We start from the raw sequence: 144,179 nt of genomic DNA, 5'->3' as shown, positions 1-144,179 counted from the left end.
CGCTGTCCCGGGAAGGCAGGCGGGGGGAGCAAAGACTTTTGCCCCCCGCCAGCCTTCAGAAGAGGTCCAGGACCTCTTCTGAAGGCCGGCGGTGGGCCAAAGTCTTTGCTCCCCCCCGCCTGCCTTCAAAAGCCGTCGGGATAGCGGAGAAACGCGCTGCGCTTCTCCACTATCCCGGGAAGGCAGGCGGGGGGGGAGCAAAGACTTTTGCCCCCCGCCGGCCTTCAGAAGAGGTCCAGGACCTTTTCTGAAGGCCGGCGGAGATTTCCCTATGGGCTTTCTTCTTGCGAAGCAAGCGCATAGGGAAATTCGTTTTGCGAAGCACCTCCAAAACGGAAAACTCTTTCGTCTTGCGAGTTTTTCGTTTTGCGAGGCGTTCGTCTTGTGAGGCACCACTGTAATTCCCCATTTCTTAACAGATTAGCTAATATAAATAAAATCTAAGTGAGAAAGCGACTGAGGTTGTGGCTCACACAATTCCCCTGACTACAATAGATTTGCTCTGGATTCAAACCAGATGCGTCAGAGATCAAAAAGATATATCGAATTCAAACTACGCAGTAGTAAGTTTTTTTTGCCACTGGATCACCAGTATGAGCCACCACTGATTATTCTATTTGTTTTGTTGGTGGTGATGGTTATTTTCTTAAAAGCACTGTCAGCGCAGTCTTTAGCATATGCGCCACCGGGGTGCAAAGATCTGCCCAGCGCCCCCAAATTTAGTTTAGCCTCCAAATTAACTTTTATTATGATGTAAGAGTTAATTTCACAATCACGGCACCGTTGAGAATAACAAGCGCCATAGCTGAGTCAAGCGCCGCCATTGGTAAATGAGCGCACAAAGTCGAAAGTCCTTTAGTGAAACAGTATGTATATATTTCGGTTACACCTGGGTATGTATGTATTTTGTTTTTCTAGCTTGATCAAAATTATTTATTATTTCATAACAGGTAGATAGTTAAGAGCTTAGGCGGCTTCAGCGGCGGGTGCCTGGCGCCCCCCAGAATTCAGCCCCCGGGTGCCCCGCACCCCTTGCACCCCCGGGTAAAGATGGCCCTGAGCACTGTGCACTCTCTGATCTTGATAGGAGACTGCAGAATTCTGTATTTTTGAAAGTAAGGTATTGTATCAGATGAATATTTGTTCATGAAAGCAGAACAAATCCGTATTACCCCTTCAGTTTGTTTACAACTGCCATGGCCAGGAAAAAATACCATTTTCAGCAAAAGTCCTTTATGCCTGAAATCTCAATCATATAATTAAATTCAGCTTAGAGTGTAATGTGGTAGGTAAATTGGCTCAAGGACCCTAAACAACGGATTATAAATACAGTACAGCTAAAAGGTGCTTCGGGGTTTCAACTAAGTCCTATCTTGTTCATTTAAAAAAATGGAATGATATTGAGAAGTATAATTAAACACGCTTGATGAACTGGCAGAACAGGGATCCACAATCCTTGTCCTTTTAAAAAAATCATTAGTCTTTCCCAATAGCACATAGGTGAGGATAGAGAAAAGCTCCAATGACACTCCATAACGCCCTGCAAGAAGACAGAGCTATGACCAGTGCTTATTTTTAGCAGATATTCAAAGGTATACCATACTGGCACCTCTCTCTTTTTTTGTTAAAAAGTGTGGCACTCATGGTGAGTACTGACACCCATTTTTCAAGGAAAAAAGCACTGGCTATGGCCCGTTTGACAGTGGCCAGCATGCTTATCACACTAGCCTACCTGGGATAGCAAGAACCTGCAGTCAGCTGTTGCTCCCTGGCCCATGTACTTGCAATGATACAGGTGTTTGCAAGCACACATCAAAGTTAGTAGGTGTGCCCCAAAAGCATTCAACATGCACATCTTAAGACAATAACCTCCAACATTTCATCAATGAAGATAAAGAAAGGCGTGTGCATTTGGGTGGAGCTTGGGAGAGCCAACCCAATCCAGGGTCAAACTTGCTCCTAACTGGGTGGGGGGCGGGGCGGAGAGGCTCTAAATAAAGTCCATGCAAGCAGATAGTTCCAGATGATCCAGAAGTGAAAGTTCTTGTACTAACAAGATGACTTTGATGGATAAAGGTAAAGGTACCCCTGCCCGTACGGGCCAGTCGTGTCCGACTCTAGGGTTGTGCGCCCATCTCACTTAAGAGGCCGGGGGCCAGTGCTGTCCGGAGACACTTCCGTGTCACGTGGCCAGCGTGACGAAGCTGCTCTGGCGAGCCAGCACCAGCGCAGCACACGGAAACGCTGTTTACCTTCCCACTATAAAGCGGTACCTATTTACTTGCACTTAGGGGTGCTTTCAAACTGCTAGGTGGGCAGGAGCTGGGACCGAAAGACGGGAGCTCACCCCGCCGCGGGGATTCGAATTGCCGACCATGCGATCGGCAAGTCCTAGGCACTGAGGTTTTACCCACAGCGCCACCCGCGTCCCTTAAACCTTAAAAAAACAACCCACCTATATAAAAATTATAGAGGTTTAGATACAACTCCTTTATGATCCCTACTCCCTGGGCATTAGACTTCACTGTCAAAGGCTTGTACGATATAAGAGAGGGGGGAACTAGATCCTTTAAAAGGCAAGTCTTTGTAAAGCATGGCTATCCTTGCTTACTCAGAACTGTTAGAGGATAAAGTAACTGGTGAAAAAATGGGTATAAACTAATATTTTCTGGCTTTGTACTGCTGTTACTTAATGACTGCTGCTGTAATCATTTATATGTTTGTCCATACATATAACTCCTCTCCCCTGTCATAAGCAGGATAATTGGGTCCTGGTCTGAGCAGTATTTGCTCAAATATATTTTTCCACATTACTTCAGCATTTATTTTTAGACTGCTATGGTCATGAAGGTATGTGAATTTCTGAATTGTTGTCTGTCAGCTAATCCATACCTCATTCTGAATCTCCTTGTAAATAAAATATTTTCCCATCACTAATGCAGTCTTATGGTTTATTACCACATGGTAAGAATTAACAGTCTTCTCAATCTTCAGTCAATATGATACAAAGGAATGCTAGATAAATCTATTAGAATTCAGTGTAAAATAAATGATTTTTACACTGAAATTTAATACATTTATCTCACTTGCATCTGTATCATGTCAAACGATGATGTTTCCTATCAAGAAACATGGTTATTGATCATTTTTAATAGCGACCATCAATAGTATCAAAACTCTGAATAAGCTTTTAACCTAAATCTTTGGAAGATTTCAAAATCAATTCCCATTTTAAAAAGTGTATTTTATCCAACAAAATTTAAAGGCTACTAGAAGCATCTTAGATATATGTAATTCATCATACATATATTCATATTTAATATCTTCATAGTAGTTGACAACATTAAAGGGAACTGTAACTCAAGAAATAATGGGATGTTTTTAGCAAGAGAGCCCACTCACAGACACTCACCATCAAATCTCTCCACCTTTTCTGTGTTGCCCAGTAGAGCCAAGATGGTAAGCATTTTTCTGTTTAGCATGGCTTCAAGCTAGTCCTATCATCATTGAGATATAACATGCAAGGACAGAAAATAAACATCATTGGTACCAAATGACTGTTACCCTCCCACACATGCAGGGAGTTCACACGGATATTTCCGGAAAATGATGCTCCGCAATGTGAGGCAGGTTGGAGCTGCCATTAATGGTGCTGGAAGCGCTTGGCCCTGCCAGTGCTGTCACAGGGCATGAATACCTATACAATAAAACCACAGTCAGGAGCACAAGCATCAGACTGATGTGCAGAAACACAGCACCTCCTGTGCTGGTGTGTTTCCCCCCCCTACCTGTGATGAACCAGGTCTAGATTACCTATGATTTCGGAAGAATTGATGGAAGAGGATTGGAAAAAGTTTAAGAACTATCTACAAAAATATTGTAAAATGTTTGAGTGTTAAAATGATGTGGGAGGTGAAGGCAACACGGCATTTGGGATATGGTTAAAAGAGTTCTGAAAAGAGGAATTTTAATAAGGAGGGGGTATGACTAGAATAATATTATGTCAAAGTATATAAGGTGGTGTAAAGGTTCAAGATATGGGAAATTAGAGACATAATAACTGGAAATATATAATTATAAACGAGTTTGGAAAAAGGGTTAGAATTTGCTGAATTGGACGGAATAAAGAGGAATTCAAAAAAGGGGGATGTGAGGAGGTCAGGAAAGAGGGATATGGATTTTTGAAATTTAAAAAGTGGAATTTTTCTTTCTTCTTTCTTCTTTTCTTTTTTTTTTTTGATAAGTGTCTATTTTTTGTTCGTTGTTGATGTTTTCGTTTTGTTATATGTGATATATGTTTTGTAAAACTTTAATAAATATTTTATAAAAAAAAATAGATTACCTATGATTTCTATCAGTTTCCAGTTTGCTTAAGTTCTACACATTTGGTCACAGTTTAAAGCACAGGAGAAAAGAAAGAAGAGGAGGAGGAGGAGGAGGAGGAGAATTGGGGAGGAGGAGGAAGTGGAGGTGGAAGAAGCATCTTCCTGAGCCACGTCCTGGGAGGGCAGCTGAGGTTGTTGCTACTGGTACATATTCCAGGGACCTTCCAAAAGAAGGAGGCACTTTACTCATTTTTAACTATAAGCACAGAACACTAAGAACAAAGAAACATGCAGAGCATATACAATTTACAAAACGTTTCACACACTGGCTGGGCAAACCTCTACACACCACGGACGGGAAGCGTGTGCCTTCGAAATGGTGTTGAACTATCCCTGCTGTTGGGCATGTTTGCTGGCACTGAGGACAGTTGGGATCCAACAACATCTGACAGGATGTTACACACCAGAGGTGTGTCACCAAGTTCCCCACTCTCGCTGCACAACAAATGCACCTCCTGCCCTGGTTCGCTTGTTTGTTTTCTCCTGCCCATTATGAACCAGGCCTAGATTAACTAGGATTTCTATCAGTTTCCATCTTCTCTCAGGCCCAAATGATTTTATTTTATGCGTGAATGCAATGCAATTATTTCTTTAAAAATAAATCTATCATCTTAACTGCAAAAGTGCGCCTTTGACTTATATTCTCTCCAAGCTCACCTGTCCCTTTAAATGTGCTGCTTGCTATATGTTACTGGTGCACAGCGAGAAATCTCCAATTATATAAAAGGGAAGGTTGAAACTTAATAATTATTGCATGTGATTTATTATGCACCCATTTGGAGTGCTCCTGGATGACTACCTGGTGCTGTGAGTTTCAAATGTTTTAAGGGAACCAGCCATGGAGCAAGTGTAGGTGGTTGGAAAACCGCCCCATGTGTGCCCCGCTGCTTGTCCCTCAGGATCCCTACCATACCCATGATCTGACCATCTTTACAGTGGTACCTCTGGTTATGTAATTAATTCGTTCCGGAGGTCTGTTCTTAACCTGAAACTGCTCTTAACCTGAAGCACCACTTTAGCTAATGGGGCCTCCTACGGCTGCCGCGCCGCTGCTGCGCGATTTCTGTTCTCATCCTGAAGCAAAGTTCTTAACCAGAGGTAATATTTCTAAGTAGCGGAGTCTGTAACCTGAAGCATATGTAACCCGAGGTACCACTGTACTTTCATGCCTGGGCAGAGAGATGTGAATGTAGAAACCCCTGAATTTTGCACGACTTGAACGTACAAAGTCAAGCATCGAATCTTTTGTCTCACCCACTTTCCCCCTCTGGGCCTGACCCATCCCTGAACTAAACTAAACATCCTGAACCACCTGGGGGGGAGGTGTAGAAGAGGACAGATGGTCTGTTGCACCCTGAGAGTTGTGCAGAGCAGTGGATTTCAGTAGGTGTCCCTCTTCTGTGCAGGTAGCAAAGGCACAGGATACCTAACTCCTTTATTTGCCTGGCCACCATACCTATCACCAAAAAGATAAGAGAAATGAAACCAAGCTCATATCCTGAGTCATACCTCACATTGCCACACTCAGTGCAGAGACCCACTTTGAGATTGTGTGCGGCCTTTGTTTGTTTTTTTTTACAATCAAGCAGTATATAAGTTTTATGGAAATGAATAAATTAAGATCTCCATAGTTGGGCATGTTCACATGGAAAGAGGTGGCCCTTGCAGTAATCTGTCCCTAAGCCATTTAGAAAGGAGACTTTTAAAACCACCACCTGGAATTAGGTCAAAAGCAGACTGGAAACCATTAAAATGCTTTTGAGACTAATGTGTTCCATAGGCCAACTTACAAATAATACATAATGTGCAACGAAGCTCATACAGCGCATGCCGTGACAGACAGCAAGTACCACATTCAGCAAAACCCTTGATTATATTGTGTCATACATGCTTGGTTAAATATTTGTTGTTGTTGTTGTGTTATGTATTTTGTGTTTTTATATTGTAAACTGCCCAGTGCTGGTGGTGGTTCTGATGATGATTTATTTAGTTTCCATACTGCCCTTCATCTGAGGATCATAGGATGGTTTACTATTTGAGAATCCATACCATAGTAACAAACAAAAATAATAGCCCCTCACAGATGCACACAGTCTAGAAGGCCATGGATTGTTTAATTAGCCAAAGGCCTGGGAGGAGATTAATGTTTTTGGCCAGCACCTAAAGATGTATAAGGAAGGTGCCAGGCAAGCCTTCCTGGGTAGAGAATCCCACAAACAGGGAGCCACAGCAGAACAGGTCCCGTTCTTGTGTTGCCACCCTCCAGACCTCACACAAAGGAGGCACAGGAAGAAGGGCCTCCAATGGTCCAGGTTGGTTCATATGAAGAGAGGCAATACTTAAGGTATCATGGTTTTCGGATGAAGAGTGAGTTAAGGATAATGGTTTAATTTCCTAAAATGAGAATGTTTACTTATGTTAAATTACTGTGTATTTTAAATGGGGTTTTTTTCTTTTGACAGTAGCTCTCATGATTGGCTGACTGTGAGACACATGAGGGAGGTATTCCATTCTGTTGTGATTGTTATTCAAGTAACTGTCGTTTTTAACTGTTTTCTGCTTCTCTGTGTGTGTGTGTGTGTGTGTGTGTGTGTGAGAGAGAGAGAGAGAGAGAGAGAGAGAGAGAGAGAGAGAGAGAGAGAGAAAGAGAGAGAGAGAGAGAGAATGGCTGCTGAGAGAGGCTTCTCTGGATACTGCTGAGGACAGTGTATGCCAGTGTGATTTGTCTGAAGTGAAACAAGACAGAGAAAGATCCCTAAACGTTAATAGGGAGAAACCTGTGCAGGAGCTCTCTATAAGGAACAAAGTGAAGAAGCATGAAATTGAAGTAAAGTTCTTTTGAATATAAAGAGTCTGGGCATCACATATCATATATATATATATATATATATATATATATATGTTGTTGTTGTTGTTGTTTAGTCGTTTAGTCGTGTCCGACTCTTCGTGACCCCATGGACCAGAGCACGCCAGGCACCTCTGTCCTCCACTACCTCCCGCAGTTTGGTCAGACTCATGTTTGTGGCTTCGAGAACACTATCCAACCATCTCATCCTCTGCCGTCCCCTTCTCCTTGTGCCCTCCATCTTTCCCAGCATCAGTGTCTTCTCCAGGGAGTCTTCTCTTCTCATGAGGTGGCCAAAGTACTGGAGCCTCAGCTTCACGATCTGTCCTTCCAGTGAGCACTCAGGGCTGATTTCATTAAGAATGGATGCGTTTGATCTTCTTGCAGTCCATGGGACTCTCAAGAGTCTTCTCCAGCACCATAATTCAAAAGCATCAATTCTTCGGCGATCAGCCTTCTTTATGGTCCAGCTCTCACTTCCATACATCACTACTGGGAAAACCATGGCTTTAACTATACGGACCTTTGTTGGCAAGGTGACGTCTCTACTTCTCAAGATGCTGTCTAGGCCTGTCATTGCCCTTCTCCCAAGAAGCAGGCGTCTTTTAATTTCGTGGCTGCTGTCACCATCTGCAGTGATCATGGAGCCCAAGAAAGTAAAATCTCTCACTGCCTCCATTTCTTCCCCTTCTATTTGCCAGGAGGTGATGGGCCCAGTGGCCATGATCTTCGTTTTTTTGATGTTGAGCCTCAGACCATATTTTGCGCTCTCCTCTTTCACCCTCATTAAAAGGTTCTTTAATTCCTCCTCACTTTCTGCCATCAAGGTTGTGTCATCTGCATATCTGAGGTTGTTGATATTTCTTCCGGCAATCTTAATTCCAGTTTGGGATTCATCCAGCCCAGCCTTTCGCATGATGTATTCTGCGTATAAATTAAATAAGCAGGGAGACAAAATACAGCCTTGTCGTACGCCTTTCCCAATTTTGAACCAATCAGTTGTTCCATATCCAGTTCTAACTGTAGCTTCTTGTCCCACATAGAGATTTCTCAGGAGACAGATGAGGTGATCAGGCACTCCCATTTCTTTAAGAACTTGCCATAGTTTGCTGTGGTCGACACAGTCAAAGGCTTTTGCATAGTCAATGAAGCAGAAGTAGATGTCTTTCTGGAACTCTCTAGCTTTCTCCATAATCCAGCGCATGTTTGCAATTTGGTCTCTGGTTCCTCTGCCTCTTCTAAATCCAGCTTGCACTTCTGGGAGTTCTCGATCCACATACTGTTTGAGCCTTCCTTGTAGAATTTTAAGCATAACCTTGCTAGCGTGTGAAATGAGTGCAATTGTGCGGTAGTTGGAGCATTCTTTGGCACTGCCCTTCTTTGGGATTGGGATGTAGACTGATCTTCTCCAATCTTCTGGCCACTGCTGAGTTTTCCAAATTTGCTGGCATATTGAGTGTAGCACCTTAACAGCATCATCTTCTAAAATTTTAAATAGTTCAGCTGGAATACCATCACTTCCACTGGCCTTGTTATTTGCAGTGCTTTCTAAGGCCCATTTGACTTCACTTTCCAGGATGTCTGGCTCAAGGTCAGCAACCACACTACCTGGGGTGTACGAGACATCCATATCTTTCTGGTATAATTCCTCTGTGTATTCTTGCCACCTCTTCTTGATGTCTTCTGCTTCTGTTAGGTCCTTACCACTTTTGTCCTTTATTATGGTAATCTTTGTACGAAATGTTCCTTTCATATCTCCAATTTTCTTGAACAGATCTCTGGTTCTTCCTATTCTGTTGTTTTCCTCTATTTGTTTGCATTGCTCGTTTAAGAAGGCCTTCTTGTCTCTCCTTGCTATTCTTTGGAAATCTGCATTTAATTTCCTGTATCTTTCACTATGTCCCTCGCATTTTGCTTGCCTTCTCTCCCCCGCTATTTGTAAGGCCTCATTGGACAGCCACTTTGCTTTCTTGCATTTCCTTTTCATTGGGATGGTTTTCGTTGCTGCCTCCTGTACAATGTTACGAGCCTCCATCCATAGTTCTTCAGGCACTCTGTCCAACAAATCTAAATCCTTAAACCTGTTCGTCACTTCCACTGTGTATTCATAAGGGATTTGACTTAGATTGTATCTTACCGGCCCAGTGGTTTTTCCTACTTTCTTCAGTTTAAGCTTGAATTTTGCTATAAGAAGCTGATGATCTGAGCCACAGTCAGCTCCAGGTCTTGTTTTTGCTGACTGTATAGAGCTTCTCCATCTTTGGCTGCAGAGAATATAATCAATCTGATTTCGATACTGCCCATCTGGTGATGTCCATGTGTAGAGTCGTCTCTTGTGTTGTTGGAAAAGCGTGTTTGTGATGACCAGCTTGTTCTCTTGACAGAACTCTATTAGCCTTTGCCCTGCTTCGTTTTGATCTCCAAGGCCAAACTTGCCAGTTGTTCCTTTTATCTCTTGATTCCCTACTTTAGCATTCCAATCCCCTATAATGAGAAGAACATCCTTCTTTGGTGTCACTTCTATAAGGTCTTGTAAGTCTTCATAGAATTGGTCTATTTCAGTTTCTTCAGCACCAGTGGTTGGTGCATAAACTTGGATTACTGTGATGTTAAAAGGTCTGCCTTGGATTCGTATCGAGATCATTCTATCATTTTTGAGATTGCATCCCAGTACAGCTTTCGCCACTCTTTTGTTGACTATGAGGGCCACTCCATTTCTTTTACGGGTTTCTTGCCCACAGTAGTAGATGTGATGGTCATCCGAACTGAATTCGCCCATTCCCGTCCATTTTAGTTCACTGATGCCCAGGATGTCAATATTTATTCTTGCCATCTCATTTTTGACCACCTCCAACTTACCCAGGTTCATGGTTCTTACATTCCAGGTTCCTATGCAATATTTTTCTTTACAGCATTGGACTTTCCTTTCGCTTCCAGGCATATCCGCAACTGAGCGTCCTTTCGGCTTTGGCCCAGCCGCTTCATCAGCTCTGAATCTACTTGTACTTGTCCTCCACTCTTCCTCAGTAGCATGTTGGACGCCTTCCGACCTGAGGGGCTCATCTTCCAGCGTCATAACTTTTATATGCCTGTTGTCTTTGTCCATGGAGTTTTCTTGGCAAGGATACTGGAGTGGCTTGCCGGTTCCTCCTCCAGGTGGATCACGTTTGGTCAAAACTCTCCACTATGACCTGTTCATCTTGTGTGCCCTGCTCGGCGTAGTTCATAGCTTCTCTGAGTTCTTCAAGCCCCTTCGCCACGGCAAGGCAGTGATCCATGAAGGGGATATATATATATATATATATATACACACACACACACACACACACACAACAGAGTGGTATATAAATTATGGCATGCTGTCATAATTAAAACGAAGAAATTCCTTGCTGAGAGGTGCTTACCAGATGCAATACTGTCCATGTCTATGCAGAAAAAAGTCCCTTGAGTTCCATGGGGCTTACTCCCAGGTAAGTGTGTAGAGCAGGAGTGGGGAACTTCAGGCCCAGAGGCCAAATGCAGGCCTCTCCCCACACCCCCACACCCCTCTGCTCTGTTCTTGCCTAGCTGGATTGTGCCCTTCAACTCTGATAATGCTGCTTGCCTGCCTGGATTGAGGCTAGACAGGCTTGAGTGAATGCATGTAGAAACTAGCCTACTGCACAAATGTAAAATTTCTATTTGTTGTTCCGTCCGCTTTTGCCCCTGGCCCAACCCACCTTGGGCGAGTGGCTCTCGGGAGGTTTCCCAGGAGAGAATGTGGTCCACAAACTGACTTGGCCATCCCTGCAAACAATCTAGTCTGATTTAAACAGATTCAGGATCATTCTCCGACTGAAATACAAGGGACAAATGTAGCTCAGATCTTTCGCAAACACACACACACACACACACACATGTAAAAAACCCATACTGTAAGATACACATAAATGTCATTAAAGAACTTTTGCACGCTTCGTTGCAAATATGCTTATTCAGATGATTGGTTTCTATCACGTTTCCATTGCATTACATTTTCACAGGGAAACATTTCCACGTCTCCTTAGAGCCAATTTACAGGCCTGTGTATGGCAACACGAGACCTTGTGAATCTTTAGCACAGTAAGCTGCCTCATCCCGAATCAGAAGATTTGTCCACCCAGCTCAGCATTCGTCTGCTCTTAATGGCAATGGCTCTCGAGGTTGTCAGGGCCAAAGTTGGAGCACAAGTCAGCTCCATATTTGTGCGCCCTTGACAGCACAATCCTATGCATGTGCTCAGAAGAAAACCCCACTGAATCCAATTGGACCTATGCCCAAGGAAATATGGTATGCATCAAATTGCAACCTAAGTGCAAGGTTTTTTTAAAAATGTAAATTGACAGTACACAACCCTCCAATCCACACTGGGTGCCTAGCATAGTGGACAGGGGCTTTAGCCATTTGCTAAAGTTTCCAGTTCAGGTCAGGACACCCATATACCCATCTCAGCTCCCAGGAAAGAAAACTGGGAGGTTAGGGTTTTGTCCCTTCCATGTTGGGGAAGGGGCAATCCAAACTGGGACTTCCCTCTCTAAGATTCTATGATAGGTAGTGTCAGGGAACTGACATTGGAGCTAGAGGCGGAGGGAAGGCTCTCAAATGATGCTGGAGAAGGGCCCAGCAGGAAGAGAGGCAGCTCAGCAGAGGGGGAAGCGAATCAGCGCAACACCAGGGATAAAGGGGGGCAGATGGGGGAATCGGCGAGAGGGCTCCAGGACTCTTCACTGGACACCAGCGAAAAAGGAGCAATGCAGCAGCGAGCTCCAGATGGCTGGAAAGCTAAACAGGATGTTGATGTTTGGGACTGTAGCGTGGGAACTGAGGAACAGTCCATTCACTGTACTGAGCACCGGATGTTAGCTCAGAGTGTCATCTGACCTGTACTGGAAGTACAGGGGAGGAGTTTTTCTCTCTCTGCTGTTGGTGTTAAGAGAATGCAGACACGTTTCTCTGTACTGCTGGAAGGACAGAAATAAAGGCATGTAAATACATTTCTGTCTGTCTCTTTCCCCTCCCTGGGGATGGAGGGGAGGAGTGGTGTGTTCTTCTCACGTTAGAGTAGGATCGCCGATTGAGATCTCGCCTGATCTTACCGGGAGTCGCAGACGGGGAGGTCAACAAGGAACTCAAGCCGGGTGCCTGGAGAGTGGCCAATTCCTCTGACTAGGCTTGATTCCTACACACAGGTCCTCCACTACCCACGCCCTCACTGCGCAGAAGACTTCCGCGCAGGGAGAGTAGGAGGAGACTGGGCATCAAACAACTTTTATGTTGGAAAAGGTTTGAGAAACGCCCACTGACGGATTCTGCTAGCGACTGAGGCAGCCACGGAGAGAAGGGCTGTCCAAACAGAAATGTTTAACAAGGCAATTTAGCCTGGAGAGGCGGCAGCTTACGCACGAGCAACCCCATACTCATTACAGGTAGGAAATCCATGTCTGGGCTGTAACAGTTTGAACTGTATTTGGAGGTCCACAGAAGTCCTTGCACATAGAAAACAAGCAAGCCATGGCTCACCCTTCTCCCTGGCACCTATTTTTAGGAACATAGGATGTTGCTTTAGACTCAATCAGGCCAATGGTCAGTACTGTGTATACCAGTAGTTCTCAAAGGGTCTGTTGCGCCACACTGGTGTGGCAGGAGAAGATTGCAAGAGTGGCCAGAAGATATACAGAAGCAGTATCCACGGCTTCAAGAACATTGTTCTCCAGTTCTCCAGGACATATTGTTGTGAACAGGGAGGTTCAACTCTGACAAATATGAAAGATCAGAAAAGAGAAAGGCTTCTTTGTGTTGATGAGGAGATGAGAGCTTGTTTGCCTCAAATTCGACCTAATATAACTGAGATTATCCAGCAAAAGCAAGCTCACACCTCTCATTGAGTTTGTTATGCATACTTAAGGTACATTTGCAAGAGGCTCGTTTATAATTTTATTTTGGGAATGATTCATGTTCTTATGCAGCTGCATTGTTTTATACCTTCTGGATGTCCCATGATGATACTATAAAGTAGTTGTGTTCTGTGTTATAAATCAAGCACTGCTAGGATTGTTCCTTTTTGTTTTCCATTGTATGTCTTTTCAATAAAATATTTGGTGCGGTGTGAGCAAATTTTTATGCTGAAAGTGTGGCCCAGAGAACCGCTGGACTGCACTGATTCAAGTCTCCTTGCTCTACCTGGAGATGTGAACTCAAGTGAGAGCCAGTGTGGTGTAGTGGTTAAGAGCGGTAGTCTCGTAATCTGGTGAACCAAGTTCGCTTCCCCGCTCCTCCACCTGCAGCTGCTGAGTGACTTTGGGCTAGTCACACTTCTCTGAAGTCTCTCAGCCTCACTCACTTCACAGAGTGTTTGTTGTGGGGGAGGAAGGGAAAGGAGAATGTTAGCCGCTTTGAAACTCCTTCGAATAGTGATAAAGCGGGATATCAAATCCAAACTCTGCTTCTGCTTCTGCTTCTGCTTCTGCTTCTGCTTCATCCGAAGCAGCTGTACTATTGCCCTTCACCACGTTTTTCGATGTGGAGTGAAGTTACCAGATTTCTTTTCAATGAATCTGGGGACACTTTAAATAAATAAATAAATAAAGCGTTGATGCTGCAGCAATGGCGGTGGCAGAGGGGCGGCTGCCACCTTGACCTCAACGGCCACGTTCCCCCTTCCTCCGAGGTTTCTATCTCCTTTCTCCATGAGCCTGGGCAGCCCCTGAGTTATTGGTTCTTCAGTGGTGGTGGGGAAGCAGTGTGCGGTGGGTCAGGCATGGAAGGTGGAGAAGGAGGGCCGAGAGCAGTGGCAGCGGCGGCGAGGCTCGGGCAGCACGATGCCTCCCTTCCCATCGGAGCAGCCCCAATCCCATTCCTACTTGCGTACAAGCAGGAGGGGGTGGGGATCTCTCAGTTAGGCAACAGGAAGCCTCCCTTCACAGCTGAGATTAGTTGCTGGGGTCAGGGAAGGTGGATGCAGCCCGGAAGCTGCATCTGAGAGCCCCTGCACCACCATCATATGGGGACTTCTGAGCAGCTCCTGAAGCCAGCCAGAGCCAACTGCTCCGGGCTGCTGAGACTGCCGCTGCTGCATTTCCCGGGGACATTAGATGAAATCCGGGGACATTCCGGGGATGGAATTTGTCTGGGGACTTATTCACGAATCCGGGGACTGTCCCCGGAAAACGGGGACGTCTCTGGTAACCCTAACGTGGAGGAGATACTTTTCTTTTTTTCGATAGAGGAGCAGCCATGAGTCCGTCACCTCGGTAAGGCAACTGGGCCTGGCTTTTGTGGGGAAAGTAAACAGCGCTGCCTTCCTGTGTCTTGACTGAGCTGCCTCTTACAGTCTGCCCATGGCCCCTAGGGGACAAGATGTTGCACCATACCAGAAAGGCTACGTGTTGGGTAGCCCAGAGCCCCCAAAACTGGCTGTCATTAATATGGTGAACAGCAGTATTCTGCTGCAAGGGAGTATTAACACATTAGTGAAGTTTTCGTTTTTAAGAGTTCCCTTTTTTAGTCATGCGAAGCATCCTGACCGTGAGTTGCAGGTGATACACTCCTGGTTCCCAGTGAGTGATTTCTACTCCGGTGGGGAGTTTCCGTTCGACAAAGTGTAGGATCATGGCAATGAAGATAAGGAATAGAGTTGGGGCAATAACACAACCCTGTTTCACACCTGATCCCACTGTGAATGGTTCATTTTGAGAGCCATTGTTATCTGCGATTGTTGCCGTCATATTCTCATGGAGAAGCCGAATGATGTTTACAAATTTATCTGGGCAGCCAATTTTCAGAAGGACAGTCCACAGGGCATTACGATTTACATTGTCGAAAGCTGGGAAGACAGGCGAACTAATATCAGTGTACTGGAAGAAGCAAAGATCACCAGTGTTGAAGCAATGATTCTTCACCATCAACTTTGTTGGACTGGTCATGTTGTGCGGATGCCTGATGATCGTCTTCCAAAGCAACTACTCTATTCCGAACTTAAAAATGGAAAGCGTAATGCTGGTGGTCAACAAAAGAGGTTTAAAGACTGTCTCAAGGCAAATCTAAAAAAATGTAGTATAAACACTGACGACTGGGATACACTGGTCTGCGAGCGCTCCAGTTGGAGAACAGCCTTTACCAAAGGTGTCATGGACTTTGAAGATACTCAAACTCAGAACGCAAGGGAGAAACGTGCTAGGAGGAAGGCATGCTTGGCAAATCCACACCATGATCAACTCCTGCTTGGGAACCAATGTCCCCACTGTGGAAGGACGTGTGGGTCCAGAATTGGCCCCACTGTCACTTACAGACTCATTGTTAAAACTGTGTTTATGGAAGACAATCTTACTCATCTACGAGTGATCGCCAAAGAAGAAAGAAGAAGTCCTGCAGTTAACTAAGGACATATTTTTTTACCTGTAGGCTTTTATTTTTGAATTCCTGTCCAATACTCTTTTTTTTAAAAAATTGAATATTCAGGGAGGGGTGTGCATGCCATATTGTAGAAGTCCCTGGGAACAACTTTCTCATTCAAATATATTTAATGTCAAAAGTTTCTAGCAGATATAATTTTCTGTCTATGATTCATTATAGATCAAAGCGTGTGTGCAGCGAGGGAGGCAGGTGGGACTCTTCGCATTCTCATTCTTCCTGGCATAAAAAAAAAACACCCTTATCTATCTCAGATGCAAACGGTGGCATCTTTGCAAGTGGATGTCAAGGAACAAAGCATTTTACTGAAGCATGTATTGAGCATGTGTTAGGATATTTGTAAGGGTGTATAACTTCAAAATTGTCATAATCAGAAACACATACTTTTAAGTTAGATGCCAGAAATGGAAAATGTGGAACAAAGGGTGAGTGGGTTTATGAAAGTAGGAAAGGTTAAACTAAAGGTTAAACTAAATATCCATCTCCAGGGTCTCAGACAGAGGGCCTTCTCCGTAGTGGCACCCACCCTGTGGAATGCCCTCCCATCAGATGTTGAGTAATCCTGTAACATCAGGAAACATCTGAAGGCAGCCCTGTATAGGGAAGCTTTTTAAGGTTTAATGTTTTATTATGTTTTTCTATATGCTGGAAGCCGCTCAGATGGGCGGGACACAAATTTATTATTATTTTATTATTATACAATATACGATATCTTTATTGTCATTGTGCCATACAGAACAATGAAATTGAAAAACTAATTAATCTAGATCAGGGGTCAGCAAACTTTTTCAGCAGGGGGCCGGTCCACTGTCCCTCAGACCTTGGGGGGGGAGACGATATTTTGAAGGGGAGGAAATGAACGAATTCCTATGCCCCACAAATAACCCAGAGATGCATTTTAAATAAAAAGACATGCTCTACTCATGTAAAAACACGCTGATTCCCAGACAGTCCACGAGCTGGATTTAGAAGGCGGTTGGGCCAGATCCGGGCCCCGAGCCTTAGTTTGCCTACCCATGATATTTAAAAGTTGTTTATTCTTTCAAGCTAAGTTTTAACCAATTACCTAAAATGTAAATTACTATAGATGCCAATGAAAACTGCTGATCTTTCTATATATCAACCCTCTCCAATGTTTGCCTCCAGGCATTTCTGCTGGACTCTGACAGGAGCTTGCAGAAAAATACAGAATGCAGTCCAAACTACCTGACACAGAGGGAGAAGGAGAGGCAGCCAGCAAGCAGAGAGAGGTTCGCAAACTCCTCACTTCCATATGCCTCTTTGCTCTTAAAATCAGATGGGGGACAGTAGAGGAGGTTAGCAGAAAGTGTTTGGGTGTGCTGAGAGAGAAGAAGGATGCATGTTTATATATGTATGATTCCAAAATGTGGTTCATGCTTATGCAGTAGTTCACATCAATCTGTTTAGCTACGCCCAACTATAGGGCTGGGTTCCGGGTGGCGCTGTGGTCTAAACCACTGAGCCTAGGGCTTGCTGATCAGAAGGTTGGCGGTTCGAATCCCTGCGATGGGGTGAGAAGAAGTTTTTGGGAAATAAGTGAAATGGAAATTATTCAGCCTAGGTGTCCGATTGACGAAAATGCTATGATTTTTCGTAGTTGGGTTTGGTTGAGTCCGGATCATCCCCCAATTAATGTAGAGGAGATGGCTAATAATGATAGAAGTGTTATTGGGAGTTGGCTCCCTCAGCCAACAAAGCGAGATGAGCACCGCAACCCCAGAGTTGTCGGCGACTCAACCTGGCGGTCAGGGGTCCCTTTGCCTTTTAACTACGGTGCTAGCCATTGCCCCGTCTTGTGGCAATGAATTCAGCAAATTATTTCGCTGTACAAGTAATGTTTGTTGCGCTTCTCTACTGTCGCTCATACGGGACGTGGGTGGCGCTGTGGGTTGAACCACAGAGCCTAGGACTTGCCTATAAGAAGGTCAGCAGTTCGAATCCCCGCGATGGGGTGAGCTCCCATTGCTTGGTTCCTGCTCCTGCCAACCTAGCAGTTCGAAAGCACGTCAAAGTGCAAGTAGATAAATAGGTACCGCTCCAACACGAAGGTAAACGGCGTTTCCGTGCGCTGCTCTGGTTCGCCAGAAGCGGCTTAGTCATGCTGGCCACATGACCATGTATGCTGGCTCCCTCGGCCAATAAAGCGAGATGAGCCCCGCAACCCCAGAGTCGACCACGACTGGACCTAATGGTCCCTTTACCTTTACCTTTTACTGCCGCTCATGAGAGTGAACCCTAGGAGTTGTCAGTGTCAAGTAAGGAAAAATGAATGCGACCAGAAAACCAAAGAATTAAAATAATTAATTTTACAGATAAGATTTCCAAGGGTTTTGAAGGGGCATTTTACCACACAAATCAGCTTCACTGACTACTCGTCCCAGTTTCTAGTGTTAACTGAGAAGAAAAACTCATAACTCAGGACTTGGAATATGCCGAGGCACTAAACTATGTTAAGTTTAAGAAGCCCCATGACATTATGAAAATGCTTTCTTCGTAATGTGTAATAGTAATAGTAATCATTTTAATAGTGTATTATTTTAATAGAAAACACAAATAATTAATTGGTATCTTTCCATATGTAGTAGCACATAGGTGAGGATGCAACTAAAAACCAACCATGTAACTGAAATATGTATCTTGCAATAGTCCTATTTCAACAGAACAAATGTCATATCAGAATGATGTCTCCTTTAGCATTTTTCCCTGCTTCCTGTATTTTTTTAACCAATTGTGTCAACCTTGAAATTTAGTAATATATCCAGAGAGAGAGAGAGACCCCTCATCATCCAATGACCTAAACTGTAGATTTCTTAGCTTGTGTGTAAATGCCCAAATTGCCTCCCCCAGATGCTTTCATTTTTCCTTATCTGGGAGGTGACCCAACTCCATGATGGTTTTGTTACTTTTTCCAGTCTCTTTTCCAGCTCTGTTATATATAAAGCAAGCCATGTGACTACTCCAAAACTTTTGCAGGCGAAACCAGTATTGAAGCTGCCCCAACAGCACCATGCACCCAAATGACGTCTTGAGGGCCATTATTACCCTGGTGCAATAGGAGATGGATAGGGGAGTGGATATGGAGATGGATACGGGGGGGGGGATGTGTGTGGTGCTGTGGGTTAAACCACAGAGCCTAGGACTTGCCAATAAGAAGGTCGGCGGTTTGAATCCCCGCAACAGGGTGAGCTCCCATTGCTCGGTCCCTGCTCCTGCCAACCTAGCAGTTCAAAAGCACGTCAAAGTCAAGTAGATAAATAGGTACCACTCCGGTGGGAAGATAAACGGCGATTCTGTGCGCTGCTCTGGTTCGCCAGAAGCGGCTTAGTCATGCTCACCACATGACTCAGAAGCTGTACGCCGGCTCCCTTGGCCAGTAAAGCGAGATGAGCGCCGCAACCCCAGAGTCCGCCACGACTGGACCTGATGGTCAGGGGTCCCTTTACCTTTATGGGAGTGTGATCTTGAATGCACCTTCCTTCCCTCCTTTTAAAACAAGCGCCTGGATCCATCCCAAATAAATTAGAGCATCCCAGATGACAAGCAAATTGTATCGTTGTGTCTTTATGTTCACTTTTTGCCACAAGGAGTGGGACTCCTTATGGTGGGCTCATTCATTGGTAAAACTCTGCAAGCCATTTAAGTGTTGATGTGCAATTAAAAGAATGATCACAAGGTGTCACTATCACCCAAGACTTGAACAGGGAGAATTCAATCCCTACCACAGCAAGAAGAAAACTGGCTCCTACCTACTTGCTATGCACAGGAAGTGAGAAGTAAAAAGAGTTCAGTGTGCTTTGAGGGGTGAGGGAGAGATGTGCAATACCAATAGTGAGACTGATGGCACCTCAGTTTTCTGAACTATTTTCCTTCTGCAGATAAAAGTGTAAATGCACCAACGGAGGCTTCCAAGCTGTCTTTCAAGGCAGTCCCACAAGCACACAACCACCACTGACAGCAAGGCTTCTTAAGGGTTGACAGAAAGCAAGGCACTTTCATTTGCCTGTAAGATGTACCTTGTGTGTGAGGCTCCCAATTCACCTCATTGGGGGGTCCTGATCAGCCTTTCTTGCAGGGAGCACAGAACTTCTGCCAGGGTTTCTTTCCTCTGAAATCTATGCAGGGCCTCGGGCACACAATTTTTGAGGGGGCGCAAAGGAGGGGACGCGGGTGGTGCCGTGGTCTAAACCACAGAGCCTAGGACTTGCCAATCAGAAGGCTGGCAGTTCGAATCCCCGCGACGGGGTGAGCTCCCATTGCTCGGTCCCTGCTCCTGCCAACCTAGCAAGTTCGAAAGCATGTCAAAAAGGTAAGTAGATAAATCGGTACCACTCCAGCGGGAAGGTAAATGGCGTTTCCGTGCGCTGCTCTGGTTTCGCCAGAAGCGGCTTAGTCATGCTGGCCACATGACCCGGAAAAACTGTCTGCAGACAAACGCCGGCTCCCTCGGCCTGTAAAGCGAGATGAGCACCGCAACCCCAGAGTCGTCTACGACTGGACTTAACTGTTAGGGGTCCTTTACCTTTTTTGAAATTAGGTGTGCCTGGCCCGTTGCTGCTTTCTGCCCAACAAGGGTTGTGTCAGCTTGTCTGCCCCCCCCCCCCGCATGGGCAGGCAGGCAGCTCAGTGTGGCCCCCCTTTGCTCCAGTGGGGGTTGGTGGTTCTGGTGGCGAGGACTGGGCTGGCGCCCACCCACTCAGCATATGTGCCCACCCTGGGCTCTGGCAACTGATGCTACACCACTGAATCCATGAAGCATTTTCCACCCAAGTTGATGGTTTTAATAGATCAAGAGATAATGCACTCTGTAACTCTCAAACCATACCATCCAGTAATGTTTCCCACTGCCCTAGAATCTTCCTGCGACATAGGTCAGGAAAGAGCAATTGGGAAGGCGCACCTCAACAGTACGTCTGTAACAAGCTTTTGCACCTACAGAATATTTAAATGCCTGGCACTGTACATTTCACTGCCGCACAGGAGCAGAAAAATCTAAATTCCAGAACATTTTCTTTCCATCTTTTCCACTGGTTCCTACGTCTTTTGAAAAGTTAACTGGCTTTTGCTATCAAGAGCCCTTAAAAAAGGCATGATGATAGGAACACTTTCCTTATGTCGAAATCTTCCACACAGAGAAGGTGATGAGATTACTACTTCTCCATATATAATTACATCCAGTCAAATAGTTACCCCCCTGGTGAGAGATATTTCCCTAAAGACCTCCACTTCAGCTCAAGTACTTCTCAGCTAATGCAGACTTAACTGTTCTGTTAATGCACGATAAACACAGCTGAATTAATTGTTTGAAGACATATTCATTTGGAACATCTGGATTGGCTTTTTGCAAGATTAAAAAAAACAAAGTTAGGCTGAATACATTACAGTGGACAGTCTTCCCCAACCTAGTGCCCCCCCCCAGAAGTTGTTTCACTGCAACTCCCATTGCAGTGGTGTCCAAACTTTTTTCAAAGAGGGCCAGATTTGATGAAGTGAAGGGTCGTGAGTCTGGAAGACAGGTGTGCCTGGCGTGCTCTGGCCCAGGGGGTCACGAAGAGTAGGACATGACTAAACAACTAAACAACAACAACAACAACAACAACTGCAGCCAGAAGCAGTATCTGGGCGGAAATCAGCAAAATGTCTCAGCAAGCCATGTGGGCAGTGCCCCCCCCCGAAATAGCGAAAACTTTGGGCAAAAGTAAAAAAAAGGCTCAGCAACCTTGCCAAAAAAAAATCAACAACTTTTGAGCTCAGATTTTCACTTTTTGAAAGATGGCAACCCTTGTTGTTTAGTTGTGTCCGACTCTTCATGACCCCCTGGACCAGAGCACGCCAGGCACACCTGTCTTCCACTGCCTCCCGCAGTTTGGTCAAACTCATGCTGGTAGTTTTGAGAACACTGTCCAACCATCTCGCCCGCTGTCGTCCCCTTCTCCTTGTGCCCTCCATCTTTCCCAACATCAGGGTCTTTTCCAGGGAGTCTTCTCTTCTCATGAGGTGGCCAAAGTCTTGGAGCCTCAGCTTCAGGATCTGCCCTTCCAGTGAGCACTCAGGGCTGATTTCCTTCAGAATGGATAGGGTTGATCTTCTTGCAGTCCATGGGACTCTCAAGAGTCTCCTCCAGCACCATATTGGCAACCCTAAAAAGGTAAAGGTACCCCTGCCCGTACGGGCCAGTCTTGACAGACTCTAGGGTTGTGCACCCATCTCACTCTATAGGCCAGGGGCCAGCGCTGTCCGAAGACACTTCCGGGTGACGTGGCCAGCGTGACATCGCTGCTCTGGCGAGCCAGAGCCACACACAGAAACGCCGTTTACCTTCCCGCCAGTAAGCGGTCCCTATTTATCTACTTGCACCCGGAGGTGCTTTCAAACTGCTAGGTTGGCAGGCGCTGGGACCGAGCAGCGGGAGCGCACCCCGCCGCGGGGATTCGAACCGCCGACCTTTCGATCGGCAAGCCCTGGGCGCTGAGGCTTTTACCCACAGCGCCACCCGCGTCCCATTGGCAACCCTACCTACCCCCAAATTATATTTTTTGTGTGACTAGAATTTGCCGTAAAATATATCAAAGTTTCTGTACACATCTACTGTTGTGTTTACACTAAGGGTTAATGGAGCATCTTCACAAAATGGCTGCTCCAAAACTGCAATGTTGCTGCCTCTAATCCATGTTGACAGCCAGGACCATCTTCTGAGCCAGTTGCAAGTGGGAAGGCAGGGGGATGAGGTCTGAGGCAATCACCATAATGATCCAGTCACCATAATGATCCAAGGCAGAGGGATTTTATGGGTTGGTCAAGCTGGATTTAGAAGTGGTAGCGCCACCCCCATCCCATTGACAAAGACTGAGAAGAAAATAGAAGTAACATGTTGAAGCTAACATGTCTGGCTCTTCAGACATTCCTCAGCATCCAATGACATATGACAGCCACACATTAACATCAATGTTTCAGGCCCCAACGAGTACAATGGCAAATCTGCCCATGAAGTACAAAATGGTGGGGTGGCTGTTGTTCTTCTGTAAAGTTAGAGCAAAGCCAAACCTGTTTTGACCTGGATTCTTGGAAGGAATGTAAGCAAGCAAAGCCGACAGGGTTCAGAGATAAAAACAAAACAATAACAATGAAAAGGCTAAATGCTGCTAAGAGATTAGCTAATGACAATAAGGGGCTGGTTGCTGCCTGCAGAAACCTGAAAGGAAAGTGGAGGGTTCCAGGCACTGGAAGCCATTGCTATGACAACCAGGCAAGCTTCTAATGAAGATATTTACAAAAGAAAAGGTATTGCAAAGCCAGGATTAATACACACATGTGTAACGAGAGGGACACGGGTAGCACTGTGGTCTAAACCACAGAGCCTAGGGCTTGCCAATCAGAAGCCTCTTATTGTTCGAATCCCCACAATGGGCTGAGCTCCCGTTGCTCAGTCCCAGCTCCTGCCAACCTAGCAGTTCGAAAGCGCAAAGTGCAAGTAGATAAATAGGTACCGCTCCGGGAGGAAGGTAAACAGTGTTTCCGTGCGCTGCTCTGGTTCCGCCAGAAGTGGCTTAGTCATGCTGGCCACATGACCCGGAAAAACTGTCTGCAGACAAACGTCGGCTCCCTCGGCCAGTAAAGCGAGATGAGCGCCGCAACCCCAGTCGTTTGCGACTGGACTTAACTGTCAGGGTCCTTTGCCTTTATGTAAAGAGAATGCAAGTGATACATTCATGTGGAAGCAACACAATGCCTTTACCATGACTCCAACAGCATTCTGAAACACAATAACTGGTCTTTCATATTCTGCATTTAATTCAACATGGTTCCGTGCATGCTTACTTGCAAATAAACCCTACTGCCCTCCTAATAAAATATTTGAGCAGGCCGGGCCTCCCCAAAGTTGATAGGCATTGCCATTCGAACTGTGTATGTGCACCACATCATGTGATCGACAAATACATGTGCATGCCTTGTCCAAACAAACTTGGAAAACCTTTTACATTTCAGATTAAGCTCACATCCACAAGGATTCAGTTTTAAGATGATTTCTCCAGAGTGGCTGCTGTGGCTGAGATGGAAGGGAGATTACTGTACCATTGTTTAACAAAAAACCAACGATATAAAGCAAGACTTGAAAGTTGCTATACTTCAGTAAAACAAAAGCTGCTGAGTTGGAATCCATGTGCAGATTGGAAAATATCAGCTTTGGGCTGAATCGAGACTGGGAGTGGCAAGCTCGCTACAGAAATGCTGTAAGTATCCTTCCTTTGGTGTTCCTATTCATCATTTCTTTACCAGTTCATTATGGGTTGGGAGAGAGTCACACCCACTCTGATTGCATCCTTTATCTTTTTCAGTGGACTTTGTTTGCATTTGATTCTGCAAGGTAATGGGACAAGGCTATCTCTTGCACTGTGAGCTTCCTGGTCCCAGTTTATAATGAAAAGCAACACGGCACACAGACAGACACCTCTGTCAGCTGAAGATTACACTTGGCGCATCTGACAAAGTGTGGTGCACCTCACAGAGCTGTCTCTCTCACACACAAATCTTGTGGTGTGTGTGTAGTAATTAGATTTGTTACCCCACCCTAACCATGAAGTCCTGGTGAGGCTTGCAACAATTTAAATATATAGTATTAAAAGCAGTTACAACATATTACAATCAAGAGAGCAGGGTGGGTTTGAATGAGACATCTCAGGTGTCAAAGGCCAGGAGAAGAAAGCGTGTCTTCAGCATGTGTTGAAAACTACACAACGAATGTCCCAGAGGGAATGCCAAAACTGAAGGACTGCCACAGAGAATGCCCCCCTGCAAACTTATAAATGTGGTGGAACTACAGGTGAAATGGGCAGGTATTAATACCTGAGAATGTCTGCAGGGCAGGAGGATTCCCCCCGCCCCAATTTTGGGGGCCCAAGTAGTTTAAGGCCTTAAACCATAATGTGAGCACTTTGAATTGCTCCCAGAAACAAATTGACAACCATTGCAGTATATGCAAGTAATCTAGCTGCTCTGCCAATGGAAGGCTACAGGCCTGCACTTTTTGAGGGAGTGCAACTCCATGCACAACAGGCTGCTTCCTCTCCCCCCTGGACCCAGGAACTCAGAACAAATAACATATCTTCTTCAGGATCCAGCTTTAATTTATGGGGCCATATCCAGGCCTTTTTCAACTCCAATCTGGCACCTCAACCACCTTTCCTGATTCAGACTGAAGACAGAGCTGGGTGTCAACTGTATTTTGCTAACACCTGACTCCAAATCTCCTAATGACAGCTCCCAGCACTTTCAGATGAATGTTAATAATAATAATAATAATAATAATAATAATAATAATTTATTTATTTATTTATTTATACCCCGCCCATCTGGCTGGGTTTCCTCAGCCACTCTGGGTGGCTTCCAACAAAATATTAAAATACAATAGTCTATTAAACATTAAGAAGAAGAAGAGTTTGGATTTGATATCCCGCTTTATCACTACTCTAAGGAGTCTCAAAGCGGCTAACATTCTCCTTTCCCTTCCTCCCCCACAACAAACACTCTGTGAGGTGAGTGGGGCTGAGAGACTTCAGAGAAGTGTGACTGGCCCAAGGTCACCCAGCAGCTGCGTGTGGAGGAGCGGGAAAGCGAACCCAGTTCACCAGATTACAAGTCCACTGCTCTTAACAACTACACCACACTGGCTCTCCTTTTAAGCTTCCCTAAACAGCGCTGCCTTCAAATGTCCATTCCACTGTCAAACAGCTCTTACAGTCAGAAAGTTCTTCCAGGTGTTTAGTCAGAATCTTCTTTCATGTAACTTGAAGCCATTGGTTTTGGCTCCTACCCTGCCATTTTCTCTTACAAAAAAAGTGGGTTTTGACCATTATGTGAAGCCTGTGCCATGCCAGAACTCTGGCTTTCCAAGAAGTTTTGGGGGGCCGTGCGAGCAGCTCAGCCTCCCATCCCACCAAAGCCACCGCCCTGGGCCACGTGCCAGATGGTGGTGGAGGTGGTCCCTTGCCCACTGCTTCCTCTTCCTGACTGGCATGTCCCAGGACATGAGCATTTGTTGTCCTTGTTCTGCTCTCAGCCAGTTCCTGGCTGTTTTCTGGGAGTCGGCCAAGCCCAGGGAAGCAGTCAAGGTGGCCTGGGAGCTCATGACTGAGACAGCGAGGAACAAGGGGAGCAGGGACTGCGGTGGCTGGAGGAAGAAAGGAAGTTGCCTGAGGCCCAGTGGAGCCTCAGAAGTTACTATGCAATGATTACACAATGAAAGGTCATCGTCCAATTTTGGGAGTGAAAAAAACAGGGTGTGACGATTACGCGGTGACAACGATTATGCAGTGAAATACGGTATGTTTTACAAGAAGAATCCTACTCGCACCAAGAAGAGAAGAAGAGTTTGGATTTGATATCCTGCTTTATCACTACCCTAAGGAGTCTCAAATGGACGCAGGTGGCGCTGTGGGTTAAAGCACAGAGTCTAGGGCTTGCTGATCAGAAGGTTGGTGGTTCGAATCCCCGAGATGGGGTGAGCTCCCATTGTTCAGTCCCTGCTCCCGCCAACCTAGCAGTTCGAAAGCACAAAGTACAAGTAGATAAATAGGTACTGCTCCGGCGGGAAGGTAAACGGTGTTTCCGTGTGCAGCTCTGGTTCGCCAGAAGCAGCTCAGTCATGCTGGCCACATGACCCGGAAGCTGTACGCCGGCTCCCTTGGCCAGTAAGTGAGATGAGCACCGCAACCCCAGAGTCATCCATGACTGGATCTAATGGTCAGGGGTCCCTTTACCTTTAAGGAGTCTCAAAGCAGCTCACATTCTCCTTTCCCTTCCTCTCCCACAACAAACACTCTGTGAGGTGAGTGGGGCTGAGAGACTTCATAGAAGTGTGCCTAGCCCAAGGTCACCCAGCAGCTGCATGTGGAGGAGCGGGGAAGCGAATCTGGTTCACCAGATTACAAGTCTACCACTCCTAACCACTACACCACATTGGCTCTCAACCCAAACAATGGTGACCTACTATATATGTCATGACAGCTCTCTTTAAAAAAAATAAAATGCTTTATTAATTTTGAAAAAAGCAATAAACAAAAACAATCCAAGATCAATACAAATCACAAAAAGAATAAGAAAAAAAAATAAGTTCATACATCACAGATTCCATTATCACTTCCTATCACCCCAACGTGTTTCCTGGGTTACATTATCAACTGCACACTATCCATTGTCTCTTATAAATTATCTCAAATTGGATGTCATAGCAGCTCTTGGCAAATTACCTTATCTGGTGATCATGGAAGTGCCTGCATTTAATCTATGTTGACTATTGGAGCAAGCAAAATCCGTTTTAAAAACTTGACGAGTTTTCACTAACTGCAACAGAATACACTGCATTGAAAAAGCTGTGAACACTATATATTTGCAGCATAAACTTTCCTCTATAAGGAGAGGAACTCATGTATCATGCCAAAGATGACTAAGCAGAACCTGCTGCCTTGAAGTAATGCAGCAATGGCTGATCCTGCGCAAATCAATAATTAGAGATAAAGCGGTGTGCTTCACTTTATTACATCCTGTTAGCAATACTCCTAAGGACGTGATCTTGTGACACTCAGAATAGCATCACAGCTTCAATGCTATTCAAAGTTTCTGGGGAACAAACCCCACGGAAATCAGTGAAATGTACTTCTGACTAAGCACTCATGGGATTGCACCGTCAGAGATCAGTGAACAATTTCTCTACTTCTCACATTGCTCCCACCCACCTCTGTGGAAGATTTCATCCCTTAAAGTTGTTATGTCAAAATATATTAGATTAAGAGTTGGATCCCTCACAACACACTCTCTTGCCTAGAACTTGCCGATCAGAAGGTTGGCGGTTCGAATCCCCACGACGGGGTGAGCTCCCGTTGCTCGGTCCCAGCTCCTGCCAACCTAGCAGTTCGAAAGCACTTCAAAGTGCAAGTAGATAAATAGGTACCGCTCCAGCGGGAAGGTAAACAGCATTTCCGTGCGCTGCTGTGGTTCGCCAGAAGCAGCTTAGTCATGCTGGCCACATGACCCGGAAGCTGTACGCCGGCTCCCTCGGCCAGTAAAGCGAGATGAGCGCCGCAACCCCAGAGTCGTCTGCAACTGGACCTAACGGTCAGGGGTCCAGTTACAAATTGTCACTGTTTTTTGTCTTGAATAGGTGCTATACAGTGGTACCTCGGGTTACAGACGCTTCAGGTTACAGATTCCACTAACTCAGAAATAGTACTTCAGGTTAAGAACTTTGCTTCAGGATGAGAACAGAATCTTGCGGTGGTGGCGCGGAAGCAGTGGGAGGCTCCATTAGCTAAAATGGTACCTCAGGTTAAGAATAGTTTCAGGTTAAGAACGGACCTCCAGAACGAATTAAGTTCTTAACCCGAGGTACCACTGCATGGTAATTTATGGATCTAATAGGTATCTAAAGCCATTTGCCACTGTTACTGTATGTAGGTTTTATTTTATTTGTTTTTTATCTTATATTTTGGGAAATGTACATCCAGAGGTTTTTTCCCCTTTAAATTTTTTTGGGGCCCCCAAGAGAGTGGGGTCCTAAGCTATAGCTTGTTTAGCTTATACGTAAATCCAGCACTGACTACAAAGGTCGATGACTAAGCTCTTTAGCGATGAAACGTCGGATTACAGAAAATACGTCCGAGCCCTGAACCACTGGTATATCACAAGTGAACTCTTTATTACTGCGTTTGCTCTTGTTTAAGGTAAAACCTATTTGGGAAAGAAACTACTTTTGCCATTTTTATGGACGTTTATTTTTGTTTACAGATAGTTGCCTTGGTGATATTATCATGTTTCTTTACACAACTTCTGTTGTTCTTGTCAATACTGGGCTGGATGAGTGCAACAAACAGTTATGCATTTATTGCACTGTAAGTCAAATATTGAGGGATGCGGGTGGCGCTGTGGGTAAAACCTCAGCGCCTAGGACTTGCCGATCGCATGGTCGGCGGTTCGAATCCCTGCGGCGGGCTGAGCTCCCGTCGTTCGGTCCCAGCTCCTGCCCACCTAGCAGTTCAAAAGCACCCTTAAGTGCAAGTAGATAAATAGGTACCGCTTTATAGTGGGAAGGTAAACTGCATTCCGTGTGCTGCTCTGGTGCCGGTTCGCCAGAGCAGCTTCGTCACGCTGGCCACGTGACCCGGAAGTGTCTGCGGACAGCGCTGGCTCCCGGCCTCTAGAGTGAGATGAGCGCACAACCCTAGAGTCTGTCAAGACTGGCCCGTACGGGCAGGGGTACCTTTACCTTTTTACCTTTAAGTCAAATATTTTTTTTAAAAAACCCACAGCGCCACCCACCCACAGCGCCACCCCATAATAAGGCAATAATACAGCATCTCAAATCGGAAAAGTAATGATGACTTCTTATATCCTGAAGACACATGTGCTGGCTAGGCTGTTTATGCCTGGCAGTCATTGCCACCGAATTCCACGCGGCTACTCGCAGTTGGCACCGCTGTACATTCATGTGAGGTTTTGCAGAATTGCCCATTAAGTATTATAGGATAATAGGTATGCATGCTGCGCACTTAAAATACATAGCAATCATGACTTATTACCCTGCATGGGATTCTGTTTACAGCATGCCTTAGGGGAAGGCACTTTATATAAGCGGGCAATAAAATGACTTATGAAAACAACCACTAGGAAAAGAGATAAAAACAGTCTACAAACAGAGATGCCCCATGCTTCTGACTTAGCACCGGAGATGGTAAACGCAAACAGATTTAAAATATGTACAAGTTATTAGGAAGTTATTAGGGACGCGGGTGGCGCTGTGGGTTAAACCACAGAGCCTAGGGCTTGCCAATCAGAAGGTCGGCGGTTCAAATCCCCACGACGGAGTGAGCTCCCATTGCTCGGTCCCTGCTCCTGCCAACCTAGCAGTTTGAAAGCACCTCAAAGTGCAAGTAGATAAATAGGTACCGCTCCAGCGGGAAGGTAAACAGCGTTTCTGTGCGCTGCTCTGGTTCGCCAGCAGCAGATTAGTCATACTGGCCACATGACCCGGAAGCTGTATGCCGACTCCCTCGGCCAATAAAGTGAGATAAGCGCTGTACTGTTGTTTCATTATGAAGCCATCTAGCAATCCACATCCATTTTGCCACATCAAGGGCAGACTTGTTGTTGACTCAGTTAGACTTGAATGTGCCAAATACAAGGTGGAAGCCATTCTGATGCCTTATAATGCCAGATGAGCTTGCTTTAATCTAGGGGTGGGAAAAGAGTCACATTCCCTTCACATCAAAAGTGTGGTAAATGGGTCAGTGGTAAATGCACCTGCACATTCACATACAGTGGTGCCTTGCTTTGAGAACAGCTTAGTTTCTGAACTTGGAATAAGAATGCTGCAAACCCGGAAGTAGGTGTTTTGGTTTGTGAACTTTGCATTGGAAGCAGAACATGTTCCGCTTCCTGTTGAGTGTGTTCCATTTGTAAATTGAGTCTCCCGCTGCTAATCAGAGGCTTCCTGTTGAGTCTGTTGGCTGTTGAGTCCCAAGCACCCATGCAACACAGAGGGGACATTTGGAGCTTTTGTTTAAAAAAAATTATTGCGTTTTTGTGTGGTTTTTTCATTTTTTGTGACTGTGACTTATTGTTCGTTTTTGTGACTGTAGCTTATTACTTTGTTTTCATGACTGTGTGGAACCCAGTTCAGCTACTGGTTGATTGTGTGACTTCAGAAATGGATAAAAGCCCCCCCTCCAAACAATGACTATAATCAGTGCACATAATAAAAAATAATAATTTTAATTTTCATAATCTACAATATTGTCTTATTTATTTTGTAGTACAGTACATTGATTCTTGCCTTCATTTGATAATGATAATAATAATAATAATAATAATAATAATAATAATAATAATAATTTATTATTTATACCCCACCCATCTGGCTGAGTCTCCCCAGCCACTCTGGGCGGCTCCTAATCAAGTGTTAAAAACAATACAGCATTAAATATAAAAAGCTTCCCTGAACAGGGCTGCCTTCAGATGTCTTTTGAAGATAGGATAGCTGCTTATTTCCTTCACATCTGAAGGGAGGGTGTTCCACAGGGTGGGTGCCACTACCGAGAAGGCCCTGTCTGGTTCCCTGTAACCTCACTTCTCGCAATGAGGGAACCGCCAGAAGGCCCTCAGCGCTGGACCTCGGTGTCCGGGATGAACAATGGTGGTGGAGACGCTCCTTCAGGTATACAGGACCGAGGCCATTTAGGGCTTTCAAGGTCAGCACCTTTATGGATTAATGATCTTGTTAGATAGTAAAATTCATGTTAAATTGCTGATTTAGGGGTTGTTTTTCATTGTCTGGAACGGATTAATCAATTTTCCATTACTTTCTGTGGGAAAGCACACCTTGGTTTAAGAACACTTTGGTTTCAGAACAGACTTCCGGAACGGATTAAGTTCGTAAACTGAGGTACCACTGTACACATTTTGACTTCTGTGCTGCATGTTGAGCAAGGTGTTCCCTTTCTTGTGTGCAGCAGGAAAACACAGTGAGCTCACCAATCATCAGCAATGTACTATGCTGCTTCAAAGGGGACGCGGGTGGCGCTGTGGGTTAAACCACAGAGCCTAGGGCTTGCCGATCAGAAGGTCGGCGGTTCGAATCCCTGCGACAGGGTGAGCTCCCGTTGCTCGGTCCCTGCTCCTGCCAGCCTAGCAGTTGGAAAGCACATCAAAGTGCAAGTAGATAAATACGTACCGCTCCAACACGAAGGTAAACGGGTTTCCGTGCGCTGCTCTGGTTCACCAGAAGCGGCTTAGTCATGCTGGCCACATGACCCGGAAGCTGTACGCCGGCTCCCTCGGCCAATAAAACGAGATGAGCGCCACAACTCCAGAGTCGTCCACAACTGGACCTAATGGTCAGGGGTCCCTTTACCTTTACAAGCACCAGAATACCTTATCAGAAGATGAAATGAGATGACATACATATTGAAGGCATATAAACTGGTATGCTAACAATCTGGTTATATTTCTTAACATAAGAGGTATCAGCAAAGGAATCAGCGGAGGAGCTAAACAGAAGTGCAAAAATGTAAGGTTCTAAGGTTAATGCAGCTAAAAATGAGCTGCTTGCTTTGAAAGTTGAGGGAAGGTCGATTGAAGATGGAAACTAGAGTATTAGATTGTGTAAAACTGTGAGGTATTGAAGAAAGGGTGTTGGATACTAATGATATGAATAAGCTGCAATGCCAATATGAAATGTTTCTAACATGTGAAGAGTGAAATAGGGAAGCTCTTGTCGATACGTTTATTGTAGGTAAGGTGAGATTATCCATAAATATATATATATTCCATTTTATTTGACTGTGAAATATAACTAATGTATAATTGTGGGTTGAGTACCATTAAAACAAAAATGATTTTTTAAAAGAAACATTATGATCACAGCAGGGCAAATAATAATAATAATAATAATAATAATAATAATAATAATAATAATAATAATAATAATAATTTGTATATTGCTTGGAGTGGAGGAAATTGCAAAGGATCTCTTGGAAGATGGCATTAGCAACCTGTCGAATAATTCTGCCTCCTCTCCTCCAGTACCTTTGGGCCCAATCCTGCAAGGAAACCCTCCTAACTACCAAGCTAGCACTTCACATTTAATTCAAAAGGAGCACCAAGTCTGCGTTGGGCTCGACCCTGGAGCCTCCGAAATGCCCTGGCCTGGTTTCCTCGGCCACTATACATTTATAAAGAAACCAGAGGCCTTACTTCTTGGAATAACAGGTTTGGAATTGCCCAAGAAAGATGTAAAATTATTTTTGTATGGCACAACTGCTGCTCGTATTCTGTTAGCTAAAAAGTGGAAAACCCAAGAATTACCAACAATAGAAGAATGGCAGATGAAGATGATGGATTTTTCGGAGCTAGCCGACCTAACCAGAAGAGTCCGCGACCAGAAGCAGGAGGAGTATCAGGAAGAGTGGATTAAATTTAATGATTACTTAAATATGTTAAGTTAAATTAACTGAAAACAGCTTGCAGATACTTAATTGGCTCAGGATTTTATTTATGTTAAGTGTCGAATCAATATGTTTAATTTCATAATGTGAAGATCTAAGGATGTTCATGTTTAAGTTAAATTTTATAAGAACTGTGATTTGGAAAACCGTTAAAAGGACATGCAATGAAATTCAACCAAGGGGAAGCGAGGAAGTCACTTAACAATGTTAACAAGTGTAATTTTCAATAAGGCTATGATTTGTGTTTGTTTGTTTATAATGTTGTGAAAACCAATAAAATTTTTTTGGAAAAAAACCCAAAAAGCTGCGATCGGTTCGCGGAGCATTCTGCACATGCTCAGAGAAGCCCCGTCGCTGCGCCGCACGTGCCGGGACCCTGGAAGCCGCTGGGGGGGGACAGCCTTACTCACCCACCCGCGGGCCAAGGGGGCGCCCCGTTCCCCCCCCCCGGGGCCACGGAGATCCCGAGCCGGAGGGCGGGGCGGGCCGCGGAGCCGCGCTGGCCCCAGGCCGCCGCCTCCCGCCCCTCTGGAGTCCCGGGAGCGCGGGAGGGAAGCGGCGCTGGCGCGGGGCCGGCCCGCCTCGCTCTCCCTCCCCGACAGCAGCTGGGCTGGGATCACGTCATCGCTTCCGCCCAGCTTCCTCCTCCTGTTGGCGGCGGCGAGAATCCAACATGGAGTAAAGGCAGCGATGGGGCTCGGACGGGGCCGCCGGCTGCTGCTGCCGCTGCTGCCGTGGAGGAGGCGCCCGGGCGCACCGGACGACAAGGCGCCCACGCCGCGCTGCCTCCCCGCGCGCTGAGCCCGCGCTTCCTCGCCTGCCCCGACCAGGCCTTCGAGGGGGGGGGCGGGCGACCGGCCCCCCGCCCGCCTGCCTGCCTGCCTTCTCCATCCCTGCCCCCCAGGCGGCCTTCCCCGCCGTCCGTCCCGTCCTCCCCCCGCTCTTCTCTCGCGCGCTCCCCGCATCTCTCCCGGCGATGTGAAGCCCCGGGAAGATGAGGAAGAGGCGCGCAGCCCCCCAGGCGGCTGGCGGAGGGGGATGAGCTCCGACGGGGAGAAGATGACCGAAGAAGCCCACCCCGACGAGTAAGTGGGGGGGGCGAGGGAGGGAGGGAGGGGAACATCTGGCGGGGAACATCTGGAGAGAGCGCTGCTCGGCCGGGGCATCTTTGCCCTTTCCCAAGTCTCTCTCCCCCCCCCCGACGACGCCCGCTCCTGGGTGGAGAGGCTGGGGCGGAGGGCGCCCCGCTTCTCTCTTTTTGTGTGGGGGGGGATATGTTGCACGCCCCCCCCTCTGGGAAGTGGCTTGGGGGGGGGCGACTTGCGTCTCCTTCGCCGGATGTGCTTGGGGCCAATGCCCCGCGGCGCCCTCGCTCCTTCGCGGTCCGCTTGTTCCGCGGCTCGGCCCCCCCCCCCTCACGCCCCCTTCGCGTCCGCCATTGCTGCGTCGTGTTCCTCCCCCCCCACCCCTCTTGAATCGCGCTCATTTGCATAACGCGTTTCCATTCATAAAAAAAGAGGGAGAGAGCAAGCCGCCCTCCTCGGAGCCCGGGAGTCGGGGCTCTGGCCGCCGCGGGAGAAAGAGAACTCGCGGCGGGGGTGGGCTGGGGGGCGGGAGGCCGGGCTTCTGCTGCCGGGCGGATCCGGGCCCCGCCGAGGGGAGAGAGCCAGGCTTCGGCTCTCCGCGCGGCGAGGGAGGCCCCCCCCGTCTGGGCCTGGGCCGGCGCCGAAGTTGCGCGGGGGGGGGGGAGCGGGTGGGCAGCAGCAGCTCCCGTCGGCCTGCGAAGCTGCGCAGGGGGCGGTGTTTGTGCCCGCTTGTTACTATGCCACGCATTCGTGTGCTTTTCTGTTGCAAGCCGCCCTGCGGGCCTCGGGCGAAAGGCGGCCTGGGAACTGAAATAGAAAATAACTAGCAGGCGGCGAGGCAACCTCGGGCCCCAGGCGCTGCTCGGAGCTCGTGGTTAGCGCTGCAGCGGATCGGCATCGTGTGTGTGTGTGTAAGAGCGGGATCGTGCGTGCAAAAAAAAGGGAGGGTCCTTAATTAATTTCAAGCCGCCTTTCCCTCGAAAGCTTTCTAATTTCCAGACGAATCCTTCCAAGGTGTACCTGAAACGCGCGCTTGATCTCCGTGCAACCGCACCTCTCCTGCAAGGCACAGCTTTCCTTTGGCGAAGGGGCGGGGCGGCTGAGGCTAGTAGTGGTGAAAGGTGACTTGCCTCGGGGACACACCTCTCTCTTTCTTTCTTTCTTTCTTTCTCTCTCTCTCTCTCTCTGGTTCCGCAGCGTTTCCTCCGCACCGCGGCCCTTTCCCTCGCCCTGTGTTTTTGTGAATAAGACGGTTTCCCGTTATTGTCACATGATCTTGACATTCATAAATCCGGTAACCTTCAGCCTTCGTTCATTCACCAACTCGCTGTCGTTGCTGCCTTGCCCTTTTCCTGAATAGGGAGAGAGAAGCAGGGGTTACTCTCTCTCTCTCTCTCTCTCTCTCTCTCGTGTGTGTGTGTGTGTGTGGAGGGGGGCACAGAGAGAGAAAAAAAGGCAGCCCTGCAGAATTAGGAAATAGGCGCCCTAGTCAAAATAGTCCTTATTGGCACCAGAAAGGGGCCTCGTTTCCATGCTGGAAATGGGAAGTGAGTCACTTTCTCTCCCCCCCCCTTTCCTCCCCCCTCCTCCTTAATGCAACGTTTGATGGTCGAAGGTTTGAAGCGCACATCCGTGGAGAGGATGTTGCTGTTGCTAATTCAGCTTTGTGGAAATGGGGAGGGCTGGAGGGAAAGAGCAGTTCTTACATAAATCGCCCTTGCCCGTTTCTAGGTGGAGTTTGACAAGAGAGAGGCTCAGCAGTCTTGTGAATCGGCTGCTGCTTAGTTTGTGATCTGTAGCTGCCGCGAAAATAATATATAGCTGCACTTGACTGCCGCAAAAACCTCTTGGGCTTCTGGGCCTTGCAGAGGTGGAAGGAAGACTGCTTCAACATCCATCTTGCTTGTGGCACTGCTTTGAATACAAGGCTGTGGTTTGTTGTTGGGCCCTGAATTGAAGGGCCTGCATTGTTCCTAAGGTCTTTTGTTCTTCTGATCAAGCCTTAAACTCCTCACCTTGACAGGTTGCTGCTGTGCAGATGGGGAAAGGGCCAGAGTAAAAGTTTTCACACTGGCTTGCCTGATTCTCTTTTCATGGAGAAGTCTCTTCTTAGGGTGGCAAAATGAGAACTGCTCCTGGGCAACAGTCAGTGTAGAAATCATGGGCCCTGCAGTGATTGGCAGCTTTGTGCTGTTCTCTCTCACCCCATCCCCAAGAAGTAAGAGAGAAATTCATTGCTCTTGTGGGAACAGTCTGAACTTTGGAGCTTTTTAAAAAACGTTCTGCAAACACTTCTTACACTGTGAGAGAAAGAAATAAACTGTGCATTAGGAGCAAACCCATGCTGCAAAGTTAGGGATAGTAGACAAGGCTGAGAGATTATATATGACCATATTTTGGGGGCTGTGGGACAGTGACTTAGAACAGCTTTGTAATGTAGTTCAGAGCTGCATTCCCCATATTGTAGATTTGGTATGGGGGTTGCAACTAGGAAAAAATTGCTGGCTTTCACCTCATAGCTTTGTTTGTAGCTGTTTTGAACCAATTACTCTGCTGCAGCAAAGGCAGATCCCATTAAAATTTAGTTACAACCACCCATTTTGCTCTTCTCCAAGCTGATGGTGCTGGCATGCTGGTGATCAGTCCAGTTGAATATGTCCACATGCAATCCAAAGGAATAGCTCAAAGTTAGAATCCAGTGGGCATTTGTAACTAGTCGCCTTATCTGTGTGGCACCTAACCATGAGACACCTTACATCGCACTTACTGTTTCAGCACCACCAACTGATTGGAGCAACACCTAGAAATGCCCTTTATTTTGTGAGACCAACACAGTTGTTGCAGAATCTCCGTCCCTTTTATAGTAAGCAGTCTGATGCAAGCTTATTTGGCATGCGTACAAGGATGATAAAAACAGTTGCCTAGTCCTCTCTACCAATGGCAGTGGCTATTTTAGTTTTGGCAGGGGTGGGGTGTCTGCTATAAGCAACCATTTTTAGCATTCATTTATAGCAGGGTTGGGGAGAGTGTGGCCCTGCAGATGTTGCTGGGCTGAGCTCCCATCACCCCTGATTATGGACCATGCTGGCTGGGACTGGGGCTTCCAAAAAGATCTCTTAAGACCCCAGACTTCCCGCCATTGATTTCACAGTATGGGATGTGCAAGACTCAAAACAAAAATCCTTCCTTCTTTCAGATGGCTGCAAAATATTAGTAGCTGTAAATCAGGATAGCCAACCCTTTCCAGCACAGAGGGCCACATTGACAATGTTTAATGAACCAGAGGGCCACAGCTAATTCGTAGGATAAATGTAACTGTAAAGGGTAAAGGGACCCCTGACAGTTAAGTCCAGTCGCCAAGGACTCTGGGGTTGTAGCGCGCATCTCGCTTTACTGGCCGAGGGAGCCAACGTGTAACTGTATGCTCCAAATATTATTTTTTGGCCTGGCCAGTGCCAGACATGTTGTCCTTTTTCCTTCTAATAGTTGCATTGTAATATTAATGCAGGTGATTTGTTAGACCTGAAAATGGAAATACCAAATTTGTGTTTCTTTCCCTGCTTTCATTGATGCCATTTTTGCCATCGCTTATATTTAGATGCATGAGGATGAAGAACTAGTTTTGTAAGTGCGGGGGGGGGCTGCATATTGTCTGCTTGAGCTCTAATCTGTTTATCAGGGACATCCCTGTGATGACTGCTTCTTGTTCTTCAGAAACTGAATGGTGTCTTTTCAGCACATACTGCCTTGTTCAGACATCTTAACTTTGCACAACAGGGAGAAATGTATTGGCTGTTAAAGACTATGTCTTTCTCCCCCCCCCCCTTTGATTTAGCTATACCATTATTGATGGCAGAGATTCTAGGCCATTTGCATGAATATTTACATTTGTTACGGGATTCCATGCACTTGAATACTAACCTAGGTAACTTCCTGTATCTCAGTACATTAACCGACAGTTAAGTGTGCAAGACATTTCCCTTCAGTGCATTATGTTAACCAAGGTTGAATGGGAATGAAAGTATTAAGTCTTTTTACATGCAGCTTTCTGTTAGCAATACACCATTTAAATAGCAGCTGGCGGGGGGGGCTGAAGTTCTCCAATGATTTTAATGTACTTTCTTGTAAATGTTCAATTAACTGATTACTGTTAAGCTTTAGTTTCATTTCCTATTAGAAACAATCTTTAAAAGTAACTGATTACCAATGGAGACACTACCTAGAATCTTACGGATATGATCTGATATAAAGATATTTTGTGCCGGCATATAAATTCTTCGGGTGTGATATTACAACCAGCTAGCCTAGTATGCTAACATTGTAAAAAGTACGATTGCTAAAGCATTGCTAAAGGGTAACACTATAACACTAATATTTCCAAGGTTTACAGTTGTGGAAATACAACTGCCAAAATCCATATTCTTAAGACTACCACACACAAAATCATTAATGAAATGCATGTCTACATAGAAATGGTTATTTTACAAATAGGATTGCAGCCTGTCAAAGCAACAATAACAATAAAAATTTCTAAACACACTGTCACTGTTGATGCATTCTGAAGAAGATATTGGTGAACTGCATATTTTAAACTTCTGCCTCATTCAGTTTTGCCTCATTCTGCCTGGTTTGATCTTTTAATGTTCTGAAAGTACTCATAAGACTTCAAGGAAAGAAGGAACTATTTTTCTTCTTCCACTGAGAGGTTTCTCTGAAAAGATTTCAAGGGAAGTTGGAGTTCCTTGAAGGCTTTTTGTGGGGTTGGGGGAGGGGATCTTCAAGAAGATGATCTGACAAGTTGCGAAAAAAGTTTCTAACAGTAAGAGCTGTTTGACAGTGGAACGGACTCCCTTGGGAGATTGTGGACTCTCCTTCCTTGGAGGTTTTTAAGTAGAGGTTGGCTAGGGCCATCTGTCATGGATGCTTTAGCTGAGATTTCTGCTTTGCAGAGGGTTGGACCGTTGGGTCTCTTCCAACTCTGTGATTCTATGATGCCTTGGAAGAGTGGTTTGGTTAACATTACCCAAAGAAGGTGGATTGGGTGTGCATTCTAGGTTGCATTTAGAATCTTCTGCAATATCCAGAACTTCCTTTGCAGACAAATGTATGGAAGGGGCCTAAGGTATAAAGTTTGAAAGAAGATGTATTCTGAAGCAAGAGGTAAAGGTAAAGAGACCCCTGACCGTTAAGTCCAGTCGCGGATGACTCGGGTTGCGACGCTCATCTCGCTTTACTGGCCAAGGGAGCTGGCTTTTGTCCGCAGCCAGTTTTTCCGAGTCATAGGGCCAGCATGACTAAGCTGCTTCTGGCGAACCAGAGCAGCGCACGGAAACGCCGTTTACCTTGCCGCTGGTGCGGTACCTATTTATCTACTTGCACTTGACGTGCTTTCGAACTGCTAGGTTGACAGGAGCTGGGACTGAGCAACAGGAGCTCACCCCGTTGCGGGGATTCGAACTGCCGACCTTCTGATCGGCAAGCCCTAGGCTCAGTGGTTTAGACCACAGCAAGAGAGATGTATATAAAACATCTGGGTAGCTCAGGTGGTTAGAGTGTGGTGCTGATAATGTAACGGTTGCAGGTTTGATTCCCATAAGGGACAGCTGCATATTTCTGCATTGCTGGAAGTTGGACTAGATAATCCTCAGGGTCCCTACCTATTCTACAATTCTATGAAAACTCTGGAATTAAAGGATATTTTTCCTTGGAAGTTGGATCCTCCCCCCCCCCTTGCCCTGCAGTGTTAGACATCCTTTGGTCTAGTGTAAATCATGCTTTTAAGTGAAGCTGGTCATTTGTAAGCTGACCTTCACAGTTTTGCTAATTTTGTTCGGAGGTACCTTTCCACCCCTTCCATTGTAAGGTCAGGTGTTAGGCTGCAATTCAACAGCTTGTTCCAGGGTTATTCCACTAAGCGGGAGCAGGGAAGCTTTTCATCTCCTTTGTTTCCTGCCCCTCCACTCAGGTCACTTTGTCAGGTGAGGAGCCATCCCTGCCATCCCTTACATGGCACCAGGCCACCCATTTTTTCTTTGCAGTGTGATTTGAGTTCAAGACACACTGCAGAGGAAGACTGCAGCCAATCCAAGGCGAAGCTTGAAGTCACCACTAATCAACTGAGCAGTGGTGACTTAAAGCCCTGCTTGGATCAGCTGCAGCCCAGAGCTCCCAATTGGATAGTAGCCTCATGTGACAAATTGGCATCCCTATGGAGCCCCTAATTAAGGTTTCCCACTGCTGCATTGAGGTCAGTGGCACTTCTTTGGAGTAGGTGACCTAAGGATGTCGGCCTTAGAAAATAAAATTAACCTGTTTGTGGTACTCTAATGCTGAAAGGATAAATAATCCAAAGTTATCTGTCTGTGAAATCCAAAAGATTGAAACCTGGCTTCCTCTGACCGGCAGAATCCGTGACCAGGGAGAAGAATTGATGGAACAGGACTGGAAAAAGTTTTAAGGACTATTTACAAAAATATTGTAAAATCTTTGAGTGTTAATATGATGTGGGAAGTGAAGGTAACAGGGCATGTGGGATTTGGTTAAAAGTGATGTGAAAAGAAGAATTTTAAAAAGGAGAAGGGGGATATGAACAGAATAATATTATGTCATAGTATATAAGGTGGAGTAATGGGCTAAGATAAGGGAAATTTGAGACATAATAACTGGAAATGTATAATTATAAGTAAGGTTTGAAAAAGGGTTAGAACTTGCTGAATTTGACGGAATAAAGAGGAACACAAAAAAGAGAGATGTGAGGAGGTCAGGACAGAGGGATATGGAAATTTGAAATTTAAAAGTGGATTTTTCTTTTTTTCTTCTTTTTCTTTCTTTGTTAAGTGTGTATCTTTTCTTGTTTTTATGTTCTTTGTTATTTGTTTGGGCTTTATCTGATTGATTGATTTATTTGAAATGATGACTTTTTCGTTTTGTAAAATCTCAATAAACATTTATTTAAAAAAAAAAGAAACCTGGCTTCCTCAACCTCGGCCCTCCAGATGATTTTGGCCTACAACTCCCATGATCCCTAGCTAGCAGGACCAGTGGACAGGGATGCTGGGAATTGTAGTCTCAAAACATCTGGAGGGTCGAGGAAGTCTGATTTAAGTGTGGGTGAGAGTGGTGGCATCGTGGGAACATTTCTATAAATTGCCATTTAAGGCAGAAGCAAGAGCTCGTGTGAGTAAATTAAGGATATAACTGATAATTAAGAATAATAAAAGTGCTTATTTTCCTTGCTAGCTGCCCACCTAGTAGCAGATCCGTCCACTGAGGGCAGAGCAGGCAAGCGGCTGTGTCAGATCTGCCTCCACTGGACCCATTGCAACATCCCTGTCATCCTTACCTGCTTTAGAGTCCTGTTTTATAGGTTGTAAAACTGCCTGGTGTCGGCTTCTGTTTTGTGGTTAAGAAGGTTCTTGCTCAAGGGAATTTCCGGTGGAATAGGAAAGAAGTATGGGAGGCCAGGAAGCTGTCTCCTAAGAAGAGGCTGAAGGCTGGAGCTTAGCTGGTTTGAGTCTGAAATTGCCTGCGTGGGAATCAAATGTAAGTGTCCCTGAGCTCCATGGAAGAACATGGAATGAAATACCGTATTTTTTGCTCTATAAGACTCACTTTTTCCCTCCTAAAAAGTAAGGGGAAATGTGTATGCGTCTTATGGAGCGAATGCAGGCTGCGCAGCTATCACAGAAGCCAGAACAGCAAGAAGGATTGCTGCTTTCACTGTGCAGCGATCCCTCTTGCTGTTCTGACTTCTGGGATTCAGAATATTTTTTTTCTTGTTTTCCTCCTCCAAAAACTAGGTGCATCTTGTGGTCTGGTGCGTCTTATAGAGCGAAAAATACGGTAAATGCATGCCTCTGTATGGGACAATATGGTTTTGTTTTGTTCTTTGTCTAAGGCGCACCGACTGGGTGAAAACTCCATGTCCCTGCCGTAGAATGCTGCTTGTAGATGAATGTTTCCTATGTATGTAATCATTTCTAGGTTTAGAAACCTAGACTTGCAATGGAAAAAAACCCCTTCCAGGGAAAGCCCTGGAGGAGAAGGGACATAGAAGGCTGTGAGGCGACAGGGACTTTCAGTCTCGACAACTGATTTTCAGGGAGTAAGACTACCAAGAAGTGTCATTAGGCCTGACACTCAACCAAGTTTGTGGAGATCATATTTTTGCTGATAAAGAGTTAGTTCCAACTTTGAGCAGTGTTTTATTGCCAGCTCACTCTTAGACATAAGACATTTGTTTCAAGCTTGTGACATTGGAAGCAGAAGTATTACTGACTTGAAGTTTGCATCTCTATGATACTGGCCTAATATGGGCATAACACTGACTCCCAACAAACCATGGTTTGCAAATTGGGAGCCAGCTGAATGAATACACCAGTGTTTCCCAACCTTTGGTCTCTAGCTGTTTTTGGACTACACTTCCCATCATCCCTAACCACTGGTCTTGCTCACTAAGTATGATGGGAGTTGTAGTCCAAAAACAGCTGGAGACCCAAGGTTGGGAAACACTGGAATACACATTCCTCTTTTCTCTTCTTCCTTCTCACGTCAGTTTATGGAAAGATGAAGTGTCTTGATTCCAGGTTCCATAAAGTCATTTTTCTCCGGTGCACTGGCAGAGTGTGTCCCTTTTCCCTCCATTCTCTTCTGCCTCGTCCCGCACACCCAGCACAATGATATTTTTGCTGAGCTTTTCTGCAAAGCTATGGTGGCGGCACTATGCTGCTGCTTATAAGTCCCACAGAAAGCCCAGTGCGAGGGAGAAACACGACCTCAAGGGAAGGGGTCAGTGTTGGCTGCCTGATGAGTCTACAATGATGGGGCACAGGACATGCTATGCTTGCAGAAGGCCCCAGTTTTAATTCCTGACAGCTCCAAGTGGGATGGTGATATACCCCTTTCTGAAACCTTGGGAGAGCTGCAGCCACTTTGAGAAGGTGGACCCGGTGGTCTAATTCTGTATAAGGCAGATTCCTATGAGTAAGCAAAGCCAGCATGTCTGTTCTCCGGGTCCGATGACAGAAATTGCTTCGTGATATTTCGGTACTTGTGTTAGTAATGGCACATTCTGTGAGAAAGCTGGGGTAAAAACAGTGTTAGAATCTCAGGTATATAAGCCAGGCGCAAAATGGCTTCTTAAGCCAAGGTTACAGTCACCATTTTTGGGCATTTTACACTATTTTACAGTTGCCACTTTTGGGCAAGACAGCTCTAAAGTCTTATTTTCCAAATGATGGCCTGACCGTGATTGGTTCTCAGTTAAACATCTGGCTACTTCAGATGACTACCTTGAGCTAGGTTAGGAGCTTTGAAAACATAAAGAAGAAAAGTCCCATGATCCAGGGACAGTCCAAGTCCACGTATATATTGGCCTACTCCGACTTCTTTTTCTTAATGGTGACTGTTCCTGCTCAGGCTGCACAGAAAAAGCATTTTGGTTCCAGAATTCATTCTGCTTGTGCAGATAAAATATAACTGATAGAATTCTAACAGGATGTGGCATTAGCTTGCGAAAACAGTCCAGATTCAATTATCCCCAGGCCTGCACCTCCATGGTGGAGATGTCATCTGCCATCTTGACGCCCAGGCATCTTCACTTTGTCGCAAGTGGTTGAAAGCCAGGTGCAAAATGTGTCTGGCACTGGCTAATTTCGAACACTGGGTAAGAAACAGACCTGTGTCTGGATATGCCCTTTTTGATATATATTTTTAAAGCAACCAATAATAGTATATGGAGGACTTTAACGTGTTTAGCCTGTGTCATGTGCTATCTCAGTGATCTTTAAAAACAGCCTAGGCCACTCTTATTCCAAAAGTGCTGATGGCGGCTGAGGGAAGAATATCCCACTTGCATTTCAATCTCTCTTACTGTTAATTTTACTTTTTTTTTAAAAAAAATTATAGTTCTAGTATTTATTGGAAACCTCTTAGAGATTTTATTACAGTTAAGCAGTACATCAATTTTGTTCCATAAATAAAATCCTGTTGCCCGCTTGATTAATTATTGCAGTGGCCTTGCCCAGCCTGTTGCCCTCCAGATGTTCTGAACTACAACTCCCAGCCAGCACAGCTGTTCTATCAGCTCTTTTAACAACTTTAAAAACCGAACGTTAATGTGCCTTTAATACGTGATTTTTGCTGCTGCGTGGGTGGGAGGACATAGGCTGCTGCGGTTGCTTCTCAATGACTGTTGTTGTTAGTATTTTTCCTGAGCAAGAGAACATTTCATGCGCTGCTTTTGTTCTTTGAGCTCTGGAACCAAGCGTCCGTGGATAGCAGTGAGAACAAGCGCAACAAATCTGAATATAACATTACTTTGCTTCAGAGGACTCCCAAAGATTGCTCTGTGTGATGTTAGTCCTATCTATCTCTCCCAGGCAGCCCCTTCCTATGAAATATTATCAATGGCTTTGTAGTAACAGTAATTACCCAACTGTATTTATCCTCAGGGAGCACTGGCTGTGCCGAGGGACCCCTGTTGTGCTCTCCTGTCGCGACATCACCCTGCACTTTTAAGGCAGGAAAGGCTGTCCTGGGAAATATAAGCATCCAAAACAAAACAAAAATTAAGCTCCTTTTAGTTTAAATAGTGGGCACTGGGCAAGAAGAGGGTTTGAACAGGTGATTTTAGCAGTATTCTTGCCTTCAAAGTTGAAATGTTTTAACTTCTGTATGTAAGGGCTTTTTGAAGTTGCATAGTAAGGAACTTGCAGGCCAGAGAGACATAACTTTTATCTAGTTAACAGTGTTATTGCAGCGCTGCAGTTCGCGGTACATATGTGTGTGTGCACGTGTATAGTCACACCTTGACACCAAGCATTCCTGCAATGAGGAATGACAGAGATCACAGGTAAGGTAAAGGGACCCCTGACCATTAGGTCCAGTCGTGGCCAGCAGGACTAAGCCGCTTCTGGCGAACCAGAGCAGTGCACGGAAACGCTGTTTACCTTCCCGCTGGAGTGGTGCCTAGTTATCTACTTGAACTTTGACATGCTTTCGAACTGCTAGGTTGGCAGGAGCAGGGACCAAGCAACAGGAGCTCACCCCATTGCGGGGATTCGAACCACCGACCTTCTGATTGGCCTAATCCTTCCCTCTCCAGGTGTGTTTATCTCCTCCCCTTCCTGTGCCCCACTTAAGTGTTGGAAGGTAGCCTCCCACTTGAATGGTGGTTTTTGATTTGTGTTTCTTTGTTTTCAAATGCCTAATTGCTCCACAAGGGAGCTCTTTGGCAGGGTGGTCATATAACCTGACCAATTCACCAACCCACATGCCTTTAGCAATTAGTCAAAACAGTTATTGGAGTCGATAGAAGGCTTGTTCTTTCTCTTTAAGCAAGGTCGCCACATGAAAAGGGACAAGGAGGGATGGTGCTGTGGGCCACGTCTGGTCATGGGCTAGCAGTTCCCCTCCTTCAGAGGAACATGGAAGAGGGAAGAAGCTTGTTTTCTCCTGCTCTGGAGGGTAGGATTCAAACCAGGGGCTTCACGCGGAATAAGGAATAGTAATCTAGCTGTTGGGATTAGTAATAACTGAGCGAATGAATTTATTGTGCAACAAGAGGGCTTGAGAGATGCTGAATACATATGCAGCAAATCTTTGAATGCAAATTAGATTTGCAAAATATACAACATTGTACAACTTGTCTCTAACCCTGCTGGCATTATATGCAACAATTTAGAATATTCTGGAATTTGAGAATATTTAAGAAACTGAATACCTCTGTTCCCACTTAGTAATTTTTATTCCCTGTTAATGCAGTGCAAGCCTCTATACTAGACGAGAGAGCTGCAAATATCCCATCATCTTGGGTATTTAGGCACTCAGACCTTTGTCGAACCAGGAAATTTTGGAATATTTTCAATCCTCTTTTTTAAGCTAAGTACTGAAAATATAAAGGTAAATAAAATTGAATATAGAGTTAAAGTTTTCTTCCTTCTTTGGTCAAATGCTACCCATTCTTAATTTTTTTGGGTGGTGTCCTCTAGCTGGTTAATGGAAGTTGTAGAGGTTGGCTTTGCATATATTTGGACCGACTACATGGAGAAGCAGCATATGAAATATAATTATGGCAGAAGCTGTGAAAGTTCTTGGTTTGGGAATGAAGTGTTTATGGTACACAGAAAAAACTGCAGTGAAGTTGGTTCTCTGCTTCCATTAGAGCAGCATCTCACCTTTTGGGAGGTGTTTCTTGCACTGGGACATAGGAGTTTATGTGGTGTGTCCTTTTCCTTGCACATTAGTGATCCCTTATTTCACCCCAAAAGCAAATTACCGTATTTTTCGCACCATAGGACGCACTTTTTCCCTCCTAAAAAGCAAGGGAAAATGTGTGTGCGTCCTATGGAGCGAATGCAGGCTTTCGCTGAAGCCTGGAAAGTGAGAGGGGTCGGTGCGCACCGACCCCTCTCGCTCTCCAGGCTTCAGGAAGCTATCCGCTAGCCGTGGGAGACCCAGCTCTCCCACGGCTAGCGGAGCGCTGCATTAATCCCGAAGCTTGGGGCGTGCGGAGCTCAGCGCGCCCCAAGCTTCTGGGTGCCGGCAAGGTCTCCGCTAGCCGTCTAGACCTTGCCGGCACCCAGAAGCTTGGGGCACGCTGAGCTCCGCACGCCCCAAGCTTCGGGATTAGCGCTCCGCTAGCCGTGTCTAGGCTGCGGATAGCAGCCTGCTTCCCGGAGCGTCGGGCGCCCTGAAAGCAGAGCGCCCGGCGCTTCGGGAACACATCCGCAGCGTGGGGAGCCTTGCAGGAGTTCCCCGCAAGGCTCCCCAAGCTGTGGATAGCAGCCTGCTGCCCGGCGGGCGGGGCGCCCTGAAGCAGAGCGCCCCGCGCGCCAGGCAGACATCAGCCAGCCCCACAAGCTCGGGGGACAGCAGGGAGGCGCAGCGCCACTATCCCGCTGTTCCTCGACCTGGTTCGGTTTCCCTGACCTGCTTTTGGGGGGGAAATAAAGGGAAATTTGTTTCCCTTTATTTCCCCCCCAAAAAAACTAGGTGCGCCCTATGGTCCGGTGCGTCCAATCGTGCGAAAAATACGGTATGTGATTGGGGAATGTTCATTCGTGAAATGGGTTCCTAAATCCTGGTAGGATTGGGATGATGACATTTACTGTTGTCTTTAAGTGCTTCTTTGTATAACTCTGAAGTGGAGCATAAGTTGCACATTATTTTAATTCCTCTATGACTTAGGTCAGGGGTGCCCAAACTTTTTTCAAAGAGGGCCAGATTTGGTGAAGTGAACATGCGTGAGGGTCGGCCAAAGTTGTTGAGCTCTTTTTAATGATTTTTTTAGGATTGAAGTTGTTGAGCTTTCTTTACGGTTTAACCCCAAAGTTCTTAAACTTTTTTAAGGGTTTGACCCCAATAAATAAACTGCCACAGGGGCCGGATAAAACCAGTTGTGGGGCGGATTAGGCCCCCGAAGCAAAGTTGACACGCCTGACTTAGATTCAGACTTGGTCCCATCATGGATGACCACCTTTACTCGCCTCTCTAAGGATCTTGAGAAATTGGATTGGCGCAGAGACGTGTCACAGAGCATAAAGCAAGTCAAAATGGTCTCCTCGAAGAAGGGCGGTTAAATCAGAGCAGCTTCTTTCTTCTTCCTTGCCCCCTCTCATTCTCTCTGTTTCTTTAAAGGCATTCACCTAGAGACAAGGCAAACACTGTATAGTTAACTCCTGCTTTCAGCCTATATTTTCCACAAACATGTTTTAACAGTGTAATTTTAGAACTGTTAAGATGGGAGGGGGGGGAAGGTTCTGTGCTTGTATTTTAACACTTTGTAAGGAATCTTCTGCCTGTTTATATAGGCTATGAGTGAAAAGTTATGCCCTGGAGCTGATCTAGGTTATGAAAAATTCAAGTTGAAACATATACAGGAGTGTGTGTGTGTGTGTGTGTGTGTGTGAATCTCAAGTTGAAGCAAAGCACATAAATGCTATGAATACACTAATGCTCAAATGCCAGAGTGGGTGGGAGGCCGGGACACTTGTGTGTGTGTGTGTGTGTGTGTGTGTGTGTGTGTGTGTTTTCTTATCCCTTGTCTTCTGGCTATGGACCTGATATTTAATGAAATTGTGCAATCAGCCTGAACCATTGCCATGTCAGTATGTATTTAAAAATCTAAAACATTGCAGCCATTTTACCTGATTTCTTATTACATGTAGTGAGGAAAATTCTGAGATGTGTGGTGTTCAGTGGATCAGGCCCCTGGTCATTTCTTTATGGCTTTTGATTCTAGGTTTGAAAATGAGTGTATTTGTCTTATCCAATCCTCTTTTTTTCATATGATGAATTTTATAAGGATAAAAACAGTTCATCTTCGAGTACTTGGAATGTATGGAGCTGATACTTTGCCCTCTGTTCTGAATACAAGTTCTCTTAACCTTGTATTCCTCCCATGTTCCCACTGTAGGAAAAGGAATGGGATTGATAGCTTGCAGAATGTTCATAACAGCAGTCTGTTGAAAATCTAAAAGGAGAACAACTAAACATCATCTTCTGACCTTGAAATCTAAGGTTATGTCCCTGTTTTTGACAGTCAAGAAAATCAAAGTAGATACTTGGTGAGCTCATTTGTATATTCTCACATTTGCCCTGAAATCTTTGTTGGGTGTTGGCCGCACCAGGCTACAAAGGTTAAGCAATACATTTAGTACTTTTCTCTGTTTTGTACTATTGAAGCCTAGGTATGCCCTGTATATCTTGAAATCAAAGAGTTAATAGCTAACTTTGCTAAACTTGAACGGCTAGACATCAGAACCACATTATTTAGCAACTCAGATTTAGCAAAGTTATTTTAAATGGCACAATGGGTGATATGATATCTTGCAAACGGAGAAAAGTTGTCTTGCGCTGATCTGATTCATCATGCTTAGTTCTTGGAAAGCTTATCTTATTTCCAGTTACATTGTTGAGGAACCTTCTATGCAGATAACTCTGATTTGTTCTGACACATCTTATGAGATGTGATTTTCAGAACCAGAAGGCAGGAGGTGAGCCATACAATTGGGAAGTTAGAACATTTCAATTGTATTTCGTTATCTCATCCACCATATCACGAACAGGCAACATTTCGTATGCAACTTTTTGGGATCAATGTACTAATCAGATAGGGAAAACTAAGACTGCATTTTCAGAAATCTTCTATGTGAATAATTGCTAGGCTTGTGAGGTGAAATGTGAAGCTCTGCTGGCCTCACCTGAAATTTTAAATGGGTGCTTTTTCATGGCTTTCCTTCCAATGTGCATCTAGAGTTAGCAGATATTTTTGCACAATGCTCTATAGCAATACATACTTTAAATCAGGATCTAGTGCAATCTTGATGTGTGCATTTTGGAAGCCACTTTTGCATTGGATGTGATACCAGAGGCAGTGGGCAGTGGGTGAAATGGGCAGCTCTAATATTATCCCTGCATTTTCAGACACAACATTAAATCACTTCTGCTGCTTCTCTCCCACCCAACCCGTGTGTGTGTGTGTGTATGTGTGTGTGTGTGTGTACTGTAGTGGTACCTCTACTTGCATTCACCTCCGGTTACGTATCCTTCAGGATACGTCCGCTGCAAACCTGGAAGTATTTTCCAGGTTTCGCTGCGCGCGCATGCACAGAAACACTCTACGCACCATGCACATGCGCAGAAGTGCTAAACCGCGCATGTGCAGAAGCGGCACCTCCGGTTGCGAATTCCTCGGGATGTGACCGGAGGTCCAGAACGGATCCCATTCGCAACCGGAGGTACCATTGTACTACATAGTAGGAAGAAATAGGATGCTGTTTTGTAATCCTTTGGAAGAGAACTCACAGTGGGCAAAACACAGATAGTGATTAGTCCCCGCAAGGCAGTTTCTAGACTTAGCCCAGAAAGATTCACACAGGCTTTTTATATAAGGCTTAAAGCAGCAAATTTAAAATTGCCATGTAACCAGCAGCTCCCTAACTCTGGTATCTACCTTTGTTAATGAGACATGGTTGTTTTCTTAATTAATTCATATAGTGTTTAAAGGAACATAAAATGCAACTGGAGGCAGGAAAGCTTATGACCATCGATAAAATGGAAGGTCATTGTTTCTCTCTCTGGGTCCAGACCATAGCATCTCTTTTTCTAAGGGCTGGTGAAGACCGTACTTTGCCTGCTGGATTCTTTGGCTGGCCTCTTCCCTTGCTCTCTCCACCGGTACCTTTTCCCCTCACTACCTCACTGCAGGAAGCAGTGAATGGTCAAGCCAGAGAGATCTTGGGTCCTGCATCACTAAGTCAGTCAAATCTCATGTTCAGTTTAAACACAGGATCTTCTTGGTTGGGTCTTTTCCTGATACAGTGGAGGATGAATGAAGCAGGGGCATGCTGGGGCGTCTTCACAATTCCCTCCCCAGGTAAAATTTTGGGAGCCACATACCATCAGAACGGATCATTTGTATTTTTGTTGAATTTGCTTATGGAAGTGAGATTTCCAAGGCACTCATGGCAGGGAATTGAAAGGGCATTCTGTGTCTACTAAGCCACTTACAGACTTCAGCTTTGGGTGCAATTAATGCTGAATTAGATACAGGTAGAAGTTGACTTCAGTACTTTGTAACAATAAATAAATCCTTCAAGCACGAGGTTGGGCTCTATAGGAATATTTGCTGGGAGAGTGACTTTACATGAGAAAGAAAAAAAGAGAGAGACAGACAGACGAGAGAGAGAGAGAGAGAGAGATCGAGAGAGATCACATAATGTTTGTAGCAGCGTTACAATTTTTCTGAATGGAGTAAATGCATTGATGACTAGCTTCTATCTCCAGCATGCTTATATGAAATAAATACTGTTTCACTGCTGCATGCTTTTGCCTTTCTACTCAAGGGTTTACAGTGGAAATTTTATCTTGCAGCCAGGATTTGTAGCCTCGGGTTACAGACGCTTCAGGTTGCGCGTTTTCAGGTTGCACACCGCACCAAACCTGGAAGTGCCAGAACGGGTTACTTCCGGGTTTTGGTGCATGCGCAGAACTACTAAATCACGCTTTGCGCAGAAGTGCTGAATCGCAACCTGCGCGTGCACAGACACGGCGCTGCGGGTTGCAAACGTGCCTCCCGCACGGATCACGTTCACAACCCAAGCGTCCGCTGTATAAGGAAATAAGAAGAAGATGAAGCATAGGGGATCTGAAGACATATGGAATATAAATATGGCCAATACAGAATTTGGAGACTTTGGGACATTTGGACTTATGAGAAGTAAGAAACAAGATTTTGGCTCCATTGTTAAATATGGAGGTCTGGCTGGAAGAAATATGGACTTTACTGGAACAGAGCCTCTTCGAGATTCGGAATTTAAAATAAAGGACTATCAAGAAAACCGGCAGAGAGAAATTGAGAGAGGGTTAAGTGCCTCGGATGTGAGATCGCCAGGCTGAGTTTGGATGGACTGATAGACTTTGGTTGGGGATCGAAACCAGGAAAGGGGGTGGTAGGGCTTCGGGAATCCAAAGGGTGTAAAAATATGATTTTGTTTTAATTAAGTTGGTTTTTGCCACTAACATAAAAATGGGGAATTTGGGGAGAGATTTGGGGCCGACCTTAGCAAAAGATTATTAAAAATAAGTGTTGGTGTATAAAGACTGAGATTTTTAAGTTTAAATAGGTTAATTAAATTGATGGAGGAATTTAGGAAAAGTATGTTAAGAATAAGTTTTGAAATATAACGATAGAGGTTTAGAAGTTAAAATTTGTTTAAGTTAATTGAATTAGAGGAAATAAGGTAAAGTGGGGGGGATAAAAATTGCTGAGCTAAAAATTGGAATTGGAATACAAGAAGGGCAGGTGTGGGGAAGTCAAGGAAATTGGGTATGGAATGTAATTAAGGTAAACTTCTTTAACTGCTGTTTTTTCTTTTCTTTTGTCTTTCTTTTTTCTTTCTTTCTTTTCTTTTCTGTTTTCTTTTGTACTCTTTTTTGTTTTTTTTTTAAATAAATGTTTATTAAGGTTTTACAAAACAAAAGATTCATCATTTCAAAATATATCATTTCCAATACATGAAGCTCATATAGAAAACAAATACAACAGAAAAACAAAAATATATAGCAGAAAAAAAGAAAAATAGGAAAAAAGAAAAAAGAAGGACCCACTTTCTTAAATTTATAAAGTTCCATGCCCCTCTGTCTTGACCTCCTCGCATCCCCCTTTTTTGTGTTCCTCTTTATTCCAATCAAATTCAGCAAGTTCAAAACCTTATTTAAACCATACTTGATTCTATATTCTTCTAATTATTATGTCCCAATTTTTCATTATTTTAGTCCATACCTCATCTTATATACTATGACATAATAATGTTCTGTTCATAGCCCCCTATCCTTTTTAACATTCTTCTTTTCATTCACATTTAACCAAATCACACAAACCCTGTTACCTTCACTTCCCACATCGTATTAACACTCAAAGATTTTGCAGTATTTTTGTAAATAGTCCTTAAACTTTTTCCAATCCTGTTGAATCAAATCTTCTCCCTGATCACGGATTCTGCCAGTCATTTCAGCCATCTCCATGTAGTTGATCACTTGCGTCTGCCATTCCTCCACGGTGGGTAGATCTTGTGTCTTCCAGTACTTGGCAAGAAGTATTCTTGCTGCTGTTGTTGCATACATAAAAAATGTTCTATCTTTCTTTGGCACCCATTGGCCAACTATGCCCAAAAGAAAGGCCTCTGGTTTCTTAGGAAAGGTAAGTTTAAATACCTTCTTCAGTTCATTATATATCATTTCCCAGTAAGCCTTGACCCTTGGGCATGTCCACCAAAGGTGAAAGAATGTTCCCTCAGCTTCTTTACATTTCCAACACTTGTTGTCAGGCAGGTGATAAATTTTTGCAAGCTTAACTGGGGTCATGTACCACCTGTAAATCATTTTCATAATATTCTCCTTTAAGGCAATGCATGCCGTAAACTTCATACCGGTGGTCCACAACTGCTCCCAGTCAGCAAACATAATGTTATGACCTATATCCTGCGCCCATTTAATCATTGCTGATTTAACCGTTTCATCCTGTGTATTCCATTTCAACAGCAAATTATACATTTTTGACAAAATCTTAGTTTTTGATTCTAACAGTTCTGTTTCCAATTTCGATTTCTCCACCTGGAAGCCAATTTTTTTGTCCAAATTATAGGCCTCTCTTATTTGATAATAATGAAGCCAATCTCGCACTTTGTCTTTTAGTTTCTCAAAACTCTGCAGTTTCAATCTGTCCTTTTGTACTCTTTTTTGAAAATTTTAATAAACATTTAAAAAAAAGAAGAAGATGAAGCATATAAGGAAATATAGGGTTGGAGGTACAGAGATTTAAACAACACAGCAAGGTTTTGGGTTTTTTTGTGTGTGTTTTCTCTGAAGTAAAGGCACCACCAACACAGGGGCGTGCGCACACACACACACACAAAAGAAGGCAAAGGCAGCAACATACCAGGAGCAAGCAGAGAGACGGAGGGGCCTTCCTGCCAAGAAAAGTCTCTGTTTGGGAAATCAGCTGCCGAAGGCTCTGCTTTCCAGATCTTGCTGTACCAATTCGCTGGCATGTCCCTCCCTGGGCTGGGAGCTGCCGTGTCTGGGCTCTGCTGACTGCTTAAAGTTCAGTTCAGCTTTGCGTTTCTGCTGCTGGTTCCTTGATTGTCTAGCCATGGGTGTTTGTGTGCACGTGTGTTTGCTCCTGGATTGTTAGCAGGATCCGTGTCATTAGATGAACTCTGGAAGTTTTGGGGGTGAGAGCAGGAAGTTATGCTTAAAGAGTTGGTTTGTGTGCTTGCAGGCAAGGGCTCATCGGGAAATTGTCTGCCCACCCTCAGCGTGAGGTGCCTTCTTGCCAAGAAAAGTATTGGTTCAGCTGTGCTGCCCCACTGGGAATCTGTCAGTCCTCACCTTTTGCTCACATTTCCCTCACGGTATATTGCCTGGTTCAAGCACTTGCCCACCATGTCATTTCAATACAGTGGCACCTTGGGTTACAGACACTTCAGGTTACAGACTCCGCTAATCCGGAAATAGTGCTTCAGGTTAAGAACTTTGCTTCAGGATGAGAACAGAAATTGTGCTCTGGTGGTGTGGCAGCAGCGGGAGGCCCCATTAGCTAAAGTGGTGCTTCAGGTTAAGAACAGTTTCAGGTTAAGAACAGACCTCCGGAACGAATTATAATTACGATTGATTTTCGGATAAGCTGAAGGAAGTCCCAAAAGAGAAAGTAATGTAAAATCTTGGATGTGAAGTATTTAATGTGGTTTTTTGTTTGTTTGTTTGTTTGTTTGTTTTTTCCTTGTTTGTATTTTATTATACATATATATTCTTTGTTATTTCTCTATTTGAAGTAAACCAATAAAAAAATTTATTTGAAAAAAAAAAAAAGAACAGACCTCCAGAACAAATTAAGTACTTAACCCGAGGTACCACTGTACTAGTATTGGACGGTATAGCAATTTATTGCATAGCCCTGCTACATAATTCATTCCGTAGTGACGTACCATACTCCTAGTGAGCCTTCTGTCCCCACTTTACAATATTATTTGCACAAGATCAAAACATGGATTTGGTTTTCTTTGGAAGTGAAGCAAGGGGTGTATGTGCACATACATGTCAGGTCTATAAGCTGTGCTTGTGCAACTGGTTTGTATTTCTGGTACTTAAAACTAGGGTAGACAACCTAAGGCCCGGGGGCCGGATCCGGCCAGATCGCCTTCTAAATGTAGCCTGTGGACGGTCCAGGAATCAGCGTGCTTTTACATGAGTAGAATGTGTCCTTTTATTTAAAATGCATCTCTGGATTGTTTGTGGGGCATAGGAATTTGTTCATTTTTTTTTCCACAATATAGTCCGGCCCCCCACAAGGTATGAGGGACAGTGGACCTGCCCACTGCTGAAAAAGGTTGCTGACCCCTGCTTAAAACTATCAGCACAATAAAAGTTAGTGTAAAAGTTTAGATATCTAAGCTCCCCTGACCTGTTACCCAAACCAGCCCACCCCCTTCTTTAAAAACTGCACCACAAATGTTTAAAAGTTGACATGTCAATATCTCACTGGCTTCAGATAGTAAGAATATAGTCATTCTGAGTTGAGAGAACCAGAGAAAAATGGATCCAATGAAATAGCTTCATCTGCCACACTGTGCCAAATAATACAGCCTAGTATGTGGTCGAGATGCGACACAGAAGTGTCTGTTTCAAATTTTACCTTCTTAGTCTTAACTAAGCTGTTATTCTGTTAGCCTCTGTCTCTTCTGGAACAATTATAGTGGCTGGTGTACAGGACTGCTGAATGGATTACTGAAACTCTTCAGTCCATTGAAATGCAGCATATAAATGTCATTTAAGTCTTAGGAACCTTGAAATTTTTGTCAACAAAGCTTCACTTTTCTATTGCAATTTATTTTGCTGGACTTTTTATTCTTTCCTCCAAATGGGCCGCATTGTAATTGATTATGTTAAGGAGATAATGATCTGCTAGTGGACTGCTGCCCAGTTTCCGGTGGAATGCCTAAAGGTCCTGTCTGCACTATACATTCAAAGCAGTATTATTCCGCTTTAAACAGCCATGGCTTCCCCCAAAGGCTTCTGGGAAGAGTAGTTTGTTAAAGGAGCTGAGAATTCCTATTCCCCTCACAAAGCTACAATTTCCAGAGTGATTTGTGAGAATTACAGGTGCGGTGGGGGGAATAAGACATAATCCCATGGCAGCATTTAGCAGTAGCAGCAGCAGCAACCACAAAATTTTTATTACCTGTACCCAGCTCATCTGAATGGGTTGCCCCAGCTACTCTGGTCAACTTCCAACAGTATATAAAATATATATAAAATATTATATATAAAATTGTTATGTTTTTATATATGTTGGAAGCCACCCACAGTGGCTGGGACAACCCAGTCAGATGGGCAGGATACAAATAAAATGGTGTTGTTGTTGTTGTTGTTGTTAATAGTCTTGAATAAAATACCTCTTGCAAAGGGCCTTTAACTGCTGGTCGTTCTTTGTTATGTTTACAAAGTTTTAAGACTGAGGGGTGGCGTACAGTTGCGTATATCCTGAGGTGAAGTTGGCGGTGTTGCGGGGCATAACATTTTTCAAGTGCTTTATTCTTCAGCAACAATTTCCCCCATTTCATAAGTCTATTGCTAACTGTGAATGCCTGCCAATTGCAATATAAGACAAGCTTGGCAGTTTCAATCTTTCAAGCTTTGTTTACTAAAATTCAAGTAAAGTAAACACATTGAGTTAGATCACACTCTAGGGTGTCGGGAAAATTTCCAGTGAAAATCACCCAAATTTCCATAGGAAGACTTTCTGGTAACTTTACCAGTTTTCTCTCCCTCCCCCCCAAAAAAAATCACTGGAAATCAGCTGTCCATATACAGAACTTTCACTTATTTAGGAGCCAGATATTCAAAGGGCTGTGAAATCTGTTTTGCCTCAAGAAATTCCTGTCCTCCCATCACTAGGCATCAAATCAGTGGATACCTTTAAATGGGCTTATTTGGTGATTTGACCCCATATATTGTTTCCTCCCCCCTCCCCAAACGTTAGCTCTCATCACTCTTGTACCTTTTTTAAGAAAGGAGAGGCTGTCACTGCCCACCTTTTCCTCCACCAACTGCATGCCACTGGAACAGGCTGTTTCCATGGCAATGCAGCTTGTTTCCATGGCAGAGTGCTGCTAATGTGGCTGACTTCGTGGTTCACTTTGTTCACGCTGTTCCTAAATCCGGAAAACTGAAAGGGAAGCAGCCTCCTTAGTCCAAATGATTGGGACTGGAATCGGCGGGTAGGCTGGCAGGTGGGAAGCAAGCACTGTGACTGCTGCCTGTGTTTAAGACGTCATGTCAGAGCTGGATTTGAAGTTCACCCCCGTTGCCTGTTCCAAGGTCTTAATTCTGTGCTTTGAACCTGAAATGAAAATGTCTTTGCATATGCGGAAGGATTGAAATAGTCACACAATACCTGCAACCCGGGGTTTCCATCTTCTTTGCAGATCTGTCTGTTGTGCCTCTAACAGCACCTTGGTCTGCAGAAATGAACAGGTGGCAATTTTTCCCTCTGGGATATGAAAACATTTGCCCATGGTTTCAAGCACCCTAGGCTGCTGTTGACCTAGTCCAAGAGTAGCCAACAAGGTGCCCTTCAGTTATTGTGAACTAGAATTAGTGACAGCCAGTATGGCCAGTGGTTATGGGGTTTGTGGTCTGCAACATCTGAAGAGCTCCGTGCACCTGGTGTGTTCTTAGTCACCTGACAACTTTGTTACTGAAAAGGGCTTCCAGATCAGAGGGTACGATTGATAAGCGAGCTCTCATCTTAAGTGCATTGTGTCAAGCGAACCACATCCCTTCCCCAGTGCCTGCAGTGGATAAAGGAGCTAATTGTAGTTTCTCCCAGTATGTCCTGGGGGACAAGGCTTCAAGCATCTCTAGCAGATGTGTGTGTTAAAATTGATTCCTAAACACCTGTTCTATCCAGCAGCTTCTCCAGAGCCATTAGTCAAGCCAATTCATGTTTTTGCAAGTTCTTAACTTGTATCTATGTAGTTTTTCATCTCGATGATGCGCTCATGTGTTCCAAAACTCAGCACACTTGCTGTTCTAGAGGGATTATTCTTCCCCACTTTGAAAGTAGTTTTGAAAGTAGAAAAATGACTTACTGCACCCATGTTTTAGAACCACACACACAAAAGGTGAAAACTGAACTCTGTGCGTGTGCACTCACAGTGGCATCATGTAAAGGGAGTTGTTCTTAGGCTTGGTTATGAGTGTGTTCTGTCTTTTATTCACTTTGTGAAAAAAGGGCTTTTATGTGGTTCATGAAATGTCCTTTACTGCTCGAAAATCTGAAACTGTTCAGTCCTATGCAGTGATTGTGCCTAGGAATTCTGCATGTGTTTTCCCTTCTACGCAGTTAGCAGCTTGGTTTCCTACATCTTCTGATGCTTCTCCAACGGAGCAGGTTTTTTAATTGAAAAAAAATGCACGGTGAAATCTTTCATTTTAATGGTGTGTGAGAAATACAAGCAATTGGGATGGGAGTGTAGTTTATATAATGTTACACTGAAGCGTAAGGTTATACTGGCCTATAGTTTATCAGAGGAGATCGGGAAGCCTGTGGTAACTTTACACTAAGTAGTTACATCCTAAGAATTTGACCTGTGGTCCAAGATGCCTTAGTGAGAGGACTTGACGACCAGCAGGGGTTGCAGGCTGTTGTGATAACCCAAGAATCCAAAGGCACCACTAAATGTGATTGGAAAAGTTCTTAACCTGCTGCTGGCCCATGTGCAAAGGGCTACATAGAAAGTGATTCGGTTTTATCTCTCTAAAATAAATAAGAGCAGTTGCATTTGTAGACAAACTTTACACGCTTTCTCTAGGGCTGATAGTAAGCATAGTATGTATAATTCAGCTCTGCATTCTGTTCTTGCCAATATTGCCTCTCTCTCTCTGTGTGTATTTGTTTCTGTATTTATAATCAGCACTTTCATAAAGATATATCATGGTGGTATGCATCACATAAGAATATGATATGCAGCATAAAGTAATTTTGTAAGCTGTGTGTCCTTGTTTCTCATTTTGATCCTTTTACATGGTTTGTATGTTTTGTGGTATTTTATGCCATTATTTTTATTGATTACAGATTAGTAATCCTTTATTGTAAGTGATAAGTGTAAACTATGTAATTATTATTTACTGATGTTTAATTTTACTGTTTACTGTTAGATTCTAATGGATTGTTGAATATTGCTTTATTTGATATAAGTTGTTTATTTCAAAGTTGTTGTGATGTTTTGTCTTGGATCAGATTGTTATTATTAATGTTTGATGTTTTATTGTGTGTTTATATGTGTTGGAAGTCTCTGGGGCAACCCAGCCAGATGGACGGGGGTATATATTTAAAAATTATTATTATTAAGAATAAAATAAGTGAAAACCATCCATAAATACAGTTTGGTTAAAAAATTAAAATTCATACCTGGTTCAGTTGCTGATTCTTTCTGTACCAATTATTTTAGAATTCTGTTCTCTAGTGTTAGCATAGTTACTACTGTCAAGAGCAGAAATATCTCTAAAACTATGCAAATACCACTTAGAAATCAACCTGGCCATTGCCAACACCCAAGCAACATTGGACACAGATAAACACCAATGGTGGAATCCAGTATGGTCTGAGTCCTTCCTCTCCACCCCCTTTTAGCTGCCCTTTCACCCCCTAAATCTGCTCTGAAGGGTGTGTGTGAAAAGGAACTGAAGGTTGCATGGCATGTGTGGGTAGACATAATTGGATGTTACCCCAAATCAATAACTTTTACAACAAAAAGAAGTAATAACGCAATCTCTGCTTCTCTCCTTTGCATTGTCTGCCAACAAACAGAGCAGAATCAGAGTACTTATAGTGCTGCCTGGAGCAGTGGGGGCAAAACTCACCAATTTAAAGCAGTTTAAATGGTTAATCTTCTTTAAGAGGTTGGGGAATGTAGAGTAGATTCAAGTGCCTTGCTAACCAAACCAATTCAAAGTAGCATGAATCAAGAGTCAAAGAGGGGAGAGCGAATCTACATAGAAGAAATACCGTATTTTTCGCTCTATAACACGCACCAGACCATAACACGCATGTAGTTTTTAGAGGAGGAAAACAAGAAAAAAATATTCTAAACGAAATAGTGGATATATGATTTTTGTGGTTCATGCTGTGGCCACAGACATGTGATCTGACAGTGAGTTTGGAGTAGCCCAATGCAAAAATCCTGAGGATCCATGTGGATCCATGCTTTGTAACCACGGAGGAGGGAAGGAAGGGGAACCATGGATCCTCTGCTCACGACTGCAGCAGATCCCCCCGCCACAAACAGGCATTCGCTCCATAACACGCACAGACATTTCCCCTTACTTTCTAGGAGGAAAAAAGTGAGTGTTATGGTGCAAAAAATACGGTATATTGCAAAACTATGTGGAAAATTAAAATGTTTGGGTGGAGGGAATCCCAGAAGGATTTATGGTGTTGGGTTATAGCGTTGTGAAGAACACAACCATAGCAGAATTATTTCCCATGTGTGGAATTCAACACTTACAATGACTTTTCCATATGACCTTATGGTGGCAGAGGGACTCAAGAGGAGCTTCTGTTTCATCCATGGTATACTGCTGGGTGAAGCAACCATTGCAGTTTGGCCCTCATACTGATCTTGGACGATGTATTGATACATTGCCCAGGCCTACTGTCCTGGATTTAAACACCATGTATGTAACCACTTTTGTCTGGACTAGGAATGCCTGTGTGGCTTATCGTCAGTGGTGGTTAGTTCCTGTTGGCAACAACTGGTCATTGAAATCACCCATCCACCACAAGTACCTCATATCACTAGTTCTATAAGAATAATACTTGCATACAACATACCTTCATGGGTATTATGTCAGATCTGGTGTTGACTGAGTCTGTTATCAGTACAGATGATCCTTTCTGGATTATCAGCAGTAGTAGTTTACTTTGAGTCGAGTGGGGTTATAATTTCCCTAATTTTATTCTTCTGGGTGTATAATGGTGGTGATTTTTCATCACTTACATTAGGAATAGCCAACATGGCACCCATCAGATGTTGTGGACTCCAGTTCCCATCTGCCCCAGACAGAATGGTGAGGGAGGATCAGAGTTGGGGGTCTGCAACATCTGAAGGACACCATGTTGAAGCCCCTTGACTTCTGTGATACCTAGATAAATCTTTGAGAAGTTCTGGCTCTTATCATCTGTACAGTTAAAATGTTAAAGGTGAGCTTCAGTATTAAATGTGTCTTTGAGCTGGATGCTAGTGAGTGAGAAATCGAGCTGTAATGCTACGATATGTCTCCAGAACATGGATTTCCATAACATTTGCTTCAGCCTAAGCATTCTGTTACTGAATAGTGGTGGTGATGTCAGTGTTAGAAACTGAGAAATGAAAGCTAGCAGCTAAATGGCACCTTAAACCTAGGTTATGGGCACAACAATGGAATGTCTAGGCATGCTTTTTTTTTAATAGTTTTTATTGGTTTTTCGATATATACATCCTTTATGAAATATATTTCTAACAATTTTCAATTTTTTCCTGCCCCCCTCCCCTGGACTTCCCTCATACTTCCACTTTGTTTTACTTTCAATTTATTCATCCTGCGTGGCATTTCCCCAATTAATTCCTAATACATTTACATCTATTTTTTAATTATATACATTTGTGAATGTTTACTCAGACCCTGCCAGTGAGTCCAACTCTTCATGTTGTCTCTTCATATATATTGTAAATGGTTCCCATTCTCTTTTAAAGTCTTTGTTGCCCCTTTCATGTAATTTATCTGTTAATTTGTTAATTCTGCATATTCCATGAGTTTCTCTTGCCACTGTTCTTTCGTTGGGGTTTCTTCTGTCTTCCAAGCTTGTTCTGGTAGAATTCTTGCCGCTGTTGTTGCATACATAAATCATTTCCAGTTGTCTTTTCTTATTTCTTGATCTAAAATCCCTAGGAGGAATGCTTCTGGTTTCTTAACGTAAGTCTTTTTAAACATTTTTTTCAATTATATATCATTTCCCAATAATTTCTGACCTTTTTGCATTCCCACCACATATGATAAAATGTACCATCTTTTTCTTTACATCAACAAGTTTTTGACTCAGTCTTATACATTTTAGCCACTTTCTCTGGTGTAATGTATCATCTAGGCACACATTTTTATAACAAGAATACAAAGCTGAAAGTGAATGAACTGCAGCTAAAATATTGTGCTCATTTTACACATGGTCTAGTCCTTCCCCTGCCCACCCCCCTAATATTTTTAAGAGGGTCTTTTCTCCGGTCTTCAGAGAGTAGCTGGAAATGGGGAGGCAGTTCCTTTCACTCTGAAATCACAGTGAAGTACTGTGCCCAGAGCTCAGAAAATGCTCACGCTAATGAAATTCCCCAAAATGCGCCCAGAACAATGGGAGTTTCAAACACTGGGTGATACATTTGACGTATTTATCAGTTGCACATGGCAGTGGCAGATTATAGGGTTGCATGCTCTTGCTCTTTGCATCTCTGTAAAATTAGTCCATTTCCATCCCTTGCTAAATATCCAGGTTGGATCCTCTGCAAATTGCATGTGTACCGTATTTTTCACTCTATAGGACGCACTTTTTCCCCTCCAAAAAAGAAGGGGAAATGTGTGTGCGTCCTATGGAACGAATGCAGGCTCCTTGGCTTCAGCGATAGCAACGCAAAGCCTCCGAAGCGCAGAGGGAGCGCTCCCTCCACGCTACGGAGGCTTCGCGTTGCTTTTGCTGAAGCCAGGAGAGCAAGACTCCTGGCTTCAGCAGAGAGGGAGAGCTGCCCAGCGCCCCTTCAGCAAAGCGGGAGGAGAAATGGACGGGGCTCCATTTCTCCTGCCGCTTCGCTGAAGGGGCGCTGAGCAGAGAGGGGGAGAATTTTTTCCCCTTGTTCTCCCCCTCTAAAACAAGGTGCGTCCTATTGTCGGGTGCATCCTATAGAGCGAAAAATACGGTAATCCAAACTTGGTAAGTCAAATACAGGCTTGTCACACTTTGGGAGGAGATTTACCTGTCTCCTGTCTATTATTAGAATTAGGTTTGGATACTCCAACTTGTGTTGCCATCTCCAAAATGTACCTCGCTTGCGTGTTACAGGTATCTGACAAGAACTTGATATTCACTGTTTATGACATGGTTTGCAATTCCCCAAAGCAGATGTGTCTAAAGTGGCAAAGTATTTGAAGTCAAATAGAGCAGAACAATTTTTAAAAGTAAACTCTTCTTCTAGCATAGGCAAAAGCATTCCACTGAACCACCGCATGACACAATTTGCACAGCTTTGGTTATAGCAGCAAGAGCCTCTGTTATCAAGAGACAGAAAAATGACAACATGGGTTATTTACAAGATCAAAGGTAAAAGGCTCTTGGACTCAAAAGTCAGTGAATTTGCCAATCAGAACTGCCTAACTGTGTGCCAATGAGCACTAGGGTATTACTGTCAGAAGACAGATTCAAAATTCAAAATGACCTTAACAAGTTGGAGAACTGGACCCAAGCTAACAACATGAATTTCAACAGGGACAAATGTAAGGTTCTGCACTTAGACAGGAAGATCTAGGGGCACAAGTATGAGATGAGGGACACCTGGCTTACTAGCAGTACATGTGAAAAGGATCTAGGGGTTTTGGTGGTCCACAAGCTTAACATGAGTCAACAGTGTGATGCAGCAGCAAAAAAAGCTAATGCTATTCTTGGCTGCATCAACTGAAATAATAGTGTTCAGATCAAGGGAAGTAATAGTATTGCTCTATTCTGCCTTGGTCAGAGCACACCTTGAATACTGTGTCCAATTCTGGGCACCACAATTTAAGAAGGATGTTGACAAGCTGGAACGTGCGCAGAGGAGGGCAACTAAGATGATCAAGGGTCTGGAAACCAAGCCTTATGAGGAGCGCTTGAAGGAGCTGGGTATGTTTAGCCTGGAAAAGAGGAGATATGATAGCCATCTTCAAATATCTCAAGGGCTGTCACATGGAAGATGGAGCATGCTTGTATTCTCCTGCTCTGAGAGGAGGACTCGAACCAATGGCTTCAAGTTACAAGAAAGGAGAATCCGACTAAACGTACAGAAAAACTTTCTGATAGAAAGAGCATGGATGCTTTAGCTGAGATTCTTGTATTGCAGGGGGAGTGGATTAGATGACCCTTGGATCTTTTCCAACTCTATGATCCTATGATATGATTCTCTTACTCCCCCCTCAACAACAAGGGGGGGAAAAGCAAGACCATCCTGATAGTGTAACTGTGAGTAAAATTTTGTACAGTACATCTCTTTACTACATTTTTTGGTCTTTAAGATGCCACAAGAATTATTTGTTGGTTTGCTTTATGGACTCTTTCTTTCTTTGGAGGTTAGTTGAGATTTGGACCTCGAATGATTGTGGCAATGTAACCTGGAGCATAAGGGACGCGGGTGGCGCTGTGGTCTAAACCACTGAGCCTAGGACTTGCTGATCAGAAGGTCAGCAGTTCAGATCCCTGCGACAGGGTGAGCTCCCGTTGCTCGGTCCCTGCTCCTGCCAACCTAGCAGTTCGAAAGCACATCAAAGTGCAAGTAGATAAATAGGTACCACTCGGGTGGGAAGGTAAACGGCGTTTCCATGTGCTGCTCTGGTTTTGCCAGAAGCGGCTTAGTCATGCTGGCCACATGACCCAGAAGCTGTCTGCGGACAAAAGCCGACTCCCTTGGCCAGTAAAGCAACCCCAGAGTCGTCCGCGACTGGACCTAACGGTCAGGGGTCCCTTTACCTTTAACCTGGAGCATAAGAGACTGGGGAGAGAGCAAAAGGGGATCGACAGATTTTGTTCTGGCCTAGTAGCCAGCTGTTATTTTTGGTTGTCATAGATCTCTTCCCAAGAGTCATCTGCCATGCTCAGAGAACTTGGAGGAGGGATTTGATCAAAAACACACTTGAACTTAGTATTCCCTGGAGCCTGGCAGGAAGCAACTGAGAATTTAGCAGTAGAAGTGAATATCTGATCCCTCCTTCTGAGTTCTCTGCAGTTTGCAGGAAATTTGCTGGGATAGAGGGGATTTTCCTGATCACTTTGAACGATACTTATCTTTATCTGTCTTGCTTGGCATGCCATAAGTGATTAAAATGTTAAAGCAATAATGCAAAACTCGACAACTCAAAACATAACATCAATCACCTATGGGGAATAAACAGTCACAGCTAAGCAAAAACTGCAGTTAAAATGCTTGAGTAACTGATTCTTATAGGGCTTTTCTTTTAGTGTTAATGACAGTGCACATTTTTAATTCCCCCCCCCCCCAAATGTTTGATGTTCCAAATGCACGCTGACTGGCTGCAGCCCCATGCAGTTCATAATCTTGTTGAAAAATGCATGGTTTTCCTGATGAGTGAATATGCTCTTAGTCACTTGCAGAAAAGTCCCCAAAGCAGTTGTTTTTATGCTTGGAGGAGATAATGGCATCTGGAGGGGGGGGGGACTAGCAAGCCCTGTTCTTTCCTCCTGCAGGTGCTTCAGGTAGGCAAAAGTATTCAGGGACCACTGTACAAGGGGACATTTGTAGGAAGTTGTACGATGTGCTTGAGCAGAACAGGCTTCTGCTTGGGCAGTGAAACTCTCCCTCCTTCTTTTGTACTGCAGCTCCCATGCCCTCCTCAGTCTACTCTGGAGGTGTGGGGGACCCTGTCTAATGCATCTGCAAAGGGGAAGCCCCATCATAAGTAGAAGGGCGCTTGCACAACATTGAATTTCACCCTCAGTTGTTTTTTCATCTTAAAAATAAAAATGGATGTTTTGGATAGATTTGTGGGATCTTTGCCTTGTATCGTATAAAACAGCCAAAACAAAACCAGCATTTTGGAAAAGGTGCAAAGAGAACAGCTTTAATAATGAATCCTTTTCTTTTCTTTTACTGTTACAGAAAAGCTTGCCAGCAGCATGTCTAGACATGATGTTTTGTAGCATCCCTCTGTACAGTATATAGTCAAATTTAAACAGTGCTGGGGCGTGTAATGAATTTCTGAGTGACTACTAAATTCCTTGCATGGTGCTTCAGGGCATGAACAAAGAAGCCAAAGGATGTTAATCTTGGAAGTGAGAGTAGTCTGCAAGTTGTCTTGGTTTATAGATAACTCTTCTTAGTCCTGCTGGTACCCTTGATTATTCACCTGGTTATTCTTATACACCTGGTTATTCTTAAAAATTGTCCTCTTGTCTAAAGTTTGACATTGGCATGAACTATAGTTCTACAGCAGGCATAGGCAAACTCTGGCCCTCCAGATGTTTGGGACTACACTTCCCATCATCCCTGACCACTGGTCCTGTTAGCTAGGGATGATGGGAATTGTAGTCCCGAACATCTGGAGGGCCAGAGTTTGCCTATGCCTGGTCTATAGGGTACATAAAGGTGGCAGGATACACTGAGCTGCAAATGCTGCAGCGACTTGAAATCTGCCACCTTCTCTTCCTAAGAGTAAGCAGAGTGCTGCAAAGGAAAGGAACCTTAATCTTTCATTTATTTTATTTTTATTGGTGGTGTTATTTATTTATGGTGACTTCCAATGCGCTAGAACGGGCGTCATACAAAAGTACAACCTTAGGCAATAAAACAGGAATGAAATGAGTAGCAGAATTCACAACAGAATCACGGTTCCTAAAACTCCCACATTTTCGCAGTCTCCCCCCGCCCCATCCCTTTTCTCCTAAGGCACACAGAAGAAGACACAATGGACCCTTTCTGCCCCGCCAGTGCTTTCCCCTGGGGAAATGGCTTTTCAGATGGATTGTGTTTAGTAGACGTCAGGTGGTACCCCCAAGAGTTAGCTGACAGGCTATGTGCTCAAGTAAAATAGTTCAGGCAAAACTAATTCCAGGGGCATGTTTGTGCCTGATACAGTGTCGCTGCCAGTAGATGCAGGGGAAAAAATGTATAGGAGAGCTTTTGTATATTTACCTGAAAAGTGTTAATCATTAGTGGAAGGCAAGGGGGGTGGAATCCACATGCCAGCAGCTGTAGGAACAGGCAAGAACAACAGAGGCAGAAGCTGGGCATTAGGTTTGTTTCTGCAGTTTGCTAGGAATGCCCTAGTTCAGGTCTTGCCTCCCACATGAACTCTCTGCATGGTCATAGGCAAGCTGCTCCCATTTCAGCCTTACCTTCTCGCATGCGGGTGGCGCTGTGGCTTAAACCACTGAGCCTAGGGCTTGCTGATCGGAAGGTCGGTGGTTCAAAACCCTGCGACGGGCTGAGCGCCCGTTGCTCAGTCCCAGCTCCTGCTAACCTAGCAGTTCGAAAGCACACTAGTACAAGTAGATAAATAGGTACCGCTCCAGCAGGAAGGTAAACAGCGTTTCCGTGCGCTGCTCTGGTTTCGCCAGAAGCGGCTTAGTCATGCTGGCCACATGACCCAGAAAAACTGTCTGCGGAAGCGGACAAACACCGGCTCCCTTGGCCTGTAAAGCGAGATGAGCGCCGCAACCCCAGAGTCATCCGCGACTGGACTTAACTGTCAGGGGTCTTTTACTTTTACCTTCTCGCACCCACCACCCTATCTGCTGTACGGCTATGATGATACCAAGCAAGATTACTGGGTTGCTGAATAGATTGCTGAGGGAAACCCTTATATGCATCTTGGGGGAGGGGGAATCACACATAGTAAGGGGCTTTTGGCCCCACCCCAGGGTCATGCAGCCCTTTGGGCCTGCCTCAATGTCACATGAGCTAAAGCCCTGCGCTGCTGTGCTTCTAATTCACATGGGAAGCCATGGGCCTAGGCTTCCCCCTGCAGATGTCCACACCTCAGGTGTGTCGATTGGGACCAGGGGTTGGGGGCCACATGACCTTGAGGTGGCTCCAACAGTGAAGTTCTGACCTACAAATTCACACATGTACACGAAGCGCATGTGAAGCTCTTTGTGAACACACAAATGGTTCTTCCTAGGTATAGTACATGTTTTGGGGGAAGAATTATGTTTGTTCGACTAACCCAAAACTTTGCTAATTACATGTCGTCTGTTTCCCCTCGCCCGGGATTCTAGAAGGCAGTTCCCAGAGCAAAGAATAGGAAGTGTCCTCTCAGTCTGTCAGAGGCTGTCTTCACATACACAGGAAGTCCCTAACTCACCAACACTTTGAGACCCATTGGCTACCCTCACCTGGTTCAGTTGGCCAGTCAAATCAAAGCAGTTCTTGGGGTGTGGCCGCTGTTGCATGCTGACAACTTTGAGGAGCACAGGTGAGATCTGAGTGCAGGGTGGGGGCCAAAGGTACACATACCCCAGAAGGAGTGCAGCGTACCCCACACCAGAGGTAAAGGTAAAGAGACCCCTGACCATTAGGTCCAGTCGTGACTGACTCTGGGGTTGCGGCGCTCATCTCGTTTTTTTGGCAAAGGGAGCCGGCGTACAGTTTCCGGGTCATGTGGCCAGCATGACTAAGCCGCTTCTGGCGAACCAGAGCAGCGCGCGGAAATGCATTTACCTTTCCGCCGGAGCGGTACCTATTTATCTACTTGCACTTTGACATGCTTTTGAACTGCTAGTTTGGCAGGAGTAGGGACCGAGCAATGGGAGCTCACCCCGTTGTGGGGATTCGAACCACCAACCTTCTGATCGGCAAGTCCTAGGCTCTGTGGTTTAAGCCACAGCACCACCTGCGTCCCCCACACCAGAGGTACTGCTCCCCTAACATACAATTTAAAGAAATCCCTCAATACTCAGCTCTTGGGATCCTAGCTACTACCACAATATTGATTTCAATGGAATTTCCAAATATGTGGTCTTAAGATCAGGGCATCATTGTACAGTGGTACCTCCGGTTGCGGACGGGATCCATTCCGGACGTCCAGTCGGATCCCGAGGTTTCCGCAACCTGCGCAGTGAAACCTGGTAAAATACTTCTGGGTTTGCCACGCTCATCCCGAAGTTTACGTAACCAGAGAGTTACGTAAACAGAAGTACGACTATATATCATAGGATCCAAATTCAATCAATCACTGATTTTATTTATGCTTCGGTCTCTTTAATCCCCAATTCCAGTTTCTTAAATTTGGATTTTGGATGGGTTTTATGGGAGCAGCACTGGATGTTGCAAATCTTATTTTGAAGCCTTGGGATTCTGAACATGTAGCTTCTAGTTTAAATTGTATCATTTATTTATTATTCTTTACATTAATGCTGTACATTGAAGCATGGACTTCACAATTTATTCTTTTCATTCCCTTGCTGCTTGTGTGAGGATTTTTTTAGCTGCCATTGGCTAGATCTTGCATTTTATTGGTGGAAACTGCTTTAATTGTTAAAACCCATCACATTATAGCAGATCTGTTTTACCATAAAGGCTGAAGTTTAATGTTTCCACCTTTATTTTTTATAAAATGTGTTATCTCTGCCTTGGTTATTAGATGAGGGAAAGTGGAGTATCTTTTGGGTTAGGCCAACATAATGTTCACTCCTACCTTTAAGATGTTAAGTTTTTGAAAGCCCTCCTCAGAACAATTTTAGGAGTACAGAATCAAAATTGCTTTTCAACAACCTTGGTAAATGAGTGGATAAAATTGTGTTTCTTTCTTTTTAACCTGGTAAAAGTTGGGTGTTGTAGAACCCACACCTTAAATTCAGCTCCTGAGAGATGTACCGTATTTTTCGCCCCATAGGATGCACCGACCCATAGGACGCACCTAGTTTTTTTTTGGGGGGGGGGGAAATAAAGAAAAAAAATTATTTCCCCCCCCCCAGGTGCGGGGCGGGGACAGGGGAAGCCCAAGCTTCCCCCGACCCCAGCCCCCAGAACAGGCTGCTATCCGCAAGCCGTGGGAGAGCTGCACGAAGCCCGAAGCTTGGGGTGTGCTGAGCTCAGCGCGCCCCAAGCTTCTGGGTGCCGGGCAAGCTCTCCACTAACCGACCCCGCTCACTCTCCAGGCTTAAGCGGAAGCCTGCATTCGCCCCATAGGACACACACACATTTCCCCTTCATTTTTGGAGGGGGAAAAGTGCGTCCTATAGGGCGAAAAATACGTTACTTCCACCTGTGAACCTACTGAAGGGAGCAAAGGGTGCTGACTGGGTACTGCGAATTTGCCAGTGTTAATACACACACACACAAATGTTACCTACATTGATTAGCTGATAGGACTGGTGCTCAAAACTGGTTCTGGAGATAACACTTTATGGAATCTGGCTTCACAAAAAGCCGCCTTATATTTTTATACGTAGGTTTTGTAATGGGGTCACTAGGTTTTCTCTGACAGCTCAGCTTCCTACATAACCACAGTGACTGAGACTTTCTACTTCAGTTTCTAGGTAAAAAGATGACCTCTAAGTATTGTTCCCTAATCTATGGCATTTATCATCTGAAATATTATTAGACTATTATTTTTAGGTTTCTCTTTCATATACCTGACTGTTCCACTTTCCTGAAACCTTACCTATGATACGCATTATCAAAAAGGCTATTAAAAGTGAACCCACTCTTAGAGCTGGCTTAAATCCGGGTACTTAGCTTTTTACATTCAAAGGGGACATTCATCCAAATTGATTCATGGTGCCCAGGAAATGCTAAAGTTTCTGCCTATTTATATACCTGATTTGTTTCAAAAGATAAATTTCTTTACTTAGAAAAACTAGGAAGAGAAGGAATTGGATATACAGTGGTTGTTGTTTAGTCGTTTAGTCGTGTCTGACTCTTCGTGACCCCATGGACCAGAGCACGCCAGGCCCTCCTGTCTTCCACTGCCTCCCGCAGTTTGGTCAGACTCATGTTTGTAGCTTTGAGAACACTGTCCCACCATCTCGTCCTCTGTCGTCCCCTTCTCCTTGTGCCCTCCATCTTTCCCAATATCAGGGTCTTTTCCAGGGAGTCTTCTCTTCTCATGAGGTGGCCAAAGTCTTGGAGCCTCAGTTTCACGATCTGTCCTTACAGTGAGCACTCAGGGCTGATTTCCTTATACAGTGGTACCTCGGGTTAAGTACTTAATTCGTTCTGGAGGTCCGTTCTTAACCTGAAACTGTTCTTAACCTGAAGCACCACTTTAGCTAATGGGGCCTCCAGCTGCTGCCGTGCCGCCGGAGCACGATTTCTGTTCTCATCCTGAAGCAAAGTTCTTAACCCGAGGTAATATTTCTGGGTTAGCGGAGTCTGTAACCTGAAGCGATGCCTGTTTCATAATTTTGCAGTCAGCTTAGATAGCAAAAATGGGGAGAATGAAGACTAAGGTTTACACATGAGAAGCAGCCAGACAGGTTTCAAGTGGGTCCAGGAGTGCCCCAAACAATTCTAATATTATTGGACATCCAAATATTGTAACAGATAGGTGTGCTATGACCAGAAAGTATGAGTAAACCGTATGCATGCAGAGCAAATGGTTCTCAACCACCCACCCAAAATGATCCAAGTTACAGGTCAAAATTGCCTGTGTATGTACAGGAGAAATTCTAGAAAGCTTCTGCCTATTTTGCAGATTAGAGAGACAAGCTTCAAGGGAAATCTATGAATTCATGTTAGAGTTCAAATGCAAATGCAAGCTCCCCTCCGCTACTTCTCCTTTTGTAGCGGATGCAACACAGTCACAGGACGCCTATAAATGCACATAGAAACTCTGCCTCCATACATGATGTCAGAAAGACAAGAGACTCGCTTCCTCATTCAAGCAGCACAGCCAAGAGGAGCAGATAAGGAGACAGACATGTAGAGATGTATGAGAGGTACTAATATAGCAACCACCACCCGAATTTTAAGGGAGGAAGAAGACTCAGAAAGGTACAAGAAAAAGAATCAACACACATACCTGTCTCCTCCTAGAACTGCTAGCACATTTGCAAAGCTTAAGCAAGGTTGGGTCTGGTTTTAAGTTGGATAGGGGGCTGTGTGTTGAGATTACTGCATTGCAGGCAGTTAGGCTAGATCAGGCTTCCTCAGCCTCTGCTCTCCAGGTGCTTTTGGCCTACAACTCCCATGATCCCTAGCTAGCAGGACCAGTGGTCAGGGATGATGGGAATTGTAGTCGCAAAACATCTGGAGGGCTGAGGTTGAGCAAGCCTGGCCTAGATGACTCTCAGGTACCTCCCAACTCTACAATTTTATGATTCTATCATGCCTTTCTCCCTCTTTTGATCCGTTTAAAGTTAGTTTAAGATCCCAAAGCTGGTAGCCATAGTTTTCCCGTTCAGATGGGAAGATATGGTTAATTAGATACTTCCTGTGCATTGTGAAGGGGGGAGAAAACCAGTTTGTCCTTATCTCTCCTTAAGTCAAGATACGATCCAAACATGGCTGTGTCAATATTACATGCAGGACAACACGGGTGGCTTGGCTTTTTGGTTTGAGGTGTCTGTTGGGAAATCATGGCAAGTTTTGCCAACAATGATGGCTTAAGCTGTTGTTGGTTCACATCCCTTGCACCAGGCATGTCCAGAGTCCGTTTCGGGGGCTGTTTCGGGCATTTTTAAATTTTCTCTTGTCTTAAGATCATTGTTGGGAAGCTTCAGGAGCTGCCAGAAATTCCTTCAGGGGACTGTATACAACAAGCACCCTGGCCATCCTGGGTTAAATAATTGTTTTATGAAGGATGAAGACCACCTAAGGGCTTCAGGAAACTAAACTTCTACTGTATGTTATGAAATGCACAACAACACAAAACCAAACCAGTTCCTCCTCATTGTTCCAACTTAGTACAGTGGTGCCCCGCAATACGAATGCCTCGCAAGACGAAAAACCCGCTAGACGAAAGGGTTTTCCATTTTTGAGTTGCTTCGCAAGACGATTTTCCCTATGGGCTTGCTTCGCAAGACGAAAACATCTTGCGAGTCTTGTGATTTTTTTCGCTCCCCCCCCTTTTTCTAAGCTGCTAATAGCCTTTAAGCCGCTAAGCCTTTAATAGCCGCTAAGCCGCTAAACCGCTAATAGCGCAAATCCGCTTAGCCGCTAATAGGGTTGCTTCGCAAGACGAAAAAACCGCTAGACGAAGACACTCGCGGAACGGATTATTTTCGTCTTGCGAGGCACCACTGTAGTTCCTCTACTGCAGGCATGGCCAGAGTGTGTTTCGGGGGCCTAATCCAGCCCGCTTGTCGGTTTAATCCGGCCCCTGTGGCAGTTTATTTCCTGGGATAAAACCCTAAAAAACCCTCAACTACTTCAATCCTAAAAGAAGGTCAAGAAGTTTGGTCGGCCCTCACGGCCCTTCACTTCATCAAATCCGGCCCTCTTTGAAAAAAGTGTGGACACCACTTGCTTTATGTCAATTAAATCATATAATATATGCCTGAAGACTCCACGTATTCCATTCTGGTGGGGCAACGCATGGGCATCTTGCCTCCTTTTACCCATTGGATTCTTCTGCCCATCATGGATCTGTGGAAGATTTTCCTTTCCTTTCGCCTCTTTTGAAACAGAGGCAGCTTTCATATTGTCACTGGGGCTTTTTTGGGGAGGAGGGAATTCAATAACATACTGGCAAATTCAGGTTGTAAAATTAAAGTGGATTTGGTGCTTTTGCACAACAAACCTGTTTCTCCCCCCGCCCCCCAAACAACTTTACTTCTTGCAGTTAGGAAAGTGACAGGAAAATGCACTGGAAAGTGTGGGGTGAGAATTCCTTGGTGTAACATTGTGTAACCTCCCTTCCAAGAAAATTGGAACGAATGCCCAAGAAACAGCCGATGTGCAGACATATCAGGATGAATGTTCAGTAAACAGATCTGTCTGGAAGCAAACCAGAGTGTGAAAAGCTTGTCTTTGGTTTGTTTTCAAGTACACCCCCTGCTTGCCTCAGGATGATAAACAGGCATGTTATGGTGTTTTTAATCTCTCTTAGGGAAGGAAGCACGCTTTTAAATAAACATCAGATACCTTTCCATTTCTGCTATCTTGAATGAAAACGAAATCTTTAAAATACCTTGCCGTTTGTGTGTGCGTGTGTCACACTGTGCTCTTGAAACTGTTTCAAAGGTACTTCATAATTTTCCCCTTTCTCGCCTTGAAAAATCCAAGTGAATTAAAAGCAATTAGAGCTTCAAAGCCAGCTATATTTAAAAATAGTAGCATTTTTGTGCATGTTTCTTCAATAGAGTCCTTCGCCTATTGGAAACAGCAAGGCTGGATCTCTTCCAGCCTTCTTCTATATTATTTGATAACTTAGTTGTGACTAAAGCCTTTAACATACTCTGAATATTTAGATAAATGCTGCTTTTTAATTTTAAAAAGAGCACTCTGTGCTCCTTTTGATCTGACTCACTTATCCCTTTCATCAACGCCTCCCGTCCTCTTCGCAAACCACTTCTGCTACTGAGCTCTGTCATCTGTAGGCTGCACAGTTAATACAGGATTGATCAAAACTGGGTGGTTGTGATGCATAGCTATATTTACATAAGCCTGCAGAACTATCTGCCTTGTTTCAGGCTTCTCTCGGCTGTCAAAATCTAGAGAATTCTAGTTCCACACTCTTCTCTACATACCTCTTCACTGTCCCTCCAGGCGATTCCAGTGGCTGGTCCCAACATGTGGAATTGGGGGGGGGGGGTCCACCTGCTCCTGCTCTCTGATTGTTATGTAGCCTCCCCTTCTCTTAGGGAGAGGCTTGTCCTGTTCCTCCGCACCCTTCTCTTTTGTAGGAAGTTTTGCGCTAACACCCAATTTTTACTTGCTTATAGGGGAGCTTCAGTTGTGGTTTGCTGGCCCCAGCCTTGGTAGCCCTTGCACTTGGAAATGCAAGTGTGCAAATGCAGGAGAGCACTTGTGCGGTAGAACTAATATCCCCACAACTTCCCCCCTCTACCTCTCCCCCTCCCCGCCATGTTTAAATCAGTTGAGCTCCAAAACCAGAAATATGCTCAACCTCTGGGAGCAAAGGGGTTTTAAAAGAATTGGTGAGTGCAGAAGGGGTTAAACGCCCCCTTCTCCCCATGCCAGTTCTCCAATACAATGTTTGTTGGACCTTGGCAATTGATGCTTCCCTATGAAGGACATGTCTTATGACATGGGTAAGCAAACTAAGGCCCAGGGGCCGGATCTGGCCCAATCGCCTTCTAAATCCGGCCCACGGATGGTCCAGGAATCAGCGTGTTTTTACATGAGTAGAATGTGTGCTTTCATTTAAAATGCACCTCTAGGTTACTTGTGGGGCATAGGAATTCGTTCATTTTTATTTTTATTTTCAGAATATATTCTGCCCCCCCCCACAAGGTCTGAGGGAAGGTGGACCGGCCAGGTCCTGCTGAAAAAGTTTGCTGACCCCTGTAAGCCCCAAGTGATCAGCCAGATGGTCATTATGGAACTACATATTGGTCCCAACACGAAATCACGAATGGGAGGAAGAAAATAAAAATATAGAATGGAATTAAGTATTTATTACAATGACATTGTGATGAATATTTCAGTGCATTTTAAGGACAGATGCTCTTTTATCAGGGGAAGCTATTTTTAACCGATTCCGTCCATAAGCCACAGTGCAAGGCTCTTGCTAACTTCTCAGAGATGCGTGGGCTGCCTCGCATGGCTCTGTGGCATGTGTTTGACTGGGCTGGTCACTGTTTTGTGCAGGTGCGGTCCACTCCCCCAGATGTACATTGCACCAAATCGGAGTAGCACCAGCCCCTAGCATCCTTCGCGGTCCTTGAGTAAAATGTTTGTGTTGCAGCTTTTAACCTCATTGCACTGGAAGCAGTGCTGCGACATTCAGTTGGTTCAGGGCGCAGGATATAAATGGTAATAGCAGGATGCTGCTGTTGGTTTTTAAAACAACACCAACGGAGAAGGTGGAAGAGTAAAGGTGGAAGTGTTTGGTCAGTTTTTGGTTTAATTCACTGTGGGAATGCTGAAACATGAGGCACTACGCAACTGGCCTATAAAATGCAGAATAGTCCTCGGATGACTCATCTAGTACAATGCAGTATATTTGTCAAGGAGACTGAATCATGCAAGGGTGGGGGAGCTACTTTTCTACTAACCAACTGGTACTCGAGTCAGCAAGGCAATCCATTTTATCGTATGGTTTATTGTGGCAATAATGGTAAAAACTGCACGCGGGGTTATAAAATGTAGAGGAAATGGCATCTGTCGGCAGGTACGTTTCTTCCTCTTTTAGATGCTGTGTGTGCCTGGGCTCAGGTAGCCGGATTTTTCCTCTTTCCCTGGTTTCTAGTCTCCCTTTTTAAAAACAAGTCTGTAAATTCTGCAGTGGTCTGTTGTGGAAAGAAGGCACATTTTAATGGCTGACATTTAAGATGTTTCACTGAGGAGAGTAACTTGTGCTTACATGACCCCTTTGGACTGAAATGTGGAGTTTGGGAGGGGGTGAAGGCTACCTTTTCATGAACTGAGTGACAGGACAAAAAGGGAACTGGATTTTGAATGGCAAAGCATATCATTGGGGACTGCGGCTCTTATCTATATGAGCTGGCAGGTGACTAACATTCCTTGAAAGGTGAGTGTATCTATCATAGCTGATTTGAGTTGTGATAAATTAGACTTTAACCAACGGTATATGCAGTAATAACAGAGGGCTCTTGCTCTGGGGAGGATTTCCCTCTCACCAAATTCAAAATGGACAATTTCTTTTATGCTTCACAAAATGCTGTATTGCTATTGATTTTTGTCTGTATTTGCTTTATGCAGCATTAAAAAAACAAAACAAACCAGGGATGAAAAAAAGACAAATTCAACCACAGGTAGAGGTACATTTATGGAAGTCTGTGGGGACACTTACATTTTGCCAGTGGCCTGGTGGTGCGGCTTGCAGATCCAGTAATCCAATTGTTCTATTTATAGCTATGCCTGTAAAGCATAACAAAGCCTAGGGGTCGGGCCAGTTTTGCTGATAAATGTGCTTAGCATCACAGCTTAAGCTAATGGTCCCTAAAGGTAAAGAACCCCTGACAGTAAAGTCCAGTCGCAGACGACTCTGGGGTTGCGGCGCTCATCTCACTTTACTGGCCGAGGGAGCCAACGTTTGTCTGCAGACAGTTTATCTGCATGACTGTGGCCAGCATGACTAAGCCGCTTCTGGCGAAACCAGAGCAGCGCACGGAAACACCGTTTACCTTCCCGTCGGAGCGGTGCCTATTTATCTATTTGCACTTTGATGTGCTTTCGAACTGCTAGGTTGGCAGGAGCTGGGACTGAGCAACGGGAGCTCACCCCGTTGCGGGGATTTGAACCGCCGACCTTCTGATCGGCAAGCCCTAGGCTTAGTGGTTAGAGCACAGCACCACCATGTCCCAGTTGTCCCTAGGTCCCCTTCAAAGCCCCTCCAAAACTTTAAGCAGGCTTTACCAGCAAAAGCTCATCTTCCAACAGAGCCCATCTTCCTATCATTTCTGTATCTGTGGAATATTTTGCCAAAAGACAGAAGTGAATTTTGATAGAGAAACATTATTGAATGAATGCTTTCCCTTTTGTATTAATTTGACAACAACAACAAAATGCAAACATAACAACAGCAAAGAAAACACAATAACCAAAAATGTTAATCATAAGGCATCACAGCCTAGAAGGACAAATGCTTTGACACACGGTTCGGCAAGCAATACTTGTATTAATGAACTGTAGCCATAGCACATGTGACCATGCTATCTACAGGGAGACTTGTCTGGGGAGTTTTAGAAGAAACAGGAAGAATAGTAGTTGTCTAACGACAAGGTTATCTTGATTTTTAAAAATGACATACATCATCTGTATGTCTTTTTTAAAATAATAATAATAATAATTCTCTGAGGACCGTTTTCAGCCGTGGGTGCAATTGTAGAAGAATTATCAATTCATTAAAATTCCCCCTTCTGTGTGTTCACCCTCTCAATATGACATCTAGTTATTTTATTAAAAATAATTGTACCCCACACTCTGCGCATCTTACAGTATTTGAAATCTACAATTATCTAAAAGAAACAGGAGCCATCACTTAAAAACAAACACTTAAAAAAATTACTTGCTGCATGAAGCAAAAGTCTGCTGGAGTAAAAGAAAGTGTTCACCAATTGGCAAAGAAGAAGAAGAGGAGGAGGAGGAAAGGCAGGAGAGGATATGTGTATATGTATTTTCACAGTTTATTACATGCTCATTCTCCGGACATCAGGGAAAGAAACTTGTGAGTGAGCGGTTCCTGGATCTTGGAAGACAGAAAGTTGCCTCCCCTGCCCTGTGTAACCTCCCACTTGGACTACTATGTGGGTCTATCCTTGGAGTCAGTCTGGGGGCTGCCGCTTGTGTACTTGTGGGATAACAAAAGGCGAGGTGGATGAAATATCCTGAGTTGGATTATATTGTTTTCAGTGTTGCTTTCAATCTTTCTTGTCCTCACTCACCTCCATCCCGCATTCATTTTATTTTATTTTGAAGAACAGAGTTTATGACCCATAGGACAGAAAGTTGGGCAGGGAGAGGAACAAAGGAGGCAAAAAGAAGAGAAATAAATGTTTGATGTAAATCAGAAAATGTAGCTCATTCCCAAATGCCTTTTGTTGAAATGTTAAATGTGATGTTTCGCTCGAAAACTTGGTTCAGAGATTTACCTTTTCACCTAAGGAATTCATGTCACTTTTCAGCCTGCAATTCTCTTGTGATTTTCAATACTGTGATCAGTAATCATTAAGTTCTCCCTTCCCCACGCACGGTCTCAAGCTGTCAGGATCAGACCAGCATGCACAGATCTAATCCAAAGAATCTAGCCAAAGTACCACAATAGTCTGCCCCCGATCAAACAATGAACCCCAAAGAAACACACTTTCAAAGAGAATGTGAAATATGAATAGTAAACAAGGCAAATCGACAAGGATGTGAAGAAAGCATGACAGGTTGCACAATGCCTTTTTTCTTGCTATCAAGAATCTCCATCACATAAACCTTGGACTTTCTCATCCACTTGTGTGAGGCTTCTCCACATTTTGAGTGTTCTGCTAATCTTGCTTTTTGTATGTAACTTGTCTCACTCACCAGCTGGTTATAATGTGGATCTGAAAACAGATCTTCATAAGGCTGAAACATCAACCATCACCAACAAAAGCCACCCCCAAAAAGGCACCCTGCTTTGGCAACTCTGCAGGGAGGCATAGACTTTTTGCTCAGCCCACTCTATTCTGCACTTCTGGCCACTTGCAGCCTAAACTTTTGCAGAGAAAGTATCCTAGAAGAATGCTGTGGCAATTTCAACCAGATGTAAGGGAAGATATGACCTTGAAATGTCTTTGGGGGTCCAGGCTTTTTAAGAGCTTGTTGAGATAGTATCTCCTTGAGTTATGTCTGGAAAACAACACTCCTGCAACTTCCCGATGGCTGAAAATGAAGCTGTGAAATGGGACCCAGAGGGACATCACAAGAAGGTTTCATTGCGCTGAGCAGCAATTACCTTTTGTGTCTTTTCTGCCAGGAATGCATAGAAGCACTCCAGTAGCTCCACATCTAAAAGAACAGGACACCATGTCCCCTGATAACTCTTGCCCAAGATCAACTGATAGGGCAGCAGAATGCAATCAAAGTGATAGCATCTCCCAATGATTCCTGGATACATGCTTTCTCCTGGGATAGAAATCCTTTTGCCTATCCCAAGCAAAAAAGCTAATTGGCATCCCATTCTTCGGAGTTTCATGCAAGGAAAAGCACGGCAGATTGCACAATACTTTTTTTCTGGGAGGAAAACTGCCTCATCGTAACAACAAGGGAACTCCTCCCATTCACTGGTCTACACGTCAACAATCTCATGCTTCTATTAATAGGTTTGTTTTATCCCACGGGTGGTATCCTAGAATTGAACTCCCTACCATTGGCCCATCTGGGATAAAATAAATTTCATTGGTTAACTTCGAAAGCTATGATGTCATTGATTCCAGATCTCAGACCAACCCTCCAATAAATAGAGAGAAGAGTTTTTGCTGGTCCACATCTTCCACTTCCACTTCCAGAAACATGACCAAGGCAATACCAGAGGTGTGTCTATTAGTGGACCTGTCTTCCTCCAGGCATCTAAGCTTTAAATATTCTAGAAGAGGTAAATCTTTGAACGAAAAGCATTTTTGTTTATTAAAAAAAACTAGGAATGTGATCTTTTGATACTTGTCTTTTGAGCCAGCGTTCTTGTCCTTTGTTGATATTGTAACAAAATGCTTTAGCCTAGGAATTCTGCTTATGTGATTCTGGTAAAAGTGATGCATTGCTTTCTCTGTGTGCAAGCAATGCAGACTAATGTATACTTTCCAAAAGGATTTAATGGTATTTATCATACAAGGACCTGCAGCCCTTATAGCCTGCTGTAAGTAGGAGCAGATATTCTTCTATGGTGTTAGGAGACTTACCCACAGTGTTTAAAAGTAAACCATTTCAATTTCCCAATGTTGGCTTGTGTTTACAGAGTCTCAAATGTAGGCTGTATTCATCACCAAGAGTAGACCACTTGGATAGCAGCTGAGCAGGTAGCATCTTGCCAGCCAGAATAATTTGGTGTTTGAGTTTTGGGGTTTCTTGGCTGGGGGGCAGTTGCTGCTAGTCATTTAGTTTCCATGCAAATTAAGTGGGTGTTAAAATTTACTGGTCACCACTAAAACTTGTACTGTGCTAAACTTGCAGCCATTCTACACATCGCACAGAATGTGATGATAGCCTAGGACTGCATATGCAGTAGCTTGCCACAAAGAAAGCTGCACTAAACCTTTTTCCACCTCTGGTTTCCTAGTTATGCAGGGAATTCTGTCTGTGCAGGAGCACACTCAGATCTGACAGATATGTCATACCCACCAGAAGTAGCACGATTCAGGAATTTGCTGCTTTAATCTGCATAATGTATTGATAGGTTCTTGATCTGCAAAGAAAAGAACTTTGTGTGATCACCTGCCTTAGAAAAGCTGTGATTCCCGTGAGTGTTTTGAAGAAGAGTTTCAGGCAGAGACTCAGCAAATAGATCCAGAGAAAGCCGGGCCAGCTTAACTTCAAACTGTGGTGACACGCATGGCCATCTGAAGGGCGTTTGTTGAAAGTTAAGAACATTGCTGCTAGCAATATATACTACAGCTTCTATAGCCTACGTATAGTAGGGGTGTTTAAAATGAGAGTCGCCATAGCGACCCGTAGTTAAAAGTAGAAGTCGGCAAATGCGTCCTCTTTTTTTGCTCTTCAAAATATGGCAGCCCTAGGTAAAAGATCTGAGGAACTGCTGTAGTTAAATGATTCCTCCAGTAGATTTGAGATTAGAGTTCAATTCTGTTTTTAGAGAATGCTAGCCTTCAAATAATGCTCTGTTTTTTCCGAAAACAAAAAACACCTACCAGGCAGCCAATGAAATTTGCTCTTTCCAAGTAATTGGATCAATCTGGTTTATTCCTTTTTACCATGACCTCATGTGAATGCAAATGCAGAATGTGAAGCTGAATGGAGTTAGTGCAGATTCTGAATGGTGTTTCAGCCATTAATTTGCCTCTTTATTGGATTCCGCCCTTTCCTTTTGTCTGTTCCCATTTAACAACCTCCACCTTTGACCTCTGACACTATAATGTTCTTTTGCTGAATGGATGCTTTAGAGCCAGATGATTATTCCATTGTAAATTGTGGAGTCATTAGGAGCACTCTATTCTTAAAGCTTTTTGCTGTGCCAAATGGTTTGTTCTGTGCTTGAAGATTCTGGAGAGAAATAAGGGTGTTTGTGATCCAAAGAACTCAGTTTGGTCATAGCGCAAAGTGTAAGAACATGTGGGTTACATGCATCCTTGGTTCTGTAAGCAGCCACATCAGTGCAAAGTAATTTAATGCATCTCTAATTATAGAATTATTGAAGAATTATAAGTCAAATGCTTGGGCATAGAAAAGTTTGCTCATTTTAATTCCCCCCTTGCTTGTAAAAATAAACAGGTTCTGAAATCAATTACCTGAGAGGGGTAATTGTTCATTTTTATGCAGTTTGTCTCTGTTTTGCCAGTGAATTCAAAGTTGCTTTGCTTATTTCTTTAGTGCATTTGTCTCTTTGGAGTGGTGACGGGGAAGGGAGGTGTTAACTATGAAATGAAACCCATCTAAGAGAGAAGCAATTTAGGTTTTTCCAAGTTATTTCTTGTATTGGCCAACACTTTAAATTAAAAGTGTAAAGAAGAAATATTGAAGTTTGGAAGAGTTTCAGCTCCCCAGCTTGGTCTGTTGAAGGCCAGAGACTTGCTTCTAACTTCATAGCAAAAATCCCCTTTCCATCACACCCAAACACTTTAATAATTTGCAGTTTGGGGATCCATGGTCCCTTCTGATGGGTACAGGATGGAATTATGCTTTTAAATATAGTGATTTCTTGCTATTCCCAATCTGAGAAATCTGCAAGCAGATCAGCCTACCACATAATCTTAGCTGAACAGAGCAGAATGCTATCAAAGGATCTGAGAGAAGGGCTGTCCCCCAGCCTCCCATATGATGCTTGGTTTCTAACACGCCCATCCCCATTCAGAACTCAAGTGAAATCAAAAGTGTTCGCTCCCACTACAAAATTCAAGTATTTTCTATTACTGCTGTTGCAAAAAGTCACTGTGGTCATTCTGTATAGAACTGGACTTTGCATAGAATAGTCATTGGATTTTAATGGTCTTTTGGCTCAACTGTTTATAATTGTTGGGAAGTATGGCTTTCTAGCGAAAAGTAAAGACAGCTTTATTTGAGGCTGACCGAGGTGCTGCAGGGGTTGTGTACACACACACACACACACACACACACACACACACTGCTGTTCTTGTTTACTTTGATTTCCTTTTCCTTCTTAAATACTCTTTCAGCCATATTAAGGTACTTTGGCATGAGATGGGGAGTGCATTTACATACGTTTTCTCTACACCTGGTTGTTTACCTGCTTACTACTTCCATGCATATGATGAAGTGGGCTCTCTCCTCCTTGGAAGTTTATGCCACAGTAAGTCTGCTTCAAGTGTTACATCTGTTATGGTGCTACAATTCTCCTGTTTTAAAGCGTTAAGGCTAATGGGAGGAGGTGGCACTCAAAATGTTTTCACACTGTGCCTAATGCAAGTTAGCACAGCTACTGCTTTTCCTGTGTCAGTTTAGCCACTCCTTTAAACTTTAGGCAGGGAGCAGATGATTTAACAGGTTGGGACTTCCCTCTCCCCTTTTACCATAATTTTAATCAAGGTAATACAACACTGGGATGCAGGTGGCGCTGTGGGTTAAACCACAGAGCCTAGGACTTGCCGATCAGAAGGTCAGCGGTTCGAATCCCCGCGATGGGGTGAGCTCCCGTTGCTCAGTCCCTGCTCCTGCCAACCTAGCAGTTCTAAAGCACGTCAAGTGCAAGTAGATAAATAGGTACCGCTCCGGCGGGAAGGTAAACGGTGTTTCCATGCGCTGCTCTGGTTCGCCAGAAGCAGCTTAGTCATACTGGCCACATGACCCAGATGACTCGCTCTACGTGGGGCTGCCCTTAAGACTGACCCAGAAACTCCAGCGGGTGCAGAATGCTGCAGCGAGACTCCTTACGGGGTCTTCGCTGCGAGATCACATTCATCCGGTGCTATATCAACTGCACTGGCTCCCGGTGGAGTACAGGATCAGGTTTAAGGTGCTGGTTTTAACCTTTAAAGCCCTATACGGCCTAGGACCCTCGTACCTACGGGACCGCCTCTCCTGGTATGCCCCACAGAGAAACTTACGGTCTTCAAATAAAAACATCTTGAAGGTCCCAGGCCACAGAGAAGTTAGGCTGGCCTCAACTAGAGCCAGGGCTTTCTCGGCTGTGGCTCCGACCTGGTGGAACGCTCTGTCACAAGAGACTAGGGCCCTGCGGGACTTGACATCTTTCCGCAGGGCCTGCAAGACAGAGCTGTTCCGCCAGGCCTTTGGCCAGGGCACAGCCTGACTCCCTCCCTCGGCAATCTTCGCGGAGCTCTGGCCCAATGGTGGCCAGTGGCTTGAATTTAATTAATTTTATAATGAATGATTTTAGAGTGTTGTTTGTGTTGTACTTTTGTATTGTTTTATTGTTGTTAGCTGCCCTGAGCCCGACTTCGGCTGGGGAGGGCAGGATATAAATAAAAATTATTATTATTATTATTATTATTATTATTATTATTATTATTATTATAAACTGTAAGTTGTAAGGCAGGGGTAGGCAACCTAAGGCCCATGGGCCACAAGCGGCCCACGGGGATTGTTAACTAGTATACCTGAAGGAGCGTCTCCACCTCCATCGTTCTGTCCGGACACTGAGGTCCAACACTGAGTGCCTTCTGGCAGTTCCCTCACTACGAGAAGCCAAGTTACAGGGAACCAGGCAGAGGGCCTTCTCGGTAGTGGCACCCGCCCTGTGGAATGCCCTTCCACCAGAAAAATAACTACCTAACTTTTAGAAGACATCTGAAGGCAGCCCTGTTTAGGGAAGCTTTTAATGTTTAATATATTACTGTATTTTAATATTCTGTTGGAAGCCGCCCAGAGTGGCTGGGGAAACCCAGCCAGATGGGCGGGGTATAAATAATAAATTATTATTATTATTATTATTATTATTATTATTATTATTATTATTATTATTAACTGGCCCACAAGCCAACCCTGAACCGAACTGTCCACTTAGCGAGTCCCTGCGCGCTGCGCTAAACCGGCGTGGTGTGGGGACTCACTTCTGCGGCGCCGGAAATTGCGTCTGCAGAGACGCCAAAAATCATGTCTGTACAGACACTGGGAATCGTGGGCACGCGTTTACATGCCCGCGCAATCTGGCCAACCGGGAGACCTCCGCTGGAGTGAACCGGCCCAGGCGAGGTAAACCTTGTCGCCCCCTGTGGTAAGGATTATTGCGTAAGTATTTTGAACTACTTAAAAGCACTACATAAATAGTAAATATTAATAAGTATAATTATTGTACAAAACGCATTTTGGAAGGAAATTAGTTGTTTATGTTAAAGCAAGAAAGCTGACAGTTACTGTGTTTTGAGCTATATTTGAGTAACCAAATTTGTGCCTCTTGTTCTTGCTGCTTTCTAAATGAAATAGAAAGAGAATTGGGGGGGGGGGAGTGTTGGAGCGCTGTTAGTGCTACACATTTAGAGACAGCAGATAATTAAACGCATATGTTCTGCTTCTTGACCCAAGTCCTATGTTTGCCAAGGAACACTTAAAGAATACAGTCCAGAAAGTATTTTTAGATTTTAAGCACCCCTGGAGATAAACTGCAAGTACTGTAGTTGTATTTTAAGTCAAAGCAAGATGATTCTGCAGTGCAGACTTAAAAATAAATAAATTGAAAAGGTACTGTTGTTAGATTGAATCTGTTTCAGCGAATAGCAGACGAAATATAAAAAGGTAAACGACCCCTGAGAGTTAAGTCCAGTCGCAGACGACTCTGGGGTTGCGGCGCTCATCTCGCTTTAGTGGCTGAGGGAGCCGGCGTTTGTCTGCAGACAGTTTGTCCGGGTCATGTGGCCAGCATGACTAAGCCGCTTCTGGCGAACCAGAGCAGCGCACGGAAACAGTACAGTGGTGCCCCGCAAGACGAATGCCTTGCAAGACGGAAAACCCGCTAGACGAAAGGGTTTTCCGTTTTGGAGGTGCTTCGCAAAACGAATTTCCTATGGGCTTGCTTCGCAAGACGAAAATGTCTTGCGAGTTCCTGCAGGGCTTTTTTCCTCCCCCCCCCCTTTTTCCCAAGCTGCTAAGCCGCTTATCAGCTGATCCGCTAAGCCGCTTAAGAGCTGATCCACTAAGCCGCTTAACAGCTGATCACTAAGCCGCTTAACAGCTGATCCGCTAAGCCGCTAATAGCGCTAAGCCGCTAATGGGCTTGCTTCGCAAGACGAAAAAACCGCAGGACGAAGAGACTCGCGGAACGGATTCTTTTCATCTTGCGAGGCACCGCTGTACAAAGGCTTGCTGGATGCTGGCGTGTAGGGCATATGATTGGCATCTCACCCCCCCCCCCAAAAGCCTCCAATATATTTCGCTTCTGTATGGTATACTGCCCAGCTATGCTGAAGAAAACCTTGTATGTGGGAGTCTCCATTTTGCTTTTCCTGCTAATTGGTGTGGGGCTACCCACCTCAGTATTGGATGAATTGATGAGTCTCGTTCTGGGTGGGATGAATGCAATCCTTGGGATACTGCGATGGAAAGAAAGGGCTGGCAGGTTTCCAGGTAGCTCAGGAGTCCAGAGACCTGCATTTTCCCTAAGCTTCCACCACCATAGATATCAGTTGAGCTAAAGTAGCTAAATCAGCCAATTAACACAAGTAAGAGCAGACTGCACAGATGAAACTCTGCTGCAAGAATGGACTTGAGTTGTTGGGCTTACAGGTTACACATTACATGGGACACATTCAAGGGCATCTGTGACCTTGGTGGTTCTGCTATGGAAAGTGGATACAGGAAAGTATCTGTGGAGCTATTGCTGGGCAGGGGCACTTTCACTTCAGTATAGCACCAGGCTGAATCCTGCCATGATACAGCCGTCGTGTCCTGCATCTTACGGAATGACATATTACTGCATATGGCAATCTCTTGTTTCCACCAGATCCTTCTGTTGGCGGTCTGGGGAAATGGTGGTACATTTATTGTGTGAGTTTTGTCTTGAAGAGTTCAAATTATGTTTTTATTCTGGGGGGAAAGGCCGTTTCTTCTTGTGTTAATTTTGAGAGAGAAGGTACAGTGGCCATACAATAGAGTACAGTCATACCTCGGGTTGAAGTAGCTTCAGGATAAGTACCGTATTTTTCGCTCTATAAAGCACAGTTTTCCCCTCCTAAAAAGTGAGGGGAAATGTGTGTGCATCTTATGGAGTGAGTGCAGGCTCCCTGGCTTCAGCAAAAGCAATGTGAAGCCTCTGATGAAATGAAAATGAAAAGGAGAAATGGAAAGGACTCCACTTCGCTGAAGGGGCGCTGCACAGAGAGGGAGAGAATTTTTTTTTTCTTGTTCTCCTCTAAAACTAGGTGCGTCTTATGGTCGGGTGCGTCTTATAGAGCGAAAAATACGGTATTTTCGGGTTGCGCGCTGCGGCAGCCTGGAATTAACGGAGCGCGTTACTTCCAGGTTTCGCCGCATGCGCAGACGCTCAAAATGATGTCATGTGCAGAAGCGGCGAATTGCAATCCACAGACGCACGGGCGCAGGTTGTGTTCGCTTCTGGATGCAAATGGGGCTCCGGAACGGATCCCGTTCGCATCCAAAGGTACCACTGTATAAATTTAAACTGGTGTCGAAAATAGTTTCATGAGTGGTTTACCGTCTCTTTCTGGTGTCCTTGATACCATGAAGCAGCAACTACATTTTCCCCCTTCTGCCCTGAGGAAATGTTAGAAAAGTATCCTCAAAAGGGCTGGGTAGCAAATGATTATGTGTCCTGGAACACCTTTATGGCTTGGCTATCTGTTGTTGGCACAGATCTGTCTCAAGACAATGGAGTGCACCTCCAGGGGTGAGAATAACAGTGACTGCTGCGGCTGCAGAGACCAGTAACACGTAACTATTGCCTCCTGTGTTGTTTCTGCTGCATTAGCCGCAAGAAAGTGACCTCTCTGGTGCGCAAACCTGGGCAGTGTGTATGGAGGCCCTGGGGTGCCCAAATGAAAGCAAAGTAATACATTTAGTAGCAACTGGGCTGCGGGAGTTGCCGGAAGGAGGTGTACATGGAGCCATCCAACCATCTTAGAGACTCCACTCTGGATTTCTGTATGGTTTACTCCTTGGTTTTTTCTTCTCCCAAAGATGTTCCGCAAGGCAGCAAAGGTTTAGGATCAGAGTTTTCCTTCTTCTTAGACAGGCTACCTTCTCAGGTTGATGAGCCCCATCGACTCCTCGCTGCCCTCTGCAGCACATGCAGGATCCAACCACCTTCTTGAACGTTGGACCCACTCTTGGTCTCATCCTTTCAGTCTCTCAGAGGGTTTGTTCCTCAGGCTTTTCTTCTCCCAGAGATGTGCCACAAGGCTGTCTAACCAGGAAATATTGTTGTGTCAGTGTTGCGTGAGGCAGCTCGGTATCACATTTAGTTTTCAGAATATTTTGTATTTTGGGGGTGGGATGGGAGCTTCAGTCTTGTACACGGTTAGAAAAGGGTTCACAGGCAAGCTTTGAGTGTTCAGGCTTAGTATGGTTGTCTACTGTATATTTTGGAAACAATTTGGATTTTGGGGAAGGGGTTATTAATTCAGGACATGACAGATTTGGGTTCCCTTGTTGAATCCGTTTATTCTTGAATATATAAAGGAAACAGTAAGTGAACAGGATCAAAGCTAATGACTAATTTGTTTAGTGCTGTTGAGGCAGAATTGTCCTCAAAGTGGCAATCATGTGATATTTAAGTTGAAATCCATCTTTTTAAAGAATGTGGAAAATAGTGTGTTTGGTAAAATTGATGTTTGAATTGAGGGAAGAGAGGCAGAGAGAGAGAACCTCTAAAAGAAAGAAAAATGCTGCATTTGAACGTTTGGAATACAGGATATGTTCAAGTTTTAATTTTTAATTTACTTATTACAGTAATTTACACCACAGCTTTCCAGATACAAATCCTTCCAAGCCAGCTTATATTATCTTTTTAAAAAAAGAAGTAGTAGTACGGTATTTTAAACAATGGCAGCAGTATCTGAAAGACCATATTCCCTCATACAAACCTGCCTCGGTTTTGAGATCTTTGACGGAGGCCCTTCTCTCAGACCCGCCAGCCTCACGGGCAAGTTTAGTTTGAATGTGGGAAAGGGCCTTCTTGGTGGCTGCTCCCTCCCTGGAGAAGCTAGACTGGCTCCCTCATTGTTTCGCCAGCAGGCGAAGACCTTGTTCCAGTAGGCTTTGTGGAACTGACTGCATTTAATGAAAGGGTTGGTTCCATGCTGTTTTTGTTGTGATTATATGGTTTTAATTGATGAGCTGTATAACTGTCTTTCTATCTATCTATCTATCTATCTATCTATCTTTTTTTCCCCTTTTTTTTTAAAATATTTTTATTAAGCAGTTTTTATAATCACACAAACAATACATAACAACAGCAAATACATAAACAAACAATAACAAAAACAAAACAGAAAAAACAAGTACCATTTCATATCCTAATTTCTTAAACCTTTCTTCCTCGACTTCCTCATGCCTCCCTTTTCTGTATTCCAGATTCTAGTCAATTACTCAGCAAATCTTCCCTTTTTTTTTTACATTAAATTTAAGCTATCCTTATTCTCCTTGTCTTAACCATTGCTAATAGTAACCATTTACTTTCCAGTCCAACATCATTCTAACTTTCAGTAATTTTGTAGTATTTCTTTAGATAGTCCTTAAACTTTTTCCATTCTTCTTCCGCCGCTTCTCTTCCCTGGTTTCGGATTCTGCTCGTCATTTCTGCCAGGCCCATGTAGTCAATCACCTTCATCTGCCATTCTTCCAGTGTGGGTAGATCTTGTGTCTTCCAGTACTTTGCAATGAGTATTCTAGCTGCTGTTGTAGCATACATAAAGAAAGTTATATCCGTCTTTAACACCCCTTGGCCGACAATACCCAAGAGAAAGGCCTCTGGTTTCTTAGGGAAGGTATATTTAAATACCTTTTTGAGTTCATTATAAATCATTTCCCAGAATGCCTTAATCTTCGGGCACGTCCACCAAAGGTGAAAGAATGTACCTTCCTTTTCTTTACATTTCCAACATTTATTATCAGGCAAATGGTAAATCTTTGCAAGCTTGACTGGGGTTATGTACCACCTATAGATCATTTTCATAATATTTTCTCTTAAGGCATTACATGCCGTAAATTTCATCCCGGTAGTCCACAACTTTTCCCAGTCAGCAAACAAAATATTATGACCAATGTCCTGAGCCCATTTAATCATAGTTGATTTAACCGTTTCATCTTGTGTATTCCATTTCAGCAGCAAATTATACATTTTTGACAAATTCTTAGTACTGGATTCTAACAATTCAGTCTCCAATTTTGATTTTTCCACCTGGAAGCCAACTTTACTGTCCAATTTAAACACTTCATTTATTTGGTGATAATGCAACCAATCTCTCACCTTCTCTTTTAATTTTTCAAAACTCTGCAATCTCAGTTTGTCCCCTTCCTTTTCTAAAATTTCCCAATATCTTGGCCACTTCGACTCCATATTTAACTTTTTAACTGCCTTAGCTTCCATTGGCGACAACCACCTTGGGGTTTTGTTTTCCAGCAAATCTTTATATCTGACCCAGACATTTAATAGTGCCTTTCTGACAATATGGTTTTTAAAACTTTTATGTGCTTTAACCTTGTCATACCACAAATATGCATGCCACCCAAAAATATTGTTAAAACCTTCCAAGTCCAAAATGTCTGTGTTTTCAAGAAGCAGCCAATCTTTTAGCCAGCAGAAAGCTGCCGCTTCATAGTACAGTTTAAAGTCTGGCAGGGCAAACCCCCCTCTTTCCTTTGAATCCGTTAATATCTTAAATTTTATTCTGGGCTTCTTGCCCTGCCAGACAAATTTAGATATGTCTTTCTGCCACTTCTTGAAACAGTCCATTTTATCCATTATTTGTAATGCTTGAAACAAGAACAACATTCTTGGCAATACATTCATTTTTATGACTGCGATTCGACCTAACAAGGAAAGCTTCAAGTTTGACCAAATCTCCAAATCTTTTTTCACCTCTGTCCAAGTTTTTTCATAATTGTCTTTAAATAAGTTCACATTCTTAGCTGTCATATTTATACCCAAATATTTCACTTTTTTAACCACAGTCAACCCCGTCTCATTCTGAAACCTTTCTTTTTCAACCTGTGTTAAATTTTTCTCCAATACCTTAGTCTTTAACTTATTCAATTTAAATCCTGCCATTTGACCAAACTCTTGAATTATTTCCAAAACTCTTTTCGTGCTAGCTTCTGGCTCTTGTAGTGTTAGTACTAGGTCATCTGCAAATGCTCTCAGTTTGTATTGTTTAGCTCCGACCTGAATCCCTTTAACCAACTGGTCCCTCCTAATCATATTAAGCAAAACCTCCAGGACCGATATAAAAAGTAGTGGGGAGATAGGACACCCCTGACGTGTCCCTTTTTCAATCTTGAACTCTTCTGTAACCACATTATTTACAATTAATTTTGCTTTCTGTTCAGAATATATTGCACCTATACCATTTTCAAACCCTTGGCCTACCCCCATCCCCCGGAGGTTCTTCAACATGAAACTCCAAGATATATTGTCGAAGGCTTTCTCAGCGTCCACAAATATCAAAACAGCCTTGGTATTTATATTCACTTCCAGCTTCTCCAAAATGTCAATTATATTCCTTACGTTGTCCGACAAATGCCTTTTCGGGAGAAAGCCCGCTTGGTCCCCATGAATCTCCTCCATCAAAACTCTTTTCAATCTCTTTGCTAAAATATCAGCAAAGATTTTGTAATCCACATTTAATAGCGAGATGGGTCGGTAGTTCTTAAGTTGGGTCTTTTCAGTCTCTGTCTTTGGTATAAGTGTAATATAGGCCTCCCTCCACGTATCGGGTGCCTTCCTCCCCTCCATGATCTCGTTGCAGACTTCCTTCAAAGGTTGTATCAACCCTTCCTTCAAAACCTTATAGTATTTGGAAGTCAGTCCATCAGGTCCAGGTGATTTGCCCAACGTCATGCTTTGAATGGCATCTTCTATTTCCTGTGCTGATATCTCCTGGTTCAAAATTGTCTTACTTTCCTGCGTAATCTTTTTCAGCCCATTTTTCTCGAGGAATTGTTGTATGTCCATTTCTTTCTGCGGCCCTTGTGTATACAGTTGTCTAAAGTAGCTCTGAAAACAGTTCCTAATTTCCACTGGGTTACATATATTCTTTCCTTCCACTTCTAAGTTTGTTACCGTGTTGAGTTTTTGTCTCTTCTTTATTTGCCAAGCCAATAACTTACCACATTTATCTGCAGATTCAAAAGTCTTTTGTCTCATTTGTTTAATTTTCCATTCTATTTCTTGATTCATCAGTATCATCTATCTATCTATCATCTATCTATCTATCTATCTATCTATCTAATCTATCTATCTATCATCTATCTATCTATCTATCTATCTATCATCTATCTATCTATCTATCTATCATCTATCTATCTATCTATCTATCTATCTATCATCTATCTATCTATCTATCTATCTAATCTATCTATCCATCCATCCATCTATCTATATCTATCTATCTATCTATCTATCATCTATCTATCTATCTATCTATCATCTATCTATCTATCTATCTATCTATCTATCTATCTATCTGTCTATCTATCTATCTATAATTTCAACCAATGTTTAATTGTTTTTAATGGTTATTTCCCTATGTTTTTAGCTGTTCTTCTTTTTACCTGTAAGTTGGCTTGAGTCCCAGTCAGGGGAAAAGTCATGGCGGTAATAATAATAATAATAATAATAATAATAATAATACGTCATCAGGCTCCTTCCAGCAGGGGAGTTGATGGTTGAGCAACCCTGGGGTGGGTTCTGAGGTGGTCTTGCCTGCATCTGCTCTTCTTCTGGCCTCCTTCTGGGTAACTGATAACCAAATAGCTTGCGATGAGAGGGGAAATCCACCTGGAGCTGGTGAAAATGGAACCTACCATTTTCTTCTCACCTCATGAATTAAGGAGTTATCATTACTATTCATGTCTGTATTCCTTTCTTCCACACACAAGTAGGGGACAGGATGGATATTTATATGAGCAAGGCTGTGCTTGATGATTAGCCAAACACAGTTGCAATTGTATTTGAAGAACACATTTTTTTAGATTTGCCTTGAGAGAGTCTTTAAACCTCTTTTGTTGACCACCAGCATTACGCTTTCCAGTTTTAAGTTCGGAATAGGGTAGTTGCTTTGGAAGACGATAATCAGGCATCTGAACAACATGACCAGTCCAACGAAGTTGATGTTGAAGAATTATGGCTTCAGCACTGGTGATCTTTGCTTTTCCCAGTACAGTGGTATTAGTTTGCCTGTCTTCCCAAGTGATGTGCAAAAATTTTCAGTCACCATTGATGGAATCTTTCAAGGAAGTGGAGATGGCATTTATAAGTGGTCTGTGTTTCACAAGCATACAGTAAGGTTGGTAGTACAATAGCTTTGTAAACAAGCATTTCGGTTTCTCTACAAATGTCCCAGTCCTCAAACACACTGCAGTTCAATTGGGAGAAAGCTGCACTCACAGAGCTCAGACGATGCTGGATTTCGGCATCAATGCCAGCCCTTGTGGAGAGATAACTGTCCAGGTAGGAGAAGTGACCAACATTTCCCAACATTAATAATAATAATAATAATAATAAATTTTATTTATATCCCGCCCTCCCCAGCCGAAGCTGGGCTCAGGGCGGCTAACAACAATAAAACAATACAAAAGTACAACACAAGCAACACTCTAAAATCATTCATTATAAATTAATTACACAATGGAGTTGGATTTGTGGCGCTACAGAGGGGTTGTTTTGTGCTTGTTGGTGCAGCACTTTCATTTTTTGGATATTGAGCAATAGGCCAAGCTTTTTGTAAGCTTCTGCAAAAATATAGGATGGTTTGTAGGTTAACCTGAGTGAGCACACACTACGTTGTCATCAGTATACTGAAGCTCTATGACAGAAATTATGGTAGCCATACTCTCTACTTTCAGCCTACTCAGATTCCATCTGTTCGATATATGATTTCTACTCCAGTGGGGAGTTTCCCTTCGACAAAGTGTAGGATCATGGCAATGAAAATAATAGAGCTGGCGCAATAACACAACCCTGTTTAACGCCTGATCCCACTGTGAATGGTTACTGTTATATTGTCATGGAGGAGTCAAAGGATGTTCATAAATTTATCTGGGCAGCCAATTTTCAGAAGGACGGTCCACAGGACACTACAATTTACAGTGTTGAAGGCCTTAGTCAGGTCAATAAACACCATATACAGGGGTTGGTTTTGCGCTCTGCATTTTTCTTGAAGCTGGTGAATGGTGAATATCATGCCCACTGTCCCCCTAGAAGGTCAGAAACCATTTTGGGATCCAGGAAGGGTAGTCTTGGATATTGTTAGAGGACGGTTTGCTAAGATCCTTGCAAGAGTTTTGCTGGCCGCATCTAATAAAGAGATGCCTCGATAATTTCCACAATCTGTTCTATCACCTTTTAAAAAAGAGATTGATGATTTTGGCACCCCTAAAGTCTGCTAGGATCTCCTCTCTCTTCCAGATTTTTTTCCATGAGCTTGTGAATTTGTTGTGTAAGTTCAGTTCCGTCCACTTTGAAGACTTCGGCAGGTATCCCAACAGGTCCGCTGGCTTTGTAGTTTTTAATTTGGTTAATAGCTGTACACAACTCTCCCAGATTTGGAGGTACTGCAAGCTCATCTCTAATTTGTTTTTGCGGAATTTGTGAGAGGACCTCAGCAGCTACGGGGGAGTTGTGGTTAAGGAGATGCTGGTAATGTTCTTTCCAGCGCAGTGCAATAGTTTCTTTTTCTTTTAGAAGTGTGGTACCATTGGTTGAGCGTAGGGGGTATATGCCATGTTTTATTGGCCCATAGATGGTCTTTGTGGCTTTAAAGAAATTCTATGCATCATGAGTGTTTGCTAAGTGCTGGATCTCTTGAGCTTTTTTTATCTACCAGGTGTTCTTTGGTTCTCTGGTTCTTCTTTGAACCTCAGCCTTAGCGTTGGCTTAGGTTTTCTTCATAGTGGTACAGTTTATTTCTCTTTGCCAGATCTGAAAGGCCTTCCTTTTCTTGTCAATAATGCATTCCATCTCACTGTCATTCTCATCAAACCTGTCCTGGTGTTTCTTGGTTTGGTATCCAATAGTTTGTTCACAGGTTGCAGTAATGGATGTTTTTAGCTTGATCCAGTGTTCCTTGATGTTTTCACGGAATTCTGAAAGCAGATGGTCCTGAAGAGTCGTTTGGAAGCAGTCTCGCTTAATAGGATCTTGAAGGGATTGAGGGTTCATTTTGTGCCTTGGTTTCCTTCTGAACCCTGCATTGAGGTAAAATCTTGATAGCCATCATGGAACATCTTAATCTGTGATCTGTCCAGCAGTTGTTGGCACTTGTCATAGCTCTGGTAGGGAGCACATCATGACGGTCTTTAGCACGGACAATAACATAGTTTAAGAGGTCCCAGTGGTTCAACTGAGGATGCCTCCATGATGTTCTAAATTTATTCTTTTGTTGAAAGAGTATTTTGGCAATAACAAGGTTGTTCACTGCACATACAGTCAAAAGTAAGACTTTGTTCTGGTTGCTGTTGCCAATTCCTTCTTTTCGAAACCTCACCCAATTCTTGCATTAAAATCACCCAGGAGGATAATTTTATCCTCCTTCGGAATCTCTGATAGGATGGTATCCAGCTGAGAGTAAAAAATGTCTCCATTGGCATCCAGTGTTGGTGCATAAGCTCTTAGAATAGTGGCCTTCTGGTTTTTGGCGAGTTTTATTTGAAGGGTTGAAAGTCGCTCATTAATGCCTGTAGGGACTTCTGACAGGAGCTTCACAAGATTGTTTTTGATAGCAAAGCCTACTCCATGTATTCAACGTTCTCTTTCTAGAAGACTGTGTAGCCTCCTTTTTCTTCCTTCAGTTGTCCCTCTCCTGCTCTTCGAGTTTCTTGAAGTGCTGCAATATCAATGTGTTGCAACTCTCTTGCAATGATGGCAGTTCTGCATTCAGGATGCTCATTATTTGTGTTATCCAACAAAGTCCGTATATTCCATGTTCCAAAGTTCAGTTGTCTTTTACGACCGCTGAGTGGTGACGCCACTGGGCGCAGTAATCCAGTCAGGGGGAAAAGGGAGGCAGACTAGTGAATGGATGCACTTGGAACCTATGGTGACCCTAGAATTTATGGCACAAGGCTTCTTGTTGCTCCAGCTCAGCCTCTAGTCAAATTGTTCCTTCATAATCCCCTCAAATTAATTACATATTTCCAATTGCCACCAGTTGATTCTTAACCCAAAAAGTTCACATCTGCCTAAGCTGCCACAAGACTGTTGAAACACAGGCTTATTTTTGTGGCACGAGCTTTTGTGGGCAATACATTATTACCTCCAAAATGTATGTATAAGATTAAAAATAATGTTTCAGAATGAAACATGAAGATGGAACACTTTCACTGCACACACCAATTTCTGAAAACAAACTCTTGATTATTCAAAACCAAAATATTTGAGATTTTGGGATGTTGAGTTTCATTTCTCCTTCACAGAGTAAGAACTTCCCTTCATGTGTATGAATCAACCACTTTGGCTTATTGGAGCTTGAGAGGGTCCTGGTATCTCTCCATTATATCAGAGAGCACTGTTAGTGGCTTCATCTGCAGAAGCTGGCTGATTTCTGATAAGTGGATGCTAATACTTGTGAACTGCACTGCCTGATCTAACGGTCTCTTGTTCTTGTTGTCTGTTTCAGTGACAGCTATATTGTGAGAGTCAAAGCTGTGGTTATGACCCGAGATGACTCCAGTGGAGGATGGTTGCCGCAAGAAGGAGGCGGTCTCAGTAGAGTTGGTGTCTGCAAGGTCATGTGCCCAGAGGGCAATGGAAGAAGTGGGTTTCTGATCCACGGAGAAAGGCAAAAAGACAAACTGGTAATTTAATCTAATTCAGTATTTGCTTCTGGTTCAATCCCCCGCCTCCACAGCTATCTGAACATTTCACAAGACCATACATGACCCATCAGGCAAAAACCCCTCCTCCTACTTCAAAGGAACACAATCTATTTTCTCCCCAAAATAGCAGCTGCACATTAATGTTTTAAAACCTCCATTTTTATGTAGTTAACACCTTCTTATTCAAAGAAGTGAAACTGACACTTTTCCTCCACCCTGCCAAAATCCTGTAGCATCGCAGATTGTAGTATAAAGAATAGAAAAAGCCAGTCACGTTGTACTGAGTAATTCAAGCTTTTAAAATGGCAATGAATTATTTATACCACCTTCTGCTTGAGGTATAGGCTGGCAGAGCAAAAATGCAAGGGTAATTTATCTTGCGGATTGACACTTTGCTCCTTACCATGGCTGTTTATAGAACCAAGAGTTCCTGCTTCTTTGCACAAAATAAAAGGGGAAAAGGGGGGGGTGGAATTCACATTTAAATCATGAAGCTGCAAGAACGAATCAGCTAGCTACCAGACGTAGGTTCCACCTACAGATTTAGCCCAACCAGGGATGGCCAGTGGATGACCTGTGAAGTAGATCCTTACCAAATTCTTGTTTTCAGAAGTTGTTGGCCCAACATCACTTAAACACATTTTGGCTTTACGTGATAAAAGTTGGATCTGCATCAAAATGTTGCATTACATGGCATGCCCTTGTTCTGAATTTTGGCCAGCCATGCCGCTCTTCTCCATTACACTCCATTCCATTCTCTTTCCTCACCCAGACACTCAGTGCTCCAGGCCCAGGGAGCATGCTCAGTCCTTATTTTGTCCTTCTCTGTCTAGGATTTTTTGGCCATTCTGCAGAAATTTGGGGTGATAAAAATCTCCCTCCCCTCTTGTGCATAGATGGTGGTGTTCTGGCTACTTCTGGAGAACTGGTTCACTATTAGTATGTATATATCTGGCCACATCTAAGAATGTGCCCTATAACCACAGACCTCTTGCTGCTATCTTTATTATACATCCTGACTTCATAGAAGGGGTTTGGGCTGTGTAATATGATAAATACACCTACCCTGGGCCACTGTTTGATAAAAGGCTGCTACTTAGAACACAACAGCATAGGCACATCAAATTTAAAACTATAAAATGTCCCATAAGCAGAAACTTAACATGGTGCACCCATAGTACCAACACACTTGCAGAACACACTCCAAGAAGCTTGGAGCCCCTGTACACGGGGTCGCTGCCATTTAATCCTCATAGCAACCCTGTGATGTTGGTTAGAGCCACTAGGCGAAGCTTGCTCAGCAACTGTGCCAAGTGGAGATTTGAACCAAAGTCTCCTCATCCAACTTGGATTCAGTATCCACTGCACCACATTTTCTTTTTCAATATTTGCAGTTGAATCAAAGAAATGAGGCAAGCCGCTCACAACAGAAGAAGGCAGAATAAGTGGCAGGGTGTGACAAGTTAGTTTGCCGTGGGGCAGTTAGAGTGTGTGTGCGTTATCTGCATGTATTTGATTTCATTATGCACAAAATTTGCATATCCTTATTAATGGTACTAGAATTGTACTTTATTGTTACATTTGTCTACTAGAGTAACTTCTTGGTTTTTATGCTAAGCAAGACAAAGGTGCAGAACAGATTGCAAAATTGTTTAAATTTTGAAATCTGTTCAAAATGTGCATGGGCCAGGTGTGCAATGGTAGTGTATAATGTCATGGGCAAAACTAGGCTTCATTTCACCCAGGTCCAAGACCCAGTTTGGTCCCCTCCCCATGCACATTTGCATACACAACACGGGTGGCGCTGTGGTCTAAACCACTGATCCTAGAGCTTGCCGATTGGAAGGTTGGCGGTTCGAATCTCCGCGACGGGGTGAGCTCCCATTGCTCGGTCCCTGCTCCTGCCAACCTAGCAGTTCGAAAGCACGTCAAAGTGCAAGTAGATAAATAGGTACCGCTCCGGTGGGAAGGTAAATGGTATTTCCTTGCAGTGCTCTGGTTTTGGTGTTCTGTTGCGCCAGAAGTGGCTTAGTCATGCTGGCCGCATGACCCGGAAAAACTGTCTGCAGACAAACGCTGGCTCCCTCGGCCTGTAAAGCGAGATGAGCGGCGCAATCCCAGACTGGACCTAATGGTCAGGGTCCTTTATGTTTACCTTTTACAAGCTGGGAGCCTCAATGGTGCCCCTCTGGAGGCTTCACCTGGGACAAAACACCTAGCTAGCCCCCACCCCCTACCCCAGCTATGGCTCTGTATAATGTAATGGTGTTCGTTTGTCATTCCAGTGGGAACTGTTTGAAACATTTTGGTTTCACTTGCAAAGCTATTTTTGCTGACCTATTCTGTGAAGAGAGCTTCTCTCACCAAAGCAATTGCATAGAGACTAGACATGTTTTGACGATGCGAGAGGCAGTAAATGAACCAAACTAACAAACCCACAACCTTCACTTGTTAACATCCTTTTACCTCTTTGCATTTTGAACCCCAGGTGGTATTGGAATGCTATGTGAAGAAGGACTTGGTCTACACTAAAGCAAACCCTACATTTCATCACTGGAAAGTCGACAACAGAAAGTTTGGGCTCACTTTTCTAAGCCCTGCTGATGCACGAGCATTTGATAGAGGTGTGAGAAAAGCCATTGAAGATCTCATGGAAGGTACAAAACCAGCATCCAGGGACTATGTTGTTTGTTTCTAAGTCGCTTTGTTGTTATTCTTACAACTTGAAGGCTGAATTTCACACATTTTTCACTGAAATGAGCTACTCCTTAAATCAAAGTCTTAGTCTTTTGTGTCAGCTTTCAATTTCTTAGGGAGGATGTGATTCAAGTTATTCAGCTTTCAATCTCTGTAAAGTCTAGGAATTTATATATCTGAAGCTAATCCACAAATGAATACAATATTAATTGACTCACAAAGTCTCATATTGAATGAAGTTTCAAATGATTCTAGCACATGACTTCTTAAGCAGCTTTCTGTGACTTCAGCCTTAATCGTTGTTTGTCTTGAATGAATTGTTTGGGATTTTATGCTACCAGATTAAGCAATTTAAAAAACCAAACTTAAATTTGTTGAAGCAGTTTTTTCTTAGTTACTTCTCTTACCCACATAGAATAACTATCCCTTATTTTGACACAATTTCCTTTACCATTTTCAAATATGTGTTTTGGATCTTGCCAAGAATATTCAGATAAAATTAATTGCTTCTGTAAAAACAAGCAGGGGGGAAAACATTGGCCACATTCCAGGAGAACATATACGTCCGTTCTAAGCATGCAGCTGGGCTCTTTGTTTTGTTTTTCCCTTTTCTTCTTTTTTCTGGAGCATACCTTCCACCATCCCTCATCACCAGTTGGCTTTTGAAACATGGACAAGTTTTTATATATAAGTTATAAGACACTTCTGTGCCAAAAATGAAGCAAATTCCCTAGTTGTACATGTTGCACAGCTATGCAACAGGGTCAGTAGGTTTGTTGTGGGCTGTGATAATTACATACAGAAACTGTGTACATTTTAAAATGTCTTTTCAGGATCTACAACTTCATCCTCAACAATCCACAATGAGACTGAAGTTGGAGATGATGATGTCTTTACAGTAAGTATCTCTCAATAGGAATTGCTCTTTATGCCCTCTGAATGGCTTTGTTGCTCTCTACTAAAGGCTGTCGTGTATCTGACTGGTTGCTATCAGTACAATGAAAGATATTCTCGGAGTGCAAAGAGGCTTTGGCAAAATTTGATGTGAACATGTATTTCTTTGTTCTATTATTTCAGCACCTCTTTTCCCACCCTTCTGTGAAAAATCATACTCAAGACTACGTTACCAAATAAATAAATAAATTACATTATCATTGAGCAAGGTAAAATTGAATACTAACTATAAACACGCAGCATCATCAGTATAGACCTGCACAAGTTCTGATAGAAACAATAATCCTGATCCAAAGGTTTTTTAAGAATGGGCAGAAGTGGGGCAGGATAAATTATTCCTGGGACCACCAGAGCTGGAACAGCCCGCTCTCTTGACCTCACAAGCCATGCATTTTGTTGGTAAATAAGCAACAAGGAAGGCCTCAGAAACAGAGCACAGGTCTTGAGCAAGTTTATACTGGAAGAGGTGATTCTTGAGAGACACTGGTCCCAGGGCCATTCGTCCCAAGGCCAAAGCCAGCACCTTGAAATGAGCCCAGGACAAATAGGTAGCCAATGAAGCCGAAACAAAATTGGCACAATGCGATGTCCGGCTGCAGCATTCTGAACCAACTGAAGCTTGGGGACTGTCTTAAAGGACAAACCCATACATACAGTTTATTACAATAACCCAGCCTGGAAGTGACAAGGGCATAAAAGATTAAGGATCACTCCCTAAGCCTGAAACTGCAACAACAAAACATTACTGTACTTCCCTCTTCCTCAGTTTTCCCAGTGGCAATTTTTAGACTGTAAGTGCCTTGTACAGGGGTACCTCTGGTTGCGAACAGGATCCATTCCTGAGGCCCGTTTGCAACCTGAAAAGAACGCAACCCGCGTCTGCGCACGCGAGGGTCGCGATTCGCCACTTCTGCGCATGCACGTGACGTCATTTTGCACGTTTGCACATGCGTGAGTGGCAAAACCCAGAAGTAACCCTTTCTGGTACTTCCGGGTCGCCGCAGGACACAACCTGAAAACGCGCAACCTGAAGCAAACGTAACATGAGCTATGACTGTACTCTGTAAAATACTGCACATGTTAAAAATAATAATAATGCCGCCCCTATTTTTGTTTATTGCTTTTCCGCTAAGTAACTGAAACAGGGACTTGCTGTTCAGTTCTTTGCATCCTAGATGGCTAGCGATAACTATGCCACTTCCAGGCAGGCACAGTTTAGGGATCCAATCCAGGGGCCTGTCAGGTGAGCCAGCAAACTTTGGATCCAGCAGAGCCACCTCTGCAATACCCTGTTTCAGACCTTCTTGCCGGCTGAAGCAGAGTTGTCACAACAGAACAGATGTGCGCACTGGGGAGACAGAGTCTCAGTCCGGTCCGTAAGCAAAAAAAACCCCTCTTGTGTGACCCAGTCTTAAGTCTGTTCTTACTGAGCAGTGTAAAATCTGGTTGTCGTCATGTAAGCAGAGGAGGGAACTGCTGAAAGTATCTGCAGATTTTTAAAATAAGGAGATGAAAGTTGAAAGAGCAGACTTCTTTGACATTTCCTTTTCAGTGCAAAACCATGACTGCCTCTCTAATGTATTGCTGAACTTTTCTTTTCTTTTTGCATGAGAAGAAAATAGTGGAAATAGTTTGGGGGGAGAGGGGCCAAGGACCGGGACCCATGCAGTCGAATCTTATGATTAGAGAGGACGAACATCCTCAGCCTGAAAGGCTTGATAATGTTGAGGGCCTGAAATGGGCTTCCTGTAGCGTGTGACCAGATCCTCTGTGACAGTTGGCATGTTGTTTTCCTCCGTTCTTTTGTCATAGTTATAAGACAAACAACAGCAGGCAGGGTTAAAAGGTGACTTCCTCTCCTCCAGAGCAAAACTATCATTTAGCAGCTGCTTCCCAGCTACCTGCCAGAAGTGATTTATAGATTCTGTGATGGAGAGGGAAGAATGGAAGGTGGGGGGGGGAGGCAGTTTGCTGTAGGAGAGCTGGAATGGCATACTATTTAATAGCAAATTATTCAGCAAAGATACCTTTGTACATCTGTATCAGGTCTGTCCTGCTTAAAACATCAGCTGTGTATATCTTTGCCCCCCTAAAAGGCAAATTGCAGTCTGTGCAGAGATGGTGCTCTCTTCCTGAATCAGCCCAAGAACAAAGACCTCAATATCTCCAGAAAGGGCAACAAGCTTTTTGTTTATTTGGAAGTCATTGCACATATATGAGCCCTATTGATTTCCAGTGAATGTTTACTATGCACTTAACTCTCTCCCTTCTCCTCCCCCCCTCAATGAAATCAAAGGGAGCTAAAAGGTCTTTACTGTGGCTGAATTATGCTTTTTGTGTTTTCCAAAGATGAGGTTTCCCTTTAGGAGGCATCTCTGCGATGTAATGTAATGTTACCTTAACTCCAGAGCCTCATTACAATCCACAAATGTTTTCCATATGCTTGAAAATAAATTTCTCCAGCCTCTGCGCATTGTATGCTTGCTCTTCTCTAGAGGCAACCTGAGTAAAGCCAGTTCTTCATTTTTGCCTTGACTGAGAATGCATCTTGCTCGCCAGCAGTCTGAAATTGCACTTTGCTTCCAGTTAATTAATCCACTTTCTGCACTCAGATTGTTTTCCCCTTTGGATAAATGTTCATCTTTTGGGAAGTACCACTGAATCATGATGTAATGTGCTCTCTCTATTGCATAGCCACTCATTCTGTGCAGCGGTGAAGGGAAGTGACATGAGGCTGCAACTACCATATTTGCTTTGTCTCCTTATTGCAGCAGGACAATAAATAGCAAAACTTGTCGGAACCCTCCCAAGATGACCGTCCCGAAATCAATCTCAGGGAGCTGAGAAAAGCTGACGGTGCAGATTATCATTGCTGTCCTTGAAAGCATAGATGCAGATTCTGGAAGATAGGGGGCTTTGTAAACCTCCTGTGTAGCCTTTTGAAGGGATGCAAATACCGTATTTTTCACTCCATAAGACACACTTTTGTCACTCCATAAGACACACCTAAAAAGTAAGGGGAAATGTTTGTGCGTCTTATGGAATGAATGCAGGCGGGGAAAACCCCTGAAAGCCGCACACAAGCTCCATGTGGCTCTTGCGGGCTTTTCCCTGAGGAGGGAGGAGGGACTGACACGGCCAGTCAGTCCCTTCTCCCTCCTTGGGGAAAAGCCCCCAAGAGCTGCACACCCTTTAAAGAGCATGCGGCTCTTGTGGGCTTTTGCGGGAGGTGGGGGAAGGGACAGGGGGCATCCCCTCAGTTCCTTCCCCCACCTCCCAGAAAAGCCCCCTAGAGCCGCACTCCCTTTCACGAGCCACGTGGAGCAAGGAGGGAGAAGGGCAGCCCATCACTGATGGGCTATCCTTCCCCCCATCTCGTAGAAAAGCCCGCAGGAGCTGCACACCCTTTAAAGAGCACATGGCTCTTGCTGACTTTTAATACGGTAGTTTTGTGGTGGCAGGGAATTATGGCCCAACATCTTTTGGGGACCCAAGGTTCAGGAAGGCTGTGTGAATGGATTCTTTAAAAAAAAAAAAAAATCCACTGAGAAATTGAGTGTTTTCACAGCTCTGCATCTTTCTGAATAGTGATTTCTCCAGCCCTGTGATAAAGGCCTGGACTTGTGCAGTAACCATAATTAATGTTGATCATAGCTTATTATATACTGTGGTTAAAGCCAGAGCATCTCACAGGCAGTCACTCAGACCATGTCACAGCATAGTTTTTCTCTCTTTCCCCCCATTATTTTGAGTTTTGAGCTGTGCTTCTCTTGTGGTTCTGCAACTTGTGAGCTGCGACTAGAGGTTCTGGTTTTGCAGACAATGTTTAATGCTTAATGCTGAGCTTAACTTTGACCAAGAATTACCGTACTTTTCCATGTATAAAACTGATGTTTTTTTCTATAAAAATCATGCCAAAAAGTGGGGGGTCGTCTTATACATGGGTAGTGGACAGGGTGGACGTTTGATTGGTTGCTGCCGCAGCTGTCAGCGGCTGTTGTGCATTTTATTGGTTGCTGCGTCAATGGGTGGTGTTGATTGGCTGATGCTCCTGCAGTTGGGCAGGCGACTGGCAGCTCCTGCTGGGATGGGACAGACGGGAGGCGGATTTTGGGACACATGCAGGTGCGTGATTTTTGGCAATCCCCCCTAAATAAAGCTCAACAATCCTGGGCAATCCCCCCATTTTCTTAACTTTGAGTCCCCCAAAATAGGGGGAGACTTATACATGGGGGCGTCTTATAGACGGAAAAGTACGGTGTATACCACAGCAAACCTTGGTGAATAAGTGTTGGGTTCAAATAAGAAAGTTTAACTTTGGTTACCTAAGCCTATGGCTTAGCATTCTTTGTGAACCAGGTCAGTGGAGCTAGCATTTCTGTGTGGACCTGTGCTCTGTCCACACTTCTCTTTGGCAGGCTATTCCCAGCCTGGTTTGCTTCTGACTTCCTTCTAGAGCAGACAAATGTTCGTCCTGTTTCTCACAGTGATCAATGACGTGCTTTTGGGAAGTCCACACCCAGAGCATGTTGGAAGACAGTCACCATTCCTCTTCAGCCAGTGATACTCCGTGGCATGTTGCCTTTGAACCTGATGGGTCTGTGCAGGCATCACAACCAGTGCTGCTGCTTTTGATTTGATGAATTTGACTATTGTCCTTTTAAAGCATTTAAAACTAGTGGCCACCACTGCGTTTGGTGCTGCAAATTCTATACTTTTCACACAATGTGAAGTATTTCCCTCCCTATGATTTCTGATAGGTGTGCCCTTGTGCACAATCTGTGAGTTGTGTTCCCCAACACACACACACACACACACACAGAGAGAGAGAGAGAGAGAGAGAGAGAGTGCTTTTGTGCCAAAATGAGAATAATACAAATGATGAACAATTAGTGACACTCAAAAGACCTTGCAACAACTAGTACGGACTGCCCCTGCTGGCACCAAGGAAATGGGCAAAGACAAAGCAGGCAGAGCTCATCCTGGGCCAGTGATCCATAGGCACAGAGAGTAGCAACTGATGGATCTGTACAGCATTTGCTGGGGTCACTATGCCGCCTGTCGTCTTATGTGCATATTTGACTTACTCAGTCACCCCAATAGGGGTTTAGTTAACCCCCAAAGCCACACAATTAAGAATATCACCACTTCAGTAACGGAGAGGGCCTCTGAAACACAACATGGCAATTCACACCTCATGGTAGTTGATGACTACTTAGAACATGGGAGTTGTGAAGCCTGAAGCAAAAGGTTTTTATGGCACATGCTTGACCCCACCTGTTGACAACTGTCTTAGCTTTGCTATAAGTGACTTTCCGTATACATAATGCAGTATATATAGCACATGGGAAAGATTTATCTGGACCTTTAGATCCTGCTAACCAACTCAAGCATCCTTTTCTCTTCGTAGTCAGCATAAATAACATGAAATGAAGAAACCAGATCTCTTTCTGCTGCCTCCTTCATGAAACCTTTAGCCTACTTTGGTCTCCCAGATGAGTGTCAAGTATGTTTCAGCCACACTATTAAAATATGCACACAAGAGGGAGAGCAGCGCTTATATATCCCCTACCCCCACCCGCTCTCCCTTTTTCTCCCAAACAGCATCTCAGCTGAGTTTGTAAAACAAGTTTTCGTTTGTTTCGCCAGAATGTAGATTAGGGAGGACAGGGGAACCCTGAAAATTATGAAGATTGACAATCTGAATAAGAAACAAGATGATGTCTTCACACCATCTGGTGGAAAAGAGGATTAAAAAATGGTTTCTGCAGATGTTTGTTTTTTGTTTTTTAAAAGATATTTATTCAGGTTTTACAAAAAGAAAACATAGGTTTACAGAATAGAGAAAATTATAACAAAGATTAACAAACTAAAAAACACACATAGAAAAAAAGAATAAAAAAGATACAAAATACAAAAAGCAAATAACTTAAAAGAAGAAATTTAAAAAGACAATATATCCATTTTTCAATATCTTTGGGCTCATTTACTTGTTTCTTTGACCTCCTCACACCTCCCCTTTTTGTATTCCCATTTACAAAAACATTTCAGCAAATCCTTACCCTCTTTCATTTATCTTTACTCTATATCTTAGCTTATTATAACTGTATATTTTCATCCATTATCCATCCATATTTGCATGTTCTTATTAAACTTGTAGCCAATACCACTTATTTTCTATCCAACATCATTTTAACATTCATTAATTTTACAGTATTTCTGCAAGTAGTCTTTAAATTTCTTCCAATCTTCTTCCACCGACTCTTCTCCCTGGTCTCGGATTCTGCCAGTCATTTCTGCCAATTCCATATAGTCTATCACCTTCATCTGCCATTCTTCCAGTGTGGGTAAATCTTGTGTCTTCCAATACTTTGCAATCAGTATTCTTGCTGCTGTTGTTGCATACATAAAAAAAGTTCTATCCTTCTTTGACACCAATTGGCCGACTATGCCCAAGAGGAAGGCCTCTGGTTTCTTCAGGAAGGTATATTTAAATACCTTTTTCATTTCATTATAGATCATCTCCCAGAAAGCCTTAATCTTTGGGCATGTCCACCAAAGGTGAAAGAATGTACCTTCAGTTTCTTTACATTTCCAACATTTATTATCGGGCAAATGATAGATTTTTGCAAGCTTGACTGGTGTCATGTACCACCTGTAAATCATTTTCATAATATTCTCTCTTAAGGCATTACATGCCGTAAATTTCATACCTGTGGTCCACAACTGTTCCCAGTCAGCAAACATAATGTTATGTCCAACATCTTGTGCCCATTTAATCATAGCAGATTTCACCGTTTCATCCTGAGTGTTCCATTTTAACAGCAAGTTATACATTCTTGAAAGTATCTTAGTTTTGGGATCTAACAGTTCTGTTTCCAATTTTGATTTTTCCACCTGGAAGCCAATTTTTTTATCCAAATTATAAACCTCTCTTATTTGATAATAATGAAGCCAGTCTCGCACTTTGTCTTTTAATTTCTCAAAACTCTGCAGTTTCAATTTGTCTGTTTTTCCCCAATCTATTTGAGATAGGATGGTTAGGCCAGGCTTCCTCAACCTTGGCCCTCCAGATGTTCCAGGGGTGCCTTAGAACCTTATCAGGGTTTGCCTAAAAAGAGAAAATTTCAGAGCCATCGTTGCTGAATGCAGTGATTAGAAAGTTGTTTGGGCTGATCTGTCCTTCACATCCCTCAGGGACGTTTTTAGGTTTCTTTTTTGGTGGAATTTGGAAATAGTGAGTAAGGTAAAGCTAAAGGACTCCTGGATGGTTAAGTCCAGTCAAAGGCGACTCTGGGGTGCGGCGCTCATCTCGCATCAGGCCGAGGGAGCCGGCATTTGTCCACAGACAGCTTTCTGGGTCATGTGGCCAGTAGGATTAAACCGCTGCTGGCATAACGGAACACAACGACGAGTGCTAGAGCGCACAGAAACACTCTTTACCTTCCTGCTGCAGTGGTACCTATTTATCTACTTGCACTGATATGCTTTTGAATTACTAGGTTGGCAGGAGCTGGGTCAGAACAACGGGAGCTCACCCGCCTGCTAACTTGTTCTGTTGATGAGCCAGATGGCTGCTGCTGCTGCTGCTGCTGTTTTTTTTCCTGCCCTAGAGGTCTTGTGCCTTGCACAGTTCCGGCTTCCTTGCTCTTTCTTGTGCCCTTCACCCTTGTCTTCTTGTAGAAGATCCATTCCCTGTAGATGCAACAAGTGCTCAGGAGCCAGCGACCACAGTCATGTTCCCAGAACTCCCTTGCACCTGTCTCTGCTGCAGCAGAGGCTGTGTCAGGGAGTCCCAAGGTGTGTTTTCTCTCTCTCTCTCTCTCTGTCTCTGCTTGTCAAGGGGCAGAAATCGCAATGCTGCACAAGACCCACCTGTTCCAAAGCTCATAAGAGTGTGGGGTGCATCCAGTGTGTTGCCTTAATTGATGTTTATTTAGTCCTGATTTTGCTCTGCCTTGATAGCTTTACTTAAGGGCAGTTTAAAAATCTCTTAAAAATAAAATATATAGGGAGGAATTCAATGCCTCGCTAAGCTGATTATTCCATCAAGGCAAGTGTTTCGACTTGCCAAATCCCTCCCTCATCCCCTACGCATTATGTAAAGGGACCCCTGACCATTAGGCCCAGTCGTGGGGTTGCAGGCACTCATCTCGCTTTATTGGCCGAGGGAGCCGGCATACAGCTTCTGGGTCATGTGGCCAGCATGACTAAGCCGCTTCTGGCGAACCAGAGCAGCACACGAAAACTCCATTTACCTTCCCACTGGAGTGGTACCTATTTATCTACTTGCACTTTGATGTGCTTTCGAACTGCTAGGTTGGCAGGAGCAGGGACCGAGCAACAGGAGCTCACCCCATTGCGGGGATTCGAACCGCCAACCTTCTGATTGGCAAGTCCTAGGCTCTGTGGTTTAGCCCACAGCGCCACCCGCATCCCAATATGCATTATTGCAGAGGTTTTAAAACCCAGCCACCACACCAAGCCAGTTTTGAGGTCTTACTGGAAGAGAAGGGGAGAAGGCCCCATTGCATTAGTGGAAGCCCTTGCATAGGGCTTCAGCTGACAGGATTCATTAGCTGAATCCTGCCCATAGTAATTTAACCCCATTATGTAACTTAAGCTTTTTGTTACATATTGCCCTAGTCTATATAGCAAAGTAAATTTTAGTGTAAATATGCAATAAACAATTTCTAGCTGCAGCTTCCATTGAACCCATAGCAACATAATCCTTGGAAAGGATTTTGACACTTCCAATAGATCTATATGGTTGCAGATGTTCATCACAATATGTCACTCATAAAAGTTTGATCCAGGATATTCCTGAGAGCTGGATTCTTATTAGAGATGAAAATAAAATTCTGCACAGTGTATTGTGCTTTTGTGTGCCATTCTTACCCGTTTGACTCACACAGGATTTTGACTGGGATGGCGAGTGCAGTGGGGAGAAGAGGTCTTAATTCAACAGCATGCTTTTTGAAAACAAAAATGTGCATCTTGTTGGATTCCCAGAGTGACAAACAGACTCCTGAGAAATGTTTGTGTGTTCCTGCATTCTGCCCCAAAGGTGACGCACTGGGCAGGCCACGCTTGGCATGTAAACATGGTTGGAGAAAGTCGGCCCTGGCAGCCTGACAACAAGGTGATTGACAACTTCCTGTTAACAAAGTGAAAAGGATTAGAGAATTGCCTCGCAGCCTATAATGCAAGACACTGGCAAGGCTCCTATGAATATTCAGAGGGAAGGGAGATTTGCAGCTGGCCTCTGAGTTTGTTCCTGGCTTCCCTATCTCTTTGGTAACCAGGCTGGGAGAGGAGGAAAGGCAGTTCCAACCAAGGGCTGACTTGGACCCAGGTATCTTCATGGAGGCAGAAGGGCAGGGAAACTGCTATAAGACCACAGGGCAGATAAATGCCAAATTTATGTTCTACCACTTCCAGAAGACCTATTTAGATTTGATACTGAGCTCTGATCTATTCTGATTTTTAGGAAATAGGCATGGAGTTTTAAAAGTGTGCACAGTTTCCTTAATGTGTTTTTTTTACTGAAGTTCTTTTCCTTCTAATTGCATTTGAAACAAAAATGTAATTAGTCAGCCAGAGCCAAGCAGTGGGAGAAATGCAACAGTTGTAAAATAGAGGGAGGGAGGAAGAAGAAAAATCAGCCTCTCCTGATTAGTGGGTTGAATCTAACTAAGCTATAGTCAGAGTAGATCCATTGAAATTAATGGTCCTTAGTTAATAGCCGTGCCCATTAATTTAGAGGATTCTTCTCTGAGTAGGTCCATTCTTCATATACTAGGTGCTTCCCAGGCATAGGCTGCTTAAAGTGGCAGGCTTAACTGTTTCATTGGCATATACAGAGTTATTATCTTTTCACTGTTAGCTTGCTTGACGGTTAGCAGTGCCAGAAGAGGTTGTTCTGGATGATGCAGAATATGATGAATTAAGGCAGGAGGCCTGTGGACAAGTAATTCTTAACTGGTTGGGATCATGAAGTCGTAGTTTTGACTTCTTAAATATAGTTCTGAACATTTAATTGCCAGAACTATAAAAGACCAGAACTTTAAACAGCAGCAGCAGCAGCAGCAACACCACATCGTTTTATAAACTGTTGGAGCAAATTGCAAATTGGTCATAAAATTCAAAATAGGGGGTTAAAGGCTTTGAAGCAAGCTAGGGAGCAGCCATGCAGAAAGAGGAAAGAAAATACTTTCCAGGGACAGATGTCCATCCCTCCAGATTTATATGCAAGAATGAATAAGATGGCAGGTGAGATATTCTATTTGTCTAAAATAGAAGTATTTGAGTGCAAATTTTGTAATAAATATTTCATGCAGATCAACATGCTTTACATTCATACTTTGCTATTTACAGCTTTTAAAAATTCCTCCCGACTTCAGCTGCGCATTCATATGAGCTTGTGCTTAAGAGTTGAAAGGAAGGTTATTGCAGGCAGAGACTTCTCAGAGCAGACAGAAACGATATTTTAAGAAGTCAGATGGGGTCACTTATTTGCAGTTATGATCATCTACTCTTAACTTTAACTGGAATCTGCCACTGAAATAGAACCCAACAGCTGATGCAACTAAAACCTCCAAAATATTCCTCCAAGATACGTCTTTGCTTTGTGTAAAGTGTCATAACATTTATTGATCCCCGGTTTCTGCTTTTTCAGAAGAAAGGAAGGAAGATAACAGCCAGCGAATTTATTTATAAAATAATTTTAGACTATTCCATAGATACTGGGCTCCTTGTAACCAGTCGGGGGGGGCAAGGGGGGGTGCAATAGGTGTTCCATTTCTCTGCTCTGGTTTAGGCAAGGATGCTAATCTACCTGAAGGGAACCTATGTGGAGATTTTAAAAAAAAATCACTTGCACATAAGCTGCAGCAGACAGTAAACTGATGTTGATCGGTTAGCTCAGTTTTGTCAGTGTGGCATCTTCATGTCTTGTCACATAGCTCTGTATTTTTCACAGCCAGTCCTGAGAGCTGGACTACCCAAGGAGTACAAAATAAGTACAGAGAATCAAATCAGGGTGTGTATTTTTAATGCTATTCCGCTTTTAAGAGGGACACAAGTGTTGGTCAGACCCCAGCTTACATGTATTTTAGATTAAAACGTGGTTAAAAATATGCACTTGTTCCACCCTTTTTGTGCGGGGTGTGTGTGTGTTTTGGACTAGGCAGATTTTGGGAGAGGGGGGAGTAGCCATGTTAGTCTCTGCTGCGTCGCATGCATCTGATGATGTGGACTCCAGCCCATGAAAGCTTATGTCACAATAACTTCCAAAGTCTTTCAAGTGCCGCAAGACACATTATTTTTATTGTAAAGCAAAGTGGTGTCCAACAGAGGAGGCAAAACCCAAGGAACTGCCCAACTTCATTTCTGTGAGCAAATTAAATATATATTGTAGACCAACATTTCTCAAACCATGTTGCTGTTCATGAAAAACGTGTGTGTTTCTAAAGAGGTTTATAGGGCGGCAGTGTGATTTTGGGGGGCGGGGGATAGGCCCCAGTGCCTAAGGAGAAATCTGGATTGTCGCTCAGATTGTCTATGGAAATGGAGCTGTGTTACTTACCTTCCCTGTTCCCATTTATGTTACTGACAGAATGCTACAGACAGCTCCTCTAATTCTTCTCAGAAGAGGGAGCAGCCTTTGCGAACACTGGCATCTCCTCCATCCTGTGAGCACCACAGAATTTGCACCCGGGGACATTTGCACGACCAGTTTAACCCTGACCAGTATCATCTAGAACAAGTGAGCCTGTTTTCAGTGTTTTCCTTTTGCGGCTTTGCCCCTGCCACTCATGGGCACACCAGAGTCCATATGCTTCAAATAATTCTCTGTAGATGCATTTCTAGTGGGAGTGGGAGCTGGGGAGGGAGTTCTCTTGACAAGAAGGCTTGATTGCCATAGTCTTCCAAGGACTATTTGGCTGACCTTCAGGAAGCAGTGCAAGACTTCCCTTGCCAGGTTGGTATATGCCAGTTGCCTAGAAAGACAGAGATGAATCCCTGTGATTTAGCATTTCAGGGGAGGCCTTGCACGTAAAAGCTAGCTGCTCCACCAATGCTGTTCTTCTGGCTTGTTTCTGAGATAAATTGAAACGTCAGCATGAGCCTGGCTGCACGAGACTTACAGCTGACACAGATCTGTTAGATCTGGAAGGATATAATAACAGATTTGGATGGCACACGTATCTATGGGATGAGCCGGTAAAAATGCATAAAGGATTCCTGAAGCACATCATAAGAAAGTCAATTTATGAGGTGTGGAATACATATAAAAGTCTATTAGAATGTAAAACTCCATGGTGGCTCTTGCCATTGGAAGCGATTGCAGTTAAAAAATTAAATGTGGAAGAAAAATGGGCGACCTACGGAGATGTAGTGATAGAGGAAGGAAACCAGTTGGAGTTAAAAACGTTTGAGGAAATAAAAGAATCATTGAGGGATTGGTTGCATTATTGTCAGATAAATGAAGTGTTTAAAGAGGATTAAAAATGGGCAGAAATGACCGGCAGAATCCGAGACCAGGGAAAAGAGACGGCGGAAGAAGACTGGAAGAAATTTAAGGACTATCTTAAGAAACATTGTAAAATTATTGAATGTTAGAACGATGTTGATTTTGAAATTAATGGGTTTTTAGCTGTAATGATTATGTAATTAAGAAAAGAAAGGTTAAAAACTATATAGAAATTAGGGGAAGGATTTGCTGAATTGAACTAATTAGAGATTGGAATACAGAAAGGGGAGGTATGAGGAGGTCGGGAAAGTAAGTTTTATGAATATAGGGGATTGAAATTATATTTGTTGTTGTATGTGTTTTGTATGTATTTTTGTTGTTTCTGTTTGTTCTTTTGTTTTTTCTATTTTATATAAATCTTTAAAACTTTAATAAATATCTTATAAAAAAATAAAGAGGATTAAAAATGGTTTTGAAACAACAAGATCAAGATTTGAGATAGATTTATTGAATGATAAGACAAAAATATTGTCAAAAATGTATAAATTATTATTGGAATGGCACACTAAAGGAGGAGGTAAAATCAGTAATGATATATTGGGCTAAAGATATTGGACATAATATACAGTTAGAAGATTGGGAGAGGTTGTGGAATGAAGGTATTAAGTTTACAGCATGCAATACGCTTAAAGAAAATGTTATGGAAATGATGTATAGGTGGTATTTACCACCTGTTAAACTAGCCAAAATGTACAGAACAAAAAATGAATGTTGGAAATGTAAGGAAAAGGAAGGTACTTTTTACCATATGTGGTGGATATGTAAAGAGGTAAAAGTTTTCTGGAAAATGATATATAATGAGTTAAAGAAAATGTTTAAAAACACATTTGTTAAAAAAAAAACCAGAAGCCTTTTTATTGGGTATTGTGGGTAGAGAGATACCGAGACAAGATAGAAAATTGTTCTTATATGCAACAACTGCGGCAAGAATTTTGTTAGCCCAAAGATGGAAACAGCAGGAGTTGCCAACAAAAGAAGAGTGGCAGATGAAGCTGATGGACTTTGCAGAGTTGGTGAAATTGACAGGAAAATCTGGAACCAGCGAGACGAAGCATTCCAAAAAGACTGGAACAAATGTATATTATATTTGAAAGACAACTGTAAGCAATTAACATCACCAGCAGGGTTATCTGAAGATCTGTAAGATGAAATTGCTACCTATTCAGGCTGAGTAATACAAAATTTTAGGTAATGATATAACAGGGATAGGAAACGAAGCGAAATGCAAAGTTTAATTTTGTAAACCATCAGACGGGAGAGAGGGAAGTCGTAATGCTCAGTTGATCCAAAGAGATAAAATAAAAGGGTACGATGTTATGTAATGTGATTATATGTAAAACCAATAAAAATCATATATATATATAAATATATATATATATAAAAGAGACTTACAGCTGACAACTGCAGGCAAGAATTTCAATTGCAGTGGCCCTTTCTCCAACTACTGCAGTCATTGCTGGTAGCCTGGGTCGTATTGCTGTTCCTCACTGGGTACAGTTGGGATATCGTGCGGGTTATATCTGCAAAATGCTTTTGATCCACTTCCAGCTATATGTACCACAATAACTTGGATAATGGGATTTTTCTGGCATTTGAAATTAATGAAAGCACTCCTCATCCACTTCAAATACCTTTTGGTGATTGGAGCAGTGAGAAATTTAAAACGAAGTCTGCCTTGCTTGTATCCTGTTATGTATATAAACATGTGTATCTGTCTAGAGAGATTAGATGATAGAATAACAGAAAATATATTTATTATCTAAACTTCTTGAGTGTGTCATGTGTTGCCAGCTTTTGAGATGTTCTTTTTGAAATGCTTCTCCCACAGTCTATCCCACGATCCTATCGGCACGTCAGCTTCCCGGACGACGACGAGGAGATTGTGCGGATTAACCCACGAGAAAAGATCTGGGTGACGGGTTATGAGGACTACCGCCACACCCCCATGCGGGAGAAGTACATTGATCCGGACGATGGGGACTCGTATGTGCGATTTGCCAAAACCGAGGCCTCCAAACACGATTACAATTACCCTTACGTGGGCAACTCTGACTTTGATCTGTGCGAAGACATCAAGGGCGCTGTGGTTAAGACTCAGCCTGCCAGGTGCAAATCGCGGCGGCGAAAGGAGGATGGGGAGAGGTCGAGGTGCGTCTACTGCAGGGACATGTTCAACCACGAGGAGAACAGGCGGGGTCAGTGCCAGGATGCTCCGGACAGAATAAAGAGTTGCATCCGCCAAGTCAGCTGTATGTGGTGTGCGGACAGCATGCTCTATCACTGTATGTCTGACCCAGAAGGAGACTATACAGACCCTTGCTCTTGCGATACCAGTGATGACAAGTTTTGCCTCCGGTGGTTGGCCCTTATCGCCTTGTCCTTCCTTGCCCCCTGTATGTGCTGTTACCTGCCCCTTCGGGCTTGCTATCACTGTGGGGTCATGTGCAGGTGTTGCGGTGGGAAACACAAAGCAGCTGGATGACAACAACCGAAGCTTTCCCCTTTTAGCTAAGGAGCATCTTGGTCTGGAGCGTTCTCAATTTTTACGTGCGTCGTCACACGGCCCAAGGAGACTGACAAGAGTTCAGAAACCGGTGGGCTCGTCCCTCCTTCTCTTCCCCCTTTCTCTCCCCTTCCCACTCGGCTGCTATGCATTGATTGCTCACTGAGTTCTAACAGACTGATGTGCAGCATAAAAGACTTTTGTATTATTGATCTGTAATCAAGCAAGAATGTCTTGTACATGTTTATACCTCCCCTCTCCCCTTCCCCTCAGTTGAATGGTTGAGTGTGGTGAACTTTCAGAACTTATTACGGCTGTATCTGTATTTAGCAACCTATCGACACATGTGGAAATAAGGTGTAATGAAATCCCACTTTAAATTGTGTTCAACTTGCAGCCAGTAAGTGTGTGTGTGAGAGAGAGAGAGAGAGAGTGTGTATAGAAATTGTGCTAATAACAAATGTGTACCATGACACAGTATCGCTGACAATCTTTATTGTGAGAATTTTGAGTCCATCCGTTCTTTTGACAGTTGCTTTGAATGATTTCTCTGATCACCAAGTATTCAAGCAAAATGTGGGAAATGAGCCTTAGTATCACCTGTATGACATTTGTGAATCTGAGAACTTGTGTTTCAGACCAATTTTACACGTGAAAGGGAAACCCTTAAGTGTCTTCTCTCTTCTCCCCTCCCCACACACCACCACCTTAGTCTTTCTCCTCCAAATAACATTGGAAATTATAGCTTTAGTGTTGATATTCTTCACAGTGGAAATACTCCTCTATCCTACAGTGTTTCTATTTGAAACAAAGGGGGAATTTCACAAGTTACTAAATTAGCAGGTACACTCACGTGCTTGTGGTGTACCTTGAAACATATGAGGGAACATAGTTGTCTTTTATTTTTATTTTAACCATGTCTGCAGTCTTGTGTACTAAGGATGGGTGACAATTCTGCTCTCTCTAGAATCCAGGAGCATTTGGGGAATGGATCTTGGGCCCTGTGTTTTTCCAGCGTTTCCAGACCAACCTGGGAATACAAGGAAGCCTCCCCAGTCGGCAGGAGCTGGTCTGTGCAAAGTGTTTTCATTTGTGCTTTGCCTGCCTCTCCCTGCCTTGGAGGTCTTTCGGACCAGGCGAGGGTGTTTTGAAACTTCTCCTGGACCACTTCCAAGCTTTTTGGACAGAGGGAAAAACACCACTGCCTGCATCTGAGACTTGTCAGGTGTGGCTGTGGATCCAGCACCACGACAGGCATCCTATCATCACAGCATTTGACAATCACCTGGGCGCAGGTAAGGGCATACCTTCTCTTTTTCAGTTTTCCTCAGAAGGCCTACAGGAATCTGAAGGGGGGGAAAGTGAAATTGACAAACATCACCCCCGTCCCCATCCGGAGAAGCCTAGTAAAACTTTCTGAGCTAATCACTTTCACTGGGATTCTCTAAGCCAGCTGTAGAGAAATATGTGTGTGTCAGTTTCAAGAAAGCTTTAACGTTGCTGCGCATTGCAGGGTCTCTTTCTTCCACTTTTTTTTTTCAAGTGCATTGGTGAAATTGACCGATAAAGGATCTCCCCCCCCACCTGGGCAGCAAGTCTCTTCCATCCCCCAAACCTTTGGATCTGCAAAATAGGCACGCTTGCAGTGTGGGCACGAATAATTCCTGGTGGATTTAATGCGCAGATAGGAAGCAGAAAGTACTGAGGGGGGAAATGTGCTATGGTGTTACCAGGGTTTTCCATGGTGTGGCCTGATCTGACCCCCCAGTTCTGTCTGCTGTGCAGACTGCAGGATCCGCCTGGGGTCAGCAGAGGGTCGTGCCTTTTTCTGCTTCCAAATGCACTGAACCAGCATATTTGGGATCTGCAGAGAACCCAGGGCAGACATCCCTTAGGCCAGAGCTGGGTCAGTCCCAGGCACCCGGTCACCTTGGTGCCTTCAAACCAAACACTAGGAACATTGAAGCATTCCTCCCCCCAGGCCCTGCGGAAATCCGTGGGTGCCCCAACACAGAAAGGCAGTTGGTTTCGGTAGTACTTGGTGGTGCATACAACGTGCTTTGCAGGATCTGTACCTTCTAACAGGCTGCTGCTTTCTCGGTTGTGAAATGCGCACAGTAGGGTGACACGATGCTTTTGACTTTGTGTGGGTTTGCTTTTCTTCTTCAAAGCCATGTCTTGTGTACAAGGCTTGTAATTATCTGGGGAAATAATAATATTTTTCTAATATATGACATGGAATGGCCATTTTTTTTATTCAAAGGAATAATGTAGAGCAGTTTAGCTATAATATAGCATAGTACAATCTGAGTAATCCGAGGTAGCTAGAGGCACCGGCTTGTGAGAACTGGCGCTGCTGTTTCTGCCATAATCTTTTTTCCGCAGCCAAGTGCCGGTGAGTGCGTGCCCTTGCCCCCCCTCCCTCCCTCCTTCTTGCACATTGACATGAGTCTTAAAGGAAGAGGAACTGAATTTTATTTTATTTTATTTTATTGCCAAATAGATGCAAAGAGCGACACGCTTGCCACTCTCCTTGTGAAAACGGGCCACAAGGAGTCACCACAGCTTTTTGTCACATATGCAATGGGTGTGTGTGGCATATGTTACGGCTGAAACCTGGAGCTTGAGCAGATCTGCTTGCACTCAGGCACTGACTTAAGGATTTGATTATGAGCTTTTCTGTTTGGTTTTTAAACTGCCCGCCTGGGCACATGGCGGTACCCATTGGGCCAACCCAGAAACTCATGGGCCAGGATCCAGGGCTGTTTGGCAAAGCAGTTATTTGAGGCCTGTTTGCAAACACGGACCCTGCACCCTACCCTCTTTCCACCAGACAAGCCACTGTTGTGAAACTCAGGGGACCTTCAGGAGCAGTTTCGGAAACCAAGCGGGGAGACCTTTGGGGTGGAGGTGGGGGTCTGTGTTGAAACTTGAACATTCCTAGGGACTTCTGTGGGATCCTTCTTGCCTTTGCAGCATAGAAGCTACTGGAGCACAGCCCTTTTCCCACTCGCCACAAAGGCACAGCCATAAGCTCCCAGGGCAGTGGGGTGGGGTGGGGGGTGGGAATTTGTGTTGGAGCTCCTCCCCATGCCAATAATTACCCTCGTTTTTTGGGAGGATCTGCAGCATGGGCTCTACCCAGGTGGCTTGGGACTTATTACCTTTGCATACAGAAAAGAGCATATTGCAGTAACTTCCATTTCTCAAAGGTAATGGAAAGAGGGACCCAGACACCATCACACACACACACACACACACACACACACACACACACACACACACACACACATATATATATATATATATATATGAACCAAGGCAGAAGAATTCTGGACTGTACCACTAAAGTTGGGGAGTCACATTTAATTCCCCCCCTATTAGAAAACAACAACTAAAGACTCGTTGCTTGTAACAAGCTAGCAGACCAGAGAGATTAAGCATGCATATTTTTCTGATGTGCTACTCTATTAGGCTTATTAAGCAGGTAAAAAAAAAAAAAATCTGCAACCTGCAGTGATACAGTCTAAAATTCTATATAATGTGTAGATTGGCTGTGTGATCTCTCAAGTTCATATTTTGGTATTCAAGATTTGGGATTTGTCTGTAACATATATACCGTAGGCTTCAATGTTTTTGCTAAATGTCAAGGGAAGCTTTTCATTTTCATTTTTTTTAATTTTTATTTTGTAAACTCGTGGAAAGAATAAATATTTTGTGCCTAATAGCAAATGACAAATCGCTGTAAATGGTGACTAGCAAACATCATGCCAGCCTCAAAATAAAATAATAACAAAGTGATGGGGACAGTATTTTGGTTTTGCAAGTTGTTCCGCTGTTCTGAATTTCTGTAAGGTCTTCCCCCCCCCCACCCCCACAAAAGCACAACACTACAGAAGAGATCTTACAGGTTGTCAAGCCTCTCAGTTCAAGTGCCCCTATTTATTTTGCTAAAGCAGACGTACTCCAAGCCGCGATGTATGTCCTCTTCTGTAAATTCCCTCTTTTCTCTGGTTCTGTTTTAATCCTGATTCAGTCCTTCCATGTTTGTTCTCCCTCTCCCTCTCTCCCCCTCCATGTGAGTTGTTGGGGGGTGTTTTTGTTTTCGTTAGTGCAGCGAAATTGGCACAAGGGTAGAAACGGGAGGCTGGGAGGGGGGTTTCCCCCCCTGTAAATATTTCCCATTGATCTCCACACTGCAGCTGAACAGTGTTTAGTGTTTTTCCTCTGTTGGTTTTTCAGTACTGACATTAATCATCTGAGAAATTATTCAGATTTTATTTTTGTATCTGTGGTAACAATCCATTAACCAAAAGCTGTTTCTTTCCCCCCAGTTCGGAACATTTTCCCCCCCCCCCAAAGCTCTTGCTCACATTAACAAATTTAAGTGCCTGAAGCAAACCTTCTATTATGTATCTGTATACTAAAAGTTTAAAACTCTGTTGTATTGATTTTTATAAGCCTTTTTACCTCTGTGTAAAGAATATATATACAAGTGTATGATGTATATTTTAGTTCTTAACTTCTTTTTTTATTGTTTCTAATATGTATGATCATTGTAGCTATTGCTTTAAAAATGTACCATGTAAATATAAATACATCATATCAAAAGAAAAGCTGTGTGACATGCTTTGCAAGTCTTTAACTAAAAGGTTTGGGTATCTGAAAGATGGGAACCAAGATGTATCTTTGTGCTGCATTCCAGAATACTAAAGGTGCACCCAAATACATTTTCTGAGCAATAATTTCTTAGCACAAGGAAATTGTAGTGTGAAATGGGAAAGCGTTGTCATGTCCTTTCTTTTTTTAAAAAAAGAATATTTATTAAATTTTCCAATTTTTTAAACAAATAAACAAAAACAGAACAAACAAAAACATTAAAAAAGACATAAAGTTCATAAATCATACTTTAAAATAACAAATTTCTCAGACCTCCTCATACTTCTCCTCCTTGTATCCCAATTAAGGTTATTTGTTCAGCAAATCCTTCATTTAAAGCATTACAGCTTATAACATTACCTTATTTTTCAAACCCTTTTTTCCCCATCTATGTTCCTTTATATCATTACAGCTAGAAACCACTCAATTTCAATCCAACACCATTTAACTTTCCTTAATTTTACAGTATTTCTGTAAATAGTCCTTAAATTTTTTCCAATCTTCTTCAGCCGACTCTTCTCCCTGGTCACGGATTCTGCTCGTCATTTCTGCCAGTCCCATACAGTCAATCAGTTTCATCAGCCATTCTTCCAGCGTGGGTAGATCTTGCGTCTTCCAATACTTTGCGATAAGTATTCTTGCTGCTGTTGTAGCATACATAAAGAAAGTTCTGTCCTTCTTTGGCACCACTTGGCCAGACATACCCAAGAGAAAGGCCTCTGGTTTCTTCAAGAAAGTATATTTAAATACCTTTTTCAATTCATTATATATCATTTCCCAGAAAGCCTTAATCCTGGGACACGTCCACAGCGTTGTCATGTCCTTTCCCCAAGATAGCAGCTGATCTAGAAAGTGCAGTCATGGATATTGTAGCTCGTGCTACTTTTTCCTTCACTGATCTCAGGTGGAGAAATTCAGTTCCACAAAGTGGTCCTAAATTCAAAGCTGCTCTTCACCTGCGCTTCCTCGACATATGCAGGACAATATTTGTGCCTGCAGTTCTTCCATGAGGAAGGAGGAGACATTGATCTCCATTGTGAGTGTGTTGGGAAGTGGTGACAACATAGTGCCCCCCTAACTTGATATTTTATAGGGAAGCGGGTGGTGCTGTGGTCTAAACCACAGAGCCTAGGGCTTGCCGATCAGAAGGTCGGTGGTTCGAATCCCCATGATGCGGTGAGCTCCCGTTGCTCGGTCCCTGCTCCTGCCAACCTAGCAGTTCGAAAGCACGTCAAAGTGCAAGTAGATAAATAGGTACCGCTACGGCAGGAAGGGAAACAGTGTTTCCGTGTGCTGCTCTGGTTCGCCAGAAGCGGCTTATTCATGCTGGCCACATGACCCGGAAGCTGTCTGCGGACAAACGCTGGCTCCCTCGGCCAGTAAAGCAACCCCAGAGTCATCCGTGACTGGACCTAACAGGGGTCCCTTTACCTTTAACTTGATATTAGGCTGCAAACTCATTTCAACCTCTGTGTGTGCATGTATGGAGTCAGGCTTCCTCTGTGTTAATCCTAACATTTTTCTCTCTCCAGTATTGGCATTTTGTATCAGGAAAGAAACTACATCCAACCCAAATGTTTTTAAATTACTGTAACTTCACTATAGGTTGTTAAATGCAAAATCCTATTTTGATATGGTTTACTGCTTTAAAAAAAATAAATCCCATTTCTAGTGGTAATTCCAGAATTCTCAAATAATCCTCTCTCTCTTAACATATGAGAACAGATTTTGTTCTCTGTTGGTTCTCTGCCCCTGGGTTCATTCTTGCCCTGCCCTCTTCCTACACAGATATATCCAGTTTCACAGGGGAGAGAACCAGATCAACATTGAGTGAGGCTTTCAGTGCTATCAACACTGAAGAGACTGTCCAATGTAATAAAAGCATTCTAGTTATGGAGATACTGAAAGTGTACTGTAGCCTAGTGGATAATCCTCTTGTGAGTCTGAGAGACCCAGCTCTCTCTGAGTGGTGATGTACTATTCTCCCCCCCCCCCCCCCCGCGAGATCAGTGTGCAGTTCACAGAACGTACAAATTTCAGCTCCAAGATCCTGATCTTTTGAGACTCCAAAATGTTTCCACCCTTTGTTTCAGAAGACTCTTGACTTCAGTACAGTGAAACCTCAGTTTTTGAGCGTCTCAGAAGCCGAACAATTCGGAACCCAAACACGGAAGTAATTGCTTCTGTTTTCTAACGTTTTTCGGAAGTCGAACACCTTCCAGGGAGTTTCTTTTCTTTTCCCCCCATTGACTTTGCAGCCAGCCCATTGATCTTCGGCTTTCTAACGTTTTGGAAGCTGAACAGTCTTCCGGAACGGATTACGTTCGAAAACTGAGGTTCCACTGCAGTAGTGATCTGTCCACAAATCTCAGGAACTAGAGAGAAGAGTTTAAAATTCAAGCATCTTGGGTTTCTGCATCTCATGATCTCACTTGGGATTAGTTGTATCGGCTCAGCTAGGTAACAGGAAGTCTTCCTATCAATGCCAGGGATCTTCACACTTCATAGCAGCTTTCTAAACATGATGACATACTGCATATCCATAGCCCAAGGGACTTTTAACTCTTGGTAGGGAATCATGTTGGCATTCTGAAACAATTCCCAATAAATTTAGTGGGACTTGCCCCCGAGCAAGTAAGCCTATGATTTCAGCCTTGTTTTCTAAAGGAGGTCTCCTTCTGCATTCATGTAACTCTCCAGAGGCTATTAATTATTTTCTTGCTTTTTATGTATGGAAGAACTAAGAATTACAGTATGGATACCCAATCAGCCTTAATTTCAGGCAAGGCAGTATTGCCATCCTTTATTTGACCATATAAAACGCTCTCCGCCTTTTCCCAGAAGCTTTACAGGTTTTAGGTGACCTAGTAACATCTGTGGTTGTATTATATATATTAATTAAAATGCACTAGTTAAACTGCTGCCCTTTCAAGGTGGCTCTCTGTGGCAATGCTTGTTTGTGTAAAGCTCACTGAGTGCAATCATCAACTTTTAAAACATCCTCGGAGTCTTGCATCCACTACTGAGTTGTCTGAAGTGATGCTGTGCATCTGCGCAGCACAGATTGACCACTAAAAATCAAACATTGCAGGAGGTAAATTGTGAAAATACAAAAAAAGGCAATGTCTTGCTAAAACAGCTTGATTGACAGCTCTGTTTTCCATTAATGGATGAGGGAAGAAATGAGATGAACTGTACTCCTACACTGCTTTTTGTGTTACCTAAAACACTGGTCAACATTGAACGGTTTCACTGTATCCATTGCTCGGAATTAGATCTGTCATGAGCAGAGCACACCATGCCGGAACAGAGATGCCCGATTCTTGCTCTCTGCAGCTGTGGAGTGTGGGTGGGTGCAAAGAAGATATTACTGATATCCAAATCCATTTGGGAAGCTTGCAAATACCTCCAACCATGCTCCGGAAAACACTGCCAAAAGCAGGATACTGCCATGCTCCTGTGCATTTTAACAGTCTGGTATGCAAAAGATAGCAAGTGAATTTTTTCTGTTTCTCCCCCACCCCCACCCCTCACTTTGATATCTTTGAACCTAGCAGTGCAGCAGGTGGAGGTGCCAAGGTATGGTTTATATTGAGATTGGAAATATTCTCGGCCAAATCAAATGTATTCATTCTGTATTTTTATCTTCACTTTGAGGTCTGATGGGCCTGCTATACAGCTGTCCTTACCCATGAGGGTGTCCCACCAGTAAGGGGAGGTAGAGGTTAATAGGCCCACAATTCTGGAACAGATGAGAAGGTAAGGCAAGCTCAGTAAAGGATAAAGGTAAAGGGACCCCTGACCATTAGGTCAAGTCGTGACCGACTCTGGGGTTGTGGCGCTCATCTCGCTTTATTGGCCGAGGGAGCCGGCATACAGCTTCCGGGTCATGTGGCCAGCATGACTAAGCCACTTCCGGCGAACCAGAGCAGCGCATGGAAACGCCGTTTACCCTATTTATCTACTTGCACTTTGACATGCTTTCAAACTGCTAGGTTGGCAGGAGCTGGGACCGAGCAACGGGAGCTCACCCCGTTGCAGGGATTCGAACCGCCGACCTTCTGATTGGCAAGTCCTAGGCTGCGTGGTTTAACCCACAGCGCCACGTTGCTGATTCAGGACCACCATTAGTGGTCCTGCAGCAGAGGCAGAAGATAAAGGTCTCGGCGGTGTAGATCTTTGAGAGTTTGGAGCAGGCCAGGGGTTTTCAACCAGTGTGCCATCAGGAGTGCTTCAGGCAACACTGACTCCATCCGTCTTCCCTTCCCTCCCTCCTCAGATGCCCTCTCACGTCTCTGCCTCCCAAAGGCTTGCACAGCTGTTTGTTGCAGCAGCCCTGGCTACCAGCTCTCCAGGTGCCTCCGGAGCTGGCCAGGGGGTGCTGTTTCCCAGGAGCTGAGGCAACCTCGAAGCAAGCAGGCAAGTGGGTGAGGGAGCCCAGCCAGCCCTTGCTCTTGGGAATGGACAGAAAAGTGGGAGGCCGGGCAGGCAGACAGGCACCATGCTGGCCTTCCTTGTGCTTGCTGTGTGCAAGGCCTGCCTGGAAGCTGAGTGCACAGCGCCAAAGGGGAGCCTTTCCGCCATGCAGGCCCAGTGGCACCCATTCACCTTTGGCCAGTTTCCGTCAGGCCACTAAGGCTGGGGGCATCTTCTTCCCAGCCCCCTGGGAGGCAAAGGAGGCACCTCTCTTGGGGTGGCAGTGGCTGCTTGGAGGACTCCCAAGGAGAGGGGAGAGGAGGCTGAGGGAACACTTCACAAAGGAGGCTATTTGAAAAGAGGAGGGGCTGCTGGCGCTGCAACATGATTCCAACCAGGGTACCACAGAAAGAATGTAGTTCGTCAAGGGAACCATGGACTCAAAAAGGTTAAAAACCTCGGAATTAGATAGTCAAGAGTGCTGCAACTGTTCAAGTGGTACCTCAGGTTACAAACACCTCGGGTTACAAAAGCTTCAGGTTACAAACTCCGCTAACCTGGAAGTATCAATCTTTATTACGGCCCAGAGACCCAACAAATCGTTACAAAGCATTGCACAATTCATACAGCCTACCTAATCTGGAAGTAGTGCCTCGGGTTATGAACTTTGCCCCACGATGAGAACAGGAATCGCGTGCTGGCTGCAGGAGGCCCCATTAGCAAAAGCGTGCCTCAGGTTAAGAACGGTTTGTGTTAAGAACGGACCTCCGGAATGAATTAAGTTCGTAACTCAAGGTACCACTGTAAAGGATGGTGTCCATTTCTGTAGCTGTTGGCAGTAGGATTCCTAGCTGTGGGAAATCTCCGGATTCTCCTGTTACTCAGAGTAGACTACGGTGCAGTCATTGGAGTCTGTTGGCAAAGGAGTCTCCTTGGGACATAGTAGGTGACATATGGGAATACCTTTTATTGGGACCAACTGAAGAAAAAGCAAAAAATAACAAAATAGCCTATGGACTACCACAGCTGGATTTGAACCAGCTTGCTATGTGCCCCCCTCCCACCCATCAACAGTTCAGGTGGTGGGAGTGGTCCCAAGAGGCTGGGGCTTATTCTCCTCACACATGGACATCACTCCATTGGTGCCCTTTCTGGGAGGGAAGCACTCTGCCCTGCCGCTGTGCACTCCCAGCAGACACAGAATCCTAGAATTGTAGATTCATCTAGTCCAAGCCCCTGCATTGCAGAAATCCTTTGCCCAACATGGGGCTTGAACCCACGACCCCCAGATTAAGTCTTATGCTATACCAGCTGGATCCTCGACTAGCTAGTGCTCAAAGCAGGAGTCTAACATAGGATGTGGTAAAAGGTAAAGGGACCCCTGACCATTAGGTCCAGTCATGACTGACTCTGGGGTTGCGGTGCTCATCTCGCTTTATTGGCCGAGGGAGCTGGCATACAGCTTCCGGGTCATGTGGCCAGCATGACTAAGCCGCTTCTGGCGAACCAGAGCAGCGCATGGAAACGCCGTTTACCTTCCCGCCGGAGCGGCACCTATTTATCTACTTGCACTTTGACGTGCTTTCAAACTGCTAGGTTGGCAGGAGCAGGGACCGAGCAACGGGAGCTCACCCTGTTGTGGGGATTTGAACCACCGACCTTCCGATCAGCAAGCCCTCAGTGGTTTAGACCACAGTGCCACCTGCATCCCAAAGGATGGGGGTAGATGGGGGTTATTCTCCCTGCAAAGTCAGATAATGGTATTCTCTTCCCAAGGGGGGGCTCAAGGATTCCTGGTTTTCATGCATCTGCAAGGGGAGGGGCCCTTTTTCCTATTGAAATTCCATATTGAATTAATGGTCAGTGTATACACCAAGATGCAACCATCAAACTATTTCACAGATGTGTTTTCCTCTTGACTTTAGAGAGGGGGCCACTACCCATTCTATACTGTGCAATTCAGCTCATCCGTAAAAGGTCATGCCTTTGAGTTGAGTTGGTACAGCAAGATCCAGTCTGCTGCAACATCTCCGCAAGGTAACGGGCAAAGGTCCTCCCTAACCTGCCTACCTGAGACCACTATTCATATGGGATCTTACACAGTGGAGCTGCTGTGAAACGCCAAGACTGGATGGAGAACAAGGTCTACCTAGTAATACATTATTTATATATATATATTTCTCCAGCTAATTTTGCAGACTCAGATATGTCAGCAAATAGGCAAAACGACGCCTTTCGCCACAGACCAAGGAACCTTGCTAGACTCCCATTTCATAGTGGAGGCCATGCCTGGATCACATAAGGAGGAACCAGGAAATATCTTTCAGGCCCATCCGCTTTGCAAATAATTCTCAAAAGGTGAGCTGTTTCTTTCCAGACCCTAGAAGGGGGCTGAGTGTAGTTTACTTTCAACTGGGGAGGGGGATTAAATGTATTCTTTTCAACACAGCTTCCCATTCTTTGAGTTCTGTGCCTATCATAATTCCCTCTATTTGTGGGGTGGGTGCCAATTCTTACATTGTCAAAAGTGCAACAGACACACACAGGAGAGCAGAATCAGCAGGCTTAGGGGAACCCCTAGGTTTAAAGGTAAAGGGACCCCTGACCGTTAGGTCCAGTCGTGAGCGACTCTGGGATTGCGGCGCTCATCTCGCTTTACTGGCTGAGGGAGCCGGCATACATCTTCCGGGTCATGTGGCCAGCATGACTAAGCCGCTTCTGGCGAACCAGAGCAGCGCACGGAAACGCCGTTTACCTTCCTACCACAGTTGTACCTATTTATCTAGTTGCACTTTTTGGTGTGCTTTCAAACTGCTAGGTTGGCAGGAGCAGGGACTGAGCAATGGGAGCTCACTCCATCGCAAGGATTCGAACCGCCAACCTTCTGATCGGCAAGTCCTAGGCTCTGTGGTTTAACCCACAGCGCCAGGGGGAAACGCAGCCTTATGAGGGCAGAAAATGATCAGTGGGCACAGCAATCCAGAGAGGGTGGGCATGGGACTGGCCTCTCAGGTTTCACAAACGGCAGTCTACCGTATTGGCCCAAATATAAGATGCACCTGCAAGTAAGCCACACCTTTAATATTCAAGGCTTATTTGTGTGTGCAGCCCACTTCCTGGCACTACTGCCCTGGACAGGGGGTGGCCGGCGCTTGGTGCCCTGCTCCACAAGCTAGTGCCAGCGCTTGATTCCAAGCGCACTGCATGCCCACCTCCTGGCACTCCTGGCACTACCTCCCCAAGCCGGTGGCGCCCCCGTTCACGGCGGTAGTGCTGGGAGGCAGGCACACAGCACTCGGTTCTGAATATAAGCCACACTTTTTTTTTTAATTAAATAATAAATTTTATTAGTATTTTCCACACAACAACAACACAAAAAATATCGAAAAATAACAATACACAAAACACAAAAACCAACATACAAAAAAACACAAATCCATATCTTACAAGTTAATAATATAAACACTAAAAAGAAAAGCAAGCATTGACTTCCACCAATCCCACAGCACCTCCTTTATCTCTCATTGTGTCTTCCTGTTTTCCTGATCACCTCTATCCTAGCACCTAGATATAGATCCCTCTTTCTTATCCTTTCACTTCACAAGGTTATTCCAGACTCAGCCAGATTTCTGTCCTTGAACCTTGGCTTTTAAGGTTCAAAGCAAATGACACTTCAAGACAGACCCAGCTTAAGAGTTCCTACTCTTATCCTTGATATTTCATTCCCCTCAGCTGCAGACTGAGATATTGCACACATACCAGAGGTACGCCGCAACATTTTGTTGTGGACCCCACTTGCGGTCGTCTGTATTGCCCTCTGTTGATGGATGCCTTGTTCTTCCCTCCGTTGAGATCCAGACGTGGCTTAATCAAAGCAGAAAGGCAGTCGGTCTAATTGAGACCTGTAAAAGAAGTAAAGGCTATTGTTGTCCAAAGACAACAAATGATTATTGAAGAATTAAACAATTCATTCGCTGATGTTCCTTACACAGCATGTCAGCAAAGAGTAAACCCTAAGGCACAATAGGGCAATCCTCTGCATGCCTCCTGCACAGCCCCACTGACCTGCATAAAGGCCTGCAAACTTAATACAGTGGTACCTCGGGTTACATACGCTTCAGGTTACACACTCCACTAAACCAGAAATAGTGCTTCAGGTTAAGAACTTTGTTCCAGGATGAGAACAGAAATTGTGCTCTGGCGGCGCGGCAGTAGCAGGAGGCCCCATTACCTAAAGTGGTGTTTCAGGTTAAGAACAGTTTTGGGTTAAGTACGCACCTCCGGAACGAATTAAGTACTTAACCCGAGGTACCACTGTAACTGAAAAGTGTCTGTTTCACTGTCTTCCTTTTCCACCTCTCACCTGCCCTAACTAAACCCTCTTCCCTCTTAAATGCTTTGGAATCCTGCTGTTGAATGCAGGACCTCATCAACACACTTTGGTTTTTCAGAAATAGCTTGCAAACGCTACGCAGAACTGCAGTCAGAATTTGCCTGGCGTGCAGCATTTTGGTTTTCTTCGTGGCAAAATCAACCCCACCCCTTGGTAAAAGGATGGCAACCACAGAGAACAGGAAATCTCCAATCCCCCCCGAAGAAATGCACACCTGTATTATGACCACCAGGAAGCAGCTGGTGTGTGGCAGCCAAAAACACTTCCCAGCTTTCAAGCCTTGTCCGGAATTATTACATCCATGATAGTCCTCCCTCCTTTTGAGGAGCTGTTTCTTCTGACTTTCAGCAGAGAATCAAGAAGAGGAAAGGGAACCATCCCTCTTAAATGCTGGGAGAGAGGTAAATTGGTGCATTTTGTGATCACCAGCTGAAGCGCAACCCAAGGTTATTCAAGTTCATTATGATAAGAATAGAGGAGATGCAAGTGCAATGTGTGTGTGACTCATGACAGCAGATGGCTCTTGGGCTGCGCTGAATGCCATTTTAGAGAACTCCCTGGATAAAGAGACCCTGAGCTCTGCTATCCAAAACACATACCCCCAATCTGGAAAGATCTGTATTTAACGGCAAGCTCTTGTTCCCCACAGTAAAAGGCCAGAGGACACTTCGTAATAACATGGAAGAGTGAGAGCCAGGATAATAAGTAGTTATCCTTACAATCTGTAGTTTAACACTGAGGTGTCAGCAGCAGCTGATGCTCAGTCTTGCTTTCAGCCCCATCCAGGTGGAAGGAGGGAGAAAAGGAAATTGCAAGAAGTGAGGTCACTACCCAAGTCAGCAGAGCAAACTGAGGACACAGCACACTCATTATTTTACTCCGTGTTGGGCTCTGTGGGGAGGATACCCTCAAAAAGAGGGACTTGAGCTGGGAGAAGTATTTTTTAGAAGCTTAGGAATGGTGTTGTTAAAATAATTAAAATGATGTACCGTATTTTTCGCCCCATAAGGCGCACCGGACCATAAGGCGCACCTAGTTTTTAGAGGGGGAAATCATGAAAAAAAATCTTTCCCCCCCCCAGCCCCAAAGAGCAGCGGACAGGCTGCGCGCTTTTCTACGAGGAGGGAGAAGGGACTGACTGGCCGTGTCAGTCCCTTCTCCCTCCTGGGGCAAAGACCGCAAGAGCCACGCGGAGCTTGTGTGTGGCTCTTGGGGGCTTTTCCTGCCTGCCTCCCCCCTGCGTTCGCTCCATAAGACGCACACACATTTCCCCTTACTTTTTAGGAGGAAAAAAGTGTGTCTTATGGAGCAAAAAATACGGTACTTTAAATTATATTGACGAATCCATAGCTTAGTGGTCCAGCACATGGTCTGGTCCCATGCAGAAGACCATTGTCTGAGATAGCATAAGGCAGCTTCCTGTGTTCCTTGGTGTTTGGGGTTATAAAAATAACCGCTACGCAAATCTGTAGTAGAGCGGAATCCCGAAGACAGATGCATGTATTGTCTGCCTCTTTCCAGCAACTCCTGCAGCCAAGCTGGTGCCAAACGTATTGCTGGGCTTTCCTTTGGACCACATCAATGCGGCTGAGAGGGAAGGTCTGGGCAACCCAGGACCTTCAGACTCGTTGCCTGGGCTTGCACCCTGGAGAAGTCACTTCACTGCTGTTAATGCAGCAAAACCAACACGGGAGGCAACAGTTTTGAGTTAACGGTCTCTGCAGGCGCTGTAACTCTCCAATGGTTTCGCTTCACCCCCCAAGGTGCACTCCATTGCCTCTCAAGACTGTTGGATACCATCAAAATAAGAAGGAAGATTAAATAAGGTTGGCACAAGTAAGCAATGGCTCAGCCGGGGGTACTGAGCTGCCGGCAGTGCCAGCAGGAACTGGGACACTGACTTGAGGAGAGAGCTATGCTATGTGCCTGTTGTTGTTGTTGTTTAGTCATTTAGTCGTGTCTGACTCTTCGTGACCCCCTGGACCAGAGCACGCCAGGCACTCCTGTCTTCCACTGCCTCCCGCAGTTTGATCAAATTCATGCTGGTAGCTTCAAGAACACCATCCAACCATCTCGTCCTCTGTCGTCCCCTTCTCCTTGTGCCCTCCATCTTTCCCAACATCAGGGTCTTTTCCAGGGAGTCTTCTCTTCTCATGAGGTGGCCAAAGTATTGGAGTCTCAGCTTCAGGATCTGTCCTTCCAGTGAGCATTCAGGGCTGATTTCCTTCAGAATGGATCAGTTTGATCTTCTTGCAGTCCATGGGACTCTCAAGAGTCTCCTCCAGCACCATAATTCAAAAGCACCAATTCTTTGGTGATCAGCCTTCTTCATGGTCCAGCTCTCACTTCCATACATCACTGCTGGGGAAACCATAGCTTGAACTAAACGGACCTTTGTTGGCAAGGTGATGTCTCTGCTTTTTAAGATGCTGTCTAGGTTTGTCATTGCTTTTCTCCCAAGAAGCAGGCGTCTCTTAATTTCATGGCTGCTGTCACCATCTGCAGTGATCATGGAGCCCAAGAAAGTAAAATCTCTCACTGCCTCCATTTCTTCCCCTTCTATTTGCCAGGAGGTGATGGGACCAGTGGCCATGATCTTCGTTTTTTTGATGTTGAGCTTCAAATGAAAGCGTCCTCAAATGAAAGCGTGGGCAGGATTCAGATAAAAGCAGTGGAAGAAAAATGATAGAATAATTGTAATAGAGAAACTTTTTGTAATAGATAATGGTCCAATGCACAACAACAACAACAACAACAACAACGTTTTTATTTATATACCCCACCCATCTGGCTGGGTTCCCCCAGCCACTCTTGGTGGATTCCAACACAAATAAAAACATAATGAAACATCAAACATTAATAGTAACAATCTGATCGAATATAAAAAGTCACAATAACTTTAAAATAAACAACTTATATCAAACAAAAGAACTTTCAGCAATCCATCATAATCTAATAGTAAACAGAAAAATTAAACATCAGCAAACAATAATTTAAACAGTTTACACTCATCAACCACAAGAAAGAATTACTAATCTATAATAAAAATTGCAGCAAATTCCAATGCATAAAATAGCACAAAACATACAAAACCATGTAAAAGGATCAAATTGAGAAACAAGCGCACAACTTATAAAACTTTTTTTTTTTTAATATCCCTGAAGTTCTTTCTTCCCAGCTGCTTCTGCTGTTCTTAATGTCATGGTCTGGGAAAGGCTCCCAGGGCAAGGCAGGTGGAAACACTATTGCCTGATGAAGAACAGAAAGTCTCTCTCCCCGCACAATGCAGTAGTCCAAGCGGGAGACAGTCAGAAACAAATAAGCAGTTTGTCTTTAAGGTCCGTAAGAATGAGTCTCAAAAAATCTACAGGCCTCCCAAAGCTTCCTTGGGTAAGTTGTTCCAAAGTTATGATGCTACTGCAAAGAAAAGACTTTGCTGACTTCTTTGTTGTATATCTGTAAGGAATTTACAGTATATTTATTGTGAATAATTTCCTCCCAATGAATGGCTGGTCTACTCTCCTATTCACATTTATCAAGCTTCCACAGAACTTTCTCAAGTGCTATGACTGCACAAGACCTTGTCTAGTGAAAGGGGCGGTTGTTGTTGTTGTTTAAAAAACAAAAACATAGCATTTATCCCTCCAGATGTGAATCACTGAATCCTTTTATTATCTCTGTGTCCTCAAGATTCCTTTGATGTCCTGGAAACTCACAGGGCCATTTGGGATTTTGTTAAAAATCTACACATTTCTGTACTTGGGTTAATCTAGCCCTTGAGCCCGTGAAAAAGCCACTACAAGTCCACTATTAGAGGGAAAGATGTAGGCTAATGGAGACCCACACTCATCTATGAGTGTAAGCTTGCTAAACATAAATGCTGTGGTAAAAGTGTCTTGAAATTAGGTGTGAGTAAATATTAAGACATTGTATTTATACACAACAGTAGCCGCAAGGCTATTGATTGCGAAAAATTGGAAAAGTGGTATTATACCGACAAAAACAGAGTGGCTTGCCAAATTATTGGAGTATTACAATATATCCAAAACAATGGAAGAAATTGGAAGGATTTCAAAAGAGAAGATAGATAGGGACTGGAAGGTGTTTAAAAGATACTTGCAAAATCATATCGAAAAATCAGAACTCCTATTAGAATAAACAAGTTCCGTTTTAAATACTGAAATACTAAATAAGATGGATAACAATGTGTAATAAAAAAGGAACATGAAATTAGGTTAAAGGTGTGTGAAAGAAAGTAATAGGAGTGGAAAGAAATTGCAATTGAGTAGATTGGAAGTCTAACACAAAGGTGGTGTGAGGGGTGGTGGATGGTGAGGGGAAAAGGAATTATCTGTGAGATTAAGTGTGGGTATGTTTGAACATTTTTAAGGATTGTATGAAATGTATGTTTGTATGCTTGTATATTTGCAATATGTGTGTATTAAAAATAAAATTATAAAATAAAATAAAATAAAGAAATTAGGTGTGGGTTTTTTTGTATATACAGTGGTGCCTCGCAAGACGAAAATAATCCGTTCCGCGAGTCTCGTCGTCTAGCGGTTTTTTCGTCTTGCGAAGCAACCCTATTAGCGGCTTAGCGGATTAGCGCTATTAGTGGTTTAGCGGCTATTAAAGGCTTAGCGGCTTAGCGGCTAAAAGGCTATTAGCGGCTTAGCGGCTTAGAAAAAGGGGGGGGAGCGGAAAAAATCGCAAGACTCGCAAGACGTTTTCGTCTTGCGAAGCAAGCCCATAGGGAAAATCGTCTTGCGAAGCAACTCAGAAACGGAAAACCCTTTCGTCTAGCGGGTTTTTCGTCTTGCGAGGCATTCGTCTTGCGGGGCACCACTGTATATATAGAGAGAGAGAGAGCCAAGAGATGAAACTCTAAAAATGATAGTAAGAAAAACAAATCCCAAGTACCCAAGGCTAATGGACTTGTCAATGGTTTTACATTGAACTCTAAAACCGACCAAGTGGCTCTGTCTTTAGATTCAAAGTGACAATGTGAGAGAGTAAGTCGGGCCAGCGACTGCCATATTGTTCGAAGTTCATTCCTGGCGAAGACGGACAAAATCAGATGAACGATGGTGCCTTGATGTCCGGCAATGCAGGGTGCGGGAGGTCTAAAAATTCTGAAGGATGCAAAGCCAGTACTGCACCAAAAATACACACATAGTTTCAAGGGTGGAAGCTATCTTGCTTCTGGTCAGAAGCCAAGTGTTCTATATATTTATTTTCACTTGTGCCATCAGAAGAATCGATAAATGTAATGGGGTTGCAGTTGAAGCTTGCATATTTTGTGACTTCCCAAATGAAGTGAATCAGGGGCAGTAAGAGAGACATCACCTCCTTTGTCAGTGGGGCCTCGCGACTGTGGGTGCCCGGGGCTGTGGGCGCCAAGCAGTGTGCATGGCCCTGGCACTGAAATTTGTGGATGCACATGGGGAATTTTGTGGGTGCTCAGGCACCCAGGGCCCCAATGTGCTGAAGGCACAAATCAATTTGCTGTACCATCATTTGTTACCCTTAGAAGTGGTACTGCTGCCTTGCTTGGAGGAAGTACAGAAGATCACATGTAGAACATTGCCATTGTGGTTAGCAGCCATTTGATTATCCTCCATTTAAATCTTGCACCCTGCCTTCAAAGGTGCCAATGTGTGAGTGCCTTTATAGATAGTATTATTTTTCTGCATATTTTAGAATGCCTTGTAATTAAACATGGACATAAAATGGCTCTCTATCTGCACTCTTATATATGTGTGCTCAAAGCGTTGGCAAACTTGTCAGTAAGAAAGTGTTAAGTTGTGGGTGAATATATCAGACGACACAATGATTCTTCAAACAGCTCTTGTTTATTCACAGGCCAGAACAGAACTGAACTGAAGGGCTCAGCCAGCCTGCTTATATAGAGCTCCACTACAACGCAACAGTAACCACTTTCTGTAACTATCCAATCACTGAATGTCACTTTCAATCCCTTATTTGCATATGTGGACCTGAGTGAAAACTATCTACAGTATCCCCCTGCTGGCCTCCCAATACGTTATTCAAGTTGGCCCCCGTGACCTACGAAGAGCAATAGCCAGACCAGTTATTACCCTATGAACCATGGTCGGCAGTAGAAGAAGCAAGTTATCAATCCAAAATTCTAAACCTTAATCAAACCTTCTAAAAAGCACCATGAAAGCTTTGCAAGAGGCAAGCAGTTCCTTGCTTTGCCGCAAGAGCCGCACACATGTCAGAGCAGCTCACGTGGGCAAGCAAAAAATCCCTGGAGCACTTGCAAAACGTCTGTCAAGGCTTGGAAATGGAGAAGATAGAGGTCCACCTTAATCAAAGACGTATTATTCTGAAAATGATAATGCGCAGTCCTACCCAGACCTATGATGGCTGGCCAAGTATTATAGCTAATGTCCAGAGGGGATTTCAGGTTTGTCTTCTGCTCACAGTTTACTACTCAAGTCCCACTTAACCCGTTTTTGTTTTGTTTTTTCTCAAGATGATTTGCGGGTAGTAATGTTTTCAAACATTTTCACAATAACCTTCAAATCAAATAATTAAATTGTTCATAAGCTGACTTCCCACCCTCACCTCCACAATGTTTTTTCTCAAAAATAAAAAAAATGAGGGGGGAGAGACTTTCTGCTGGCGACCAGGCAATGGCTTTTCCACCTGGGAAGAGAGGAGTTCAGGGATATTTTTAAAGAATAATTTCATAAATTGTGTAGATGCTGCTGTTTTGGCTGCATAAAAAACTTGAACAAACCTCTTTTCTAGCTATAGATGAAATTTAAAAACAATGAGCTGAGTTTTATGTTCCTTGATGTGAGGTGGAGAGACATGTAGCTCATTGATTTCACCCACCCTCCCAGTGTGAGGGAAAGTAATTTTCTTTATACAGCATATGTATCTGAAACATTATCTGCACTCTACACTGGCAGGATGCGACCAATTCCCTGACTGTACTGCAGACCCTCACCCACAATTCAAGCCCTGCTCTTTTGAACTGCAAAACTAGTAATTTTAATTTTCAGAGGTAATTTTAATCCGTTTTGGGATTTTAACTTTTGCATGGTTTTTAAAGCATGGTTGTGATTCTTCTTCTTCTTCTTCTTCTTGATTTTACAGTTTTCTCTTTTGTAAGCTGCTTTGAGGGTTGTTGTTTTTTACAATCAAGTGGTGTATAAATTTTGCAAAATAAATGAATAAATGAAACTATTATTTGACATGCACACTGCGCTGCAGTTCATACCCGCAGTGGTGTTTTACTGCAAATGTTAGCAGGTTGCCAGACATCTTCCCCACCTTTTAATTTAGCCGGTTGTGGAGGAGTGACAGTTGTGAGACTGCCTTGCAAGAATATCTCGTTGCAACTAACTCCCCCCCGCCCAAAGGAAAACACACAAAGCGAATCACAGACCACTGAATGCATCTCTTGAGACATCTGGTCTGCCGTTTAAAGTGCCACATGATCAGCATTCTTCTTTTAGTCAATGTTGTAATTTGTGTCTTGTCTGCTATTCTCTATTCGTGGTTGCTCCTTATGCTGAGACTACAAAATAGCTGCCTGTGAAAATAAGTCAGGACTGTTCTATAATCTGCTCTTTGCTATGCAGTTCACATCGCAAGGCGCATGTTCAGCATGCATATCGTCTACCCCTTTCTCCTTTGCTACGGCATTCCTGCTCTCAGTAATGTGGAATTTATTCTGGTTTTGTTCATGCTCAGAGCAACCAACGAACAAAACCCTTTCCCTTTTCCCCCCCATTGGTAGTCTTGAAAATTACAAAGAGGATGGGGAGAAAACAATTGCAACATTTAAAAAGTCACAGATTATATACCCTTTTTCAGACCGCCACTGAATAGGGTTCAAGTGCCTGTGTTTATGGTTTGCCACCTATGAGATCAACCTACTCTTTAAGTGAGCAATGACAAAGGCTAATTGGAATCTTTCTGTTAAACATAGGAGCCAACTCCTATGGGGCTGTGGGGGCTTCGACCCCCACAATAAAATATTTGAGTTGATAGGCACTGCCATTCAAATGGTTTGTGTGCACTGCGTCATGTGATTGATTGTGCTGGGCGGGGCTTATCTGGACCCCCGCAATATTTTATTCAAGTTGGCACCCCTGCTGAAAACATATATAGTGGTACCTCGGGTTCCATACGCTTCAGGTTCCATACGCTTCAGGTTACAGACTCCGCTAACCCAGAAATAGTGCTTCAGGTTAAGAACTTTGCTTCAGGATGAGAACAGAAATCAGGCTCCGGCGGCGCGGCGGCAGCAGGAGGCCCCATTAGCTAAAGTGGTGCTTCAGGTTAAGAACAGTTTCAGGTTAAGTACGGACCTCCGGAACGAATTAAGTACTTAACCTGAGGTACCACTGTAACACAGATTTGGGGCTGGGAGCTTAATAAGGGATTTTTTGTGTGTGTTGCTCTATTTTTTTGTACACTCATTTTTGAGGCTGCTCTATCCCATGTCCTGCTACTCTTGATTGTGTTGTTTATGTTTTTCTCCTTTCAGTGCTTAATTGCTTTTTACATGATTGTGGGTTTTTCTATGTTTTTAGCAGTTCTCATTTTTATATGCAAACTGCCTTAAGCGGGGTGGGGTATGTATGTATGTATGTATGTATGTATGTATGAAACATAGCGACCCCTCTGGAATCTAGGTTATTTTCATTTTTAAACCATATTTCTTTCCTTCCGTTATTACAAACAGCTTAGGGCAATGTATTTGGTGTTTGTTCATTTTATCCTTACATCACTCCCCCACAATGCGGTGAGGCAGGCTAAGCTGACAAATTGTGAATTGCCCAGCAAGATTTGAACTTGATCCTGTCCAGCTCGACAACCTGTCTGTCCATTGTGGTGTACTAGTTCTGAAGTCATCTCAGCTGCTCAGCAATAAAGAACTATATTTATAGGAATGAACTGTGCACAGGGTGAAGAGGATGGAAATTGTCTGGAAAACCCACTCCACTGTGTGCAATGATACTGTTTTGCAATCTGTCCCTAATTACAACAAAAGTAAAATCAATCCCTCTTCCAGTTCCCTGTTTGCTTTCTTTTAATCTGAAAAAGTTCTTTGGATCTAACCTAATTGTCTGCCAGGGCTCTGTTAACATGTACGAAACCTGTAACAAATTTGCAGTGCCAACCCCTGGACAGATGCAGAAAGACAACCTAAAACTGAACCGTGCCATCTGACTTAAATGGTCCATTTCACAATGAGAAAACACACACATACTCATGCACACACAAAACTGGAGTTTATACCAGTCACTGGATTCTCCAACAATAAAAGCTTAATTCTGCAACTCTGCAAATCATGCAAAAGAAGCTGGTTTCTATTTATCTAGATATATTTCCTGTTAAGTTGTGGGTGAATATATCAGACGACAACGATTCTTCAAACAGCTCTTGTTTATTCACAGGCCAGAACAGAACTGAACTGAAGGGTTCAGCCAGCCTGCTTATATAGAGCTCCACTACAACGCAACAGTAACCATTTTCTGTAACTATCCAATCACTGAACGTCACTTTCGATCCCTTATTTGCATATGTGGACCTGAACTATCTACAGTATCCCCCTGCTGGCCCAGGGTGAGAACTTCAGTACATAACATTTCCCATAATTCCCAGGGAAGGAGCACTGCACTGTGCCAGGCATGTCCACACTAGTTGCCTGCCCACTTTAAAGTTCATCTTCACAGTCCTTACGGACAGAAACTTTCATTTAAAAAAACTGGAGTTTTTCTGGCCTTGGGTATAGTCCTGGTTAAGATTTTTGCAGAAGCAAGTGCTGCTGGCAATTTCTTTGAGGCCTCTGGTTTTCTAATATTTGCAAAAATTGTAAAGCAAAAAAGAGCGGAATAGAAGGGACTGATGCTCAGTCCAGCCCAGCATCAGTCGCATTCCATTGCACCATTTGTAAGTTATGGGCCTGCTAGGAGCCGTAGTCCCAAACATCTGCAGGCCGCAATGTTGGAAAAGGGTGCATATGGCGTTCATGGCTGAAGAGAGAGCTTTGTAGCTCAACTCACGTGCTTCCATTGCACTGCATCAGATCTCAAAGGGCTTAAGTTTCAATCACATCTTTCTTTTGAAAACTTTGAGATGCTTCTTAAGCCCTGGTAAATGATGCTTAACTTAGACTCACATGTCCTGAAAACAGCCTATTTATATCCAAAACAATGAACGCACTGGTTTAGAAAGGCACTCTAAATATACAGAACATTAAGCTTAGCATGCTTTGGAGACACTTTTAGACCAAGTCTCGCCTGCTCAAGTTTTTTTAAAAAAATATATGTATATATTATTATTATTATGCCTTTCTAAAAGGAGTTAATGTAACAAGAACTCAGATAGTCCCAGGAGGATCTGGCCTTCTTGGCCTGCCTTGTCTTCTGAAGTGCTTCCTCTCCTGAGGCACTGCTCTTTGTCCTGCCCCATTCCCTTACTTCCCCCTCAGTCCCCCTGCTCCCCTGGGGGCTGCCTGGGATGGACTAGCCAGGAATCCCGCACTTCTGCCCCAGAACCATCAATAAAGGCTTCCTCCCTCTGCTTCCAGTCAGGGGGAGGATGTAAGCCCCTCATGGTAATCTGAAACAATACCGCTATTCATTGTTTTGTAGTTCTGGGAAATATCCTTAAGTTCAGCTCGCGAAATTAGCTGCCGCTTGAGTAAGCCACAGCTGCTGTAGAGCTGTCCCACTACGCTGCCCCTAAAATGCGGCAATTCTCATTACAGCAGATTAGTCTTTCAACATATGGGCCTTCTGTTATGTTTGTGGGCCCCGTTGCTATGAATGCATGTGTATATACACAGAAAAATTCTTCTTCTTCTGCAGATCACGCCTCTGGAAGAGGAAGTTAAAGGCAGTGATTGCGCTTGCTCACATGGGAGCCTGCAAAAACTGATTTGGAAATATACCTTTTCTTGTCTTTTGTTTTAAAAGTGGGCATGTTCCGGGGGGGGGGGCAATCTTCCCATAGTTTATGCACACGGATAAAGTGACCTCTCACAGTCATAATTGGCTGGGCATGAGGCTCTTAATCTCAGGGGCATGGGTCTTGAGCCCCACGCTGTGCAAAAAGATTCCTACATTGCAGGGGGTTCGACTCGATGACCCTACAATTCTATGATTCTCTGATGCCAAGAAAGGGACGCAGGTGGCGCTGTGGGCTAAACCACAGAGCCTAGGACTTGCCAATCAGAAGGTCGGCGGTTCAAAGCCCCACAATGGGGTGAGCTCCCGTTGCTCGGTCCCTGCTCCTGCCAACCTAGCAGTTCGAAAGCACGTCAAAGTGCAAGTAGATAAATAGGTACTGCTCCAGTGGGAAGGTAAACGGCGTTTCCATGCGCTGCTCTGGTTTTGCCAGAAGCGGCTTAGTCATGCTGGCCACATGACCGAGAAAAACTGTCTGCGGACAAACGCCGTCTCCCTTGGCCAGTAAAGCGAGATGAGCGCTGCAACCCCAGAGTCGTCTGCAACTGGACTTAACTGTTAGGGGTCTTTTGATGTTGTTGTTTAGTCATTTAGTCGTGTCTGACTCTTCGTGACCCCATGGACCAGAGCACGCCAGGCACTCCTGTCTTCCACTGCCTCCCGCAGTTTGGTCAAACTCATGCTGGTAGCTTCGAGAACACTGTCCAACCATCTTGTCCTCTATTGTCCCCTTCTCCTTGTGCCCTCCATCTTTCCCAACATCAGGGTCTTTTCCAGGGAGTCTTCTCTTCTCATGAGGTGGCCAAAGTATTGGAGCCTCAGCTTCAGGATCTGCCCTTCCAGTGAGCACTCAGGGCTGATTTCCTTCAGAATGGAGAGGTTTGATCTTCTTGCAGTCCATGGGACTCTCAAGAGTCTCCTCCAGCAGTCTCCTCCATTCAAAAGCATCAATTCTTCGGCGATCGGCCTTCTTTATGGTCCAGCTCTCACTTCCATACATCACGAGTGGGAAAATCCAGTAGTGATGTATGGAAGTGAGAGCTGGTCTTATCCTATATACTAATAGAAAACTCATTTTCTAAGTACCGTATATACTCGAGTATAAGCTGACACTTTCAGCACATTTTTTATGCTGATAAAGCCCCCCTCGGCTTATACTCAAGTGAGGTGGAGGGATGAGCGGCCCGAAAGGAGCCCTTTCTCGCCACTGGTCCCGCTGCCGCCACCCACCTCTCACAAGGGCAGGCACAGGAACCGCGGTTGGGAGAGGCGCTGCACTGTGCTGTGCCTATGCCTGCGGTGCCTATGCCTGCTCTTGCGAGCGGAAGAGGCGGCGGTGGAGGAACAAGCTGAAAGGAACCCTTTTGGGCTGCTTGTTCTTCCTCCGCCGCTGCCACCACCACCAGGTTTGTGGTGTGGTGAACCAGCTTATACTCGAGTCAATAAGTTTTCCCAGTTTTTTGTGCTAAAATTAGGTGTCCCGGCTTATATTTGAGTATATACGGTACGTCTCCTAATGTAGCCAAAACAGCACCACCCAGAGACAAAAGAGGATCAGTGACAGCAGGCTTGGGAGACCCTCACGTTTTGCAGAAGGAAAACAACATTATTGCAGAGACAAAGATGGGGGGTAGGACATCTGAAAACAATCCAGTTATTGTGGGGGTAGCAGCGTGGAAAGGAATATTCAGCACATGACCGCCAAAACCCTGAACAGGGGGACTCTGCAATGCAGCATTTTGTTGCAAGGTTTGTTGCTACCTGAACCTCTTGCAGGTGTTTCAGTAGAAATCCTAAAACAAAGAATTGCTTGTGAGTCATCACCAGGGGGATAGCTGGGTAACTGGGTCTGTTGCCACAAAATCAAGAAAGGGTATTGTGGCATCTTATAGCATAAGTTTTCATGGACAGGAATCCACTGCATTAGATGCATGAGGTGTAATCCTTAGTGATTACATAAATGCATGTGGCACATAAGCACATAGTTGCAAGGGATATGCAAGATGAACAGCCAACAACCCATCAGAAGTAGGAATGTATGCAAAATAAGCACCATAATGAATGGTTGCTGGTGATGTGCCTCGGCCCAGAATACCTGAAGGAGCGTCTCCACCCCCATCGTTCTGCCCGGACACTGAGGTCCAGCACCGAGTGCCTTCTGGCAGTTCCCTCGTTGCAAGAAGCCAAGTTACAGGGAACCAGGCAGAGGGCCTTCTCAGTAGTGGCACCCGCCCCGTGGAACGCCCTCCCAGCAGATGTCAAGGCAATAAGCAACTATTTTACTTTTAAAAGACATCTGAAGGCAGCCCTGTTTAGGGAAGTTTTTAATGATTGGTGTTTTAATGTACTTTTAATCTTTTGCTGGAAGCCGTCCAGAGTGGCTGGGGAAACTCAGCCAGATGGAAGGGGTAAAATAATAATAATAATTTTTTATTATTATTATTATTATTATTATTATTATTATTATTACTATTAAAGTTCCAGCAGGCACCTCTGTGAAAATAAGCTAGTTAGCGGGGCACAAAGACATGGTTTGAACATAAAAAATTTTTCCTTCCAGTAGCACCTTAAAGACCAACTAAGTTAGTTCTTGGTATGAGCTTTCGTGTGCATGCACACTTCTTCAGATACACTGAATGTATCTGAAGAAGTGTATCTGAAGTAGTGTATCTGAAGAAGTGTGCATGCACACGAAAGCTCATACCAAGAACTAACTTAGTTGGTCTTTAAGGTGCTACTGGAAGGAAAAAAAATTTTTGTTTTGACTATGGCAGACCAACACGGCTACCTTTCTGTAAATGGTTTGAACATGTTCAGTTCCTTTTTCTTTTTTTTGCAGTGTGACACCAGTCCAAGCTATTGGAGGTGAAATGGCTTCCTCTGCTTTCCCCCATAAATCAGTTTGACTGTTTTTGGCAAGCTCTGCTCCTCTGCCTGGTGGGCAGCTGGGATTCTAGTGGGGACCCCTCAGTTCCTCCCTCCTCTCTGCTGTCCCGGCCGGATTGTCCTGTCTTGTGCAGATGGGATTTTTTCTTCCCTGTCTGCCTCACAGATAATTACTTTACCAGACAAGTCTACAGTCTGAAGAAAACAGGCCATCCATATTCTCGAAAGCAACAGTGCTAGAATGAGCGGGAAAGCAATTTCCTTCAAAACACTCTTCCCCAGCACTAGTTACAGATAGGTAGCCGTTTTGGTCTGCCATAGTCAAAACAAACAAAAAAAATTTCCTTCCAGTAGCACCTTAAAGACCAACTAAGTTAGTTCTTGGTATGAGCTTTCATGTGCATGCACACTTCTTCAGATATCAGGTATCTGAAGAAGTGTGCATGCACACGAAAGGTATCTGAAGAAGTGTGCATGCACACGAAAGCTCATACCAAGAACTAGGTATCTGAAGAAGTGTGCATGCACACGAAAGGTATCTGAAGAAGTGTGCATGCACATGAAAGCTCATACCAAGAACTAGGTATCTGAAGAAGTGTGCATGCACATGAAAGCTCATACCAAGAACTAGGTATCTGAAGAAGTGTGCATGCACACGAAAGCTCATACCAAGAACTAGGTATCTGAAGAAGTGTGCATGCACATGAAAGCTCATACCAAGAACTAGGTATCTGAAGAAGTGTGCATGCACACGAAAGCTCATACCAAGAACTAGGTATCTGAAGAAGTGTGCATGCACACGAAAGGTATCTGAAGAAGTGTGCATGCACATGAAAGCTCATACCAAGAACTAGGTATCTGAAGAAGTGTGCATGCACACGAAAGCTCATACCAAGAACTAGGTATCTGAAGAAGTGTGCATGCACACGAAAGCTCATACCAAGAACTAGGTATCTGAAGAAGTGTGCATGCACACGAAAGCTCATACCAAGAACTAACTTAGTTGGCCTTTAAGGTGCTACTGGAAGGAAAAAATTTTCCCCAGCGCTAGTAACAGAAAATGCAGATTCATAAGAGAGTGCAGCCCACTCCTCCCTGTTCCGAAAAACAAAAGGACCCCCACCTGTCATTTGCACACAAGCAACACTTCTTTTGGATTTAGCCCATCTCCAGGGAGTCTGAATTTCAGTCTCTAAGAGGCATGAAACTTAGATGCCACCATGTGGGGAAGAAGTGACTGCCACATGGGAAATGACAAGTAACAGCGCCTCTCAAAACCTGCTTACTTACAGGGCTCTGATCTTTGTTCCAAAGGGGGCGGGGAGGGGGAAAGGGGGAAAGGGGGGAAAGGGGAAAGGACAGAACAGGACTGTCCTCCAACCAGACATGTTGTGGTGATTCTTATATTGTGCGCTACAGCAGAATGGAGGTGTGGAGGGATCCATGCAGAATTCTAAATACATGTTGCCTAAAATTTAAAAGAGGGATGGGGGACATTCCTTTGGTGTAGTAGGCTACATTCAGCCTCCGAATGCTATGCACGCACATATACGCACACACCAACACGCATGCACACTCACACACCCCTCTCCACCCAAGCAAGCAAGGTCACAGGTCAAGAACCTGCAAAAACTTTTGAGGAGGCTGTGCAGCGGAGCCAAAGAAAGATGTGGCCTAGGGAGTGGGCAGGGCTCTCTGGTCCCAAGGGCCGGAGTGAGAGACTGGCTGGGCTGTGTCTGCCCACCCCAGCTCTCAAAAGAACGGCTTAGTTATGCTTCTTAGTTCTCCCAGTTCCTTGGACTCGAACACTGGAAGGCAGACACAGCAGGTTTACTTCCGAGTGGCTACTTCAGGCAATTACATTATATGAAATATGGTGTGACACAAGCGCTTTTTTATTTTTTAAAAAAATGAAAACCAAGGAGAAGCCCCCTGCTCTACCCTCCCCCCTCACGATGATGGGCAAAGAAATCCCCTCCCAACCCACACCGCATGACAAATACCTAAGGTACAATAACATCCATTGGTAGCATCGAGTAGACGAAATGGCATTCTTCCGCCACATCGTATTTTAAAACCAGATTCTTAAACCAGATTCTTAAAATGGTTTCTTATTGAAATGCTGCACGTATGTGAAACATAAATATAAATGCCATTTTCCCTGCTACTAATACTATCCAATTCCCGTTTACATGTTACTCAAAAAAAATGAGAGGCACAAATACAAGATGGGTGACACCTGGCTTGAGAGCACCACATGTGAAAAGGATCTGGGAGTCTTGGTTGACCACAAACTTGACATGAGCCAACAGTGTGACGCGGCAGCTAAAAAAGCCAATGCAATTCTGGGCTGCATCAATAGGAGTATAGCATCTAGATCAA

The 144,179-nt window shown here is 44.0% G+C and overlaps 1 protein-coding gene across 4 annotated transcripts; it reads left to right on the top strand.

The window, feature by feature from the left end:
* Positions 1 to 33,249: 33,249 nt before the first annotated feature.
* On the top strand, positions 33,250 to 115,232 carry SPRED2 (sprouty related EVH1 domain containing 2). 4 transcript variants are annotated; one of them, XM_053380441.1, is made up of 7 exons: positions 33,254 to 33,754; positions 79,101 to 79,258; positions 95,601 to 95,778; positions 98,288 to 98,456; positions 99,330 to 99,394; positions 111,068 to 111,217; positions 113,814 to 115,232. In XM_053380441.1, exons 3-7 carry the CDS (start codon positions 95,635 to 95,637, stop codon positions 114,465 to 114,467), a joined length of 1,182 nt encoding a protein of 393 aa, XP_053236416.1. In that variant the 5' UTR covers positions 33,254 to 33,754; positions 79,101 to 79,258; positions 95,601 to 95,634; the 3' UTR covers positions 114,468 to 115,232. The 4 variants fall into 4 exon arrangements, with proteins under 4 accessions (XP_053236415.1, XP_053236416.1, XP_053236413.1 ...); XM_053380438.1 differs by lacking the exon at positions 79,101 to 79,258 and having other exon boundaries at positions 33,258 to 33,754; XM_053380439.1 differs by lacking the exons at positions 33,254 to 33,754; positions 79,101 to 79,258 and adding an exon at positions 75,247 to 75,343.
* Positions 115,233 to 144,179: the final 28,947 nt, after the last annotated feature.

The sequence above is a fragment of the Podarcis raffonei genome, chromosome 3 (genome assembly GCF_027172205.1).
Source record: "Podarcis raffonei isolate rPodRaf1 chromosome 3, rPodRaf1.pri, whole genome shotgun sequence".
NCBI classification, from domain to species: Eukaryota; Metazoa; Chordata; class Lepidosauria; order Squamata; family Lacertidae; genus Podarcis; species Podarcis raffonei.
Note: the sequence above shows the minus strand (reverse complement) of the source record. Positions and strands in the feature narration are given on the sequence as shown.

Excerpts from the sequence above, each read along its gene's own strand:
- SPRED2 (XM_053380438.1), top strand. The coding sequence starts at position 33,708 with ATGAGCTCCGACGGGGAGAAGATGACCGAAGAAGCCCACCCCGACGA. Across the intron at positions 33,755-95,600 it reads GAAGAAGCCCACCCCGACGA|TGACAGCTATATTGTGAGAG; the intron begins GTAAGTGGGGGG and ends TGTCTGTTTCAG. Across the intron at positions 111,218-113,813 it reads ACCAGTATCATCTAGAACAA|TCTATCCCACGATCCTATCG; the intron begins GTGAGCCTGTTT and ends CTTCTCCCACAG.